Source organism: Anopheles marshallii, chromosome 3 (genome assembly GCF_943734725.1).
Source record: "Anopheles marshallii chromosome 3, idAnoMarsDA_429_01, whole genome shotgun sequence".
NCBI classification, from domain to species: domain Eukaryota; kingdom Metazoa; phylum Arthropoda; class Insecta; order Diptera; family Culicidae; genus Anopheles; species Anopheles marshallii.
Window position 1 is genome coordinate 80427607 of NC_071327.1, and position 131072 is coordinate 80558678.

Below are 131072 nucleotides of genomic sequence, written 5' to 3' on the forward strand. Positions count from 1 at the left end.
AAGGATGTCGGGGCATTTGCCGGGCAGGGGGCAGCGGGCAGGGCCGGGTGTACAGTCACGCACGCAAGGGTGCAACAACTGAAGGGACGGCTTAACTTGACACCGTTCAAGGCGAAAGATAGTTGCCCTATAGATTGACCCATATGGCGTCGTTGCTGCTGGTGGTGGTATTGGACGCTTCGAGAGGTGTAAAGTAAACCCACCACTAACCATCCTTCAGAACCACACCGTGAGAGCTACCGATTGCAATCTGCAACGTCGGAGGATAGAAGAAAATTACCAGACCCACGACACCCACGGGAGGTGCGGTTCTCGTACGTATCGATCGCAGCTCGTCGGTAATTTGATCGGCCACCGCAATGACCAGGCAATGCGGCAACTAGCATCGGTGGTAGACACCTCGTACAAGCAAACCCCACATGGACACCCACTGAACTCGATGCTCGAAGATTTCGAGTGTTGCAAGCAATCGGCTGTCGTTCCTGTGGTCGTGAAGGAAAACAGCTGATCGGTCGTTGTTAACTACAAATTTAGTGGCTTTCAGCTGTCGTGCAGAATAATCTGATCTTTCCCAAGAGGTGATCTGTTTAAACTGTGTCATAAATTAGCAAGCCAATAAACTGCTCATAATCTCTAATTCCTTTTTTCCCCCAACCTAAAGTGTGACACAAATTTACACTCTTATATAGGCCAAGGAAAAAGGATTTCACATCACTTTTTCTTCGGCTTGATCTTCGGCTTGTACGCACACTCGTGTCAACAACGGGTTCCGGGCCAAAGTATCAGTAGCTCCATCCGTAACGCATACTGACCAGTCTGTACACATCCCAACCTCGGCTGGCAGCATTTGTTCTTGTTTGATTTGTTTCTTGTCCATTCCTTTGGCGACCTGTTTACCAGCCAGTTTCAGCAAATGTGCAGAAAAAAGAGCTTCGCAAAGAGTTGATTATATAACCGAAATATCCATGCAGCTCGTTATGCTGCCATATCCATTTTTCAATACCTGTTTTAGCCACTATATGGCAGGGTAGGGTGGAAATGGTAGGTCGTGATAGGACACGGCACACTCAAATACTGTGGCGATGATCTTGCGCACCAGAAACCGTCCTGGTTCGCATCCAACCGCACCGCACAGCGACAGTCGGTGCGAGTAATGAGCGATAGCTCTTGAGTGCTGCGAGTCTGCAAGGAACTCGCCCAGCTGCTGTTTACTGTACACATCTGATGTAATTATTATTCAATTAAATCTGTTGCACATCTCGAAAACCAGTGCACCGATATCCTGACCTAACCTAGGCCGATTGATATTAAGGCGGGTTGCAGTACAACGTGTTTGTGCAAGTGAATCGCGCCTGAAACGGGAACTTATTGGAGCTTCGGTCAACCGGAGTGCAACCCGTTGGCAAACACGTGGCCCTTACAAGGCCACCGCACTCACGGCAGCACAGCTTCAGGACCGGGTGGGTGTTGACATGATTATAGGTTTACGGCGATGCGGTGGGATTACAATCGATTAGACGGCAAACCCCTTCCTGGAGGTCAACCTGATGCCGTATGGATTACGGCGAGGAAAAAAAAGCGCACCTAACGGAGATAGTGTTGCTATCTCTCGGCCGGTTGGCAACAGAGGAATGTGGGTGAAATTATACCATACCCGCCTCGGATACCCGTGGCGTATGGATCACACTCAAATAATTGTCCGTTCGGTGACTTCCGCGAGAGCGGACTGAAATCGAAGGACGACACGATATACCCTTTCGTACCTAATCATTATCACACATTGAACTTGAAGGTTGATAACGGGCAGGTCTAGGGTGTATGCTATAATATATGCACAAGGGTTTTGCATAAGCGGCACTAGAAAGGCTTATTTTGTGAGTGGTCATGTTACCCATTCCTCGTTAATTGTTTGTCCATAGGGCAAACTTCAAACTCATTCAGGGACACAAAGGAGTTCTTACATAATGTAACACTGTAACACTTTTTTAAGTGAAAACCTAAACATTTTTACATCCTTAGATTGCATTAAATATGCCATCAATCAAATGACGTTATGAATAATTAAGACGATTAATTATTATTAAATAACTTCCTGTACTAACAAACCCTGTAACCATTGGCAGCATAAATAAAGGAAAGCTATTAAATCCCTTTTCCATCATCATCATCATCATCATCATCACCGGCATAGTACCGAACCAGTTGCTACATTGTCCTTAAAGTGTCTGTGGTTTGTTGGGTTGGGAGATTAAACCACATTCTTCCAATAAGTTTCAACCCTCGATTCAATCCCTTTATTGTCGTGAGAAAACTCAACTTCACCGCACACATGGTCCACATACATGAACTGCATCGCAGTAGTGCAACAAAGGACAATGTGTAGTACGAAGCACTACTCTCCCGTCCTGTGGTTGTTTGCTGATACATAAAGGTCGTATTGAATGACTTCTGCTTGGCTACAACCGCTCAGAGAAGACCATTCAAATCGACCGATAAACCCACAGGGTGCGTTCATTTCGTGGGATGAGGAACTTCTTGCTGTATTTTAATAAAAACTTATAGAAAACTAATGTGACAAATTTGAGCTAAAAAAATGTAATTAATCTGACATTTGAATTCTTCTCCTTCCAGATCGCATTGCGGTAATTATATTTGGAATTGTCACCCTTATTGCCGGTGTTATACTATCGTCCGTACCTTGGCTAAACATATTCATCATGAAGGTAAGCGCAATGTTGCCCACAGTTCATTTCCGAGTGGTAACCATTTTTTTACTATTCCCTATTCCAGAATCTGAGACTATGGAACGGAACGATAAGCTTCCACTATTGGCAGCGTCCGGGCGTGACTAGGCTAACTAAGGTGTACATATTTAATGTTACTAACCCGGAGGGGTTCCTCTCCGGTGAAAAGCCAAAACTAGTTGAAGTAGGACCATTCGTGTATAGGTAAGCGAATCGACTGCCCCCGATAGTGGGATGTCCCCTCTGTATCGCGTACAGCCAATACATTACACGATTGCCACCCATTCGTGCTATTTTTATCCGATCTTGATCCGGGATGGTGCTCACAACTTTCCAAGAATAGTCGAGATGTACACAATCGAACGATCGTATTGTTGACGGTTTCTCATTAACGATCACGTTTGCGTTTCCGGTCTGGATTAAATATTGTTCTGCTCGAACAGAAAAACAATCGTCACGCTGCTGTATCGAGGCGGCCATTGCTGGGTTTTCCCCCGTTCGTACGCTCCCTCGGGAATGAAAATTGCACTTCATTAAAATTAATACACATATCTTACCGTACACGCCGATCGAACTCTTTCCTAATGCGAAAAACTAAGGGAAATTCCCCTCGGGCTGTGTGTAAAGATTTAATCAACCCCGAAGGAATGAAGGTGTGGTAGCGCGTGCACCGGCTTTGATTTGCGTGATAAAACACACACGCACGCACCTGATTGAAGGGTGATTGTGTAATGTATTATGTAAAAAGCATCTAAACAAACACTCGGCTTGCAGTAGTACGTACTGCTCTCGCCGAAATAGACCGTTCTCGGTGCCTAATTGCACTGCGGCAGGTTCGCGTCTCTATCGGAGCGGTCCTCTGTACCCTTGGTGAGTGCGTTTTACGTACGTTCGCACCCGAGTTCAATGGTCAATGTGTCCGTCGGCCACGTTCAAGTACGACTAGTTTTCGCTTCATGCCACCATAACCCGTGTTCTTCCGCACCCTTACGGAAGATCCACCCTATGCCAAGAGGTACCTCGCAATGCCTCAGTGGATTAGTTTATTAGACAAGTAATTGCGTCAACCTAAACGTGGAGCTCAACGCGAGCGAATGAGACAGAGCGGGTGACGGGGGGGGGTACTTAAACCACGGCAGCCGTACCACACCGCAATCAAGATCGTAGCACACGCTGGCGGCTACTTCCAATGACCGATCCAACGCAAGATCACGGTCGTCCGGTCTTGGGTACCGACATCCGTTCATCAGTGCCGCTTTCCGAATGCGCGCTCCCTGCCAATAGATGTCTGTTAATGTTGTGCTTTCGGTTCTCGCTTCTCGCCAGGGAGGATATGGAGAAAGTGAACATCAAGTTTCACGACAACTACACCGTGACGTACCAGCACAAGAAGATTCTGCAGTTCGTTCCTGAGCTTAGTGTAGACAAAAACCTTCGCATTACGACACCAAATATTCCACTGCTGGTAAGTGTGTTGCGGCGTAATGTCTATCCGGTTATAAATATACCACGCTAACTATTACCCTTCCTTAAAACCTAGACCATCTCCACCCAAAGCAAGTACCTCAACTTTATGCTCGCCAAGACCATATCGGTATTACTAACGGCAACCAAATACGAACCGTTCATTTCACTGACGGCCGACGAGCTGGTATTTGGTTACGACGATACGCTCGTCAGTTTGGCCCATAAGTTCTATCCCCGAAAACGACGACCCATGGACAAGATGGGCCTACTGAATGGGGTAAGTCTTTCCTTGAGTTTAGGCACATTTTCCGGCTCCTTCTCAGATTTTCATCCGAAGGCGATGTTCTCTTCAACCCGATCTCTTCATCTTCACACTTGTACAACAACGCAATTGAGCAACATCCAGCATAAGACCATGAGACCATCATCATCATTAGCGAGTCGTGTGCTCCACTGTCGATCGCCGTGTTTACGATCGTAAACGCTAGCAATCGTCAGCAATCGCTTCCATCATCATCCGAGCCTTCATTCCTTCATGACACCATCCGCATTCAACGGTGAACAGGCGCAAAGACAAGTGACACAAGGAAGTCTTTTAGGCACGAGGATCTAACGCAACGAATTGATCCGGATTGCTTTGCTCGTTCTTTGTTTCCATTTCCATGTTTTCTCTCTATGTGTGTTTCGATTCATTGCAGGTAGATCTTTCCATCATTGATCATCATCTCAGCACTCGCTCTCCTCATGCCTTCATTGATCAATCATCTCAACTTAGCTGCACTGCATCTTCATTCATCCAGAGTCCTTTTTTTCATTCAGTACTTCATTTTTCCCATTCTATTGTCTATTTTTTAACCCTTATTTTTCCCTTTCTGAACAAATTTCCCACTTTGCATACTTTCAAAACAACTTTTTCACTGCACACACTACGCTAGTAGTTGGAGGGCGCTCGGCTCAGGACCTTGACTTTTTTCACGCTCACTAACGGCCTAGAACTTCCGCCGACCACTAGCGACCCAAACGAGCTTGGTTCTGTTTTTGCTCTTAAAGCTGCAGATAATGTTCTCAACCACAAATAACCTCCCTCCCCCCCAGGGTGTAACGACGTGGATTAACCGCTATTTGATGTAGCCACTAGGTTTCTGTTTCATTTTTCCGCATTTTTCATTGCGGAATCCATTGTTGAAAGTATTTGAACGATGTTGAGCAGTGTTTCCACCTGCCGAAACTGAATCAAACCGATCACACGGTAGCGAATCAATGGAATAAGAACTTATGATTGTTGTTATCGTTCTTCCCTTTTCTGTTTTGATATGAAGCTCGCATAACTCATGCTGATGTGTGAAATGGAATGTATCATGGGCGAGCTGGTAGCTTGGGGCTGTTAATGTGAAAATTCATTTCCCACTATGCAACACGGTCATGTGAACCTTTCGTTGTGTGCTCTAGAATGTGCTAAATTCGTATGCATTAGTTATTCCGGTGTAACCACGCAAAAAAACGGCTGCTAGATTCATTCCAACGAATTATTTAATCACTTTTTGCTCGGTTACAAATTTCATCCCGATTCATATGGCGGTCGCATCGTGCAAATACAGCTTGAAACGGATCATTTGTGGCAGTAATAATCACCTCTGGTACCTTACGAACGGGGCATTAATCGCATGATACGATGAGAAAACTCAGTTACGATATGCATCAGGCCTGATACGCAGCGAGCGTACGGTGCCGCCGCGGGGTTCGTCGTCTCGGTGTACGCGCACTCACCCGGAGATCATGACCCTGACCAACACTGGATGCAGGAAGACCACCCATCAATTATCGATTACAACATGCGCGGCGTTTAAACGATCGCCCGGCATGCTGACTTTACACTATCGGATAAAAGAGACAGAGAGAGAGAGAGAAAGAGAGAGAGAGAGAGAGAGAGAGAGAGAGAGAGAGCAATCCGTTACTAAGTTACTAAGCATCCCCATTACCTACGTTTCGATTATCGTTCTCCATCTTGCGGATGAATTTCACCCTAGTGGCAATATTGTCTTTACTAAGTAGCGAATAACATGCCAACAATAAGCGGAGAACGATTTCTCGGGCCAAACCGTCACAGTGGCATTGAACCCTTGCCTTCCTGCCTGTCAGAGGCGTTGTGGCGAATTTCCTACGGCTGTTCCGGATCGTTGGATTAGAGTCGGTGGTTCTTAACTCTCGACACTTGATGCTCGGTGCTTGATGAAGCATTAGAAAAAGCGCATTAACGTTCGACAATGCCACCGATGTCTTAAAGTTGAAGCGCTACTCCAACTGTCATCCATTTGACAGGTTTATTGCAGTCCTTCACATTTGCCAAGAATTCCATCGATAGCACAAATGGTTAATCTATCTTAATGAAATTCATGATAAACATAACAGTGCACCTTATATTGGACGAGCTGTTTGTTAACGTTATTACGAATCACATTTTCCAGCTTGCCAACATGTAAACAAATTATTTAATTAAACACTTAATGCGCTATGATTAACTTCATTATGCAAAGCCCCGAACTCCACCGTATCATCTCTCGGTAGACCATAAACCAAAAATGGTAATACCCCACAGTGTAAGAGCACCGTAAATTACGCCGAATCGCATCATCAAAAGCAAATTAGTCGATTCGCAACATGGCCGGTCTCTGGCGGGGCTAAGGATACAGCAGCACAGCGCATGAAAGCGAAACCCAATTTTCCCTCATCCAAGGTTGCACAGGACAGCCTTATTAATTCGTTCCAGATGAGATTTCTTTCATCCTTACCCACCCATCCCAACCCGCGGGTACAGCCCTGCGGGAAAAGCGATTCCGATGATCCGATGAAGCGTATCAAAAGCAGCGGCAGACCTGTCTGCCGCCTGGGAGCCTTTTCGCGTGGCTTCGATTTTTGCATCTTTGAAGTTGGCTCGGCTCGGCATGGTGGAGGTGACGGTGTGGAGTGAACCACTTCATTGTATGTAAACAAATGATTATTATAGGCAGGCAGGTGACTCGCCATTCCCACATCCCTCCTGCGCGTCCCGCTCATTCGCTCTCGCGCCCCGACTAATATGCTGATGAAGTGGGCGATAAAATAACTTACCGCGTAATGCCTCGGGAGTTACTGAATCATCGTTAACGGGCGCACAACACGCCGGGTGCCATTTTAAGTGTCCACTGGGAGAATTGTATCGTGACGCTTTTTTTTATAGCGATATCTCACTGCCCCATTCACCAGGAGTGCTCCCGGAACGTCAGGAAAATGGAGTACATCAGCGGTCTCCGTTCCTTTGTGTTGCTGTGATATGAGCAGGAAGTGTGCTGCGGCACGTCGGCACATCGGAGTAATTTATTGGAAATTTAGACGCACGAATGTAAATGATACAATCGAGTAAAACGTCGTCCAACACGACACGGTGGTGCGAAATTTAAATAAAATAGAGCCAGAGAGAAAGAGTGCAACGGTCACGTACCGGATGGGTAGTTAGTGCTTAACAATGTCTACAACCCGGTTAAGCTATTAGAAGCTGATTAGAAGCTACCGTGTTGCATTTTTACTACGTTCCCCCAATGCTATTGGGTGCGCAGGCTATCGATTACATCACACGATCATATTTCATCGATCTCGGGCACGTGGGAAACAACTCCAACACCCGGCGCAATGCATTCTTGTAACTGCAACGAAGTTTTTTTTCGGTTTGTTTTTGTTCATTTCCCTGTTACGAGAATAAAACGCGACCGAGAGAACATTCTATTCGCTGATCGCTATCGAACAGGGGGGTTTGAGCTGTCAGCAGGGCTGTGCCACTGTTGGATCGATCACGCTCACATTACGCTATCGGGTGGCACAAAACTTTCCATCTGCTTGTTCGCCTAGCGGTGCTAAGAAAGCGACGGTGTGGCGATGTGGAAGAAACATCATTTCCCGCACGCATCTTATCATGGCGCGTATTGATAACGAGCGGGATATCAGCGGATCTTCAAATAACGGAGCATGAATACACGAGAACGAGAGCTTCCACAATGTTCGGTACGATTGCATAAGAGGATCGTGTTTTTCTAACTCAAATTACTTACAAATGTGTGTGCACATTCTACGTACACGCGTCACACGACGCGGTGAGATAATACTGACCAGGTTGGGCGTGCTTTCCCGTATGAATTATCGTGCCGCCGTGGAAACGTATCGAAAAGGAATTTTCCACTCAATTGCCACGCCTGATCGTGCGGATGATGACGCCGAGCATGAGGGTTGGAGGGTGGACTATCAGGAAGAGATGTTATTTAACCGGAAAGAATCGATTCTTTGCTGACTTTCATAACCTTATTGCACGATTCAGGAAGTACTTAGGCGTAGTTTGCAAATTGAACAAACTTCTCGAAGTTTTAGTGTAGGTCTCTTTTATTTTAAACATTCCTTGATATACTCTTTTGTAAATCCTTTGTTTTTCCTAATCAAACAAACTTTCGTTTATTAACTTGGTTTTTCTATAAATTTTAACATTGTTTTCAATTTTCCCTTCTGGTTTCGTTTATTAACAACGGTTTTCCTTTATTATTAGTTTTGTTTTATCCTTAAATATTTTCTCTTTGAACTATCCCGTATCGTTCATATCATTTTCGAATATCTTGCTTCATTTTCATGCTTTCATATATACACTTTCATATGTTAGGTTTTACATTTTGCTTTTATTTTTATTACTTCTTTTCTATTTTCCATTGTCATTGTTTTTTTTTTTGTTCATTACACTTTTATCACTCATCTATTTTATAATTTCATTCTTTTTATCATTTTTTTTTCTCATGCTCGTTTTATGTGTCACCATGCTGCGACACACACCTACCAACACGAATCTCTTGCTGAACAAATCCAAACAATCCGTCCCCTTTTTCTACTTTTCGTTTCTGATTTTTTTATTGTGCTTTTGGGCAAACCACCTACCTACCGTCTATCGTCAACCAATTATCGTCTATCCGTGCAGAGAAACGGAACGCTTACGGAGTACGCAACGATGCACACGGGCCATACGGGTATGGAGAAGTTTGGATACTTCGACAAGCTGAACGGGCTGGACCATCTTCCGCACTGGGAAAATGAACCGTGCCGCAGCATACAGGCGTCAGAGGGAAGCTTCTTTCCGCCGCGTGACAGCACGCAGAAGGATGTGGTGTACATCTACGACAAGGATCTCTGCCGTACGCTACCGCTGGTTTATCGGAAACCGGTCGAAAAGGATGGTAAGTTTTGTAGGCGAAGTTGACCAGACAACAACTGGTGCGAAATGTGTTGTGTACGATACGGTGCGCTGTCTATCCGCAGGTATATCTGCCGATCTGTACACACTTTCCGAGGATGCCTATGGACCACCGAACAAGAACAACAGCTGCTTTGACCATTCCAACTACCAGAAATACTACGGACTGCAGAACATTAGTCCATGCCAGTATGGTAAGTGATTTGATTCTTACACCACTCGATCCACTCGATTCAATGCGATAGTCATCCCACTTCTTCCAGGTGCCCCAGTTTACATTTCGAACCCGCACTTCTTACGGTCCGATCCACAGCTTCTAGACGCTGTTGAAGGTCTTCAGCCCAATACCGAACAGCACGAAACGTACTTCAAAATACAACCCGTAAGTTTACCAAACCCATTAGCAACCAATGTGCTCAGCAATTTATATCCGGTTCGCACTCTTTCAAATGCACAGAAACTGGGCGTCCCGCTGGAGGGTCAGGTACGGGTGCAGCTCAATATGCTAGTCGAGAAAGCTCCGCACGTGATGGCAACCAAAGACTTCCGAGATTTCGTATTTCCCATCATGTGGCTCGAAGAGGTAAGCGTTGGAGCGTTATGAAGAATCCATTCGCCAACGCCCAAAGTTATGTGAACTGCACTACAAAGTTACATTGTTTACGCTTCTGCAGGGTGTCAGCGAACTAACGCCTCCAATTCGGCGGTGGATCTACCTGGCGACGGTATTCGCGCCAACTGCCCTGCCCATCCTATCGTACGGCATGATCCTAACCGGTGCCTTCGCGATGATCTACGTCTTCGTCCGGGCGTACAAGAACTTCGTCTTCACGGACGATCCTACCACGGAGCTACTCGATATGGGTCGGCGATCGCTCCGAAGAGGTAGCCATCTGATCAGCAACGGGCAGCATCGGATACTGCACCGAGATAGCTACATCCTGCTAAAGGCCAACGGTGAAACCACCATCGCCGCCCCAACCGAGCAGGAGACCGGCACGGCAACGGAAAGTAATAGCAGCAGCAGTAACAATAACAATCATCTGCTTCACAACCACAACCTGCTGCATAGTCATCACCATCATCTGTACATTCAACCGAAGGACCAAAGTCTGCTATCGGAGGAGGACTCACCTGCCTAGTATGACTCGCGTCAGGATAATCGATCCCTCCGTCACATGCACACACACACACATACACACGTTTTCCTACATAAGATTTATGAGTTAAATTTTCCTTGAAACGATCGGCAGAAAAGAAACCCCTTTCCGGAACCCCCACCCATTCTATGACCTCCTTTCGCGACCCGATCGTTTCAAATGGTGATAGAGACTGCTGATTATTTAAATTAGTTTCCTTCCATACGACCCATCGACTATTATTCCGCTTGCCCGTTAGTTGTGAAACCAGCCTTGGCCACTTTTTCTTTAGGGGTTAAGTTGTCCAATTTAGATTTAATATTTTTAAAATGTCGTAACGGTCGTCGTGAAACAATCTACCGTTTTGCGCACTGCCATCGAACCAATTTCAACGCGAAAGGCGCGTCCTCCGTCCACATTACTCTTAAGATTCGGACCAACTGGAAGGGCACTGTAGCTAATTGGTATGTACATACAAGTGTGCTAGTGTGGTGTGTGAAGTTTAACAAAGTTCAGAAGTTAAGCACAATAAACTGTGTAATTGACTTCTTTTGCCTTTAGAAGTATAAAAATATGTAACCCAAAAAAGACTTGTTAACAAAAGTTGTAAAAAACACGTGCGCGCACACACACACACACGCAACGTAATGCTTAAACCCGATACAAGGAAATGCAGTAATACGGTGCGTGGAAGAATATTGCTCAATCGTTAGGTCGAAAATGTGACACACGCCAGTCATGCTGGTATCATTGTTTGTGGTACTTTTCTAATGGGACAATGTTAAACATTTAGGAACAAATTGGTAAGAAAGTTATTGCGAACGCTCCTAGTACGATTCTGGCAACACAAATTCCAATCTCCTGCATGGCGTGGGATCATGGCAAACTCTTTTAGGCTGTAAGTAGCGTTAAGTGTAGCGAAAATAAAATTGCCTAAGGTAGCTATGAATTTGTATTGAACGCATGTGTACCACTGATTGTAAATAGACGTGTAATTGTTTTATTCATATGTAAATAAAGAGTTTTCCGATTTTTTTATCTAATTGTTCGCTGTTACAGTTGCTTTACCCGCCTTTACCATTTGTTTTGAAGAAGCAAGAAACAATTTAAGAAGATTCGCTTATTTCCTATTCACATTCCTACATTGTAATCAGCTTGTGTGCAGCTATTCTTCTATTGTTGCCGGGAGGCATCTTTGGCGACGGTTCAATTACAACGTGCAGCTTCAATTAAAACACTGGCCCCGCTCGCTAAAGGTGTCTTACATTTATGAAAATCCCATCATCACCCGTCAACCATTAAGCAATTAGACGATCTTAACAAATCGGTTGAAAGCCGAGAGCAAACAAAACTCCCGTGGGCACGTGGCTTACAACCTGCGTGCACTGAAACCGAAGGGAAAAAGTCTCTTCCCCGTCGTCGTGCCTTAGAATTAATGGCTTTCCTGTTTTCTCACCCGCTGCACTAATTACCGACACACACATACACGCACACAAAACAACGTGCGACATCAAGTTCAAGAGTAGCACGAGCTGCCCTCAAGCTGCCCGTCGAAAGTAATTAAACCACCCGGCATAGAGATATTCGATCCATCAGGCTTGATTGCCTGTGTTTCTATCAATACGCAGCTTGCACCTTGTTTGTGCTCTCGGGAGCTTTTCATTAACACCCCGCTTGCAAAGGCTGTCGGTCACTCCCGGTCACTTCCTGGTGGATTGGATAATTTTCTCACGGGGACCACGGACTCCAATCGACATCCGGCGCGGGGTTAATTTCTAGTTGTGCCTGCGTTTGGTTACGTGCGGTCTGGCCTGGTGTTGCCAACTGCGGGCTAGTGAAGGGTTGCTCAGACGAAAGGCATACGAGGGCGGATCGGAGCAAAAGGCGATATATTTTATCTTTGACCGGTCAGCCATATGTTCTGGGAAATTTATGAATGAAAAGTTACGTCCATGAATTAATCTGTTGTTCGCCAAGGGCTCTCGTTAAGGGAATAATAAGAGCTGAATTATTATTGTGTTATTCTTCGAGTACATACGGGATTTTCCTCGAACGTATGGTACGATTAAGCTTCCATTTGAAATTAATCATAGCAGGTTACAGTATATAAAGCTTATAACCTTTTTTCATAAATTGACCGTAACAATTTACGCCATACGAGGATAATTTATGTAAAGTTCTTTCGAGCAGTGTCTTATCGAATTCATCAGCGAGCAGTTGAACGCCTAAAAGTATGCAATTTGCATTGCTTATAGCATTGCTAGGTTTATCATTTACAAATATACTGTTATAAAGTTAGAAATTGGGAATAAAATAACAAAATCTCATGAAACTGAGTGTAATTAGTGTGATATAAATAATCAAAATCTATTTTATGTCTCATAAATTTTCGTTGAATGTAAAAATTTAAAAAATGAGAATTAAATATTAAAGACTTTCTTGTAAGACACTGTGCCACCGGAATTTAATTTATTTATTTGAACATGATTTATGAACATTTGACCTTTACGACGCTTACCAACAATACTGAAATGTGTTTATGTTGTTTCTCAATATTTCTCATCAATTGTATGATATTTTATCAAGAAATTCATTGCCGACATTACTTGTACGTCGAAAATACTTTTAATGTTCCCATTCCGTACCTTCTTTTGGATTAAACCTTTTTTATCTTCGTTGTAAAAGCCAACATTTATTGTATTATGGTTCACATTTGTGGTATGTATAATTTTAAAACTTAAAACAACTAAAAAATAATAACATTCATGCTTTATACCGCATTTTAGGTATCGGAAAATGAAAGCTAACATCAGTTCTAAGAAGCATACTCCCCTCTCTCTCTCTCATTTTAGTCTTCAGCGCAAGAATGCAATGTAGGAAAGATCGCTAGGAAAGTCATGAGTCCACTTCCGCATGCATCGAAAGAAACAATAAATCTCTTTTGTGAACGTACCGTTAAAGCTTGAATAAATATTTATTACTCATTTTAAAACGTAATATCCTAGGGTTTTGGACTACTAAAAGCCGTTCCTTACTGAATAGGTTCTATATCCTCGTGATGTTGCGCACACACATACCATGACATACCCGGAAAGCTAAAATTCGTGCACCCAACTAGGGCTGAATTTCCGTAAAACGTTCATACGAGGAAGAAAGTGATTAAACAGAATTGGCACAGGCTACACATCACTCTGTACATCGCGTCTCCCGCCGGCCAGACACATCTCGGGAAGCCTTCATCATATACACTTACGAGGAAGTGATAAACATTCTCTTTGAAACGGCTCTTCCTAAGCGTTTGATTGTGTCCGTAGCGGTTGCGGTTGGGGAAGCTTCCCAATTACACTATTAGAATATTATGTGCGGAGGTGCCACCAGCAGCACGGGTTGTAGATTGAGCGACTTCCGAGAGCCAGCGATACTGGCCACATCCGTAACGTACGCGTTGTTGATTTCTCCTGTTGTTTTTGTAGGAAAAGAAGACTGTTTAGTAAAGTAACTCTTCACACGCAAGAGGAGTAGAATGATCAGTTACAAGTGTTCCAGATGCACTACCCAACTTTTCTCTCCCTAATTCTTTTTCTCTCTCCGTCTCTTTCTCTAATACATACTGCTTTGGTATTGCGGTTCCGGTTGTAGGCGGACGTGTCGTGTCGCAAGGATGAAGGATAGTGTTGCCAAAATGAATCCATCGATGCAAGCTGAAATTAAACGGAAAACATATCAGTAAGGCCCACAGTAAAACACGTTTTCGAAGCAGCAAACACTCACCAATAATCGCCAACGGATAGGCCCAGCGCAAACTGCACAGCCCTACTTCGAATCGGTTCGACTCTGGACCGCAAATCTTACGGAACTCGTCCGAATTCCATCCGAACGGGAACGAAACGCATGCAATGACCATACAAAGGGCTGTAAACAAGATAATAAAGAGAACATAATGCAAGCATAATTTATATTTTTGTACTAGTATTATAGTGAATGTGAGAGTATTAGAGTGTTTGCAGTGGAATACAGCACAACTCAAATCTTATGTTAGGCGTCCAATGTTGAGTTTGACAACCCTGAATTATTCTCAACCAAACCAAACGAGCTAGCCAACTCTATGGTACTGTGATTTACGTTATAAAAGGCGTATATAGCAACGTTTTGCTACTTCACAAACCAAAATTTTTTCCCTTTTATCATAAATAAATATAGTACACCAAGCATAAACCTGCTTAGTGTGGGTAATCTTATCTGCAATAGCTTATGCAGATAGAAAAATTAAGGCCAACTAGACTACAAACAAACCTAAAAACAGACCCAGTCCTAGAAGAGAAACAATGCTTCAAATTGCGGAACCATCAGATAAAATTGTAAACCACATTACGCATTCGCACACACGTCAGATTCAACGATTTCCCTCCAACAACCATGCAGAGCCATGATCATGCCCGGCATATGAGCCACTAATGGACGACTTTACGCAAACACACCTGCACGGAGGTAAGAAGCAAATTTGCATACATTACATTTATGGGACTTTTCACTCTCTACCCCCTTCATGGAATGGCGACAAATGTGAACCAGCCACCATCCGGTTAAACCTCCGCCTAAACTGGCCCTGGGAATTTCACAGCACCGCACTTACGGTGCGAGCAGTTTTCATGTTTTGCGCATATCGTGCACACCGAAATGAGGCCTAATATGTGTTACAAAACGATGACCCTACATGAAGAGGATGTTCCAGACGGAAGGATGAGACCGTGCAACAGTCCGAAAGGTTTTGTTTTCTTTGTGCGGAAATGACCATTTCACGGTGATCATCTTTCTTCGTCTAATTGCTTATGGTTTAATGTTCAGGAGATGATTACGCGGACATGACAGCGCACTTCTGGCAGTTCCATTTGCAGTAGAAAGTGGTTTTATTTAATTGGTAGCTGAGAACCCAGCAAAGTCCTATAACAAGGTGGAGGCTTTGAGTTTTTAAAGCAAAAATTGATTTATTAAACATTAAACATCTCATCTGTGATGGATGATTCCTTGTTGGAGCCACTCTCAATTTCTATATCGTTCAGGCATCGTCAAAGACCCACATTGCTGCCATTGCATCACAACGTTCGGATTGAAGCTACCCGATACAGATTGGTGCGTAAGCGCAACTTGCGGGAGATACGCAACCGCAAATAATAGTAATAACGTGCTCGCACCCAAAACTCGTCAATTCTCGTTTACCATTTCGCCAGTGCGTACCATAAACACGTGCCGCAGTGGGTCACAGACCGAGGAACCGAAACTGTAATGGACACCGCAACATTTAAATGGATTATTGTGGTCGATACAACAACGCACAGATTGGGGTGTGGTAAAACATTTGACCACATGTGCTGATGTTGATGTTGAATGTATTACGTGTCTTACTTTTGTCAGTGTATTGCAAATTCCATGCGCAATAAAACCACTCAAATAGTTGCAATTTCTAGGTCGTACTTTGTCTTGTCCAAACAACAACCATGTGTCCTAGTAGATTGCTATAAGTATGCACCCTGCATTCACCCAGTATCTCTGGACAAGGAGATTATTTTACTTTCAAATCGACTTTCACTAGCGATAGTAAAAATATTCATACTGCAAACTTTATGTCGCCTTTCGCTGTTTGCAACATAGAAGCAGACTGCTGTGGCCGAAGTCAACAAACCTCAGCATTGAAGCGCCCACGTCCAACAAACTAGTTCCACACACATACACACACACCGAGAGAAAGATAAAGGTCAGTGCCGAACCGCGGAAATCGAAATCTAGATCGGTTGAGTACTTGGAAGCGTTGCGGACCGAATTGCCAGCGATGGAGTTAGAGATAGTACACAGCACATCTAAACACGACTTGTTCGACCACCTTTTTCCACCGTAATAAATGCTACCATTACGTCGCCTTTCCCTGCGGTAAATGCGGCTGGTGTTGCAGGCATTTATTGGGAAGAAATGGTCAACTAGCCATCGGGACAGGAAAATACGATCGTAAACGGGCGATCGAACGGACATAGTGACAATGACCTACTTCCGACGAGCCAGGTCTGGCCACAAACTAACACACACGAGCAGCCTGCTTTCTTCTCCCGGACATTCCAGATCACCAGCAGAGGCGGGAGAAAACATGAACATCCTGTACATGGAGCGTCGGCCGGCCGATCACCGAGGAACCGAGGAAGAAAGGGTGGCATCGATCATTTCTCTTTCGTTCAGGAAATGGATGCTTGAATGGTCGGTCGCGAATAAACCAAACGAATTTGAACTGAAACCGGTTTGGGAAACTCGGAACTCGACTGGCGTTCATGATACATGATGATGTTGATGACGATTTCCAAACCACACAGCAGTGCAGTAGTATGCAGAATACAAGGGCTCGCCAACCACTCAACGACCTATCCGTCGGCCTTCAGCTAGATGGAGCGAACCGAAGTGAAGGGGCGATGCCATTCTGGCAAGGGTTTTCTTGGGCCAGCAAAAAACCGGATTAGACACATCAACTTCATGCTTTCATCGGAACCTTGGGGCGCACCGCACACCGATAAGTGCTTTACATGGAAAAGCCTTCAGATTGGACACGATCAACTACTTCATCGTTCAATCCCAACCCTAGATTACTACTCAGAGACTCATCAGAAGTAGTCGGTAGTCGAGTAGGAAAAGGCAAATCATCCACCCAGAAGGCAATTTTTGATGGGGAATTCGACCAAAGTATCCACTGTTCACTGTTGTACCATTCGGTGCGTGTACGATTTTCCATTTTTTCCCCATGTGCACACTCATCATACGCATTTACAGACTCCTTCGCTTCCCGACGTCCAATTACGATTTAGCCGCTAATGAACTTTTCGCGCTGCAAGAGCAATGAGGAAGAGACACCAATTCAGGGCATGCCTTTCATCGATAATCGTACCGCATACTCTTCCCACACCGAATCATTATCCACGAATTCGGCTCCAAATTCCACCCAAGTGCGTCGTTCCCTTTTCATTACAAAGCCAGCCAGAGCGGGGTGTCAGTTGGATCACACGAACCATTCTTCGCGCACACAGACATTCCGCAGCCTCGATCGCGAAAGGCAAAGACGCGAGAAGTTCGCCACTCACCGGAAAGCATCTGCATCCAGCCGCAGATATGAAAGACGGTCGTTGACTTCATGAATACCATCAGCAGTAGGCAGCAGATCGCCAGCGCAGAAGTGGCAACGGCCAAACCACAAAACACGGTTGCAACCTGAAACCAAACAAAAGGCGTTAATCTACATAGCTTTTTTATTTAAACCACGATTAATGTTACTGTTTGCATAAAGAATTCATTACACAATAGAACACTATCGCTTGGCCTGCTAATGGTGAATGGAGATTAGATGCTTTCTTAGCAGGTCACCTATAAAATAGCTAACGGCACACAACTGTGTTTGCATAATCGGAATAATAAAATGTAGCTTTTCGGCTTCCACTCACCTGAAACGCTATAGATTGCATTTCTAATAGTTCCTCGAGGCGCCCGGTACAGCTATCGGTGAGATCATCTTTCTGACAAACTTGCCACAAACCAAGGCGACTGCCAATGTCGGAATCTGCATCACCTACCCATTCTGGAAAAATGGAAGCAGAACAATTCATTAGCCTTTTGTATACTAAAAATGGTGTTAGTAGTTGAATTGCTAGTAGTAGTAGACGAGAGAGAAGATGAACCAGAATGAACTCAAGAAATGAACTTCGACACAGTGCTTCAAAACAACCTTTTCAAGAAGAAGTTTTAATCTTCTGAATTGAAATATTTCCCATACAAACACCAGACTACAGTGCCAACAAAGATCAATGACCACATTTCATCTATGCTACAAGAAAAAAGGACAACCGGCACGGCACTAATGACACGATCGTAATAAAATTACACGCGAGAAGCTCGTCACATTTCAGGCGCGTCAGTGTGTGTTATACATCTTGCAGATTACGGAACACTTTTGGCACACAAATCCCGTAAACTGCCGCATGCCACACCAACCGGCAACAATCCATTAGCTTCGCGTTATAAACCACCACGGTCGGTGTCGGTGTGTCAATGGAACCAATTACATCTGCTGCCAGCAAAGCGTACACAGAACAGCGAGTTGGTGTGTTTGCTCTGACCGACATCTTCATCTACGGTTTCTACCGTCCTGTGCGCGGTTTTGCTACTCGTTTGGCCACAAACTTCGCTACGCATGTTAAATAACAACCCCAAAACAACCCGCCACACGTGCATTACGTGCGGACAAGTAAAACACCACAACGAAACCGAAATTTACCAGCATAAATGTGAGGCAGTATGAGAGATGTGTGTGTGTGCGCCCATTCGCACAACAAAACGATTTAATGCAAGCATAACTATTTTATCCAGTTCACTTTCTAGCCTCCTTAAAAGAGGGAGGAAGAGAGGTTATTCTCAACGCGAAGGGGAGTGATCTTTTCCGTGACCGCTTATCGTTTTGCTAGCACACGAAAGTAATGCTCCAGAATGCCAATTCAAACACGGCGAAAGGTGAAACATGCAATTGCTTCTGGCTTTTCGACACGATTCGTACCGAGCCTAGCAAATTGTCCAGAGCAAAATAGCACAAAAGATCAACTCCATTACGAGCCCGGTTGCATAAAGCTGCCTAACCACAAACTGTCAAGTTGAAACGGGTAAGCGTTTCGTCATGGCACGCAGCAAAAGCTCCAGCGGAGTTGTGCAAGAACAAACACAAATTGTCTCTCAAAAAAGAAATAGTAAGATGGGATGAAATAATCATTAAAAAAAACTCATTATTTTATTAGATAAAGAATATTTATCTTATCCATCTGTGTACCTTGAAAACATATTTACCGTAAGCAAGCAAATTACCCTAATCCAGCACATGTTAAGCAAACCGTTTCTGGCACACCTTTTGCAAACCATACGAACCGAGCAAAGCTGCCCTCGAGCAAATTGCCCTCATGATAACTGTTCAATCAACAATCGCAACAAAACAGTTACATTGATCGCCGATCGTTGTCGATAAATTGCCCAAAAAAAAAAAACAAGGGACTGCTCACAGAAGGGAACGCGTCTGATTTCGACCTGCCCGAACATAGCGAGCGAAGAAAGTTCGCAAACGTTACATTAATCGTTCCTTTGCTCGATAATCAGCTTCCTTGGAAGAAGCGCTTATCACTGCCGGCAAGCGAACGGCTGATGCGATGATTAATTAACCGTCCGTGGCCGTGCATCCGCGGCGCTAATCGTATGCAACCGGGACCGATAATGAGTGAAGCAAAACTTAAGCCTTTTCGTTTTGTGCATAATCGAACGATAAAATGGCGCTTTTGGGGCGGGTTGGCCTTTTTACGATGCCGAGGAGAAGAAGCGGTCGATTCCGCATGAAAACAACAACAAGAAATATGCAAATGCACACTCCCATCCCATCACAAATCGGGTGGAGAGCATCGAGGGGGTATGTTTTTCCGTCAATAATGCAGCAAAGCGGTAAATTGACGATGGCGAGAAAGTAATTTGCCAATTTTTCTTTCGCACAAATGAAGGAAAAACAGGCACGGTTTTTGTCACACGGGATCGTGCCCACTTCCTGGATCATAATGGCGATTTGTTTGCGACCGCAAATGAACCTGCAAGTAGCGGTGCCAAAGCAACAAAACAGGCATTGCTGGTTCAAGCAATTACTACCACAGCAGAACAATGCAATCAATTCAATTCGTCTTAATCAGATGACGAATTACCCTCTTCGCTAGCAACAAAACAGTAAACCAGTCAGGGGAGTAGTGGTTAGAGCCACGAGGATAATTGAACTTAACGTTACATTTTGGCCCAAACCACCTCGGCACCGATTATTAGACTCGCAAATCAAACCGGGGAAAACTTTTACTTTCCGGTCTCGCTCGCTCTCTTTCTGCGCGTAGGAACAGCACACCGCACTTTATTGCATCATATTTCCGCGGGAAAAAAGGGGGATTTGCGAAGAACAGGGGGGACCGATATGATCATTATGGTTATTATGATTAATTTAAGTATTATTTAAGCACGCATCGGTCCGTTCGCCGCCTGGTGCAGCGTTCAAGTCTTTTGATTGGACCATCTCGCGCACGATGAAGCTACGCTTACCACTCACAGTTGATTTAGCAAACAGATCTTCTGCTGCGCATCAATCATAAACAATATCAAATGAAAATGGCTGCAAACCTTCCCCCCACCCCCTTTCCATCCTCCCCTACAATGGCCGCCCTCTCTTTCCGCACCCTCATCCCTATTCGCAAAACAGTTTGCGCACACAGACCACGATCCCACGAGCTTTTAATGAGCTTGCGAAAAGCTGGTCAATTGTCGCGATGCTGCTGTGCCTGGCGCAAACCACCACCTTCGCCCGCACGGCAAACGGTAATGGTTGTTTGGAAACAACTTTTCAAGCGAAAAGGTCACACACCGTAAGAAGACATCCACACAAAACGGCACACGGACACCTTCGCACACAGGCAGCGGCTGGCGACGGCTTTGCAATGTGTGTATTAGTTGTGAATGTTTCGTGTTTTTGTGTTATTACCACAGCCACCTCAACATGGGGATCCACAGGCACCGTGGAATGGAATTTGGCTTTGGATGCGAGCGTTTTGTTTCTACTCAGTTAGCGAAAAAGTAAGCGAAACTTTAACAAAACAAACACAATGGGAAGGGGGTGCTCGGTTTCAATTTGAATAGAAATAGGATCGCAGCAGGCGAGAACGCCGCGGTTTGGTTTACATTAAATAATCTGACCCTTTTGATCGACCTCGGAAGAATCGAGTGTTCCATTACAAATTGCGCCATATCGTTTACAAGACCATTTTATTGTGGCCATTGTATGAATCCGTCAAACAATGGATTGGCGGTGGAATATTAAACAGGGAAGGTGTAAGAAACATGAAGTTGAAGATTTAATAAATTATTTATAGTGTTTTAAATTAATTTGCTTCAGCACATCTTTGAATTATTAAGAGGACAGTTTGATAAACGAAACTGCATTTATTTGCCATGGGAAAATAAAGCTTCAAATTAAATCGACTTTCGTTTATGCAATCGTTTTCAATTACTCATTTTGCAGTCCATTCATCCGAAACCGATCGAATGCTCACGCAGTTGCTGTTTACGATCAAGTCACGCATTGTTTTAGAAGTGTTTTCTTATTTGTCGTTTAAAAAGCACAAACCAACATGCTACATGAGGTGTTTCCAAGCAAAAAGAACCAAACAAAAACATGCTTACCTGGTGTTACGAACGCAACGACACTGATGATCGCGTAGCAGATGCTAAAGATCGCCCACAGAACGGCGATCGCTTTCGAGTTGCGGATGTAGTTCGTCGCGTACATGTGACTCGAGTCAACGTACTCGATCTTCGTTCCCATGATGCACCAGTCGGATTAATATCGGTTTTGCGATCGTGATCCTTTCTTGCGTCGTTTTTCTCTTGCACTGCCGAGCTTTCAAATCACACTAGCAACGAAACGCACGTGATCGTATGCAAACAGGGAATATTATGCGGATTGAACACACAAAAAAAAAACACTGTCACCACTGGGTATAGATTTTCACTTATCTGCTCGCCACAAAAACTTTACTCGACATGCGGTATGTAAACGAAAACAAAGCGGAAAGAAAGGTGATGATTCCTGTTGGAAAGAAATTAAGGCATCAGTGGGGCAACTGTTTTGCCGCGCCGTCGTCTCGCTGATCGTCACGTTTTCATTTCGATGCGAAAATAAAGGTGTCGTTTTGTCCGTTCGCTTCCATCGCGCTGATTGAAGTCTTTCGTTTGCAAACACCTTTAAAAAGACACGAACGATCGGTGGTGTAGCTGTGGCAGTTCGGGTGAAGATGAGTTGCAGCAAACCTGCTCCACAAAAGCCGATTCATGTTGTAAAGTTTTAGTTTTCTCCTTTTACTGACGGTGATGATCACGCTGATGACACCTACTCTTATGCCTTGCTCAACATCACGCATCATAAAATATACTCTCGCTCAACACGTTTGTATTTGGAATAGTGAACATGGTCTACACTTTTACTCTCGTTTTTTTTATAGAAAGGAAGGCTCTGCAAGGGCCAAATCTTATTAATCGTTTTTTTCTGAACTGATTTCTTGTTAGACGAACATATAAACAAACCGCATTTACAAATCGCAGTAATTTCAACAATCAATCAACATGGTTTTTTGCCTCTTCAACCCGAACGATAGCTACGTGCGTGGAATGAGCGTTTTTGTTTTAACAAACTTTTTCAACCATTTTACATGCCTGATATTAATCGCATTGCACGGGCACGATCATTAAACGCCCCTCTTCGGTACACCGTATGGGATCGCCGCACAGCGCCCATCATCAGTGCACCCGTTCGCTCACACGCCAATAATGAGATTTATGTAATCAAAATCAAATCAATGGCATCGCTTAATCTTCATCCGCCATTGCACTCGCGTGTCGGTGAAAACCAACAGCGGGTGATAGTAAATTGTTCCGTTTTCGGGGGCCTGATTTTCCTCGGAAACGGTGGTGCGCTCGCGTGAAGCTGGTGCCCATGGGAAGAGGATATTGTTGTGTGTAACAATTGGGAAGGAAAAGCACCTTTTGGCTCAAGGTTTTGGAGAAGGTAGTGAAACAAACCCCCTTTACATCGTGGTGCATCGTTAAAACCAATCGCGAGCTGTGCGTACATTACATGATGTTTGTAACAAGATATAAACATCCGAAGCTGCTATCGCACCCCATCACATCGTGAAGCTTTTATTTTCTTTCCCTCGGGGTTGTAAAATTTGAGTGCAAGAAAGATTTTGGCTTTTTCTTTCCATTACGCCAAACGTAAAAGAGTATCATGCATCCGGTCGGAACGAGATAAGTGTCAACGAGCGTTTAGCGTTTCTCATGCAAAATATGTAATTTTTGTATGTGAGTACCCACGTTCAGCAGTGGATAATTATGAATGTGAAAAAGATATTCACCCTCCGAACGTCGCAACCTGGGCCGCGGAAGTTTAGTCTGCTCAGGGTTCGCCCTTTCCCGCTCGTTGAAGTCTTTCGTTCGAGCGGCTTGCGTAACATTTACCACACCCGCATGGTGATGGCAAATCTTTCCCACACACTCACACACATGTCAAAAAGAAGACTCTCGAGCTTATGATGATGTAGCAGATGATGATCGTGCCCGACTTCTTACCTTCCTCGTACGCAAAAAACAACGCTGGGTCGGCTTCGGTGTTCATGATCCGCCACGGTTTGGCGCACCTGATGCGTGTAAAGTCGGCGGCAGAATGCTAAGACCTTTTTCCCTAGTACTTCCCGCTTCAAAGAAGCGCTTCTAAATGTCGGTCGAACCGAAGGGGTACTGCTTTGCCTTCTGCCATCCCTTCCCCCACGCCACGACACTTTGACCTCTTTTTAAAAGGTAGAAATCTTTAGCCGTTGAGATGGTGCTAAATTTCTATATCCAGTAAATCTTTCCCTGCTGACATTTTGATTAATAGTTGAGGTACGATCGCTCAAAAACCGGAGCGCAATACAGCACATGGACCGTATCGGCGATCGTGTTTCGAATTGGGAAAAAGATTTGCATCAGAAATGCAAACGTTGCACGTTTGTGAACTCTGTTAGAAGAAGTGATCGGTTTCTAGCAATTAGCAGAAAAATATTTGTCTCTACCATCAGACACCACTAAATGGCGCTAAAAGTTGTAGGTTGCAACCAGAGATCGTACCAGGCGTGGGCAATGCAATGGCAGGAGGTTCAACCGATCCACGTCATGCATCGTAAGTCAACGTTTGTTCATCACTGTAATGATGATGGTGCTTCAGCAGGTTCCCGATGCCGGTTCTTCTTTCCCGCAGTACGTCTGTGTACGCGTTTGCCCGTGCGGGACGACCATACAGAGAAGCTTCCAACAAGCAGCAGCGCCGCAGGTAGATCATGTAGCGTTTTACGTTTTCTCAAACGGTGGACCTTCTTATTCACTGTGTGCGGTGTGTGACCCACGGGGCCACACCATCTCGTGCCTTCTCCTTTATTCGTTCTGGTCTCAGGTGACCGAAAGTGAGCACGCTAAAGACACACACACACACATATACACACGTCTTGACGGCGGGTCGACGAATTCGAATGGGGGATTTGACTTTAGACACCTAACAGGTAACAGCTGCAAGTTCTGGTCGCCTGTTACTTTTAAGCTTACTGCGCTTAAAGTTTACACCGATCGCGCGGTTTTGCTGCGCGCGGTTAAACGGTGTTGGTAAGAATTCACCTCCTTCGCCACAGCACACGAAAGGAAAATACCAATGATTCATCAAACGTGTCGTGCAGAAGGCACAGCTGTTCTGGTGTGGTTAGGCGAAACGTTGGTATGCATCCCACTATGGAAGTACGACCTTTACCACCTTCATCACGAATTGCAATCGATCCGTATCCTTGTTCGAGGAGGAGAAAGAGCGCAACAAAACTGCAATAATACACACTCTTTGCTGTCCAAGGACGACTCGTTTCCACTTGCACGGCATAAAAAGGGGTACAATATCATCCTTTCGAAAAGAACGTCGCGAGTTCCCAGTCGCAAGCGTCTCGAGCTCTTTGATATCTCGTTCGGAACAATCTCGTTCCTAGACCACAAAGCACCTCGGTAATAGCTAACGGCAAATGCGATTGTTCGTACTGCCGCTCTATTGCACCATCGTAGAAGAAGTTGTTCCCACGAAATTAAATTTATTTCTTCATTCTTCCGGTGCGTTCGGTTGAAACCCGACGAGGGTAAATAGACACCGTGCTGTTGTAAGTTCTCTTCGTTGGCGCTTAGCGGAGGCACTGTAACTGATGCCACTGTTACACACAAAGATCACGGTGATGATGATGCCGACGGTACTTGTGACCTGTTTGTCGATTTTAAGGGTAAATTTACGTTTCGCTTAAACACCTGGAACCGCTGAACGTTTGTGGAAAGCTACCAATTTTTGCATATAGCTCTGTTCGTACCGTTACTGTTCGGCATTTGCGATGCTAATAATCGTACAAATTCTTTTCATCGTTTTCCGAAATTAGCACACTTCCACACCTTTTGCTTCGATTTCACTAACCGTCTCTCATTCTCATCCCGCTCAAGTAGAAGACGGTTCACGGTTTCTAATTGCCATCTTTCAGCGGGAGCTAGCACAAACAAACGCACCGGATCGGGTCAGGAATGATACAAAATAATCGTTTACGCTTTATAAACCACCCTTCCTACGCATACGATCGCGATCACTATGAGCGGGTTACTAATACAACAAACAGCTTTCGTGTAAACTATGCTTTGCATATGGACGAAACATGAACTTATGCTGACGCTGCACACTTTCCACCAAACCACCCTTAACGGTACCAACTTACGGAGACGAACCGCTTCAACCGACCATTTGCAAGAAACTGTGAGATCAGAAGTCACGTCTGGGGTGTCCAGGCAACAAAGCAAAGATCATGAAAGTGTATGCTCTCTCTTGGTGGTTTCGTTGTGGCTCTCGTTTCTGTGCGATCGCGCTTACCAACACAAACGCGCACAGTACAGGTGGGAAAAGATGCTAAACATTGGTAACATATTTTCGGTGTCGAACCTTCCCTTAACGTTGGAATTGGAATTTATAATTTCTACTATTAGGTGTGAGAACATTACTCAAACCCTCAGACGTATTTAGGTTTGGTTACCGTAATATGGCTTTTTATTTGTTCAAGGTTTTGCATAAATTTTAACTATCTTTAGCTACGTTAATTGCTTTTCCTGAGATTTCAATCAACAACGAAGGATTTTTAAATCGAAAACGAATCGATCTCACGCAACAGAAATATTTTCACGGCCAAGTTAAAGCAAGTGACAAAACAAAAGCAGCATTCCGTTAGCTTATCTGTTAGTTTGTCTTTTTATGTTAGGAATTAGCACGCAAAACAGTAACACGTACTGTAGATTGCACTATACATCAAACTCATTCGACGTCATGGTATTCGATAAAGGAATGTACTTTTGAGCCGGAAGCTTCAAGCTTCTTTCTTCCTCCTAGTTCGGTAAGCTCTATAATAACTACATTTCGTTCCACTATTCCCCCCAGCTGCTGTACTAGCTTGTTGGCTGCATCCATCGTACCACCGGTGGCCAACAGATCGTCTATTATCAACACTTTCTGTCCGTCGACGATGCTTCCTTTTTGTATTTCAAACACATCCTACAAGATAAAATTGTGTAAAAATGAAATGAGTTTGCATTCAAAGTAATAATCTTAAAAAAGCTTGCTTACAGTTCCGTATTCCAGTTGGTACTCCTGCTGGGCGCATGTTCCCGGCAGTTTACCCTTCTTTCTTATGGGCACCGATGCCACTCCCAGCTCAGCCGCAATCAGCAAACTGAACAGAAATCCACGAGCCTCTAGACCAACTATCACCTGCACATCCGGGCAAGATTCCCTGACGTACGACACAAGCACATTCTTGATGGCTTTGCAAACCTCTCCGTGTCGCAGTGCGGTAAAGATGTCTCTGTAAAAAAGGATGTGAACTTTTCCATGAAAACCGCTATTTCTGTAATTGTGCATACTACTCACTTGAAAAGTATTCCCTTTTTCGGAAAATCAGGATACTCGCCGATGTACTTCTTGATCAGTTCCACATTCGCACTTTGATCGCTCGACATTGTATGGTTCGGGAAGCTATCTACACAAGCACGCACAGGTCCAATTACACCGGTATTGCCCGTTCTAGTTTGGAATGATTCTTGCTTGGCTAAGGTGGCTTTTGGTTGTATAATTTATATTTAATCGCACAGCACCCCGGACGTTTTGTTGATAACAAAACTATGCATGATAACAAGCCCGGTGTTTACAAAACGTCAAACGTCTGCGCCCTTTAAACAACTGACAATAGAATACAATGCACATCGTAAATGTTCAATAATATCCTTTTAAACTGAGCATTCTAATTGTTTTAAACGTGAAACATGTATATTTTACCCTCACAAAGCGAAACCGATTGTGCTGTGTGTTCTTTTATTCGAATAATATACAAAACCTTGCAAAGAACGCGCTTTGCTATCAACAGCTGTCATCTGTCAGTTCGTTCTGTTATACAGCGCATGCTTTGTGGCTCAACTCAATGGAGCCAGTATAACAAACATAACATTCCGTTCAAATTTAAACGCAGGACACCGTTTGGTACAAAAATAAAACTTATTTTAGTTACAAAAGTGTATTGTTAAGAAAATTCTTCAGTTATTTCAGGTAAATGGACATTTGTGATGATTGTGCAAATGGAATCATTTCATAATTCCCCTGGGAATGCAGTTTTCCTATCTCTCTTTTATCTACACGAGTTAGGACGCAAAAATAGCATCATGGACATTCAATAAAATGATAACAAATCATCTTCCTTTTACAACTTACAGTTCATATAAAAGCGTACACGATATGACTGTCCACTTTTATCGATATTGTGTCTTCAATTAGCAAACTCGATTCACCTCCATTGCAAAAAGTGTCTGATTGAAACCTTGTGAAAGTGCAACAAACTGTAACCAACATGAAATCGTTGTTTATAGTACTAGTTTTGGTGGTATCGCTAGCAATAGCTAATCCAATTCCAGCACCGTCGGACATCAATAAAGCGGTGTTGGTGCCGGATGGTAATAGTGTTATATCGAGCAATGCACATTACGTGCCGGATGATGAAAATCCTGCCGTGTCTATCTACGTCGATATTCTTAAGGACGCTGAGCACGTTAAAGATCCTGAACCGTATTTGACCCCAGAGCATCCAAACGCAGACGACGTGGATGATGATGAGCCGATCCTGATGAATCGCAATCCAGCGATAGTGAACGTGCACGTTGCAATCGACAATCGTGGCAATGGCGACGGAAACGATCTGGTTAGCATCAACTAGATGCACTATCGCTTTCCCGCGGTTCCCGTATGTCTAACGAACAATAAACCAAATCGGTACTGAATTCCTTCTGCATGCATACGTTTTTCTGCATTGGTTGTTCAATTTTGCTTTGCAATTCATCCAAAAGCCGTTGCTTTAGTTCTAGCGCTGTGGTACTCTGCGTGGTCGCACACAAATCGATCGAGCAAGTCTCCTCATAATCAGCGTAGATCGATTGCAGCAGCGTCAGTATTTGATGGGAATATCTATGCAAAGGGGGAACGGAATAAAGTTATTTACAGTTGGATGATATGATAAGAATGATCAAATACACCGCGTAACACACCACCATACCTGCTGTATAGTTTCATCCGCAAGCGCTTCTCCTCCATTCGATCCAATCTTATCATCGTACCCTGCCAGTACGTATTATCAGCACAATACAGCACGGTTTGATTTACAATGGTCGATAACACCTCTGCAAAGCCCAATCTACCGACACAAAACTCCTTCATTGCAATGTTCGGTTCGCGCTTGTATCGGACTTCCAGTGATAGAAAATCCGACGTGGACGTTACTGCTAGCAAATCACGGCTCAATTCCGACACGCTACAAAACTGAACCCATAGCTCTGAGCTGCACAGTTGTTGCTGCAGAACCTCCACCGAACCCACGTTCAGCTGCAGCTCATCACATTCCGTATCGTATGTTTCGATGTTGTAGGTGACGAAGCAGTTGAAATGAAAGCCAAAGCCATGAGGAATCAGCGCGGACAGATCACAGCAGGCCAGAAATATTGCAGATTCTTCCGGATGAAGAACATTATGCTAAAAGTAAAGAATAATAAAATTCTTCGTTACGGTTATTGCAAAATTTGAGATCCTGTCTTTACGATACCTTGCTGGCTACCCATTCCTGTTGAAAGGCGTGATCGTTTTCGAAGGTATCTACCATTTCCATGATTTCATGATAAGATTTAAAGTTGTAATCATCATCCCGGAGCCGATAGAACCGAGTGATGAATGGAACTGTTTGATCATTTTGGCTCAGCAACAGCAATCGAAGATTAATTAATGTTAACCGCCTGTAATGAAGAAAAAATGTAAGTTCTAAGTTATAAGTACTCAATCTAATTAGTAAGAAAGCTATAAGTGCTCAAATTTAGAATCAAAAATAAATAATATTAAGACAATCTTACGAACTTAATAGTCTTAATTTGATACCTTTTTATTATTTCTAAACAGTGCAAGTTGATTGTTTGAATAATTTGACCTCCAATAACTGCAGTCTTATAATTCCTCTTGTGTGTTTAAATTTGTCTTATAATTCCTATTGTGTGTTTAAATTTGGCAAGTGCTGTGCGTTCCGTAACTAGGCACTCATTTTACACCGACTTCTCCCCTTGAGTCAGATTTTTAGTAGACGTCGGCATCAGCAGACCGGCACTCGCACAAGGATGAAATGTTCGCCGGTTTCGAACCGAAAGCACACATGGCAGAGCAAGGCGCTCTCTCAGGTCAGGCAAGTAGTTCACGGTAATTGGATCCCATCCACTTCACGCAAGAACCAGCGCGTTCTACGATATGCTCCCCAACCGTGCAGCATTCACTGCGGGACTGCACAATCAGCTCGCAGCACTCTCCGCGTACAAACGCACTGGGGGGATCCGAGTGCCGACTATCAGCTGCAAGCGTATGTGAGAGCGAGAGTACGCGCGCGGCACTGCAGCCAGCCGAACCCAAAACCCGAACGGGGCCCACTGGCTCGGAAGCCAACGGTGTCCGGCGGCTTCGGTCAGTTCCATGCCAAACACCACCGGAACCGGACGCAGCACACCGGTCAGTACCGTCGGTCATCGGCGTTGTGGTAGGTTCGTCAGCCCCGTAGAGGTGTTGCGTTATCGCGTAGTATCGGAGAGTGTTCTTGCAAATTGCCATACCGGAAGCGAAAGTGGGATAGAGCGCACCACCTCCGCTTGGGTCGGGATTTTCCGCGGCTGCGTGCAGCGGCATTCGGGGTACCGACCAAACATCATCATCATCACCCCGAGACTACCACGCTCTTTTGTGTCAAACGATTCTTCTATCGTCCGCTGAAGGTGCCGGATACATCGGCTGTGCCCGTGGCGGGTGTGTTACCGTCAATAGTGTTTTTGTTCTATTTTTGTAAGTGATTTCTCGCTGTTCTGGCGCAATTCCGCACATATATTTACCGCACCGACACGCCGGAGGTGTGTGTAGACAAAACGGGGGCGAGGAGTCCAATTTTCGGCAAAGCGTAGCGCGATGACCGATGTCACCCTGCATGCCCGAGTTATTACCGCACACAGTTTTTTTTCCGGTGCATGAATGTCAAAAGTGTACAACACGGTGGTGTGTGAATGTGCTGTGGCGTAACTGAAACTCCGTGCGTTCCTTCGAATGCATCATGTGCTTCGCTGCCGTAGCAACCATTGCATTTCATTCCCGATACGTATCCACGGCTTGGTAGTGCGGAAGGGCACATGACATGCCCGTGTTTTGGTGCAGTGTTGCGAAAAAAGCGTGTGTTGAATAAAAAGAAAACCAGCGACTTCTCCACTGCGGGATAGAATTGGTTTTTGGCGTAAGCTCGAGAACTCCTTGATGCGCCGGAGGAGCATGTCTGAAGTATGAGCGTTCTGTGAGTACCGAAAATTGAGTGAATTCTTGCCTGTCTACGAGTCGCACACCAGATGAAACGCATTACAAGCATTTTTGTGGAATTAAAACACTCACCCCTGTTCTGTCGAAGAGTGGAAATTTGGAAAAATAAACTTTTCGTAAATGTTTGCCTGTTTTCTTTGCAAAAACACACGGAAAAACACTTGACAGCCGAAAAGGAAAAGCGTCCCATTCTGACAACGCGGTAGAGAAATGTGCGTAGAACACGCTTTGGCAGTGTGCGAGAATGTGTCGCTCGTAGCAACCGCACACCAAGCAACACCCCTCCACGAACGCTCTTCCTAGCGTTTGCATGTATTGGCACAGATCTCGCAAGCGTGCTTGTCCCGTCTCCCGGACAACCGCTTCCCCTCCGATACCTTCCCGTTGGCTGTGGGAAATTCACGACCAACTTTCTCAGACCGAACGGAAGTCGTGGGAAAGAATAGATCGATACAGGTTCATCGTTGGGAATGCCAAGGTGCCGCGGGGCAAGGGTTGAAAACAACGTTTGATTGAGCAAACAACATTGGAAAGGGGTTTCAAACAGCAACAAAAAACCGAGGGTATGATAATAACGGCCCCGTTATCTAAAATTCAAGAACGAAATGGACACCTGAGTTATCTATTGGTACGCGAATTAAGTAACAACCGCATACAAATGAGCTTCTAACAAACGAATCAATCCTGTTAGGTACACCATTACGGACAGTTTCATTTGATGCTGCCCATGAAAATGACCATGATTTTTTATTATCGGAAGAACGGGGCAAATGAGCCGAATATTAATCTAATTTCAACACAAATATTCAATATTTTAGTTTATTTATCGTTGATGGCATTTGAAATTGTATTATAAAAAGATAAATATAACTCAAAACACATTCTCAATAAAATGAGTTTCAAGGTGTTTGACAACAAAATTGTCTCGAAAAACTTTGGTATGAATTTTACATTTATTTCATTAATTCGATTAATTTTGAGGGCAATTTATTCGCTTTTCACTGGCTTTAAAATGAGGTTTTTGTTTGCATAATAATCCGCAACATAAACACTGTACCCGTGCAGCTACACTATCAATTATCCGCTGCACCTCGAGTGTGCGACTTTACCTTCGTGCCGTTTATCAGCAAGCGCGAAAAGTTCTACAGCAAAACGGATAAGCATAAAAGGTTAATTTGCATATCATTCGTGCAAGGTTGCCGGGCGCCTCCATCCACGTTATTGGCTTTATCGTTTCATCCCTGTTGGACAAATAGCACAGCCGGCGGAACAGTGTCACGATCATGCACAAAAAGCGCAGAACAAAACATAAACATCGTTCTACACACTACGCGCTGATGCGGGACAACAGGACTCTTATCTCAAGCGGCCGCAACAAGCGCGTGGAAAAGTTTTTAATTGAATTTCGAAGCTAATTAGTTCACTTTTCCTTGTCGTCCGCCATGTGCGCGCTCCCATTGGCGAAATTGCCAGCCGTGTGTGATATCGTCGTGCGCACTAATTTCCATTCTACCAACATCATGATATGTGTATGTGTGTGTATGTGGGAGTGTGTACCCACATTAGCCGCCTCCATCCTGTCGACCACTCTTCTTTCTACTCCGGCAAAGATGATAACATCATTAACTGAGTGATTGTCATTGGCGAACGAGTGTGTCGTTCGGTGAATAAAGCGACAACGATAAGTGTACGGGGACAGACACACGCTAGAATGCACTTTTCCTTGCTTGTTTTGGAGGGGCCGAAAAGGGGTCGGCCATATCCACCGGGTCCCTCTCTTCCGCACGATGCGATGGAGGCGCACCGGCACAACCCCTGCCGAAGGTGCCTCCGTTGATAAACTAACCAATTGAAGCACAAAATTGCATTCCACAAGATTATGCACCAGCACGGTGTGCCGCTCGATAAAATGACGCCATCACGGGGTGCACACCCTGGTGACGGTGGGTGAAGGAACTCGGGTGCCTCCAATTTTATAGACAACAACCCACGTCCAATAGTACCTGTTATCAGCGCAATTTAGTTGCTTACATTATTGATGAACAGTCCTGATATCCGATGCTAATGGGAACCAAAACAGCTGAATATACTGTCCATGGTCGTGTTCAATATTTTAACAAAATAAAAAAAAACGTTGTTACAGTCAGTTAACAGCTGACCATATCGGAGCTGGAATGAGCAGCCTTTTAAAGAATTGCTCTCTGGCTGACTACACTTATGGACCAGGACTGATCAAATTATTTTAATTTCAATGATTCATGGACAAATTCCAGGTTGTGCTATTTGCAACACTGGATTACACATTATAGTTGGAAGAAGCTTGCTTCCATGTTCCGTGATTGGACACCTTATCTTTTGTGGATGGAATCGAGGAATTTTTCGATGGAACTGTTAGTGAAGGAAAAACATTATTGTTCACGCCAACAACCGTGCTTAGTAATACTGCTAACATACAGTGAGTAACACAACTATACCCTATGCATAACTATACTTGTTTTTACAAAACCAAAACTCTAAAAAGCAGATAAATGTAATGTTGCTAGTGTTAGTAAGTTATAAACATTCGAAAACTTCTCATTTTCCTGATATTTGTAAGTAAATGTGAAAAGTGGTGGTGCAAGGTGCAAAATAAATTGCTTTAAAAGCGTACTGCGGCATTATCATTTTAGTCGAACAATTTAAATTTTTGATCAATTACCAACACTAAAGAGTTCATAGAGTTATGTCACGCAGTTATAATAAAATCAAACATGAAGAAACTCTAATGTACTCTTTGTTAAAAACAAGATAACACCAGAAACATTAGCTTAATATCTTTCTTTGAGTTGCGTATTTTGACATTTTAAAAACAGAAGAAAGTAATTGATGTACAGCAAAATGTCTACATTGAAGGTAAAATGGCACGATACACGATACATTCACACCGCAGCACTACGCGTGCAACCGAAAGCAAAACAAATTGCTACACGCGCTGCTCCGATGGAAACATTAAACCCCTAAACCGGTGCTATGGCCTTCACATTGGCAGCATAAGTATCTCTTGACCTCGTCAGTTTTCAATTTCTACACCTTTTTCCCTCGTCATGCACCCACCCATCCGGAGGTGGGCAATCAAACGCGGAAAAGGGAGGAACAAACGAATTCACCCTTCTAAGCCATACGGCCGCTCTAAACCCCCTAGCCCAGCTACAGGGCAGCCCAGTGAGGTCCGAGAATCAAATCTACGACCACGGTCACGTTTCGTAACGCGTCTTGTGTGCCATCGTCTCGCGTTTCCCGCCCAACGGCCCCATAGGTTAAATCAATCTCATAGATATAAGCTCTTCCACTACTACACCGCACTCGAAACCTCGGGCTCTATTAGTCGTCCCGGCCACGACCACCCGCCATCGCTTCCCCGGTTTGCCCGCGCCTCCGGACCTTATCAGTGCGTGATCAAATCGCATGAATCTTAGAGCATCTTGCGGCGTAACGGACGTGCAAAACATCGGCTCGGGTTGAATTTAGTGGCATCGGTTTGCCCGTGCACGTATCACGTTCAATTAAACCGACTGGAGTGTTTGTGTATGTATGTGTGTGGGTTAGCAAGTGCCACAATAGCAACTGTATCTGTTGCACGATAATTTGGGGCAAAACGCTAGGCAATAGCCACGCAAAAACCGACTCACAGACGGTTCGCTTTTTTTTGTTACTCTCTACGTTAGTGAACAATTGAACGAATTTTTTACATATAAACTACAGCCCATTTGATCTGTTGTGTTCTGCCACCCACATTAAAAGTCATTATACCAACGTATCAGTGCCCGCGAATAGAGCCGGTTGATGGCGTGATCGTGCGACATCCATATGCGCCGCTAATGGTGTGCGCGCCCGCCGGTCGTCGACCATGGATATCGTTGCTCCGAAATTACTTTCGGAAGTTAGGCAACGTCCTGGCTGGATGAATTAAACCCCAAAACAACGAACGCAAACATATGCTCCTCCATTTGCAGACGATGCCAGTTTTTGCACCGTGCTGACAGCTTTTACGTTTAGAATGCAATTGCTTTATTTAGTTTGTTTCGCCATAAAACTGGCATAAACATACCACCGGAGGAGGGGGGACATGTGCGTAAGTGCGTTTATTACATGCGCTGTAAAAATGTCCAAAAATGTTAGTTTATTCAGTGCTATCTGTGTATCGCTCACTTTATTTAGTTCCATGTTGATGGGGATTAGAAAATTCTTGCCCAACTCCACCGTTCACAGCATGGGGAAGAACATTTCGGAAGGGGGCATTTTAAACAAATATCCAAATGCAAATAAATAATGGCGATCGTTATGAAAAACCAGCGGCAAATGGAACGATGTTCAAATGAATTAATTGAGTTATAAATAACTCGTCCGAATGCGTTGGACGAGTTACGATGCATAAAAGCAATGTAATAAGCGTCAGTGTCGGATCCGCAATCCACTGTATTGCTTTTGTGAAACAAACAGTCCCTTGTAATGGGCCAGTTCGTGTCCATCAGCCTCAGTAGTCAGTCTATTAACACTAGATGTTCACACAGTCATGTGATTTTCTCTTATATCATCATACAGATGGCATCAGTGTCATGCAACGATGAGTTACTATATTCAAATACAGTCAACCCTCTTCAATTGTGTGTATAATTGTTTCACTATTGTCTAAATACAAGAAATAGCATGTGTTTCAGATACGTAATTCACTCGTGGAAGAGGCACCGCAACTTCGGCAAAATGTTTCCACCTTCAGAATGTCTTTGGATGATTGAGAACTTGTTTTGTCTTGTGTTCCTGGAACTTTTTCCTTAGCACTCCGCAAGTTCTTGGGAAGTTCTTCATTCTTGTACGAGTTCTAGTTCTTCGATGCTAGGACTTTCATGCTATTAATCTTAGCAGCTTCTGAACATCCCATACTAGTTCTAAGCTTCTTCCATGTCCTGACTTCGAGTCCGAATAGAGGAAAACAGTATGTTCGTTTTGCGAACTTTTGCTCGCTATAAGAGTATAATATTGAACTCACGTCTCTGACTTCTGAGATATTGTAGAGAACACAATCCCTGTACTACCACTAATATGAATTCCAAGATACTCTTATCTTAAGTACTTCATACAGCCAGCAATTGGTCGTCTTTAGCCACTCGCCTGTCGGATTATAGCCATTCTTAAGCAGCTAAATCCCCAATCATACCGTCCGCCCACACACCAATTATCCAATGCTACACCTTCTGTCTCTTCGAAGCCTCGTCCATACCGCGCACATGCCGTACATCCGTACTAGAGGTAGTTGTTATTCTTACTCCATTTATACTTGTTCAAGTGCCGACCTCATTAGTCGACCACTATTCTGCGCTGTAGCGTACTGAAATTGGTAGAAATAAACGCAAAAATAATGCGTAATTGCAGCTCATCACATTATCTCCGTGTATCAGCATCATTGCTCCATTGCCCGTGGAACGTGGATTTGCCAAACCACACACAACCAGAACAAAAAGGAAATGTAAATGGGAAGCAAACCCCAACGAACCTAATGCGCTCATTTCCTGCTTTCCGGTTCAAAGGCATTTAAACAAAAAAACTATCATTATCGTTTGGTTTTTCCCCTTTTTTTCGCTTTTTCTCTCTTTAGATTTCGATGCCGTGCGGTGCTTCGGACCCCTCTCCGTCGGACCACCTGTGACAGGATCGTGCCAGAAAGGGATCGTCGCTAATCACAGCGCAATCAATCAACGTCCGGTGGTATAAACCTTTGCTCCAATCCGGCACAATTATGCCTCACCTGCAGCGTTGTCCAATGTACCGAGGTTGCTAAAGATTTGTCCCCAGCGGTAACGAAGCCTGGTAACCTGCTGCACTGCTGTCCCCTGGATCGGTCGTGCAGGCATTCCGCAACATTCCGTCCGTCTCGGTGCGGGTTACACAGGGTGGGCGACGCCACTTTGACTCTTCCCTCTCGGTCAGCGTCTAATCGGATCGAAGGACGATCGATGGACGAAAGCGTGGCGCGACTACATGAAAGGACACACCAGGACCAAATGGCGCATCATTAAGCGCCTCTTTCTATTCTTTACCACCCTCTCAGTTATTCCACTCACCGTACTCTACCTAATCACCTCCGATCATCTGTATCGATTTCGTCAGTATACGGTAAGTTTTTATTTTTCTTGAAGATAAATTCAAAATTTTATAGATAATGTATAAGCGATAGGGCAGTTACTTAAGTGAGGGACTATAATTCTATTTTTATAACACGGTGTACGAAAAATTCCTCTTATTCATCGTTAATCGTAAATCGGGTCAAGATAAGACTCTACTATTCAACATTTTACGTCTATACCTGGTTCGTCATTCTGCATTTTTAGATTATAGTAATCTATAAATGTCCTAAAGATAACGTGTTCTTACCCATAATTCGATTGGGAGTGATCTGGACCATTACGATGTAACCGAACAGAACCACTACTCTACCTCAAAATAGGTCTGAATAATCTATCCACAACGGTCAAACGACGTCAAACAGAAAAAGTCTCCATGACTATCTTTAGCCAACGCAGGAAACATTGCTGCGTGGGTAATTATTGATGCGAATAATGACAACATGAATGGACCCTTTCCAATTACATGAACAGCCCTCGCAATGTAGGTACGGATCAAATCTAAAATTAAATCCTTTTCAATAACAAATGAAATCAAAGAACCAGTCAAATTACACCAACCAACGCTAACCCCACTCACCAGGGTACACCATGGCATCGTTTGACAATATCCACAAATGGAATGAATGGAAATGAAGGTCCAAACAACAGGCAATTTCCAAACAAAACATTCCATGCTGTGTTGGTTAGACCAAAAGAGCCCACACTTATTACTCGCTTTGGAAGCTCCCACCGTGCTGTGATAGACTTCGAAGTTCTTGGTTCGTGTTGCGAGCCATGAATCGTGCATGGGCACTGGTCAATGTGTCCCAAAAACCAACCACACCGCAAGAACTCAACCCGGAATGATAACAAAGTTTGTTTGCACTCCCATTGACCCAGTAATTGATGGATCCCGGTGTTTCCCGTACCGATGCCAACTGTTTCGATCGATGAGCGGAGCGGGGTTAAACTGCTGGTCGGTGATTTTGTTCCTATCCATTCATTGCATGGATCGTTGACAACGAGCTGTCCCATGGTTAGAACGACGGTCACACTAACGGGGTAAAAGGGAAGATGAACCCAACGAAAGCTACATTATGCAATTCTACCCTGTAAAGGTTTCACCAACCCACGGGACGTGCTTGTATCACCTTTAAAGCAAAACAAAGCAAAGAAACGCTAGAATATGGCGTTATCGGAAACAAAACACAAAAAAAAAACAACAGACTTGCCAGAGGACACTCGAAAGGATCACATCAAGTGGCCCGTAGCGAATAAAAGGATTCGAGAATAAGAACAAAAATGACGAAAAGTTCAATATTTCTTTCAAATTTATTCTTGCGCTTCGAGGCGAAGACAGTGAGTGACACTTTCGACCAAAACCAAAAAAAAAGATCCGTCAATCTTGACCAAAAGCCTTCCCAGATCGGTTTCAATTGTTTAGTCTTTAAGCTGAGCGGCATCTAAATAGCTCTTGCCGTACGTTTATTCGATGCCAATGGCACAGCAACCCCGAGAGGGTATCCTCCCAGTGGCCCGGCAGCCCGCGTGGGGATGAAAACCTTTTTCCACTCGCTTGATTCCAGTCGCACTGGTGATGTGCGGTGCGAAACATCTTGGGAATTCCGGTGCGAAGGGTCCAATGGTTTTTAGTACCTTTTGACGTGAAAGCAACCGACGCGAAAAATGGGTAAAGTGATCTATAATGATTTCCGTTTTTCCCGCTTTCTTGTGTTCTGTTTGGTTTTTAACAATTCTATCGCGTAAGCAGCTTATTTGCTCAAACATTACTTGCAGAATAAGGCGCATGAAATAGACCAACCCGGCGGATGACAGTTTTGGGTAATCTCTCTTCAATTCTCGTACGCAATCGGTTAGTGTCGATAATCGATAACGGCCACAAATCAAACGACTTCCGGCAAACAAACGTTTACGGCCCATCGTTTTATCGACACTTTTGCTCACCCAGGAGGTTTGCTGTAAAATTGCCTACAACCGATAGTTAACGAAGTTTTATGGGTTTGTTCCGTGAAGCACCCGAACCGAGCAGCACAGCCCAGCAAACGGCTGGAAAACAAACAAATTTACATGCGCACTTAAAATAAAACAATCGCTTGCAGATCGTTTAACGTTAATTAACAGTTTCCGTTTGACCATAAAGTATGGTGGGTAAGGGAGTTTTTTCGTATTAAATCGATACATAAAATATTTCCATCGGTCCATTATTCTGACAAGGTAGCTCTATGCGCAGTTGGTGAAATATTCAGCAATCAATATATCTAGGCATTGCCGAACGTCTTCATAGCTCATACAATTTCACACCGGAAGCAACGCCTGCTTCGTTCACGAAAAGCGAAACTGGGACAACATGGCTTTCCCGGATAAGGCGAGAAAAATAAACAGGAAAAGAGAGATAAAAAATACATCATCAAAAAATAAAAGCACTGCAGTAAAGCATTCCCACATTCCCTGTGGTGGCGGGAGATCGTTGCTCGCTGTGTGTACAGTCGGTGAAAGGTACCATGATGGGTCCCTCAAAACAACCCCTCCCCATTGTCGAAGGACATGGAGTGTGAGTATTCCCAGTTGCCACACACCATTCACTCGCACCATATTTACCCCGGTGCGGTATGTGCACGATCGGGTCCAAATGAATCGTTGATTGAAGTTTACTTTAACCACACTCGGAACCACTGTTCTTCGCTTCGGGGAAGTCAGATGCTGACGCACCGGAGACACATACGGTGTTTGATTTTCCACTCCAGAGGATGCTCCATTTCCCGGTTCGTGTGTTTTCCTAGTGGCACGGAGTAAACTGTGTGAGTCTAAAACAGCACACAGTTCACAGAATGATAGTGACATGCTGTCTGACTTACATCGAAAACATTGCTAAAGTCCACAGCCTTTCAAATGGGTCCCTTTTAGGGGTTTTTTTTTGTCGTTGCCCAAACCAAAATTACCAAGCCATGGCCGAAGGCACGGACTAGAGACTATTTTCTTTCGTTCGAAATATCGACCGGCATGCCATTAATTTGCACAATTCTTCGCATTCGATTCCATCTTACAGCATCGTTCTGTTCATCTGGCACTGCTGCCACATTCCCGCACAAACGTCTGCTGGGAAAGGATATATGCTCCCACGTACAAGTCATCTAACATTTAACCAGATCTTGTATATCTCCCGGCAACCTGAGCACAGCTGCCGCAACCGACCCGAAGCTGCATCCGTGGCTGTTTTCACAATGCAAATTTGCTGATTCTGATGAACAAATGTTTGTGCTTGCCCGGCAGGCGAACAACGTGGCAGGTGCGACATGGCGATAAATGAAACCACCAAAAGCATGTATAGCACCGGTCCCTCCGATCTGCCTTCCTGCTTGGGAAAACTTCCCACCCAGCTAGCTTCCGGAGGGTGGTATAAGTTTCGCAGCCCGTGTGTAAAGGAAAAGTGACATGCTGTCCGGAATGTCATGCCTTTCGTAGTCTTTCGCTGCAAAGCGATATCGGAATTTTTGGCCGTTTTGAATTTCTCTGCAGTGTGTGTAGTTTTTTTTTCAATCTCCCAAACGGACGGAGTCTTCCGGTGCTGAACCAAGTGGTTTTTCGAACGGCCACACGTAATCCAATAAACACACAACCGTTGCTACTGCTGAAAAGTGCTCACACATGACGGCTTTTCCTGGGGGCGTATATAACATGGCACGGTACAAACTTCTCCACCGTGTTGATCTTTGGTTTTGGCCTGGTATTCTTTTCAAAGCAAATATTCGATTCCTTCAATACCTTCGGTCCGATAGGAATGTCGTCTCCAATGGAAAACACACGTACGAACCACTCGTAGACAAAGGGCAAACTTCAACTATCTAGCTGAGTTGGAGCTGAAAGTACAGGAATGGAATGTACATTATTGCCGGCGCAATGTTTTCGTGCAAAAGAACACTCACAAAAAAGGGAAACACTTCACATGAAAAACCCACACACCCCGGTTTGCAGCGGACAAACCTGTTCGTAACCAAATCTACCAACCTCCATTCATCGACCTGGTGGCATCCTGTGCCGGTGGTGTCCTTTTTCCGGTTTTAATCTTCTCCCTGTTTTGAAGCACCCATTACGCGGTACGTGACGAAACGATGCCACATTTACCACATTCTTAATTACGCCATAAAAGAGTGTGCACTGCACAACCTTCTACCCCGCCTTTGCCATGCTTGAGAACTCATCTCATCTGCCAGCAGTCTTCCGACACAAAACGGAACACACGGCACGGAAGATTCGGAAGAAGACAGGGCAAATGCAAAAGAAAAGAACAACACAGATTCTACACGAGGTCAAGCGTCTATTGCAAGTTCCTTCCTGACACCAGGGATGCGGCCGCCGGATGGTTGCCATCACCTTTTTTTCTTCGCTGTTCATTTCACTTGACAAACATAAGAGGTCGGTTAGGACGATAAGACTAAACTATCCACCGATAATGGCACGGAAGGCACGGAAACACGAAGAATGAAATGACAACGGGAACTCAAAGAATGAAGTGAAGAAGAACTTTTTGCTTTTGTGCAAGTATTTTAAAATGACAACTAAGGCGAACAATTCGCCCTGGATACTCTTTCCGTTTGTTCGTGAAGAATGGTTTAAGTGTACCTTTTGCGGAAAATAGCCAGGAACACTTGAATTTTGAATATCTCAGTATCTCTTACCATAGGCCAATTTAAGGATGTATTCTAAATTCTGCATTGAATGAAGGAACTTGAGCGGATGTAGACAAGAAAAGCAATACGTATTCAAATATAAGCTTGAAAGCAAATAGTGTGGTAGAAGTTTAGTATGAATAACTTTACTTCCGTCGGCGACCGTTCTGCCCATGGAACGGAAATTAAATTTTACGCTTATCTTATATTCGACAGCCTCAACATTCAGCACAAAGGAATCAGCGAGGTTTTCATGACTTTTCCGAGAAAAAAGTCCTTTCCGAACTCGCTCTAGAATTCACAGAAGGTTTAAATATAAACATTATTCATGTATCTACCTTAAACAATAAAGGATCATCCCAAGAAATATGAACACGGGTCGCTCAGCAATGATCTGAACGACAGCTTATACCTTTTTGCACACTTTTGGTATTGCTGTTTGCCCAACCGAAGAACTTTATAGAAATCTCAATTTATCTGTAGAAAACCGTGCCAAATAATTGGAAGGTACCATCATTTCACATTTGCTCGACTTGCTGCGAGAAAACAAATCGATAGTTCCGGTCAGTGAGCTTGGTCGGATCAATTTTGGAATTCCACTACCCACGAAACATCTCTCCCGATGGACCGTCCGTCCGTCCGTCCGCCCGTGCCCTTTCCGACGTTTCATTGCGGATAATCTGCCGCTCCAGCCCGACAGCAGCTGGAAGGCTGCCAGGCAAGATGACCAAAAATATGCTTACGTTGCTACCGTCGCTGGTACCCCGTTTTTTGGGAACAAATTTGGCTGCCCAAGCGCAAACAATATATCTTCCAGCAGCACCGAGTTCCGCCAGCTATCGATGGGGTGGTACCTTTGCACCATGTCAAAACTCTCCATCGGTGCTGTCGGAGCATTATGTACTTTCCGTTTTTGCATAACTACCGTTCGATTGAATGCTCTTCGGGTACCGCACAGCAGAAGCATGGTTGGGAAAATGGAAAACAATATCGGAAGAGAATGTTTTAAATCACCCACCCACTGTGACGGGGCGTGCCCTTGCTAGTGGGTGCCGTTTGCTGACGGATGCACTTGCAGGTCGGCGATGGGTGCATCGGGTGCATATGGTGCATTATCTCTTATGCAATGTAGGTCAAACAAGTGCGATCATTATACGGAAAACGGCCGTCAGGATCATATTGCATTCGAGCAATCAAATTAAATGGGAAAAGATGGTTAATTTATAGCAGGTGCCGGGCGCCTCCATTATGAAACTCTTCAAATGCAAAACGGGATTTTTTCGTGTTCAACTTAACCTGCATAGGAAAAAAATGCAATAAATATATTCGAAAAATATGGTTTTAGTTTTAGCCGACGGTATCATGTTGCATAAGGCTCGAGAAAAACTTTTCTCTACCGAAATGAAAATGTCAACGGCAGTAGCGTAGGAGCATGACACAACGCAGCTGGTCCACGTTGAATCGTAACATAATATACCGCATAATTACCGCCCATTCATTCATTGCTGTTTCGCAAGAAACCCAGCTGCAGTGACCGCAGTGTAGGATACCGAACGGTACACAGCGCACCAATAGGTCAATCCCTTCTGTACACAGAATGCGTATTTTGCTCCATTCAACCTATTCCACCCATCTGACAAACACCGCACAAATAGCTCCCGTGGTCATCCGCACTTCGTAGACGTATACAGAAGCTGCAGACGAAGCCATTCGTAATATTTTACCATAATCAGGGCGTAAATAATGGTGTAGCACGCAACTGCTCCCAACACCGTAGCACAGGTAACAACTTGCCTCAGCAGCAAACCGTTGGGGCCGATTAACCATCCATAATATGTTTGTACGATATTAAAATGCCATTAGATAATGCAATGGTGGAGGTAACTTATTTGCGATTTTATCGTACAAAACATCCAGAAGAAGGCAATGATGGATGTAAATCTATAGTAAACTAAGAGTTGCGGAATTGAGTAATTTGTTACAGTGCACCATTCCATTAAGTCAAGCCCCTGCTTTGATGACCTTGTTTAATTATTGTACAATACGTTCACATCTTCCTACCACAAGTACGGAGCTATCAGCGGCAATGGCTCAGCACGCCAGCAGTTGCTACAGTTCCGTGCGCCTATTCATCCCCCGGACGGAGCAGTTCACCATCTCCGGCTGGTACAGCATCGACAGCACGCACATGACCGGCAGAATCATGAGCACTACCAGCGAAACGTTAAGAATAGCACAATCAACAGCCAGTACCGGCTGGACATGGACTACATGAAGCAGCGCATGGAGCATCGTGTCGAGCGGATGCAGAAAAAATGTACCGAGTACCGATTGAACGAGTCCAGTAAGTCCATCCGTCCATCGCATCGCGTGTTGGGGGATGAGATGTTGTTCTTTTGTCTCACCATCCTTTCCCCGTGCTTGCCCTTTTTCACAGAGCACAACTACAAACCGAAGGCATGGGAATATCTGATACAGCACGAGTACCATCTCGTGTGGTGCAACGTGTTCAAGGCGGCCTCCACATCCTGGATGTACAACTTTAATCTTATGGCCGGCTATTCACCACAGTTCCTGCGAAAGACGAAGGACGTCCCGTTGCAGCTGGCACGGCAAAAGTATCCCAGACCATCGGTGGAAAAGGTAAGGTGTGCACTTGTGCACCACCACATTTTATGCGATATCCTATTGTTTCGATTGAAAATTCATTCTATTAAGCATATAATAACATCAAACAGCTTAATTTAGAGCACTTAGCCCTCTTATTAGCTCTGTTTTTCTAGCGCAAAATCAATATCGGCTATACCTGATATTGGATTACAGCTGATGGCAAACAAAACATAAAATATGCAAACACAATACCCAGCGCCTACACAGCGCAACACGGTAATTTCCCTGTCATCGATGATATGGAAAACCCCCTTCCGTACAGCATTTTGCGTTGGGATTGATTTCATTATTAGCTTTGCCCTGAAACCTGGCGCTAATCAAATAGCAACTTCCTTTCGCTAAGCGCATTCGCATATCGATAGCAACCGATTGTTTCAACTTCCATATTTCGCCCTAACATCGGTTTTTCTCGCTCTCACTCTCGTTGCTACTGTAGCTGCAGGAAGCCATCAACGAGTCGATATCGTTCATTATCGTGCGACATCCGTTCGAAAGACTGGTCAGTGCGTACAAGGACAAGATTCAGTATGCGCTACCCAACTCGCACCATCACAAGCTGGGCAACCGCATCATACAGAAGTACAGGAAAACGGTCAATGGGAAGGTACGTTACGGCATGCACCGACCTGTAAAAAGGGGACTGGAATGAGACCATTATTGACAATGCATTTCTATTTCCCCGTATGTTTTACCGCTCACCTGGGTTCGGCTCACAACAGCCCTCGTCGCTGCTAAAGTATCCGACGTTTTCCGAGTTTGTCAATTATCTGCTGGATGAGATCAAACATCCGCACTTCGAGATCGATATGCACTGGGTGCCGGTGACGCACTTCTGCACGCCCTGCTTCTTCCATTACGATGTGATAGCCAAGTTCGAGACGCTCGAGGAGGACCAGAACTATCTCATTTCGATCGGGCACCTGGACAGCGTCATCAAGCCGCAGTGGAAAAACGCGGGCAAGGGTGCCCACACCAACGATATGCTGATGAAGTTCTTCTCGGAGCTGGACGCCGCCCAGATCCGGGGACTGTACGATTACTATCGGTTCGATTTCGAACTGTTTGGCTACAGTGCCAAGGGGTACTTTAAGGACTAGGAAGCCGTACGGGAATAGGAGCGGGAAGTAATATTTTAAACCAAGCTCGCATCAAACCCATTTCAAGCCCGTACAACAACACAAACACACAGAAAAATGTTACTTGATGATAGATCACTAGAGGACACTCCTTTCAAGACCTTCTCTTTCTCTCTTTGTCGGTTCTCGCTCTCGCACGCGTAGACAACACTTGGGGAAATTAAATAGTGAGATCACCATTACGTCAAATTACTAGTGATAGCAAGTTCCGCTATTTCCAAGCATCGAATGCCCTCAAGACCCTGGAACACCTGGGGGAACTGCACGAGCGCAGTGGGTGGGTTGGCAATTTTGGCGGCCTAGCAGCAACAGAAAAGACACACAACAGAAAAGACAAACACGCGGAACAGCTTAGGATTAGTAGAGGATAATATATTAAAAAGCAAGCGCCCGGAGCAAAACTATTTTCTACATATTTGAAAGGATAATCAAAACCGCAACCCAATACATTATACATTTAGATACGTCCATTAGCGTTTAAGAGACGGTAACTATAAATGCATATTTTGGTGTAAATTTTTTCTCGACCAGTTTGTCATAGTTTTCGGTTTTGGCAAAAATTCGATTCGGCTAAGAAGAAGGATAATAAAGAAAATTGCTCCACGCCAACGCCAAAGATGGATGCGCATGCAGGCGGTGGCCACAGCTTTTCGAAAGTCAAAGAGGCTTACGATCGAACCAAATCGTGATTGATAATAGTTTGTAAGGTAGATAGCATGTTTGTTGGCGTAGCGGTTCAGTTGGATCGAAACACGGCGACAGTTTTACCTACTTTTCCACGCGTTATATTATTTACCCCTAGGCGTGATTAGCAAAGGAAACCAATCTGCTTCCATTTTTTAAAACGTTGGAAATCGTGCATTAAGCTAGTCAAAGGTTGGAAAGAAGATTCTTTAACGCCGTTCTATGGGTTTGTTTGTAGCTTCAGTTTGCGTGTAAGCTAGTGCTAGCACATCACGACAGCTTGAGCTTTATAGTGCTGACAGATATAGTTTCATATTCCAGCGTAAGTTTCAACACCAAAGATATCAATTCCAAGTCAAAGCTGTAGAATGTACAAAGCAGGATATCATGATATCAGACGATGATCAGCGAGGAGCAGATAAATGGACAGGTGGAAGGAGCTCGCGTTCGTTAAGTTGGCGTTAGCGAATTATCGATTACTGAAGAATTACTATTTTAAAACCACAAAACACCCCGTTCTGCTTTCGTAGTAGTGAAGATAACGACCGATACCGATCATAATTCAAAATTTCATACAATTAGATCGAAAAGATTTCACGTGTTTTGGCGGAAACGAAAGTAATAATGCATTGTAGTTTGATTCGTTTTCAACGGTTCCTTTCCTGACATTTGGGAATTTGTCTCGTAGATTATGCAGTAGGAGTACGAAAAGAAATGGCAATAATAAAGATTCTAGCAAACTAAACTTCTCATCTCAATTCCTTACCTCTTATACGTACAGTTGTACAGTGGAACACCGATCAGCAAACGATCGTTGTGGATCTTTTTCCACACCTCACCGTAACGCACGAGTGGAACTTTTTCTTCCGGATTTGACGATCGGAGCAGTGGTGGAACCATTTTCATACGTTCGTTCATCCCGTTATATATCTCGCTCACGGTTAAACGGGCCATTTCTAGCTGTGCCTTACGTTCTGCAGTTTGATCACGCAACATTTTCAGCACCTCATCGAAGCAGGTAAAATTATCCTCCAGGGCACTCGATCCGGGCCGACCGAAACACCCCTCCAGAAAATCCGTCACTATCGGCTCATCTCGATCGCCTAATTCTATCCGAACCGAGCAGCTTCCGGCACGTTGAGGATTTTCAACGTAGGCAAGTTGACGGAACTCTTCGAATCGGGAATGTATCACTAACAATCCGTTACCATCGCAACCGTCTATGTTGCGACGCTCGACCACTACCAACGATCGGTCCAGTTGAACGATAATGAAAAGTTTCCGCTTAGTTCCATCATTTGCACGAAAAATGTTGATACTAATGTTGCACGGTCTGTGGCAGTCCACCACGGTGCTTGTATCCATCTCGCACGGTGTGTCGTTGAATAACCGGGAGTTGTTTATATACGGACGATGGTGTTCCTCATCAGCGGCATTTAACACGAGCGGTATCTGGCACAAAATCGCCCGTTCCCGCACCTCAAACAGTCGCTTATCTGTGGTTATTACGTACACAACCGAACGCTGCCGGTTGATTGCCACTTTTTCCACAAAAATTGAGTCATTTTGCAATCTTTTCGGAATGTCCTTTTCGTACTTTTCGACGAGATTCATACCGTGAGCGATCGCAACAGTGAAAACGCGCGTGAAATCAAAACAACTATTTGACGATGTGACGGATTGTGCGTTTATACTGACAGCGTGTTTTCTTGGTCGGCGGCGTAGATGTAAACACACGGGTTAACATTTGAAGCGCTTAGGGCCATTATACACGAAATGATTTTCAAAAAATGGAATGCGAATACTATAATTGCGATTCGAATTATTGACGCCAGGATTATGGTGCGATGTAAATAAAAATAGTGCTAAGTACATCATATATCATACAGTATCTGATATGAACGGTTGTAATGCTCATTCGCTAATATGGGTGTGCTGTAAGTGCAATTATAGCAGTCCATTCAATGGTTTCAGGGACATTCTTACATCTAATAAATTACCCACCCATTCAAGAAACCTCATTATGCCACTGGTTATTATGATGCCATTGAGCGATCGTATTTCAGAGTCGACAGCGTCAACGATGTAAGCAAATGTATGCAAGGATCCATTTTTGAATTTTTGATCCAATGTTCGAAATTTCTCAACGCATAACTGATACGCTAATCAGCACCCACCATGACCTTGTAGTGAAATAACATAATTTTATATTTTTCTTTTCAGTTGTTCTTTGTTTTCTTTTCTCATGTTTTCACTTTATTTTCTTTTTTAAACTCGAATTTTTAGTTTGTAGATCATTTCACGTTTTCTGTCGCCGGTTTCCTCTCCTATTATACCCTCCGCGCCAGCCCTAACCCGTGCACGATGCACACAACGCCTTTTTCTCTCACTCTTTGCGCTGTTGGCGCGCTGCACGATCATTCAATTAAATTGCATACTTGTTAAAAGTCTAAAACAAAAATATATGAATTTAAACAGAACAAAACAGATGACCAAGAACAGAGGGTATGACCGTTTGTTAGTTTTTTTTTGTTTTGTTTTGTTTTGTTTCCCTAAGCTACCGTGTGTCCACATAGATATGCTCAGCGCTGGCGTCTAATCTGTCTAAAGTTTCGTTTGTTTTATAGTGTGTGGTTTTGTTTGTTGGATCACACTCTCCAAATTTGCTTCCGGTCGTACTTTAAGAGCTTGGTTGGTTAATAACGTTTACCTTTCCTTCCGAATTGTTTAATTGCGTCACAATTAAATTATATTTAACCGAACAAATGGTGCAACTATTCACATAAATAATAAAACTATTCCAACGATTGTTTTATGCATATGTTATCATTTGTTTCTAACTATATCGTCGGATATAGATGGATATCGCATGCTTTTGTTTCTGTTTGTTTCTGAAACGCACACTTCTCCTAGCCACTTAATTAGCGAAGAAAAGAATATATAACAGTGACTCCGGAGGGAAACATTTCAAACGAACTGTTCGGCCGCCATTTTCCATAATTTTCGGAACAGCGGCAGTGCAGTTCGTCGCTTTCATTCAGTTTAATGAATCACCGTCTCTTTACTATCCCCTTTCGCTCACCTTACACACTAGAGCATTTGCAACATATTAAACTCTACACAGCACGTGTTTTTCAGCTTGTCGAATATTCTTTGTATGATCTTGGCAAACTTTATCTATTTGATCTATGACGATGATGCACTGCGCGCAATTGTTACTGTGTTTCCCGCTTCAGTTTGCACGTGGAACCGACGATGTTTACCTTGAACAGACGATTCCTGTGTTGCCACTCACTTTTGGCAGTGGACAGGCAAAACAGGTTAACCAAAAACACGAAAAACAAAATAATAGAAAAAACGAGGCTTTTAACGAAATCTATGTAAATATACAACGGGCAATTTCGTCGTGTTATATTGAACTAAAAAAAATATTCCAAATAATATGCTTTTCCGCTTTCTGATTTGTTACATTTTATTCCCTTTCTATTTACCGGTAGCGCCAAGAGTCTTATTCTGTCTATTTACACACAATCGCTCGCACATACACACACACACTCACACGCACTTTCTTATCACAAACCGTTTTGCTCGATAGTGCAGCTACTGGACCATTCATCAGCCACTTACACACGCACGCATTCACACAATGCCTCAGTTTTTTTCCCGTTTGCCTTCAAACTATTAACTGGGCACGCTACTAACTACGGTTGCAAACAGTGTTACCTCATCCTCGTTGCTGCATTATAGTATATATTCTTCTGATGCAATCCCATTCTAGCTTATGCACATTTTGTCTACTCCATCGAAACCACTCTCGCAATCATTCTCCCTAGAGTTGCACGTATCATTACTTCTACCTCAATCCCATCCAGACAATATACAACTTTTATGCCATTCTAAAATTATTTCTTCTGCTTTTGTACACATTTCCTGACAGCTACACGCCGGTTGTGTGATTCTTTTTTATGTTTGCTTCTATTGACGTTATTACTCTGTGTTTGGAGTACACAATCGTTATCAGTGCTGATTTCCATGAATTTCGACCGTCTAGATTTGATGCCTCTTGCGAGTGTAGACTAACGACGCAAAAAAGGTAGGGTTAGGAATCTATCGTTTATAACATAGAAAATCAGTTCGCATCCTAACCCGCCTCCTCTTAATGGTGCGAAAACGTTCGCGCATACACACATTACGAACTCGAACTCGATCGTTCACCAATGCGCGTTTACCATTTCGCGCCTGGGTGAGATTCGGGTTGTATGCGCCGAACCATTAACAAAGCAAGGTTTATTGCAAATTGGCATGCAACCGTCGGTTTGTGTACTCCCGAACATGCAACAACATCACAATTGCTCCATTCGTTCACGGTTGCAAACAAACGTCAACGATGCTACATGCCACACCGACGATGTAATAGACGGTAGCACAGGATGCTAGCAATCGATTGCCGCCCGTCAAACGCAACAACAGCGAATAGCAGTAGTTTGGTCACGCTCATCAATATTCTTGCCTTCACTGACAGCAGCACAATCGATCACTTGAGGTAGGCTTTGTAAAGCATCTGACTTTTCCCGGTGTCCCGCTCTTGCTCCAGATAGAACAGCATATCACGCAGATTAACTCGTTTGATACGCGGCCGTAGTGGTGTTGGCGTTTTCCCACTGAGCGTACCAATACCAGACACTCCAGGCTGCGGAAATAACAGAACGTGTGAGTAGCACTATTCCAAATGGTCGTATGGTTGTGAAAAGCTTTGCCTACCGTAGCAGACGCCGTTACACCTTCCTCCAGCTTGGGTTTCTTTCGTGGACCGATGGCCTGCAGCGCGGTCATGTTTGCATCCCGTTGCCGCAGTTCCTCCATTTCTGCGCGTTGCATTTCTTTCGCCTAGATGGGATTGGTTCAAATGTTATGGTTCAAGATACGCTATCGCAACTAGTCTTCCAATGCTTCTTACCTTTGCCTTCAATTTGGCCTGCTCCGGATCTTCAGTTTTGGAGCGTGATTTGGCTGCCCGCATCAACATTTCCCGCTCCTGCTCTTCGTGCCGTTTCTGTTCAGCTTTGTCTAGCTCTTCAAGAAATTTTATTTGTCCACGCACATCCTTGGTCACTTCGTATCGCGGATCGACCTGTACAATCATACGACATGATGCATTCATGATTAAACAATACCAAATTCAATGTAGTGTTAGAAAAGCATTCTCCATCCAGTACCTTAATGATATCTATCCGATGTTCCGCAATGATGGCTAGCTTCTCAACGACGTTCTTCAACCGTTCCTGGCACGCGTGTGATATCAGCACGGCCACCTCATTGCTCGGCTCCTCGAGACCGTGACGCGCGATAATGTTACGTATTCTCGATTGCAGTGCCGGCAGATGGAGAAACACCTCGTCCTTGCACGACCGTATCTGCGTCCCAACGAACTCGGTCGAGCCGAGGATGCGCTGTGTTTCTTCCGCCAGATTCACGCCGCCCATCGCGGCCACATCGTTAATGTCGTCGTCGCCGTACATAGACGCATGGTGGTGGTAGAACTGCGACTGTGCCGATGCTCCGGCCCGCTTGCTAGCCGCACTCTCCGGATCCGTTCCGCTGGCGGCCGACGACGAGCTAGCCTTCTTCTTGGATGCTCCCGAGAGGTTCTGCGATTTGGCAGTAACAGTTTTATTAGTCGATACGCTCGTTACGGTCGCACCGGCCGTTATCCCGCTACTACTATTGCTACCAACACCGGTCGCAGCCGTTCCGACCGCGCTGGCTCCCGTCGGTGCCGGTGCTGTGGACGAAGAGTTTACAACTACCGTCGCGGAGATGCCCCCGGGCACCGCCGTCGCTGGCGAAGGTGCAACTCCCGCACCCAGTCCGGCGCTTACCGCCGAGGAGGTTAGCGTGAGGGCGGGCATGGTCGGTACAAGACTAACGGCCAGCGAGCCTGCGGTACTGCCAATGACGCTGGCGTTCCCCGAGACTGGCTGCATCGGAGGTGGCACTTGGTTCAAACTAACCACCACGTTCCCACCGCCGGTAATTGCTGTCACTTGCTTTACTTGCGTTGCAGTGGAACCGGAAGCGGCGGCAGCGGCCGCCGCAGCGACGGCCGCCACCGAGGCTACCGGCGTCTGTCCGCGGATCTGATTAACTTGCGTCTGGAGGATCTGTTTGCCGATTCCGCCCGTCGTTACCGTCGTGCCACCGACGGACGTGACCGTGCGCGACACCGGTGTAGTGGTGCGTATCTGTAACGTCGCGCCAGTACGTGTAATCGAGGTGCCGGACGGTGCGCGGATCTACGTGAGCAAATGTTTAACATACACACAGACGGGCAGAGAAAGGTGGAACAGTCAGTCGGACCGGTTGGTGAATGTCCAAGAACAACGAGAACCAACGCAAGACACGCAGCACCATTATCATATTTGCAGGTAAGAAGAGAGAATATGAGGGAATAAAACCATTATTTCATCGTTTTATCTGCGAATCTTAGCACAATTAGGCAAGAGAAGAGTGTTGTTCTTTTGTTTGTGGCGAGACACTAGTTTCGATTTTCTTTTTCGAAAAGACTATCCTTAAGCGCCCAAAGGGTTTTACACTAGGAATTTTTAACGTAACAAAACTAATATTTTAACATGAGAAAATGTTTGGATAGAACAGCATTTATGACATGTAGAACGAATCTCTGCATCTACTGTCCATCACATTTAACGAAACGTAAATAGAACACACACATAGAACATTAATATCCCCTAAAGTATGACCGCTAACATTAAAACGTTGTGTGGGTTGCGTAAAAGTACAATTTTCAAACATTAAACAATTGCATAAATTATGACGATTTCTTCTCTTGAACACAAACATTAATTAAAATCGAAACATTTGTCTGCCTTAAACAAAACATGTCACCTTTCTATCGTGGACATGGCAATTAATCAACGGCCACGATGTTCCAATTTATACCTATTGCGTTGAACATATTCCTTTCAGCGGCAGAGAGAAATTTAGTGTCGAAACTAAAAACGTATTCAAATGTTGTAAAATAGACTAAATCATAATAAAGTAAACAAAACGATTCAGTTTGCAAGCCATACTAGCTAACTATGTAAAAGGTGTCATGCATGCTTGATAACAATATATAGAGTAAGTTCAATAAGAAAAGTCCCGGGCTAAGGTCAAACAAAGGAACTAGTAACTAGGAATGGAGTACTGGGGAGGAAGTATCTATTGTGGAAGGATGAGATACAACAACGGTTGATAATGGTTTGCGCAAGACAGAGACGGATAAACAGAACGATACAGGATATTTTCATCCCGGTAGAAGGAACATAAATCCAGCACCAATATGTTGAGAGGAGGTAGTATTTGATAAGTAGGAGTACACTAAAAATCCGGCGGTGGGATTATTGGTTATTGTATCATTGGGAATGCATATTTTATCTTTCCAACGTTTGTTTTAGTGTTATGGATTTAAATAAAAATCAATAAAATCGTTCCTTCGTAACTATAAACACAAATATGTGTCGGGCCAGATCGAGTTCCGTTTTGGAAAGATAAAATAAACCCCCTTCGGTTGAATCAAAAAGAAAAGCAGCGGCTAAACGAACGCTCTAAGTCGCATTCAAGAGTAAAAACAAATAAGTAAAACACATTCCAGTCAGACGCAAAAAGAGGGTTAGGATAGCAGCAAGTAACAGCAATTATCGTAAGATAGGAACAACTACCATTGTTTTATGATTTTGTTTTGTTTCATTCTCTACGGTACTAGATGCGGAATAATAACAATGCAAATCATAGAAAAAGCTAAAAAAGATAGTTACTGTCCCATCGCGTAAAAAGATAAGGCAGCGGACGATATGTACGATTCGTAAAATGGTTCAGGCAAGCAACCATTTTGGTCTCAAAGCCAAACAGAGCAATTAATCGGCAATAGAGCCAAAACTGTCTTGTGTTTAGACTAGTATTGAAAACATAACTAAGAAGCATTCAATTCACATTTACACCGCAACCTTCCCAACTTTAAACAATTGCAATATTAAAAGCTGTTAATCTTGAATGAAGATTTTAAGTTTTGCCTGCTAGTATCCGGCACCATCATGCGTTGATACTCGGAGCTAAGATCTTCATTCAAGATTGGTTTGCTTGTTCATGTACGGTTATATTTGACCGCCTGTAACTGCTCTTACTTTGCTCTTAATGACTAAATTACATAATTGACTTGTCTTATTTGAGCAAGAGCAAACATTATTAAACACGCAAACGATTTTCGTTATATCGTACGTACATCTAATCCCACATATGCTAAAATATTACAATCCTTTTGGAAATTTGTAACGCGTTTTTTTTTCTATGTAAACTAACAACCGTGCACATACTACATATATTAGTAAAAAAGGAATAAAAAAAACATACTCGATACTAGTGTTGGCGATAGGAGTTTTGTAATGTTGCGTTTGCAGGATCGTTTTGAGAATGGTCGGAAGAAGAATATAGCATAATCAATAGGAGAGGCATTATTACTACAAAAGAAAACAAAATAGAAGCGACAATATGGGAATAGCGGGAAGCGGTGCTAATTGATTGATTAAAAAGTAGCAGTTTTGCTAAAAAAAATAGTTAGGAAAACTTGAATGCAAAGGACAGTTGTGCAACAAATTACCGATAAACGAAAAGGAGTAGGTTTGCAAAGGAAAAAATAACTGGTGGCATAATCCACTGGTTTTATAGAAGTGTAAGAAAAAAACAATAATTAAGGGACCCATAGAGCAAAGGGCATACGAGGGTGATAAAGAAAAGAACAAATACTACTAAATTTCTCTAAGTACCTGCTGAGCGGAGGAAATGTACGTAGCACTCCCACTCACCGGTAGCAATGCAGGAGGTGTGGTTGAGATGGTTTGCGGCAGCTGCTGGCCGCCCGCCGTCTGCACGATCGTCGTATGACCGATCGTGGTGGCGTTTGGTCTAATTTGTTGGGCAGTTATAGAGCGTGGTCCTACAATGGTCGTTGTCGTTGAACCCGTTTGGTGTTGCTGTAAGGGTGTCTGTATTCGCACGGGAGCCGCCGGCCGGATGGTGGTTTGCCCGATCCGTGGCACTGTCGTCATGCCGGATTGAGAGGTTAGCATACGAATTTGCGTCTGACCGACCATACTGTTCTGCGACACGATCGTCGGTGCGACCGGACGTATTTGGGCCTAAAAGTGGATCAAATATACGTTAACGGCGTTGACACCTTGCAATTCGGTATGTAATACTTACAGGAATTTGGGATAAGGCGGTAGTACCAAAGGCAACTGCGGTCGAGGGCGGGTTGATACCTTCGATCGTTATTTCTTTAGTCACTAGCGATTGCCGTAGCAGTGGTAAACTTTTCTATTGATTGTATAAAATACAAATTGAACAGTTTAGTACTCCGGTTCGTTTTCTTCTCTGCCGCCCTTTCATTACCTTCAGAAAGCCAATCAAACAGGGTTGCGGACTAGCGTTCAGTAGGCGCTCGAGCCGTTCGCAAAACTCCGCCGGATCGACGTTCGCATCCACCAACTCCTGTATAAGCGTTCGCACATTCTGCTCCACCTTCGCCGGTTCCCGCTTCGAGAGTTCGATTAGGTTCGTCAGAAATTTGCTACACTTTTCTTTGGTATTATCTAAGGAGTTTCGCTGCTGCGCCGGTGTCGTACCCGGTGTGGTGGTAACAACAACCGTCTGCTGTTGCGATTGCTGTTGGCCTACGGAATGAGGTGTCGCGACGACGGTCGTCGTCTGCTGTTGGTGCTGCTGCTGTTGTGCCGCCAGCACCGTCGGTTGTCCTCCCACCTGCGACGGGGAGTGAGTGATCGTGATATTTTGCTGAGCGGCCAGGGCCGGGACCGGCGCCACTGATGCAACCGGCGTCGGCTGGGTGGAGATGTAGCTGGTCGGTGCCGTCGTTATTGACTGTGAGCTCACTATTATTGCACCGGAGCCGGATGAATGTGTCTGAAATCGAGGACAAATCGAACAAGTCAATCATTGGCGAAAACATTGCAGACGATGCTACATTCAGGACACATAACCGTTTGCAACCGTGTTGCTTTTAATGGAATACACTTAGCTAGCAATAGCTGAATCTAGAATGCAGTCAATGGAGGGACGAATGGGGAACATAAAACTGAACAGTACACTACCGGTTCTCGGCCAATTCGGGCGCGCAAGGAAGAACTTAAGTAAACAAATCAAAACATTCATTTTTGTACACTCAATCAATCAGCGACACGATTTGCCAATAGAGATTGCATTGCGAAACAAAAGAAAAGGCACAGAGTAAAACATAATCACCTTCAGTAAACCAAACAATGAACAAAAACGACAAAAAACAAAACGTCCAGCACAAATTTCATCGACATAATCATTTGTAAAAAGCGTAATTTTGTTTATACCCACTTGCATACATCGCAAATGGAAGGAATTCGTTTTGGAAACGTGTCCCAACAGCATTAAACTCATGCGAATGTAACATAAAAAGGTTCAAAGCATTGATCAATTTGAAGTTAGCAATAAATTTGCCATTGAAAATTATAACACGAGGAGTGAGCTACACCTCGTATGGAGCCCAATTTTAGTACCAATTTCCCTAGAGATCTTACCAATTTCTGCGTAGCTCACACCTTTTTCGATAGCTTCAGGACCTTCTTTCAACAACAAACAAATCAAAAGGACCATTTGTAAAGATTTTGAACATGCGCTTTACAGTATTATTAGGAAATCAGATATTAAAGTGTCATTCTTGTTAAAAACAATCAACACAAGAAACATATAAGCAAAAGAAACGATCATTAACTTGAACGAAACATTTAGAACATGGACATGTTCCGCGGCGATCAAACGCTCCCCCATGAAAACACGAAACATTGCTCAAAATGTATCGCGTGGAGGATGATTATTGAAAGTAATGTGGTTCATACATTGGAAACGAAGAATACACAATCAACCAACCAAAAAACTATATTTGTTCCAAGACTAAACAAAAAAAAAACGTAGTTGTGTGAAGTCAACAAGCAGATTCGGTTTGGATTTGGTAATTACATTTTGCTTCTGTTTCACCTGTTGCGCACTGGTGACAATGGTCTTTCGGAGGGCTAATGGAGGACCGGTAAACCTACTTACAGCTGGTACAGTTTGCAACCGTATCGTGGAGTTGGCGGACGATCCAGTAAGACTGGCGGGTGTAATTTGGGCACCGGCCGGGGCCGGACCGATCCGGAGCAGCTGAAACTGGCCCTGCTCATTCTTCAGCAGCAGCGTCGAACCTTGCTGTCCTTGAAGGGCACTTAATGTGATCTACCGATCGCAATTTTGTTTTTTGTGAGGTGGTGTTTGTTCAGGTTCAGGTTGGTACGGTACGGTCATCCAGAATTTCCCGCAATTCCAGTAATTCCATATTCAGTATTCCATTTTTCATGTCGATCGTTGTTACCGCCAGGATGAGATGTTGTAGAGCAAATGGGAATAAAAGAAATACAATTGTTATAAATATTTGTTCATTTTCTTGTATTCTAAGACCCCACACAGATATGAAACGTCACAAAATATACAACCGAAAAACAAATGTTAACATCAAAATCATACGACGCAGGTAAACATTAAAACAGTATTAGAATAAATTATAATTCAACACACTACAATAATTTTAACTTCAAAACAGTCCAAAACTTAAATCGAACGTCTGTGGCGTCATTAACTTCTTTACTTTATAAAAATCAAAACATCTCAAACGAACTTATTAATATTTACTTCAAATCATGTTTTCTTTTGATTTTTTTTGGTTTTTATAAATCTTGTTATTTCTTTTTTAAATAAATGCAGAATTTAAAAAAAGCCTTATTTGTTTTCCAATAGAATAAACGATTTACTCTTCAGTCTTATCACTAAAACAAAACAAATTGGACAAATACAAAAATGAAGCTCTTAATGCACAATAAACAACTTCACAGACATTATACATAAAAAAGCATAGCAAAGTGAAGCACAAAATTAACAGCAACAAATGAGAAACAATAAAATCCGAATTAATAATACAATCACAACAAGCTTAACATGATAATATGCTCAAAAAAAAACAAAAGTGCAAAGCTTAAACAAAGCGTTTAAGTACGACATTTGGTGAACTTATCAACTCTAACGTAAAATAAAAGGTAAAATTCTTAAGTAGTTGTGAGTAAATTGTTTGATTCTTACAGCGCTTGCGTTTGGTGGTCTAGTACTAACTATTGGCTGACTACCAATAACAACTCTAGGTGATACAGCGGCAACAGTTTTCTGCTGTGCTTGTGTGGGTTGTGCGCCAGGCCTAACATTTACAATTTGTACACCGGGTAAACCGACTATGTTTGGTGTTGCCTACGGAATTGTGAAGTTCGATACAAAAGACGTATTAGTATTTTTAGTAATTTGATTAAAGTTTCAATCTCTAGCTGTACGATCGCAATGCTCGATTAACGGAAGACGCCAACTAGCTCGTATATGATCACTAAAATTGTGGTTTTATCGTTGAATGTTGGGCGTGAAGACGATTCCAGGAAATGTAAGGGCAGTTTAAGTTTGCAAGCAGCAGCACAAACTTTGTAACTTGGTTAAACTAGTAGCATTAATTTTGTACGACTATGTTTTTCCACTCTTAATGTTCCTAGCGTGACGATCTACTTGATCTCGGGGGTTATGTCTCCCTCTTCAGCAAATGTTCAGAAAACTTCACTGAAGGGTTTAGATTACAGCATACTCAAAGGTCAATTCAACCTTTAATATACACTATTCCAAAATATCCGAAATGCTGATAGCTTAAGTTGTGCCGTTCTATTTCTTCTCATTTTTTATTTTAATAAAAAAGCTTCATATTGTAAACACCGCTCAATGTTAAAAATGTTAACAGGCATTAACACATTTATATGATACAGTTTAATCAGAACAATTTATAACGAAAGTCGCCTTAAAAATGTTGAGAAACAATAACAAAGCTTTTGTTTCGATTAGTAATGCTTTTCGTTTAATGTTGAACACGACATCCAGTTCCACACATACGAACACGCAAATATGCAGCCATTAACCCTCAAGAATGAAGGTCAATGACACTGCTTTTGGCAAACCGGCCACACTCTCCCACCAAAATATTCTGCGTAGAAGATCCGTGTAGAACAAACAAAAACAGGCATGAAAAGGATTAATATATGTGGCATGTATCTCGGCGAGAGCCACTTTATTTGTCTATCAAACTCAAAGCCGCATCGTAATATGACACACGTTTCGGAATCAGCTGGGATTCGGTGCCATCCCTATGGTGATGATGATGATGCTGTTGGGAGGCAATACTGCCCACCACCAACACAACCATACGAACCAATCTCTACCAGAGTGGTGGTGATGAGAAGCGAAAATACCGGCACTCCAAAATCCAACCCGTCAAAGATCGCATTGGATAGGGAACGCGAGTTTTTTTGTTCTTCTTCATCTCAACCTCTATAAAGCAGCGTTGGTGACGTACGATGCTGCACGGTGTCGGTGAAGCCCTGCCCGCCATAACATACACGCTCACAGAGCGCGCGGATTACGTCGGCGAACGTGCGAGAGAGCGAAATATGGAGCGCGCGCTCAAGCATAAAACGCCCGCAAACGTCACGCGCGATACGTATAGTGGTGTGACGGAGTGACTATGTGTGAGTGGTGCGTGAAAAACGCGGGATTTTCTTGCACGACGATGACTAGTTTCAGGGTTCGATAATTGCACATCCACCTGACCAAAACCCACTAAAAAAAATCTACCAAAATTGGTTCATATGACTGTTTCATAACTTTTAAAAGTTTCACAGCAAATTTCAACACACTAAAACACTGATTTACAATCAATTATAAGGTTCTGCCAACTCTTGACACACAGTTCGTAATTCTTCGGTTCAATTGCAATCGATATACCCACAGGTGGTTTACAATTTCGCTGACTGGAGTGAAAGTTCGCGGCTTAAGCCCACACGAACACAAAAACCAGAGCGACGATCGTAGCAACCGAAGAATATGAAACCGAACAGCAACCAGCACCACAAGAAGCACTTTAGCTTATAGACACATTTAAACCATTTATTAAATTGTTTGATACAAATTTAAATAACATAGTACATGCCACGTGTGAAATACGCTGCAACATCCATGCGAGCAATCGACAATCCTTGTTGAGCACGAGAGGGACGCATCGAAATCTCGCTTCATGCGTGTGTTTTTGCTTACTTTCTCCAGTAGCAGGCACACGCACGCACACCCAAATAATGCTACATATCTGTAGCATGCGATATGTTCCATTCCAGATTGATCAACTTATACGGAACGAATCCTGCCAATGTGGTAGTAGTGTGCGGCGATGCTATTGGTGGTAGTAATGTTTACATCCTTAACCTGTCACACTTCACCGACTGTCTCTGCGTGACTTGCTCTCATTGTTTCTTCTGGAACTGGAGCTATCTGACAGGTGAAAGGCTCTCTCCTCTGCACAGCCTCCACACCGGTAAATGCCGGTTGCACGGTTATAATTGATCAACCTGAGGTACCCCTAATCAGTCACAACAAACACGAGAGACGTAATAAATTCCTAAGGAATTCAAAGCCCTTCTTAGTCATTTCACTTTTATCGATATCAGTCACAACAAATATCCTGTGGGCGAAGTATGTTCGCTAATTAGGGCCAATGGAGCCAGTAGACGATCAAATAGGGCAATTGTGTGTATGTTAGTAGAACAACGGGTTATGCAAAACTATTATTGCCAACGGGTTTTTGAGGAGGTGAGACTCTCGAACAAGAGACTGATCGATTAAAACATAAGCAATAAAAAAAACATCGAGAAAGCATGCCAAGGCGTGCATAATCTACCTGATTGTTGATCGGTTTCGAAACCGTCACGATGCCGGGCGTCCCGGTATTCATGACCGTGCCACCACCGGACGAGTTCTTGATGATGATCGTCTGCGGTGTGGCACCGGGTTGCTGTTGCCCGGGCTGACCAGCACCGGGCTGTTGCTGGATCGTGGTACCGGTGATAGTTTTGGTCCCGCCACCGGTCGCAACCACGTTCGTCTGGATCAGCTGTGGCTGCTGCGACATCGTAAGCGTGCCGTTCGGCAGCGAGGACGGTGTCAGCGTGACGCGGTTGTTGTTCATGTTGAGGACCGCCGTCTGTGTACCGCCGGCTGCAGGATAAACCAATTTCACTGGTTCATTCTTTGGCATATTCGACGACGTTACAAGGTGGTTATTGCTGAGAACGATGTTGCTGCTGTTGCTCACAGCGGCCGAATAACTGTGCTGTGGTGGGACGTTGAACGGCGGAGGTGGATGCTGACCGAGGACGGTACCGCCGCTAACACTGCGCGCAGGTACCACAATCTGCTGGCTGATGATGTTAACGGTTCCGCCGCCTCCGCCGGTTGTACCCCCCGTGGCAACCACCGTTGCTGGGATTGCGTTACGTTGCTGTTGCTGCTGCTGATGTTGCTGATGGTGGCCAACGCTGTTCGATAACGCACCACCGACAACGGCGCTACTACCACCAATACCTTTCCCACCGATCACCGTCGTTATCGAGCTGTTCCCACTCGCGTTCACCACGAACGTCTTGCCAAGGTTGTTATTATTGGTCGTAATCGTATTGTTGTTAATGATAGCACTATGGTTCGCACTAATATTCGACACTATTTCACCATTCGTAATGAGGCCACCGTGTTTCTTTTGCTGCTGTGCGAGAGTCGACGACACTGCCTGTACTGGTGGTGAAGCACTGCTGCTGCTGCTACTGCTCGTACCCCCATTAGACACAACGCCTGCCTCGATGCGTGCACCAGCAGTTTGATTTTTAACACCACCGACCGTCACGTTCGGCCCTGCTACACTTTCAACTTGTTGCACCTGGGTCACGTTCGCGTCCAACTGATTTTCCAGCGTACCGACTATCGCATTCACCGCGGATTCGTCGACGTCTGATTTAAGCGCTTCTTCCAAAAAGTTGGCAGACGCCATTTTCTTCTGTCGCGAACCCACTGCCCATTTTTAGTCGAACGCAACCACAACTTCGTTAAAAGATAGATGATGTTGACGTTTTCGTCGAAAAGGTGGTTCGGGTTTGACAGTTGTTTCGTTCAGTGCGTGCGCGTTCGCAATCGCTTTCGGTTCAGGATTTTTGGTTCTCGCTCGCGTGGTTTATCAACACAGATCACCCCTATGCTGTGATAAAATTATGTTCTTTCGACGTACCGGTGCGAAGGTGGGATTATGCACACAGAACGCATTACGAGCAACACAAGCGTACAACACCCAATGCTTTCCGTTGGTTATCAGCACAATCATTTTCTGGTTTCGCCCGTACAACACACTTCAACGCAGCACTTATGATGATTGCAGGGTTCGCAGCCCAATGTAATTCACTTTTTTAACATCCACTTTTTACACGAAATCCTACAATTGAAATGTAAATTTCAATGTATTATGAAGAACTTCCATTATTGTACCCTTATTGTTCATAACATTGTCGTTTTAGATTACATATTTTGCTTCGAGAATACAACCAAATACGCACATTTCGGGTATCTGCACCAGTTTTCGGCAGATTAGTGCAGCTGTTAAGAAGTATCTACGCAAACAATGCTGCAAAACTTCGTATCCTAAAGACTAGATACCGGTATATACCTATTCATTCATCGCGCTAGATCTTATTTCATAACAGATTTTAACATTTTCTGGGATTGATAAAATCTGACGGTTACCCTTTACGCATTCTTAAAAAAATCGAATGCAATTTTGAACAAATATTTTATCATTTTCGCCGGAGTTCGCTCGTTGCGATGAATGTGTTGTTCACCCCTGTTTGTTTGACGTTAGTTTCGTTAAATATCGGACGTTTGGCGATGCCATCGAGGAACCCGCGCTGCTTCGGCAGTATCCTCCTGTTTGCCTGATACACCGATGCAAGCCAACGCAAACGCGCTTCTGCTGCGAAATCAATCGATTCTCGTCGTTGTACGACGATCGCCGAACAACCCCCGGAATGACGATGACGACGCAATGATGCTTGAGAAGCAATCCCCCACACGACACAATAATGCGCTCCGTGCGACGATGACGATATAGTGAAATTATGCTTCCCCCTCCACAAAATGCAATTAACAGCGTCACTAATCTCCCGTACGGCCCACAAGGATGCCTTGCAGCAGTAATGCACTTCTTTCTTTGTATGATGTTGCAACTTTGCACAACCTATTTATCGTGGCATTATTTTTTTGTAACACAATGCATCTTCTCGTGAGCTTCACACATCGTACGCATTGCGTGCGTGTTTCGTAAAGCAGCGAGTAAAGCTTTACACACTTTTGCATGGCAACCACCCTTGAGTGGAAACCGATGCGAACCGGTTGCTGAGGAAAAAAAACATTTCACACATAGGCGGACATCGGAAGTTCGATGACACCCTGAACGATGGAAAGCTGGAAATTTGCTTCCTGCGAGCCAACAGGAAACTGGATTATTTTCACAATTCAACCGCCGCACACAAAATAAAGCCTGCGCTTATTTTCTCATTATGAAACAATCACTCGCGAAACCTCAGGTACAGCAAACACTTCAGTAAGAAACACCATATGAAAATGCAAGCCATCGTTGCCGATGCACCGTACAACGACGCCGGACGTTTCGGGACGATGGTAAACCACTCTGGACGATGCCACCGTTGGGCAAAGCCTTCTATTGGCTTTCACCACGATTGAACACATTCTAGCGTACCGTTTTCAACGCTGTAAGCGACATTTTTGCACGAACGCACCCATCATCACCTTCGTCACCACGCACAAAAAATTGCTCCGTCTTTATCGCCGCCACGCCAGAAAAATCACATCCCGGAACTCCCGCAACCAGCCGAGCTTAGACGGTGGTGTATGCAAGTGTTCCATCAACAAACGGGCGACGCTACACAGTGGGCAATAATGAAAGTATCAATCATCTGCCTTAATTTAACTGTTTTTCGTGTCAATTGAATGAATATTTCACTATGAACACATATTCAACGCATTGTATCTGAGAATACAATTGGTTCAATCGCAATTATAAAATATTAACGCGAAACGTCTTCTTTCATAGACCGTGGTCTAAACTGTATCAGACGACAAGGGGCGTTTTGACGTTTAGTTAAATGACGGCAAGTCTGCGATGTAGGTGGTGTTCAAATTTTCCCCAAAAGTTAACATTACATGAACATAAGTTACTATTTCAACGCTGTACTGCAACACATTTTTATTTTAATATCTCTCATAACATGGGACACTCCTCGAACAGCACCATTTTCAGTGAAATTCAAAGGAAATCGATGATAAATGAAATAGGTCGGCAACTGTCAGGTAAACGTCTGATTTGCTTGCGGTAGGCAAACGTCTGACGTCAATCTTATTTTTAAAATGATGTTATAAAATCCGTTGGATGTTTCTTAATATCATCGACTTATTTTTAATGCAAAAATGGTAATAATTATATCTTCAAATATATCTGCCCTTTATTAATGTAATCATTGGAAAATAACTATACGCGCGCATCATTTTGTGGATTTGTTTTATTGAAAAATGTTTTAATTTTTATTTCTTGCTCACTACAATGTACTTACGGTAAATCACATTCATTAGAAGAAAACAGAAATACAATACTCGTACGCATAACGTAAGCAAAAACGATGGTAGCTATTTCAAAACAAGACTGTTACCTAAAACACACAAACCCGTTCGATAAATTGGACGGCATCGGTTTCTGACTCAGTTTGGGTGGAAGCGCGCGGTTTGTTTCACATTCAACGTTACGCTCATCTCACGCGTGCATAACTCACATTCATACAATAACCATTCACTCTGTGGGCTGGGTTCCCCTCATACACGTGCAACGCATCTCATTGGCACCTTAAAATGTTGATCGCTAGTAGAACCACTAGCATTGTGTGTGCGTGTTTGTGGTGCTAGCATTCATCAGTCCAGACTTAGCATCGTCAGCGAATGTCATTTGTTGCGATCGCCGGTAACGCCCGTCGCCATCGATAGGCTGGCCGCACTTGTCGTGGCCGTTACGGCTGGACTAACCGTTCGGCTGTCATTACCCCGGCACCGTTTGACGAAGTATACGATGGGCATCAGGGTGGCCAGCAACAGGCCAACACCGATCAGCGCCCACTGCACAATGTCCAGCAGGCTGAGCACTTTCATAAGACTGTCATCGATCAGCTTCACCATATCCTCATTCAGTGCGATACCTTCGTCGATCCAGATGACCGGAAACAGGGTCGGTTGTAGCCGATCGGTCAGCTTGATGGCGTCGATCCGCCGCAGGAACATGTTGAACTGTACCCTTTTCCCGCCGGTCAAGGGTGTCCCGGTGTACTGCGAATTAAAGAGCAGAACGTCGTAAATGTCGTAGAATAGATGTGTCTCCTGGAGGTTTATTGGCGACTCTCGGGGATTACTTACCGGTTCCACGTCCACGAAGATCTGATGCCGTTCCGGCTCAGGGTCCATACCGTCAATCAATGCCGTATATTCCTCGTCTACACCCAGCATATGAGGAAGCGTCAGTACCACCGGTGCATCTAGCAATGAAAGTAACAGTCATAAAACAGTCAATTAATCACTCACGTCCACATGATCTTGGAGAGTTAGATGGAGACGAGCAACGAAATACGACGTCATTTGCATCTCAATAGGCGAAGCAAAAATATGGCTGGCACATTGCTCATCGAGAGAAAATCAATAATGATAAAAGTATAAAATTTTGAAGATTTGAAATTGTATAATCCTTGTTATCACTCAAAGCAGAGTAGACCGAATATCTCACTCGCAATGGCAACTGGTGCGGCTGTTCATCTTAATTAACTCTCTTAATCGCTGACGTGATGATCATCCGATAACCAAGTGTTACTAATGACGCCAATAAAACCGTTATAGCTTTGCCTGTGTCTCATGAATGGGAGGATAGAAATCGTGACGAAAAAACTTCTTCAAAGAACTCGTGGCTAAGGCAGTTGCGATGATCCGTAAAAGAAAAAAGCGAAAACATCTGCGATCATATGATTCTTTTTTTAGTGCGAGTCGCCTAGAGGATCATGGCACCGCTCACGATCGCCTTGCAAAAGTGTGGAATTCCTCCAAAAATACAATCCACAAAGGAATCCAAAACCCGCTGACAGGCGTCACGCGGACTGTCTCTATCTTCGACGGAAGTTCTAAGCCGCCTGCGCGCGAAAGAGATACAGTTTGCCCCTTCCGAACTCGAACGCGGACGAACTTTTGCTCTCCACGTAGGAGCGAGAAGATGCGTTCGTTCGTGCTCAGCCAAGATCTGCGCCTGGCTCAATCCAAGCTTCCCAGCTCGTGCTCAGCTACATCGCGCGTTAGTTTATGCTGCGCAACCGGTTAACTAGGAAGCTGAACGGGCACCTCGCGACGGTAAAGTAATGTTCGTATTGCGAGTGGTGTGTGCGCTTTAGGATGGTACGTGCGGTGATCCCGGTCGTGGCGATCGTCGTGCTGATCGTGAGAAGCGCTCCCGTTGGCGAGGCACATCGCGTCTGGACGCGGTGTGAAGTGGCGCGTGAGCTGGCGCTTAAGCACGTCCCGGAAGAACAGATCGGCGATTGGTTGTGCATCGCCGAGCAGGGTTCGGCGTACAATGGGTCGGCTGTCAACTTGCGGTTCAAGCATTTCGGTGGCAGTGGATATTACGGGCTGTTCCAGATAATCGATCGATACGCGTGCGCAAAGTACGGTTCGATTTGTGGTTTATCCTCGTGCGACGAGCTGCTCGACGATGAGCTGGACGATGATATTGAGTGTATGCTGAAGATCCACGCGGCGTACGTTCGAGAGTTGGGCGATGGATTTGCCGCCTGGCCGATTTACAAAACCGCCTGCCGCGCGGAAGAAAGTGACATTTGGCCAAGGTCGGCGAGTTTGCGAGTTCCTTTTGACGATTGTCTGGACGAGGAGGTCGTAAGAGTGCAGGCGTACTTCAAGCGTAAGCGTGCGAAGGCGAAAAAAGCAAATCTTGTGCAGGCGCCACAAGGGAAGGTGTATGAACGCTGCGAACTGGCGGTGGAGTTGCGTGATCGACATCGAATGCCGGTGGAACAGATTGCAACTTGGGTGTGCATCGCTTATCACGAGAGTCGCTTCAACACCTCAGCGGAGGGTCGTCTGAATGCGGACGGGAGCGGCGACCATGGACTGTTCCAAATCAGTGACATCTACTGGTGCTCTAGCGATGCCAATAGGCCGGGCAAAGCGTGCCGTGTCACGTGTGACGCCATGAGGGACAACGACATTACGGACGACGTACGGTGCATACGGATGATTTACGACGAGCATCAGCGAATTTCGGGCAATGGATTTAACGCCTGGACAGTGTACAAGCCGTACTGTGAGGGTAGGGAAGCGAGCTTCATGCACAATTGCTTTGACGGAGCAGGTGGAGCTCAGGACCGGTATCCGACCACACCCAACAAACCACGGCCAGGAATTGTGGCACCAACCGTACCCACGGTTCCAGCGAAGAAGTTGCCCACAGCGGACAGCGGTAAGGTGTACGATCGCTGTGAGCTGGCAAACGATCTACTGCACAAATTCCACATGCCCAAGGAACAAGTGGCAACGTGGGTGTGCATTGCGTACCACGAGAGTCGCTTCAACACCTCAGCGGAGGGTCGTCTGAATGCGGATGGGAGTGGCGACCATGGGCTGTTCCAAATCAGTGACATCTACTGGTGTTCTCCACCCGGCAACGGATGGGCCTGTGGAGTGAGTTGTGACGCACTGAAGGATTCCGATATCACAGATGATGTGCGCTGTGTACGTACGATCTTCGACGAACATCAGCGATTATCCGGAGATGGGTTCAACGCGTGGTCCGTCTACAAACCGTACTGCCAGGATCGCTCGAATTCGTTTGTGCGAGGTTGTTTTGGAGCAGAAGACGACGCACCTCACCCGGTAACAGTACCAAGGCCTGCCATTACTGCTCCAACAAGTGCACCGCGTCCTCGCTTCTCCCCGGGCAAGGTGTTTGACCGGTGCGAGCTAGCCCAAGAGCTGCATCTTCGTCAGGGTGTCTCCCTGGAACAAACAGCCAGCTGGGTGTGCATTGCAAAGTATCAATCCAACTTCAACACGTCTGCGATCGGTTACGGACCGGAGGGGGTCCAGTACCATGGTATGTTTCAGCTGAGCGATGAGTTTTGGTGCTCTCCACCCGGCAAAGGATGGGTTTGCGGGATCACATGCGAGCAGCTGCGTGACGGTGACATCACAGACGATCTCGCTTGCATGCGACACATCTACGAGGAACATCAGCGCATTTCCGGCGACGGGTACAATGCATGGGCAGTGTATCAACCGTACTGCAAGGGTAAAAGTGCCACCCTGCTTGACGGGTGCTTCGAGGAGGGTGAAAACGCGATCGTTCCCACGCCACCGACAACTCGCCGTCCGGTGTCGCCGCCGAAAAATTTCCCCCGCGGAAAGGTGTACCAACGGTGCGAGTTGGCACAGGAGCTGTACTACCGGCACGAATTGCCATACGATCAGATCGCCACCTGGGTTTGTATTGCGCATCGAGAGTCTAACTACAATGTATCGGCAATCGGACGCTTGAATGCGGATGGAAGCGAAGATCACGGACTGTTCCAAATCAGCGACATCTATTGGTGTTCGCCGCCGGGGAAGGGTTGGGTATGTGGACTGTCCTGCTCGGATCTGGAGGATAACGATCTGACGGACGACATCGAGTGTATGAAGACGATCTACGAGGAGCACACACGACTGTCGGGCGATGGATTCAACGCTTGGGCTGTCTATCGTCCGTACTGCAAGGGACGTTCTGAGCACTACATCAATGGATGCTTCGAGGAGCCCAGTATCGATACGACGACGATCACGACGACTCCTACCACCGCGAGAACCCGCACGACAAGGTCATGGACAAGTACGACAAAGTTGCCACGGTGGAGTACGATCCCTACCACTCGATCTACCACCATCACCACCACCACCAGCGGTGCAAAGTCTAGCAGTCTGCGGCAGACGGCAAGAACTCCCACTTCAACCGTCCCACCAACCACTCGGTCTACAACAAGTTTGTATGAATTTTATCTAAACAACTTCGGACGACGTCCGGCCATCACTACTGCCATGCCGGTGTACACGTTCAAACCGTTTGCCTCCCGGCAACGTACAACGATCACTGCCACCGAACGTCCAACGACTGCAACGACAACATTATCACCCGTCTCGACGACCTACCCGAACGATCGTTCCGTACAGCGTACCACGAGGTTTAGTGACTTCAACCGTTGGTTCCAGGACGGTTAGTCGCGTGACTGGTAGGACAACGCAGTGTTCAATGGAGCAGCGAAACAGCCGAACTACGGTGACACTTACGCAAGCACAAAATAGGTCTTCAAAACTCCTAATGCGATCATTTTCGGTTGTTCCAAAATAAATCCCCAAATGATTCATCCCCCGAACGAGGTGTACTGATTGCTTCGAGAAAAACTTCGGGCCAGTTCCGTTCTTCATTTGGTGACTTATTTACATAAGTTGGCACCTGACGGCGGGTGTTGTCGGTGGACTTTGATGATCGGTTTCGGTCATCGTAAATGATGCGGCAGAAAATTCCCCATTTCTGGCCACGACAAAGCAACGGAATGGTCGTTCGTGTGATGAACATTGATTTGTGGCTAAAAAAACGCACAACTTTAGCAGAAGCCTGCAATCGTACATCGTTACGGTGCAATGTATCATCGTAATCAAGATCTTAAATTCCCAGTTTTTGCTCATGAAAACGACAGATGAATCTAAGCAAAGAACAGCAATCAGTAGTCAGACATTGACAAACGAAGATTCATTCTTCATCGTGTGGGATTAAAAATGGTACCTTCTGACATTTAAGCGCGCACACGCGGGTTCGTCTTCGATCGTTTCATTGAAGTTCCTTCGGCGTGTGTTTACACAAAACGCCATACAAACAACCACCCAATGGTTGATAAACAATGGCACATTTTCGCCTGCTGTTTAGATGACGATCATGGGTTATGGGATGTTAATGGCGCATTGGAGGTGGTTGTGAGAAAATGGGAAACCAAAGTCCGATTAGTCAGCCCGCTGGGGTTTATATTTCCCTCGCACATTAGGGTGCGTGAACTGAGTGGGTTATCGGTTCGATCACACTACCCTATCATCTTACAACGCATTACATCGGAGGGAAACGATCGCGGTACGACTTAATTTGTTGCCAATGGTGGTGAAGGGTGTGTCTATTAATGTTCTACCTTCACCGATGCGATAACGTTATCTGTTGGAACGATTGCTAAAAATTTGAACGCCATAAAATCATCCCTTCCCCGGGGCATTGATCGTGACTAAGCCCGTTTTATCGCACGTTCAACCAGCAAACTGGTCCCCCCTTTAGAACACTTTGCAATCGGTAAAAATAGATGCAGTACTATTCAACCTGTTCCACAGGTTCGGTACGCATAAAATTAAAAGCGTTTTTTTTTTAGCTTACCGTGCCTACGCACGCTGCAAAACGGTGTGGAAGTTTGCAAAGTGTTCTCACACCCTAGAGCAACTTGAAAATGCTGTAAATTGGTTTGTTATCGTGTTTTGCTCGTGTGATGTGATCTGACGTCGTTGTTATAGCGGTGGATCAGCAAGGTGGATTTGATGATTGCTAACAATAAACGCCAACGCGTAATAGCTTTATCGCACTTCAATTGAGACAATAATCATATTTTATCGCATGTTAACGATAAAGTGTGTGATGCAATTGCCGTTATTTATGCGCAAAGAAATATGTTTCAAAAAAGCAAAAAAAAACAATATTTTCTATTGAAATGGGACGGATAATTAACCACGTTGCTCTGTAATATCCACAATTTATGGTTACATTGCACTATAAAATCCAACCGAACAGCTACAGACCACAGTTTGACATCCCTGGCCAAGAAGACTTACCGAAACAGTTGGAAAGATCCAGCGCTCCCTTGTAGAGGCAACCATTGCTTTTAACGATCGACTTCGGGATCTTGTTCACGCAATAACACTCGTTACCATACTCGGGTCCAATTTCGTGCAGGAAGTTACCGTCGATCTCGTACCGCAGTGCGGGGATGCCTTCGTACGATGATGACCCGGTGAGCTTAATGTCCACCGTCCTGTGTGACGGAAAAAGAGACAATTTGTTGATAAGATTGCATACTTTTAGGCTGACAAGAAAAGGAGTCCTAAACCAGACCACCTACCGGCAGATATCTGTGCTGAAGATGGTCATCCTTTCGATGCCGGTACGGAACGGTGGATAGCCCGACCCATCGGTACCCCGGATCTTGTTACAAGCCGAAGGTAATCCGCTGCTGCGATTGTTCCACACATCCAGCGTTGTTCGTCCATTCCAAAGTTCAATCATTTGCGTCTTGGCAGGATCCTTGATGCCCGTGTTGATCGTGAACATGCCGTCGTCGGTCATGTTTTTCTGTAAATATCACATTCCATCCATTAGTTTCGCAGAAAACTCGTTCGTCTAATTAATGTCGCGCCCATATGCCCTTCGCAATACCTACATGGCTGAAGAACGAAAACCGCAAGCTCCCGTCCGGCATGGTGCGAATAGTTTTAGTGTTGCGCTTTTCGATCTCCTTACAGATCGCCTTCGCGATGCCGATCACATTCACGCAGAATGGTACACCGTCGAACAGAAACTGTTTCGGGGTCGTCCGCAGGAACATCGTGTCCGGCCGGCCGAAGATGCGGTTCAGCTCGGCATTGATCAATCGCAAGCTGTCGTACGTTTCGTCCTCGGCGATTTGTAGAATGGACTGGTGTGTCCCACCCAACGCGAAAGTGCATCATTTGGCACCGATTTGGTTTGGAAAGTTTTGCCAACCCGAATCGCGCAGCAGTAAGCATCGTCCGAGTGTGTGCGTGTTGCGTGTGGTGATGTTTTTATTCGTGTTGAATAATCACGTTTTTTTTTGGTCCCCGAAATGGGTGGATGAGCGTACCGGAGACAAAAAGTGAATAAAAACAAAACATCCGAATAATAAATGGAGATGAAAACGAACACATAAACAGCAATACGATCAATGATGTGAGTGATGTGAGGGTGGTAGCACATGATAAATGTCATGCGTGCTTCGTGATCGTATTCTTTGTGTGTTAGTCACTCTCGTTAGTTCTGTGATGAGATATTTGACCGGTTAGTGAGATTATTAGCTAAAACTAATTAGTCAAAACGCCTCCAAAGGATGGGTGGATCGGTGGTGGAATGGGTGAGGATCAAGTCAAAAATTTACTCGTACACTGGTGAATGTCATGACAAACCTGAGGTCGTGTGGTACAGACCAACCGACGAACGAGCAGTCCGGATGAAACCATTTATTTTAAGCAACGTGATATCTAGGTCAAACGAGGATTAGAAAGTGAGGATTTAAATTTACATTCTGATTGCGCTGTGCGCGTGCTGTACTACTTTTGTTTTGCATTGAAAGCAACAAAGAACTTCAATGCGCGTTCTGTGAGATCAAGTGACGAACCCCACACTTTGGGACACGGCATTTCGTTCTCAATCTTTGCCGGTACGTCCTTCGCATGGATGGCGATGTGTGAGTGTTTTTTTTTCGTTCAGCAACATTAAGGCTTCCGGAACGTTTCATGTGCTGCGTACCAAAGCTATGCGTCTTGGCTGAAGAAGAGTTTTTGTTTGTTTTATCGTATGATTAAAGTTCCCCTTACGAGCGTGGATACCATTACGACGCGACATCATCGTCGACGTCGTTTTAAAATGAAAAATGATTGTAAAACCATCGGTTACTTCCACTCTGCACATATGCTGGTGGCGTTCGTGGTCGGTTCGGTCGCGTCGCGTTGTGTGCAGAGGCAGTGGCGTTTGTGTGAAATCTGATGAGTTGGGCACCAGTTCGGATGGCATTGGTGGATGGCCGATGAGTTTGCGAACGATGGGCAATGGTATTAGCGAACTGACAGGAAAAGGATGATCTGGTGCGGATGGGAAGGATGGAAGGTACGCCAACATCTCTACCGATACGATGGTAGCGAAAGGAGATTATATTGGCGCGGGGAGATAAATGAGATAGCGAGAAGGTGTAGGAGACGTACGAGACCCGAACCGAACACCCATTAGTCCACCACCCGAACCGTTTGATGGATTATGCACACAAATCAGGAAGCCACACAAACACACACTCAGCTGCAACAACAAAACGGGGCAACAATTGCAAAACCCAATACAAAAACAGAACACAAAACACTACACAGAAGCCAAGAATGAGCCAGCAAAGCCTCGACAAGCAATGTTCGCCAAGTAGTGGTGGTGGCGCAAGTGGCAGGAAGGTAGTTTTTAATGAAACAGATGGAGGGAAAAGAGATGAAAAAACAGAAACCAAACTCCAGAAACTGTGACCGACACAAAAAAGATAGGATGACTTATAAATTGGTAACACACTAGTCGCTCCCAAGGACGTGGTTAGCGTGCTCTCATTTTGTCCCAACTGGAACTCCCACAACACCGTGCCCCCAAATACAGTGCGCACTAAGAAAAAACGTACGAGCGATAGATTAATAACAATCAGAATAGAGTGATCAGTACATGCGGGCAAAATGAAACTACAATACCGAATGAAGAAGGGCCGAAGAAGTACAGTAACAACCGTAACAAAATTCGTATGATACGATATGAGCGTGTATGATCAGCATATGATGACACGGTGACAGTTTGCCTGGAAACAAACCGTTCGCCAAGCCAAGCAGATTCGAAATAGATACAAAACGGAACAAAATTATACTAGCTAGACATTTACTTGGATCGGCGTGGTGCGCTCGATGATCCGTTTAATGACTCTAACGACGGGAATTTTTTCGAGTGTATTATTCACGTCCGATCGAAAATTGGTGATCGTTTCCTTTGCTTGGTTATCGATTATTTGTAAAATGCTCTGAAAACAGAAGAGAGACACAAATTCAGAAGAAGATAGCAAGACAGAGATTGAGAGAGAGAGAGAGGTAATGTACGAAAAATGAAAGAAACAATACAAAATGAAAAGATCAGTGGTCGAGTTTGTAAAGAGATGAAAGGCAAGAGATAACTTTCTTTTTTTAATGGTGTTTTGTTTAAGATTCCGTCCGATTCAATAGTGCCATTAGGTGCACGGTTTGCATACCTGACATGCACTTTACGATCGCATGCAGTTCACAAAGTGTACGAGTGTAGCCATTTTTTTGTTTGTTGAGGGAATAAAGGATAAGGATTATTATTTCCGTGGTCGTTTGCTGATTATTTCACTCTTGCGTTCGGGTGTGTGCGTATCTGTATGTTAAGTGTGTCCGTTGGTTTGGTTAATTTGTAGTGTGAATTAAACTGTACAATTAATAATATAGTGTCGTTCTTGTATGCGGGGGGTTCTTTTTAGTGATTATTTGGAACTGATCGTGAAGGTTATATGACTAGTAGCACTGCTCACAAAAACTTCCTCAAGAATAGGGGGAATAGGGTGGGACTGTTTTAAAGCTAGAGTCTTCTCTGGTGCATTTTACTTACATTCATGTGCATGTTTAGCACAGTAAGATCATCATTTTCCGTTAGCGGATAGGACGACTCCGGATCGAAGACGTACATCTGTTGCTGACTGAAATGAACCTTCGAACGATCCCGGCTAAACCGTATATTATCCTTCTGCCGGTATTGGCTAAAAGCAGTTTTCCCGTTAGTTTTCGGTCCATTGGTGTGTAGCTTATTCTACGACTTACAAATAAATGTATGGTCCAACCTCAACCACCTTCGGTCGCCGTCCTTGCATAACTTCGTACGGATTGGTGACGTTGAATATGTACACCTTAAAATCTAACGGCTGTGGCAATGCTTCCCATCGCTTATATTGATCCGTGCCTTGCCGCAGCTCGGTAGCCTGAAAGAAAGTGAAAGTGGAAATTAAGAAAATGTATTATAAGGCCAAGGATATTCATACGAAAAGTAACACGTCCTTGACGTATAATCGGGTGGGCGTAAAAGTGTTCCCCAGAACACGCCTCCCTTCGACGTAGAACCCTGACCGCAATAACGATGGGGGAGAAAGAAAATGTGGCTTGTTCGTGCCAGAGCACAATTAAACTATTTTCCCCTTTTTCACGACCTTTATCAGCGCAGCGTCATCAGGACGATTGCGTTCATCGGTTTGATTGCTCATTTTCGTTCACAATTACACTCGAATCCTATGATTACTTCATGGGGAACTGATGCATTACGATTGAATCGCTGGAAAAACATCGCAAGTAATGCTTGATACGATTCGGCAGGGCATACTGTTGCATTGCGTGACGTATCTTAGAGTAGACATCTGATCTGGTCATTGAGCACGAGGCGTGCTTTATTGATTGTTGATAAAACTAACCGTACAATCGTGCAATTACGATTATTGAAAGAAGCAACATAAGGGGAATTATTGCAATAAAATTTTATTTTCTACATAAATGAGCTTATTATAGTGACACGTAGTAAATCTCTCGTTGATATAAATTAATGAACCACAAGTAAAATTATTAGCTTGACCATACACTCGAAAGCTAACACCAAAGCTACCCTTTTCCGTAGATCACTGTGCGAGTCCAGCGGATTGCCTACCTTTAGGCGTTATTCGTGCACGGACGTTTAGCCCCATCAATATGAGTTTATCGGTAATATTCCATCACGATTGTTGTCCACGATGGTCTATGAACTGATTGAATTATTTATTAACAAAACACGAAAACAATTACGATAAAAGGATGTGATCTTTATCAACTGTTATAGACGGGAGGAGAATAATGCGTTTGTCTAGCCTGTCTTGTCGTTCAATAAACCACACAAGATAATTAATGTTTGGTTTTGTTTTGGAACAAAAGCGTGTATTTATTGTGGAAAATTTCGTCAATCAATGTTGTACAAGTATAACTACTTAATTATATAAGATAAAAATGCCCTTTTAAATGAAGAATATATGAGAAAATGTCACCCAAACTGTACTAAACTATTACCAAAAGAGCAGATTGCATGCATCAGTTTCACTTTCAAATGCAACACAAATTGCATTTTCAAGGACGGAGGAAATATTCCTTTCCACTAAAAAAACAACTTTCCATTCTGGAACTCCTAGCTTCGTTGTGCAGTAAGTGGGTCATGTAGAAGGGACAGTCGCCGGTAATGATGGCATCTTTCCATGATGAATTGAAAACGATTTGGAATAGTATTATTGACACCATTCAATGGCCAAACCTTCACAATTTACTTATAAGAGTTGATAAGTTGTTTGAGTTGTAACTTTCCTCTTCAAACTGATTGATTTATTTGCGTAATGCTTTTTTTATACAACGCAGTGTGAGAGTTGTAGTGCCATGAATCGGACATAATAGGGGATATTGCGAAGTTGATGACGATGACGATCTGAGCCATCATTAATCGTTTGGCTGTGAAAGAAGGAAGAGCGTATTGCACAGTTCGTATTTACCTAAACACACCTTTCGAGCGAAGAGATGTAGCATTGTGCAATTCTATCGTGCCTGCCGCAAGCAACGAACATTTCCTTCCGTTTTAGCAGCATCTTCTACACAAAAAAATGTACTCAAACGTTTCGTTCGATCGATTGGACCAGTCTTTAGCCTGATCGAAACTAATTGCCTCACGAGTGAGAGTTTACCTTTTGGCGTTTGAAGTGCAAGTAAAGGAAAGCGAATTATCTACAGGTTGCGAGAAAATTGACCACTTTTCCCATTCACCACACGTCATGGGCGAACCGGATAGTGCAACGACTGCGTGACGGATTTGACTGTACAAAGTGCTCCCGGAATTGAGTCATCCAACCACGGGGAGGAAGACGCGGGCCCTGTAGAAACCCAAACCCATTGCTCAACGGAGGGATCAGGTGTTGGTTGGTACATGTCCAACGTTAGAAAGTTTTTGCAGTTGCTGCTCTTACCAGATTTCCGGTCGGTAAGAAATTTGTGAAGCAGTAATATTCAAACGATGGCGTTCCAACAGGTTTTTTTTGTGTAGTTTTTATTGCCAAGGCAACACAGTAATCTTTCCTTTTTAGGGATATATAAAAAAACCAGATAGTTGACAAACTGTCATACAGTGCATGGCCTAGAGTAAAAGGTAAACTAGATACTCAATCAATCAAGAGCTGTTATTGTAACAACATCGATCGAATAAAGACGGAGGCAACGATTCGAAAAATTGACACAGGAAACAGTTCAAAGTGTTAAATTTCAAGCCGAAAAAACCTTATACAACCGAGAGCTTACTTAACAAAACAAAAACGATTCGCTTTAGTTGAATTTGATCACGGATATTGTAAAGTGTTTGCGTAATAACAGTTTACCGCTCTAAATGACGCTTCAAACAATCCGATCATTTTCCCAGAACGCACCGATCGCACTGTTTCTGTGGTGTTAAAAATATTTATTATAATTAGTGTGAGAACAGATGAATGTGCTCGTTGAACAATTAGGATGAGTAATTCGCTTCACATGCGATTCACATGAACGCTTCTGTTAGAACAAATATATTGGACTGTAGAAAAACATTGTCCGGTTGTAGTAATGTACACGAACGTGATTCTACCGGATACTACATAAATGAAACTTTTGTAGAAAGGTATAAACAAAAATGTTTGAAAATTGATGAATGAGCAGAAATAAATCAAAATTCATCTACTGCCTCCCATCGCCAATCGTGCTTTTCACCCTAAATCGAAGAAATCTTCAAAAGGTGGGTGGCCTAACCAGTTTACCTTTTTAGCATACGGAATGATGATCACACATCATGACCGATATAATAAACTAGAAAGCCTTCCCGGAATGCTACGGAGTGATGAGAATTAGTCAGTAACAATTTCACCAAAAACGTTGTGTGAATTTCATTTTAACCTTTGTATTCAAATGATGGAATATTGATGTATGCATGTATGTTTGTATGTTCGAAAGTCTTGGTACCATTCCTAACAGTAGTCCTCAACCTCCGACAATACTAAATGACAATACTAATGATAATGATGATCATTTACCTAGCCCGACAAGACGCACGCAGCAAATGCAACAAACGAGCATTAAGCGGAGCTGCCCACCGACAGCAAGTGTCCCATTCACCTTGACAGAAGCCGGGCGGTGTGGTGTTTGATTTCGGATTTTTCAGCCACCGCAACGATGTTTTCGATAGCATGCGCATTGTGAAAGAAAACACAAACCCTATTGATATTCCTCGTTGGTGAAAACGGTCAAGGTTGTGGAAGGTATGCAACGCCTTCGCCTCCGTAGACGATCGCCTCCGATCGGTTCCAATAACGCACACGTCGTCATCGAATCGAGCATGCTGAACGCTGGAATCATGCTCAGGACGGTCCGGCCGTGCGGTGGATCGCTTTGAAAAAGAGGTCGAGCGGCAAACAAAATTATACACGGTGGAAAAAACCCGCTTCCTTGGTGTATTGAAAACAATTGACCTACCGCCTGGCTACCGGACGTGGAAAATAACACAGAAAACACCGGTAAACTGGCAATTGTGCAAAGCTCAGCTCGTTTTTACACCGGTTTAGGGGTGGATTTTGGCTTTTTTTTTACATACCGCGCAGGAACATAATGTCGCTTGTCTAGGAAGACATACACAGCGCTGGTACATTTAAGGCATAAAAAAAAGTTGTGACTTGGCCTCTTCTTTTCCATTCGAAAAAGTTCTTTGATGGATCTCGATGTGCATTGCTTATGAAATGCGTTTAAATAAAGGAGAAACATTAAAATGGTACTAAATGGATGCAAATGATATTTTAATAGTCGATTGTGATGATTTGTACGATTTGTAGCGGGTCGTTCTATTGCACAATGGGAACACATTGCTAACAGCGGCACTGGTCAGATCAGATGTGAAGCAAAACTACACCAACAATGGATTCACAGGACTGTCAAAGTTGCTGCTTGCTGGTGATGATGATGATGATGATCATGTCGTTTAGCCACGCGGGAGATTATACACAATGATTATGCTACGAGTGCCTCCAGCAACACACATACACACTTTGTAAGACGTGTTTGATATTTCAAAAAGCAGCTACATTATTGTACAGCAAAGCATATAAATACGGCATTGAGAAATATTGCAAACATTCACGAACTAATGGCAGATATATTGGGAAGAAGAAACATGCCACAATTGCTCGTAAGCTCTGTCAGACCCCGCAGATTGTAGTGAATGGGAGCTATGTTCGAACGTCACTCTAAGAGATCACGCTCAACTTGTAAACGCGCAAATTAGCATGACATTATGCAACAGTTCAATGAACGATCGTGGGGTTGTTGTTTTTTTTTTCTTCAACCCACAGAACCACTCTATAAAGATTGTGAACTGTCAATGATTTTTTTTGCATGCATCAACCACCAGTGCTCAAATCGCAACGACATTCCTGGCATGTGTGGACTGGTTTTGTGGGCCTTATGCAGATGCAGCACCAGCACTAACACCATGCAAATGTTGCACGTGTGTATAATTGAAGGAACAACTTTTCCTTTTATATTTTCCTTTTCGATGGAGAGATGGTGTAGTGAGAGCTGTAGCAAATATGCTTTGAGGTTCAAAATTATCTACATTGTTAAATTCAAAAATGATCTTTACTCTTTTCTTTGGCATTAAATTTCTACAATTACTTGAACTGTGAAGAGGGTTCGTGTCTTTATATCGTTGACCGGTGGAAAGCATTGAAGTCTTTTGTTTATTCTTTACGTGAACGAATATGTGTTTCATTGGTTAATGATTGTATTCTCACAGTATGAAATACTTAATTAAAAAATCCAATAAACCATCTAAATCAACTTAATAACGACACCTGTTATTGCGGTACTGTTTTAATTTGCATAAAATAAACCATCGGTTAAAGCTAAATTATCGCTCACAAAAGCAATAACATCGTGTGAAATCCGCATTACTTAATACGTAAGATTCCATTCTCAATCCATTCGTTCGATCTTTTGCCGTTGCAGTCTTTGATAACCCATACGCTAGATCTGCCCCGATCAAGGGCACCTTTGTTGAAGATAGCGGGATCGGCAACATGGGAGTGGTCCAACAGCAAACAGGAAAAAGTAACTTCCGACGCAGTAGATATAACAGCAAAATAAACTCAACCTCGCGCCTATTTGTAAATTATGCGCTGTGTGGAAGAGGTTTGTTTAGCGGTCGGAGAAAATTTGCTCCGACATGATTCACTGTACGTCCGCGAGGTGAATGTACGATTTGGGTAAACAGAACAGGAAAAAAGCAGAGCAGCATTTTGGGGCCAAGCGCCTGCCGGGAACAGTTTGACTTTATCCGATTATGTGCAGCTAAGTTCCAGCACAAATGAGTTCATTGAGTGAGGTTCGATAGGAGAGCAATATTCATCGATCATGCAGGGTTAATAGATGATCTAAAGCAACAAGAAAAAAATGTGGTACGCTAATGATCGACTAAGTGAATTTCCAGGTCAGACAGTTCGCTTTACAGTTGCTGCAGTGTATAGCACCCAAACAAAATAATCTGAAAAGGTTTAACTGGTGTTTTTCCAAAGCCTCCGAAGGAAGAATCACAGACAAGGAAATAGTTGTGCTCGAAATGCACACATCATGGCAAGGAACAATCCTTCCCTAGCCTTCCGCCATAATAAGATTCCACAGAAGGTTACGTTTTGAGGTCGCGCGTGTGCTCGCAAGAGGAGTTTCCAAGCTTTTAATTAGTGTCATTTATTAGAGCACTCTAGTATTATACCCGCGTCACACAACGACTGCCACGTAAGCCTTGAGCGGCTAGTGTCACATTTGTGTGATGATTCTTCCTTTCTTACGTCTACAAAAGCACACGTCAGACGGAGTAGTACAATGCTCGCTGCTAGAATAGAAAAGCAAAACGGGTCATGATCGTGAACCGTATGTGTGCCTTCGCGTAGGAGGTAATCTGCATTGCAAAGGCCTCCACCAATCGGATACGATCTTGAACTTCATACGCCAGTCGGCACGTTGAATCAATCACATTGTCCTACTCACTGTTTGTGTGAGGAAAAAAGTGGAAAAAACGTAATGAATTGTGCTTGTCAACAGCATGGTTCGGTGACGTTTAATGTTTCTTTATTCGCCTCATTCCTCAAAAAACATAAGCCAGCTCCGCCGAAATATATTTGCGGATCTTGACAATTCGCCACAAGATGGGTTCTCTTTAAGGAGGAAATACGCTATCAGAGAAACAACATATCACTTCTAACAATACGCTGCCTTGATCAGGTGATTTTTTATTGTTCTGAGATTTGCCGACGCAGGCAAAGATCGTCTTACCATCATTACTCATGGGGCGTGAGTCTCCGTAAGTGTGACTCAAACGGGAAGCGTGTTGGGAGATGTAATTATAAATATGACAATAACCCTGCAATGGGATCTTCTGACCCTGACTTTGTACGATGACTGATGGTAGTTTTGGGTGCATTTCTTCTAAAGACTCGAACAGTACAACTGATTGATTGCACAGATTGAAGTTCGAGGTTGAGGTTAAAGTTCGGCAATGATTAGGCACGTTCACTTTTCAAGCCGATAAAACACTCAGTGCTGTTGACGTCAATACAGGAAGGGAACAAGCAGTAGATAGCTATGGAGAATAAATTAAACTCAAGTGTACCAAGAAGTTGGTTGATCATTACACGGCCAAGTTCTTCCTGTAGCATCGATAATATCTTACAAAATCCCCTTGCGCAACAGGGAAATGTGTGATATTCTCTGACGCATCTCAAACTAAACATGAGCGTGTTTGTTCTGTTAACAAATTTTCAGTTAACACTTGGCATCGGTTGAAGCTGGCGAGTGTAAGCAAGCAGTTAGGGAACTTTTGGGAGAGCTTGGACAAATAATGGTACATTGTAGGATTGCTTGCGGTGATGTTACGAGTTTAGAAGAGATAAACATCGGTAGTGACTCATAGAAAGGCATTTTTTAAGGATTCTAATTACGTTGTTAGATTACCGCTTACTGTTTCGGAACGAACTCATGTAACGAAATCATTGCTTTGCAAGTCATTTAATTTATACTTTAAATTTATTTCTGTAACACATACCTTAGCCTGAGCCTTATAAGTCAAGATATTCGTCATTCTGTTACGTTGACAGCAGAAACCAAAAAAACAAAAACGAACCCTGCCAAAAAACCATCTCCTACTTCCTCGCGTATTATATGAACTCGAGCGTATAAAATTGCGCGCTTCCCACCAGCCATGTTTTCCGTCGTCGTCGATTCACGATTTGATCGCAGATTTGATTCGCAACCGCAACCGCACAGTCAATAATTGAATATTGACCATGCGCCATCGGAACGGGGTGGCTATCGTTACGCAATCATCACTTCTGTGGCTGCCCACACAACACGGGAGAAGCTTTTTAAGATCTCTTCCCAAAGTGTGCGGCGTTTCGAGAGGAGACGCTTCTTTTTACGCGTCATCGGATTTTTTGTTGTTGTGGTAGATAACACCGGCGGCAAAAAAGTCAGGAGGTTTATTTAAACACAAAAAAAAATGGGAGACTCTCCACGGACTAGGTTTTCGAGTGCTTAAGGGACTTGACGCAGGCTGATGACGATGATGGTGCTGAGCTTAAATATCACGATGATATTTGAAATATCTCAACCAACGTCGCTGCCGGTGAACCAGTTCTTCTACGCTTGATTGTTTCGAGATCCGTGGTGGCTAGGGATGGCAGAGTGTTACGTAAACGTGCCCGGCCACTATCCGAAAGGAATGGATCGAACGTGATCGCACCATTAGCGAGATGCTCCGTGCAGGTGGAATCTTCCAAAATGCAGCGCAGCCTGTTAAAAAGCACCATGCGTAGTCCCATATCGTTCGGACCGTTATTAGTGATCGTTACGATGCGATGTTAATGAACCGTGTCGTGATATTTTCCCAAACCGCGCACAAACTAGAAGATCGTATCGCTGGTAGTAAATGGGGGACACTGAATGTCACCTGAGCGTATCGCGGTATGGGCGCGGTGGGCGAACTCGGCACAAGGTTCGTACCGGAAATGTGAGCCCTGCAGCGTAGCAGTGAAAATGGAAAAATTGTAGCGCGTGTGTATCTGATGTTTGGCCGTAGACCAGACGCTCGGCAAGGTCAAACCGGCAAAGCTAACGGGGCCTTTGTCATGGTGTGGAGGGGGGGCAAATGTTTATCACACGCACACGACCGAGATCCGAGAGCAGGAAGCCGAGAACGTGTCCCCGGGGCAAGGGCAACGTTCACCTGTTTGACGGGCGCTTTTTCGGTAGAGACCGGTTGGGGGTGAATTATTAGGCGACCTACAGAATTACTTTTTTTCCACTTGCTTAAGCTTCACGCCACCCTCGCAACGTGTTTGCCTTGCATGATAAAGTTCTATTTATGCTATTATTTGCCTCGCGTAAAATAAATTCACTTCAACCTTATTGTGAGGTACAAATTGAACATTAAAATGTTTTTCCATTAGATATGTTGTAGGACTTTTTTTGGTGATTTTAATATTACATTAAATATTCTAAAACTAAATCCCTCAGTATGTTTAAATTTAATGGAAGATATGCGCTCAGTGCCTCGAAATGGTCGTTTTTATGATTTTTTTTAAAGAGCTTCTCGCATTTCGACGCAATTTATCGAAATTAAATGCATATTTTTGGAGTGGAATGGTGGAGTTTGGCGTAAATTTAGCGATAAAGCTGGCTGGCAACTGTTTTGGCCACACAAAAATAACACCGAAAAGGGGTCAGTACGACGCCGTGTCCAATGTAACGTAGTAGCGAAGATTATGAATACATTAATTTTATTTGATTTTGCTGTTTAATATCATTCAAACTGCCCACAAAAATTCAGAGGACGATGAGGTAGAATACAAATTAGCTTACAATCACCGTCGGGAACCATTGGCCATTGGTCATTCCAGTGACATACAAAAAAACAGGATTTTGGACGGTGAAATCCTGTCGTTTTGTTTTTTATTTCCTAAATGTAGTTTGAGAATTTTTTGTTTTTCTATTTTTACTAAGCAATACAAGCGCACTAGAAGATTAAAAGTTATGAACATAAAAAAAGTAACATTACTCAATAGTTGGACCTTGGAATTCCTTTATCTTTTCTTGTGTTAACTACCACACATGGAAGTAAAAACATTCTCCACGCACAGACACAAACACTTACCTCTATTACTTTCTCATGCACGGCACGGGGGAAAACGACCCAACCGAGTAGGGCGCCGGATACGGCCATCATCACACCGATGCCGGCCCAGATCAGAGTGCATTGCACCATCTTGGAGGATCTCCGTGCTGGCCCCGTGACACCGTTCACTGCACCCGCGAAACACCGCACTAAACCCAAACACACGCACACACTCCCGCCCCTATGCACGAGCGTGGCACACTCTTTCGGATTTTCTCGCCAGAAATCACGCGCACGATCACTTATAATCTCCGCCCGCTGGCGAAGGCGTCGAATGGGACGGTTTTGTTGATTTACTGCGGTCACTTGCAGTCCCTTCCCAACGCCCCTGTACACCGTCGAAGCCTCCTTGCGCTCGAATTCACTTCAGCTGCACGTCAGGTGTTGGGCTCCATCGGCTTGCCAACCGTACGGTAGACTTGTTTGCACTTTCAACACTTTTGCGATCACGTGCACCGACAGAGCAGGACGACAGAAAATTACCGCAGGCGCAGATTTGTGACGAGTGGAGAGATGCAAAAAGAAAGGAAAAGGGGAGAAGTTTGATAGGACGGCGCATAACATGGGGGCCAATAAACAGCCAACAGGGATGGGTTAAAAAGCTGAAATGGAATCTTTATTATCATCCTACGCAAGCACATCGTTCACTAGGCCAAAGGTTACGTCGGTGTAAATGTGCATTAAGGACCTCCAGGAAATTTCGGAGTTTTGGCTCAACTTCACCAACTCTCTATGAAGTAGTGCAACGCAGAAGGAAAGAACCGCTTACGCTAGCGAACGAATGGCCGGATGTTGTTTTACATTCTCGACTTCACTCACACACAAACCGAGACTTCTTGTTGCATTTTTATTATTATAGCACACTCCTTCTTTCAATCAGACCTTGGCGGAGTTTGATGGCAAACTCCGAAGGCAGCCAATCGCAATCGTTACAGAATCGTATGGTCACCATGTGTCGCGAAGGGAAAAGTAGATGCACTCGAAACTCTCCGATAAATTATTCGCTTGCACATTTCCTCGTTTCCACGGTGGCGCGTCCACCGAGGACACAACGGACCGCACATTGCGAGAGAGCGAGAGAGAGAGAGAGAGGCACACACACGCACGCTAGATTCCTTTCACTGATCTCTCGAAACGTGGAGTGCGGATTGTTAGCATCCAATTAATTCCCAATCCCACTGACATTCGATGCAATCAAACAGTCCTGGTAAGCCCGGTCAATTAATAACTGTCTGCTGGAAGGATTAACACGGCAGCTGGCACACTAAAATAGGAGAAGATATCCCACCACAGCAGCAAAACCCCTGTATTCCTATTCACCACTTACGCGCAACAGCGAAGGAACTAAAACAAAAAAGAGATTCGTCTAAAGCCTCCGCTAGGCCACGGTGCAACGGTTTTAGGTCAGTCGCGGTTCGCGTCTGTTGAGAAACTGACAGCCCGAGCCGCGGCGCACGTTTGTGTGGATCGAAAAAATGCGGTTCGGCTCCTTCAATCATGGTCGCTCCACTGTCCGTAACCACCACCACAGCGCGCCCGGTCGCGGCCATACGTCATAGTGCTCTGGCAACGTGTGGTGTTAGTTCATCGCAAAACCAAAACAAGAAAAAAAAGCGCTGACAACGGCATAGTGGCGACGGCACCATCATCAAGGCGAATGGACGAAGGGCCTCCCATTAGGCTGGGTGGGTGTATGGGTTTCGGGCGGTGCTTCGTTGCGTTGTTTGGCTTAGTGTTTGGCCGGTGGGTGATAATCGTGTTGGAGGGAGGCACTCTTTCCACTAACGAAAGATCTGTCAATTGATAGTAAACCTGGTGAGTGAAAAGCTCTCTTTCGTTCACCTTCTCACCGGCGGAACTTTCAACGTTGGCAGCGTCGTGCGCGGGAATTCCGTTAGCCGGGAAGCAGCAGTTTCACGTGGCTAAAAATTAAATCATAAAAATTAAATCATCAGTTTCTACATTTCCGCGAACATTTTCCAAAAACTTGTCTAGTTTCACTAACATTTGTAAATTAAAATTGATAAGTAAACATTCAGTTATAAATAAACTATTATTGGTTTTCTTTGCAAAGATCCAATGGAGGCATGAGTTGGCAACATTAGTGTGAAGGTTTTATTGAAAATTATCCCAATTACAGTTGAAGATAACATCAGCTCTATGCGGAACTGTCCCCTGCTCAAGATGGAAGCTTCACTCATTAGTATCGCACACCAAAACGAGGAAAAGAGCCCAAAGCCAACGTCATCGTTCACTGCGGATGTCCTTTGGTGAAGCCTTCTCGTAAGACATTTGAGGGAAACCACTCTTTAGGCAACCACAATCTCCACCAGGAAGCAACAGCGGAAGGTAGTAGATGTTCCGGCAGGAAGCGTGTTTTTCTCAAAATAAAGCTCATCCGTACGAATATCCGGAGCGTTACACTTTGAGCTTGAGGTGGTGTGACTATTGGTTTTGGGTTGCGCTTTTCTTGCGTTCAAACGGTGCGCGTGCATCACTGTTTGGGTTCGTTCGTAAGTCAATGTTCCGCTTCGTTGATGGTTCAAAATGCAAACATGTTAGTGGTATGCTTGCTGCATGACCCCAGTCAAGGTACGCGTTATACCAAAAACCGGCAGGCTCATGCGTTAGGAAGACCGAGCGTTGCACCGTGAAGGCAACCTACAACGCTCATGTCATCTAAGCTGCTAATCCGATTTCGACGTGTGTTGGTTGTTTGTGTTGCTTGTTTACCATTTGGAATTTATGTTTTTTTAACAAATTTATAATCAAACTAATGTGACCAACGTAATATTTGAAAAGAATAATTCCACAAGTTATAAATAGTAATCTAGCAACCTTTGGCTTGATAAAAAATTCACTGTATTTTGTAAAACAATAGTAACATTCGAAATGTAACGTACAATTGAGCCTGCCATAAGGGATGATTTGGATAACAAAATATTAAATATTCAAGTTTTGTACGTTTGTTGGCCATAGTGAAAGCGTGCAGTCGAAAGCTTTCAGTTGAACAGCATTTAACAGAGCTTTGAGTTACGCGCAATGGAGTTGCGAGTTACCTCTACAAACTTAACGAAACAATTTACCTGGATTGATAAGTTCATAGGCAAGTAGTTGCATATTGAAATTTGAAACGAAACAACTTAAGTATTTTCCGCGCAGTGATTTCTAACAGGGAAAATGATTATTTTCGGATATTCGGTAATACTGACCATACATACGGATCTATTTTTTCTCTGTTTTCTTAATAATTTGGGTTTATTTGATTTGTTTGACATGTTTGTTCCGGTACTATTTCTTGAATCGGTACAAGTATGTATAATAAAGGGAAAAATAAACTATTTCCGAGCTGTGTTTGATCGCTTACTAATGAGGATATCTTGCTGTTACGCACTTGACTGGGGTTAATTCCATTGATAGTCTGAATGTATATATTTTTAATGTATAATTCAATTGTTGTCTTGATAAGTGAAAAAGTAAAAGTTTGTGGAAAACAAAGTATTCCTGTTCTGATGTTAAATATTATAATGCCACCCTTTCCATTACCCTCTCTGTCTCTCTATGCCTTTCCCTACCTAAACCACATGAATCGATTCAAAATGTTCACCTCATTGCCAATCTTAAATGTGTATTCCCTTCTTTGAAAAAAATATACTTGTCTTAATTAGGTCCACTGACGTTTTATCCCACGCAAGATTTACCCAAATAAAAATGACTCGAATTTTAGGCTACAATTAATTTAGCGACAAATACAGCGAGAAACAAAACAAACCGCCCCGACTAAACCAAATATGACTTTCCTACAACGCTTACGTTCGTCAGTCTCTTGGAAAATGAAAAAAAGATCTAATTTGCGATAGAAACAATACCATGCAACATTTTTGATCAGCGAATACATACTAACACTTCCCCGCGTGTACTTATCCATAATGTTTGGCCATTTAAATCGACATATTGTTTGCAATGGGAGACAATAAAAGTGAAGGTAACAATCAATCCTTTCTGCGTGGTGACGCTAAAGAAGTAAGGTTCTTCCTGCTCCATATCTGGAGCAGGTTTCCCTCGCGAACGCATATCTTAATCCTTTAATTTAGTGCAGTAAGTAATTGTTGATAAGGATAAGATAGTATAGCAAGAATAAAAAAAACAAAAAAAGGCTAAGGCTAAAGCATAGATTTCCATAAGCTTATATTTATACTGTGTTATCCCTCTCTAAGTCGCTTGATTTATGCAACGGTTTTATACATAGCCCACTACTACACTTCCCCGCTCTAAATTGAATATAATCTGACAAAAGGAGAAAAACCGTGAATAACAATAGGAGACGTCGGGGTCTTGCAAAACACGTTCGCACGGCCTCGATGGTTTCTGGTATCTGGCTTTAACGATGATTTTGATTAGTGGTTTCATACAATAGGTTTATCTTGATGACATTGCGCCCAAAAGTATCGGTTTACGTTCGATATGGTAAACATTTTCCTGCATGCCCTCAATTTGATCGAAACCCCATCCTAACATCGAAAGTGTGACAAATGAGCAAGCTTTATGCGCTGCTATATACAAATGAGTTTAAGGTGACACAATACAGTATGTAATAAGATAAACGATCGTGGTTTTGTACTATTTACACAAGCAGGGTGTTTCGTTTTGGGTGAGTGAAAACATTTCCATAAAGAACGTAAACCCCAAGCTTTCGTTTTAACAATCTTTCTTACCGTATTTCCTCTACTAGCTACCCTATCGCGCTTAAAGCAAACGAAATGAAGAAAAAAAAAGGAGACAAAAAAGATTTAAAGCCAATTCAGTTACAAATATTTTTAAAAGAGTGCAAAACGCACCCGATATGCAAAACAGGCGGAAAGCTTTCCTTTGCCGCGCGTGTATATGGCGGATAGTAGATAATTTTGCTTCATCATATAGGATAAACAATAATCGTGTCAAATGAATGTAATATCCTTTTTGTTTTAGATCTTGGGGAATCGAACTTACTTTTACTACGCTTACGCACTAGCACGATCCGATCCCTTTTAGTCTCGCACGCTAAGGAACTTTGATTCATCGATGTATCGATTATAGATTTTACAGACAAATACGCGCCTACGCGAGAGCCTAAGCTATAGATTTTTTGCTTCGTTACATGGCTAAGGCAAGGAAACATATTTCGCAACACATTTTACACATGGCTTTCCGATTGCGCTCTTCACTAATCACACGCATATCACCATCGCATAGCACATGCTGTACGTCAGTGTGTGTGTGTATCTGTAACAGAAACCCCAGTGACTCCACCACGCCTTTCTTTGGCCGTCTGCTACCAATCCTTATCCTTCTGCCGAATTCTTGCGCTTCATTTCATCTTTACCGTACACGTGTGGTACCGCATAATGCATTAGTTTATGTTTTTAGTGTTTCTGTGACTCCTTGAACTGTAGCGAGAAGCGTCTGTCCACCTATCTCGCACGTATTAAGCCTGTGTGTTTGTTGTGTATGTGTGAAGATGAATATCATCAAAAAATATCAGTCGACAGTTGATTCTCTCGTTAAAATTAATAATAATCCCGGCTTGCGCCCACAACATGATTCTTCTTCACCCGCTGTAAGCTCCGGTGTAGAACACATCGACGCTGCTGTTACACGCTTAGCTATTCGAATTGCTGTCGATCGACTGACAAAGGGAGGACACCAGATATTCGTACTCCGGCAGGGATGTTTCGAACCGCTCCAGCTGGCGGGTGAGGTCATTTAGTACATCATCTTCCTCTCCACTGTCCGGGCACGTATCGGCTTCCGTCAGTATCCTGCTACCGTCCATATTTTCTTCCTCCGTAATCGTGTCCGCACCGCTCGAACGCATCATGTCGAACTCTTGCAACGTCGGCGCATTGGAACACTCGCGCAAAAACTTCGCCAGCTCACCTTGGGCCGTCGTTTCGGCAAACGCAAACTGTAGCTCCTTCAGCATTCGATCGCTCTCGGACGGATCGCGCCGAATCGACCATCGTGAGGAGCGCCGGAATTCGCCACCAGCACCGAGCGAGCTCGGAGGTGATGTTCCACCGGTGGCGGGGATTGCTACGGTTGCACCCGGCACTGGTATTGCACCACCGCCGATCGATTCGGGTCCGCTCTTTGGCGACTGTGACAACCGGAAATGCATCGGACCGGCGGCACTGTTGGATTCGTACGATCCTTTGCTGGTGTTGTTGTTGAGATTGTTCGCGTTGTTGGAGCAGTTCTCGTCCACGTTGGTGGGCGAGTTGAGGGACACCCGGTCTTCACCGCCACAGTCACGGTACGTGCTTTCGTCGCGTGGTTTCGGTAGCAGCCAACTGAACGGTGGCGTTTCGGGCAGTGTGTAATCGTCCTCGGTGTGCTTTTTAACGCGCGAAGCATCGACGAAGGCACCGCAGCGCATCGGTTTGTCCAAATCGATAACCTTTTTCTCCCTGCAAAAGAACCCGAAAAAGGAATAAGCGATAGATTAGTACAGGCGTAGTTGCAAAATTGTTATCTTATCAGCGACATGAGCGTTCTTTTCAGGGGCATGAGTACTATTTTACGAGTTTCCGTTTGATTGGTGTGGTAATTTTGACAAGCATTTGATCGTGCTGCAAAACACAGCTTCGACAGCTTCCGAACGTGCGAAGAAGCGCTATTTTCTCCCGGTTTATCATGTAAACGAAGCATTTCCATTGAACAAATGTTTACAATCGTGCACGCTCTGTTGATGATGGCGATGTTTTTTACCATTCGATACAGAGTTCTGTGCCAATTTACCATCGTTCGTGCGTCATTTGAAGCTGTAACGCAATCGCTTTTCAGATAAAATGAATGTTTTTCATTGTCGGCAATTGTGTAAGGAGGCTGGGAATTCCACTAGAACCGCGGATGGTAATGTACTCGAGCCGCTGTATATTTGCTATTCGCGGTTGAGTCATAATTACACCGCACAAGCGACACTAAATTATTGTGCCAGCCAGTGTTTCTTATCAAAGTCATCGTTTTGAAGCTAGACAGAGCTCATTATTGACTGAAAATTCAAACAGTTCATAAACTGTTGCTCTTTCTTGTTGAAACTTTCCATGTACGGTGCACGTGTCACGTGAAAGTAACGTGTAAGAGCGATAAGATTACTGTTGCACGTATGATTCACTCGCTGAGAAATATAAAGATGTGTTTCATTTAATCGGATTTACTGCTCCAAGGTACATACACCGACGTCTTTTGCAAATGAAACCATCTGTCCGGCAGAATAAATGTCCACCATTACATGTGGGTATTAAACAGAAACAAAGGCTAAACCTTGCACAGTCCATACAAACGTCCCACCTACAGCCATGCAGATTGGTAATCGTTTCGTTGGTGATTTTCTGTCTTCGACTTCGGACCATAAATAGGCGCCTCCAAGTGTTGGCCCGAACTGGTTTAAGCCTCCCCATTAGACCAACATGGCGGGACCACTAGACGACGGTAAAGGAAAATTGTCGCTCCGGGTCCAGTCGATTTCCCCACTCGACCAGCACACCGCTGGTCTTTCATAACCATATTTCACTTTTTCCGCACAACTGACAGCCAATTTCCAACTGCAACTGCAGTATAATTGTCACATCAAAACCGTGTGTGTGTGGGTTGTTATCGTCTTTCTAGGCAGCGATGTGAAATTATTAAAAAGCGGCTTTTTTCAGCGATCGGTAACACGATTTGAATTTAATAAAGGAAATATCGATCATCGAGGTTGACAGGTTTGTGGAGGGCCACCAACCGTACCGTACCGCCAGCATATCTCTGTGTGTGTGCAAAGACACATGATGCCTAACGAACGAATTGGACGCCCACGTGAGGCACACCACCGTAGGGCCGGGCGAGCGCGCGTAGGGCAGCATAGATCCCACGCCGTAAGCTCGTTAAAGCAAACGAGGATGCAGGTAGGTGGTTTTATGAATGAATCTACCCACGGCCGCAAACTGTTTACGATCAATTTTTCAAACCACCGCGAGTGAAAGGTTTGATTATTTTGTATGCCATAGCGGGAGTGAAAGCTTCGCAAGAATAAATATATTAATGCGATAAAGAAGTCGGGAAACCCCCGACGTGCAGATTTTTGCAACATCAAATTACTGTTTGCGATGCTGTAAAACCATTACAAGTAAATGGTGGTACAGCAAAATGACCCGCAGAATAAGGCTGATAGGCAAAAGTGTGATTATATGCCCTTCGATAGGAACCGCACCGCTCCTGCTCAGGGCAGCGTTCCGTCCTAAGGTGCTGAAAGTGAGTGGCCACTTAACTACCGCGGTGGAAGATAGATGCCCTTCTTCTGATGGTGAACTGGGCGGTAATATCACGTAACCACTCTCACGGAGTGATCCGGTTATAGCTCAAAAGATGGTAAATTACTTCGCGGTGCAAAGTTACTTTATGCCGCAACTTTGTTGCCAGTGATAGTAGTGGAAAAGGTGGCTAATCTTATCACTCGTTCATGTGATCCTGATGCACGGAAGATTATTCAACTGCAGTGCATTGGGCGATGTAGGGATCTGTGGCAAGTTTGCTTATCAAGCTGATTACAATCATACCACCAACAGCTTGAGGGCACCTGGCATGATGTCCTACAGAAGGTTGTTGAATTCTTAATGTACAATGCTAGTTGGGCAATAATTTTTTATGGGTATTCATCGGCGGCTTAACGGCTTGATGCGACTACACAGCACTTAACGTAGGGAGTTCTTTTTGGCAAGAAAAAATACCGACAAACTCCACGTATGTGAGTAATTTCCAGAAACAGGTACACCATGTACCATAAAATTTGTCTTATCCGGTTATCTTGACATCAGATTCGAGTGTACTGCAAACGGCGTAAAGTGCTTTAAAGATTACGCCGTCAGGGGTCCTTGTGAGATTAACTAGTCACCCAAGGTGTGCTGTGCTTTGCGTGGAATTACTGTCCCATCATGCGGATGTACCACATTTTGAGCGTGTGCAACGGCGATAGTAGGACCGGGTGTGTATCGCACTCGGGGCTGATATCACTCCCACTTTCCATTTCCTTCTTAGTATTGTGTGTAGCGTTAGTAACACTGCTGTTGTCTATTTGCCACCGAAAACGATATCGCACCAACACACGCATTCGATTTGCAACCCAATACGGCGATCGTCTAACTCCATTAGGAATGATGGAGGGAAGGTCGTTTCCAGCACTTGTAGCGATCATCCGAGTTGTGCGATGCTTTGGTGAATTCACAAAATTTAAACCGGTTCTTTTCATCAACCGGATCGAGTGTGCAGCTACACGATCGGTCGATCGATGCGAGGGGGTTTTTCCGAAGGCTGCATCACAATGTCACGCACAGACAACGCCGAGCGTTACACACTGCATACGTGGAACGCCCGTAACTCTCAAAACCATCGGTTCTCCGGTATAGCCTTCACGAGTGGCTGGTGATGGGAAGGAGACAGATACCGATTTCACAAAACGCTATGTCGTTCGTCTCCAGTAACCTCACCGATCTAGTATCTCCCAGATTATGCGCCTAATGAATGCGTACAGCGCCATCTGTTGTTGTAACTCGGAAGCGCTGCGGAAGAGCATGGCATAGATCTAACCGACACACACATCGTTGGCTCTTTTCACTCGCTTTTTATCATCTACACGCAAGGGCACTGGAAGGGGAGTAATCAAATGCATTCCAATGTGGGGAGTTTTTTTTTCCACCGCAAGCGAAACCATCATTCCAATGGCATAATTTTTCATCTGGTCCCCCACCGCCAAGCGCATAAGGAATGCACCACACGACTGTGCGCATCTATGTATGTCTCAATCTATTCCACTTTCGTGCAGCCATCCGTCTTTTGCTTGCGTTGACGGATGGCAAGGAATGCGAAAAAGAAACACACAACTGCTGCTTATCCGAAGCACCAAACATCATCATCAACATGCCGTAGTGGTGCGACTGGTGCGAAGAATTGATTGTCCGCCTTTTGCCACCAAATCCGTCGCTTTGGGGCGTCGATCATCAGCACGATCTGTATGGCACACACAGAGAGCGCTGAATGTGACGCGACGGTGACGCAAATGCACGAGACGGCGATACGCGCGCATGAATCAGCGTTTTTACATACGGACGTGGACGAAGTTTTGGGGGACGTGTCCAAAAAAAAACAGCGAACAGGTCCCTTGCGAGTGACAATGGGCTCCAATAATCGTCGAGGCACTCGTACACCTTACTCTTTTTACACCTTCCACTACGGACAACTGTGTTTTTGCAGGTTCTTTTCTTGCCAAAGAAGGACTTTTTTCACCACCTACACGATAGCTATTGGCCAAGGTTGTTCGTGCAACACTAGATCCGGGTATTCCCCCTCGCTTTACGGGCACCTACACACTTTCAAAACCCGATTTTCAAACTAAACTGTCACTGCCGGTCGGGTATTTCACACGCACCCGAAATAGAACAATCGAGACGGGGGAAAAAATGCTCCCGTCGGATACTTACACTTTCTTGTTGTAGTTGTAGCGTACGTGCTTTGGGCTGATATCCTTCAGGAAGTGATCGCTCTTCATCATGATCGTGTTGTCGCGTCCGGTTTGCGTTGGTGAGAACGTAATCTTCGTCCGGTAGGCCACTGCCATGTTTAGCGTTCCGATTTGTGTGCACAACTGTCCGACGCGAACCTGGTTGTAACCATCCCCTAGTGTCGACGGTTGAGAAATGAATGAGAGAACCGGAATGAGTGTAAATTGCTTTTGGTGTTTCGCGGGCCCGCGAGTGCTCTCGCGCACACGCACACACTGCCCGGCTGTGCGTTTTCGTTGCGTGTGTGTGTGTGTCTGTATGTCGGGGCAGTGTGAGATACGGTCGAAGGTACGTTCGGCGGGCGCCAGTCTTGTCATCGTGGGGGAATTTAACTCCCCCTAGCCGCCCACCCAATACAACAACCCTTTTGCTGATGCATTTGTGGGGAGCGAGAGATGTCTGTTGCGTGAAAGAGACACCCCAACCAAGCTACGTTTGTAAGCGTAACCAACAGATCACAACGACATGATCACGCGATCGCGCGAGAGAGATCGCGGCTCAAATCGTATTAAAAAAGAAGAGCTCACAGAGAGAGAGAGAGTTGCCAAGTAAAAGAAGGGTTGAGTTCCGCGTATATTGCCAACATTGGGGTTGTTACTGTCACCATAAATGGCTCTTGGTGTTGGCGCCAGCCATCCGCTGCGGCAAGCAAATTTGTAGGTCGTGAAGTTTTTGGGACGAAGTTTTTTTGAGGTATTTCATAAAGAGCGTCATACAATCAAGCTGAAACCCTTCAAGGCAATGAAAGCCTAAGCTGAATGAAAAAAAATAGCAACTATGTGCACCATCTTACTAATCTATCCCCTACAGCGGTTTAAAGTCCGGTCACTCACTCTCCTTTGTCCCTTAGTATGTGTAGTGCGTTCACATTGTTCTCGCGTACTATCCGACCGTGCTGTTGACGTGGTTTACTACGAATGGATTGTCCAATTTAAATACCGAAACCCTTTCCCACCTCCCAACATCCCTCTCTCGCTCTCTCTGCGCCACTTCGTTCCATCCGGAGGACAGTGCAAATAGAGATAATCGTTTTGTTTTGATATTTAAAGGCCCTCTATAACCCGCGTACCCGTCTGTGTATGTATGGAGTCTTTCGCTGCGGGAGTTCAGTTGATATTTGCATTTTCGCACGATTGCATGTGTTTGTGTGAGACTGCGTGCGCGCTACCGTTGGGATGAAGAACCCTAAACATGGAGCCGCGCCCTCCAAAATGTCCCTTGCAGCGCGGGGTCGCGCAAGATCGTACCATGAACGTGTTTGATAGCTTCTTTCGCGCAGGCTGTCATCAAACAAATTTCGCACTTGCATAATAATGTGGCTGTTTGCGCTAGTGCATGAATGGCAAATGAAATATTTATCGTTCTGCCCAGTCACGAGACACACTCTCGAGACGGTGCGAGATTTCTACCGAGTGGCGTCCATCATCTGCGCCTGACAGGCGTCGATTATCCAATTTTGGCTCAATACTTCCGCGGCTTGCAAGCGTTCAGGATGCGGGAAGCCTAACAGCGCGTGTAATCACGACACAACATTCGCCCCCCGTATTGAACTGCTCGTCAACTGATCTCGTCAACGATAACCACCGTCCGTGGGGTGTTTACCACCTGACAGACCACACAACCTCATTGCTGTAAATGCAACTCTGCGTGGCTGCTGTTGCTATGCAGCAAAGGCTCACAGTGCAAAAAAAAAAAAAACAGATTATAAAACCGAATGCCTTCCGACTGCGTGTGTGTCGAAAGCTGTGATTTGACAGCGACAACACCTCCCCGGATTCAGGTCGGACTTTTTGTCGACAGTACAAACACAAGTGCACACCACCTGTGTGCTTGGGCTTTTGCGAGATCGTCTGTAGTGGACACGTCGACAACGCCGATTACCTTTCCTTTTTGTCTAGCGAACGATCCGGTGGATAATAATAGCCCAGAAATACCGGACGAACCGCCAGCCGGTACACGGTTTATTTTTAGCATCTCGAACAAATGTGCGCGATTGCCAAACTGACCCCCGGCACAAACCAGAGAGACAGCTTGACAATATTTGCCCGCCAAAAACACCGCCGATGTCTTCACTGCCATCATCCCACGCCGCTAGTGTCACGTACACGATCGTGCCCCATGTAGCGTTTGTCTCTGGTCGGTGTTTTGTAATTTTCGTAACTTGATTATGCTCATCGTTGCGAGGGTTAGGGCAAGACATTGCGATGATGTCGTCGTCCACCTTCACCGGGGAAAGACACTCCCGAGGAACCTTCGGACTTGCTGCTGGCTGGCTGGCCTCCATTTCGTCTAGGTTGGGGGCGTTAAGGTGTGATGCAGTCAGATGTAACGTACGAAGATGTTAGACGAGGTCGTTTCGCTTGGGTTGAGATTGCACCGACCTAAATCCCACCTGCCTATCCATCATACCCCCCGTGTGACCGCCGTTGCTGTCTCAGAGACAATCGACTGTATGGCGCCGCTGAGCATCGATTGATTAATCGGTGTTGCTCACTAGACCGAACCGGGGGGTGGTGAACGGTACGGGAACATCATGCTAAGGCGCTTTTGTTCGACCGGTAAATCATTTTCCCGCCATTCACCCATGTGAGATGAGTGAAAAGCGGACAGTTGTTGTTTGTTTGGTTGGACACAGATAAGCAAAGTGATGTTTGATCTGTGCAAAACTTCTAGGAGCCAGCTTCGGGAACAACCATCGTACCTCCGAGTTTGTAGCTAATTCATCAGCTGACGTCAATTCTCGTACGGCAACCGATAAGGATGTGCCGCTTTTTTTCAATCAAGTTTGGTTTGTACACTTTTCCCTGTACGTTGCAGAACGCCTAGCTCAAATCGTTTGCCCACTGATAAGAATGAACGGGTCCGACTGATGGGACGGTGGTCCATGTGTACCGGGGCCGACCAATTCGGTGCAAAATAATACGCAAAAAAGAAGCGCTATCTCCGCGTTCGACTAGATGCCTTTGATTCGTCTTTAAGAGTGATCTACAAACCGAGGGACCAGGTGGTTCAGAAGGTCAGAACAACGCCGTAAAAGATTATTGGTTTTGGAGTATCAGCTTCCCGGGGGGTTATCTGTCGTCCGGGGAGGTTCCTAACCTGGTGGACCGCACACAAAAAAATGCATTTCTTATCTTTTACGATAAGTCCCACGGCAAAAGGGGAAAGTTTCTTTAATTATATCGGTGTGAGGGCCACGAGCCCGTTGCGGTTACGATAATGCATGTGCTGTAGGTCATAGTTCAGTCGTATGATGTCAGATATCTTTACTGTCGACACAACCATGTCAACCACAGTGCTGTTGTAACTAAGAAAACAATATCTTATCATCGCTGAGGTATCTTTGTTCGTTATCTAACAAAGGGTAACAAGGTTGACAATTGAATGCTCTGGAATAAAATTATTAAACTAACGCTAAGTCTTTTAAACCATGTTTATCGCATAATGTATGGACGAACTTCTATCACATTAAGCGTAGCGTGAACTCTGAACATTGTTTTTGTTTTGAATTTTATTTATTGTACATAGAGCAAAACAGGGTATCTGAACTAAAATTCAATACGATGACTTATAAAACTACCAAAAACTTTAATCTATTGAAATAAAAAACTAAATCATTTAAGTAAAATGTAAGCTTTCCTATTCTAAAATCGTGCACGCGACTCTTGACCTCAAGCGAAAGCAAACAACTGAGCTACAAAACAATCTAATTTTAGTGCTATCAGATGGAGGCGGGACAAAAGCAACACCATTGTTTACAACATCAAGTATAGATGTACCCATTAAACGGACACAAGGAGAGGGAGTTGTAAGCGATTCTAATGTTTTTATGCGTATAAATGTTAATGCTGATATGTTTACCGATCGGTGTTGGACGATCAGCTTCCTATCGCACACAAACAAAACGCCCATCCGGACGCAGTCGGTAAAATAACAACATTATGATCGCACTAGACAAGGCGTTGAACAAAAAATAAACACATCGGTGCAAGCAAACGCACTGGGGACTGTTGTTTTTAGCATAGTGGACGATTAAAATAAACGAGAACGAACGGGTAGACTGGTACTGCTGCTTGGGAACACTCCTTTTCAGTTCGATCGATGCATCATAGATGTCGCCGATCGTTAGTACATTTACCGGTAAAGGAAAACAGCATTAAAACCCGGGCGATTAATTGGCAGTGTGCGCGGTATGCAATAGAAGCTTAAGGCGTTCTCACGGCACGGCCGGACTCTCTAGTGCGACACGAGGAGGAAACCGTCTGTAACTTTCCTGAACCGGCTCGCCCCGTGACATTGAACAGTGTAGCTACGATACAACCGTTTTTAAAAATACACTTCTTCACTACGGTTTCGCACCGGTTGGGGAGCTATATTTGTGTACACTACCGGTGGCACGGTGCAGTTTTGCAGCATGTTCTTCTAATTGCATGTGCATGTCTCGGTTGCCGGCTGGTTGGTTAGCGGAGAAGGGGGATTGCCAAGTGAAACGAACACAATCGTACAAGCCATGTGTGTATCGTAACAAAACTGAGAGCAAAGAATAACAAATAGGAGTACAATAAATGTACGGACGACGGCTGACTAACGGAACGCTTGCACTTTTTGCATTTGCTAGTATGCAAATGACCGGTTGTGTACGACTGAACCTACAAAATTCTCTGTATTAGTAGAAGGAACGGGAGGGAACTATCGCAATAAAGACCAAAGACCAAAGGTATGACCTAAGGAATGCAGTCCGACTAGATTCCAACTCTGGTTCGGAATGGTCAACATTGCGGCGTATGAAAAACAGATGGAACCAAGCGGGAAGTTTCAAGAATTTAATTTTTCTTTTCTTGAGAAGGACAAAATTTTGCAGATTTTAAGTAGACATTTTAATGCACCAATAAAAACATCAACCACCAATTTACCATATTATTGCATTCCTGCATGACTAATGTGCTCAATTGCGGCTATTTAGAAAATATAAACGTTTGACTATCTGATCATGAACCTCCGGAAGTTCCATGTGTGACATTCTCGTAAATGTCAGCGGAAAGATCAATTATTTGTTCACACCAGTGAAAGAGGAACTTGATTCATCACGGTGAGATCACACAACTGGATTGAACGAAAAGTGTGCCCATAAAATAGCCCGGAACGTACGGTATTGGAACGTGACACTGTTTTGATAATTCTCTTCGTGCGAATGAAATGTCAACAATGCGCACCAGTACGATTATCGCGTTTGGGGGGACTCACCGATGATAACCATCCTATCAGATAAGGGCTTTAAAGGTAAAGGGGTTTGTAAGTATGATACGATTTCTACACTTGATATAATTTTTTTATATACACTAGGCTTGTCCATTTGATGCAATGCATTTGGTAAAATAATGATAACTAGAACACATTTAATGACAAGGCACTAAAAGGTGCAGGTGCTGATACTGATGTGTCCATCCGGCTATCGTGTTTGGACAAAGCAGAGTTATCTGTTGAGATGCAGGAAATAGGTACTTCCAGGCGATTCCTCTTTCTCTCTCGGGAAACCATCCGTAATTGCTGGTAAGGCTTCTCCCGGTTTGAACCAGTTTAGTGTGACATGACGAAAAGCGCCCATTGGCAAATAAAAAACAACCTCCATGCTACACTTCACATCCAGTTCCGTTCTCCCGTACCTTAGCTAACCAGCCACTGGAACGCAAATACCACAGGCATACACAACTGTGTCCGACCGGGTAACAGAATTATATCACTGAGCATGCAACCTTTTTTTTCCAATATTCAACAATTCGTTGGGCGAACGACTGTGGACGCGGGAAGAAAAAAAAATAGCATTACCATGGACATGCTGCGAGCGGATCACTATCACCACACGAACTTCGCCGCAACTTCGAGATTCGTGTTATTTTTATGCAACAGCACCGAGACGGGATCGGGACGGTTGTGCGGAATGCGGATGGAAAGCACCTCACGTACCCCTCCCGAAGGGAATTACCTCGGAGGCGCCACGGTAAATTGAATGCGAATATTGAGGAAACCGTTCAAGTGCTTCTGGCGGGGTCGGTCAACATGCAACACGTCATACCGACCGGTGCAAACGCTTCGACAGAATCTTGGAACCGGGAAAGTTCTAATCGTGCTTGACCTTGACATGCAACACATTCTATGTGGTGGGATATTCGCTTGCCTTCTTTCGGACGACGTAAAGGCGACGTACTAATTGGCTTAAAATCTGCCACACAGGTATTGGAGTGCGATGAAGAGGATATATACAATTATTAAAATTGCTCTACTAAAAAATCATTACAATCGTCGACGAATATGTGTAATATATTTGACATTTTGTAAAAAAAGTATGGACACACGATATTCATTTGTTGGCTGAATCAAATCAACGTTTATCAATCGTGTTTCGCGATGAAGATTTCTTAGGATATTCCCCCACACACCAGAGAATCATAGCACTAGTGCCATTCGCTACGTGACCAAAATCGGCCGTACCATGGACATTTGCACCGATAAAGGACTGAAACGAACGCTTCGCGATAGCGAGCAGCAATATGACACGTCTCATTTATTACCGGAATTCCCAGTTATTGCTGGGATTCGTCCGATGGGGAATCGTTAGCTCCAGTGAGGGAACGGAAAGTTCACAGCTGGAACCGGTTTCTATGTGCAATTAGCATATGAATTTAAATGCACCTCACTGCCAGCGGTGTGTTGTGGGCAGAAGAGAAAAAAAAGATATCCTGCTAATTAATATTTTATCGTCGTACATCTTTGCTCAGGTGCTAGCTCGCACACACACACACACACACACACACAGTGACAGTATATCTTCACGGAGAAGGAATAGACGCGTTTCAAAACAGCTTGGTCAACAAATTAATCGGTCAAGTGATTCCCTCCACAAGCGTGGCGACTTCGAAAAAAAAACAGTGCCTCGATTACGGACGACAGGTTTCGCGGCTCAATGGTAAATTCTGCACTTCCTAGCGGAGAAGTCTAAAGGACGGCAAAACACAGTTTGAGATTGAGCAGTGCGAGAGGATGTGTTCCTGTCAGGGTGTGCACAGTTTTGTAGCTTTCTTACACTCTCCTTCGTTCCGTGGAGGGCACATAAAAGTCGTCGTCGTAAGGCTACGCTGCGCCATAGCAATCGTGTTCAGAAAATCCAGCGCCACGCGCCATTACGACGATGCGTACGTAGTGTAATTTAACTTTTTTTTCCTGCCCATTTGTTGCTTGACACCGAAGCACCTTCACAACAAACGGCCGACAAGCTGTTGGGCACGTGCCTCTGCTTTTTTCCGCTGAGCTTACCCGGGGAAGCGCTTGGCGTCTTTAAACTATCTGTGGCACTGAAACAGGAAAGTGTTTTTTTTCTACAGTCGATTCCCACTGATTGGAAGATGTTTTTCAGGCCGGAATCCGAAGTGGGCAGTATGAGATGGGTCCAGTAGTTTCCCACTTCCTAACGGATGCATCCCTCCGGATGCCTCCAGCTGCATCTGTGCAAATACGATGGTTTGCGGCTTGCATTGAGAAGCAATCATTCGCTCGCAACCAATGGGACGTGTTTGGGGGTGATGTGAAATTTAAATTATCACCACGGTGGCGCCAAACTGATCGCGCGAATGGGTGTTGTTTAGTGGAAAAAAAAAATCAGTAGCGTGCCTAAAGGTAGTTGTAGTGTCAAGCACACGATTATACGCTATCACGTGAGTGTTGGAGTTGTATACTGCTATCAACACTACACGACTAGCCGTTGGTAGCCGTAGATTGCAGAAGGTATTTTATTTCTCATTTACAGTACATGCTTGAACGATATTTTAAACTGTGATCGAGTATTTGGACAAAGCGATTCAAAAAGACCCCACACAATACTTCTCGTAGGCCACTAAAAACTTTCTAAAGGTTCTTTTCAAACGACCTCCCGTACGAATCAAGCCTTGGGCCTAATTTATTCGCATAAACTGCATAATGCGGATCGGTGACGGTTTGATTCCAGCTAAGGTGAACGCATTTAATGAATGTTTTGATACATTGAAGTCGTACGACGGTGTGCTATCCGCACAAAATGGGGTCAAAGGGCCGACTCGGTCATTTACTTCCCGCACCTTAACGTGAGCAAAAGGGTGGCTAAAAAGGTACAGTAAAAGCACATGGAAGGCAGATAGTGGAAGAAACGGGCCCGGCTACTCGTTACCTTTTGTGTTATTAATATACTTAATCAAACGATTAGATTATAAAAGGGCACAGATTTGATATTCGAGACCCAGAAGTGTTCCACATTTATGCAACCGTTTACTTCCTTTTGTGGAAATGGAAACATATTTAATGATATTTTGAAACAAACCCTCCGTCTAAAGCTTTACAAACTATATTTTAAGGGAATCTAACTAAATTTAATCTCTAAAGTCTTCAGAATGACCTACTTCTACCTTAGACTTTCAATCGGTAATTCGACACTCAGGTTTACCAAAAGACGACACCAACGTTAGCACTTTCTAAACGTGTGTGCTGGTTACGCCACGCTAGAAGGGCTCGAATTTATTACCCTTGCCGAAAAACGAACTATGGTTGGACCAATCGAACTGGACAAGGTTGTCGTAGGTGCCCTAACCAACATTCCTCCCCTAAAATTCCACCGAAGATATCGAAGCAGTTGCTGAGGCCGGAATTACGCGCCGTTGGGCTCACCGTTCGCTCACAAAAGTCGCATTCTTTACATTCCATTCTATGCATTCTGGCCAGTTCGATGGGGACAGAGACAAACAATACTACAACAAAAAAACTTCAACGCCTTCCGGTTGTCGTCAGAGTGGCGACTTCAATTGATTGATGATCGTAAATGAATTTTCGATACGGTTTCCGATTCGCTACATCCGCAACCGAAAATAAAACATCCATAAAATTAATGCCGCATCGGTAGAGTTGTTGCGTTGGTATTGGACTGTAAGTTGCCCCGCGTTTTCGACACGTTTTTTGGGCCGTTGCAACCAGTTGTAGAACCACAGCACGTTCAGCTAAGCTAATTTAAGTGCCCGTGTATCACGTGCTTTTCAACCTGCCCAGATTACACGACCTTAAAGGGAGGGTGTATCGTTAATGAATTTCGTTTATCTTTCACCACCAACGAAAACATGTCACGAACAAGGCACGGCCGTGCGGGTAAATGGATAAAAAACCTGGCCACATTTTAATTCGATGGCATTATATTTCTAGCCTACTTAGCATACTGACGCGGCTGAAGCTTGAAGCGACCTGGTTGCTCGTGTGGAGTGTTCCGTCGCCTATTTCTTGATACTCGCGCCCAACAATGAAAGTGACCCACCCGAAGCAAATTACCGATAAGGAAGCACGAAATGATAGGCTCACGTCGACGCGAAGAGAGCTTCTGAGTTGAATGTCGTTTAACCGTATCGGTCCTAGCAACAGCGCTGGTAACCTTCCGAGCTGCGAGTTGCTTGTTGCTGTTGCAATGGCCGTTTCTACTTCCTTGACATTTTTATAACCACCAGAGAGCTCGCCGCTGTGGGTGATTGTGTTGCTATCCAGCGCGCGAAATGTGCATTGTTGTAGATATATGGCGAAAAAAAAAGAGCCGCAGCCATGCGATTGGTGGTGGCATACTTGCACTGCATCCAGATGCGTTTCCGTAAACCTGCGTGCGCTCCAAACGTAGCGAACGCTTTCTCATAGTCGTCTACTTCCTGTGTTGATTCATCTCTATCAGCGAGCTATGCTTCTACTCGATTCTATTGCGGATCTCAGTTGTTCATCGTCTAATAGCGGGGGAGAGTCGATGATAGTATGTGTTTAGAAAATTATGATGACCTTCGGACTCTACTACCTCTGCCGGAGATGACGCAAGGGAGGGGGGTGGACAAAGAGAGTGAGAGACTCACGATGCATCATAAATCAAATATAATTAAAGCCAATTATCGGGATACTTCCACGTTCACTGTTTCCCTTCCCATGCCGAAGTGCCATGCTTTTCTCTCTGGCGCCAGCCGATTCTAGCGCATGCTCCGTGAAATGTGCGCGTGATGAGTTCGCGCATGCTGCGCACCATTTCGCACGGTCTCGTGCACATACAATTTTTGTTGTGCTGTTTCATTGTGCTGATTTGAATGGGGATAAGCCATACTTTAAGGCTGATTTAGTACGAGCAAGGTCAGCTGCAATTATGTGCGGACTGCTTTTGAGCAGATTAGTGGGAATTAAACTACATACAGTTCGAACGATAACGATTATTTGTCGGAGCAATTATTATTTACTTAGGTGTTGGACTGATGATGTTGGAATGTGTACAAACAAAGAGAAGCTTCTTCAAACGCGTCACAAGATCATGCTTTCGCAATAGTAAAGTATCCATTGAGAGTGGTAAAATGTTAAACCATTAGGTACACACTGTTTGTTGATAGTTTGATTTTTCCAGATCTCGCTATTTACACAATCGCCAGCGCTATGTATGTTGAGTGCATCGTTCAAATATTTTACCATTTTAGTGTTGCTTTTACTACGTCATCCTCTTTCTAAGCAACAGTCACAAAACAAATCCATCAATCGTCTGTACTTTAAGCGAGAGTTGCATCACCAACGTATTGAAACATTGTTTAAATATTTAACAATGGCGGCCTCCTTGAACAGATTCATCGATTACACAGCGGGTTTCTTTGTATCTCCGTCCGGGGCCGCCGTTGCAACATGACATCGCCAGGTGGTGCATCGGCAGCCCGAGGTGCGTACGATGGGAAATGCACAGCACGCATCGCGCGCTCCGTTGCTGCGTCGTCACGCACAGCTGAGCATCTTCTAAAGTGCCAGACGGAATCTAAAATGTATAACAAAAAAAACGTAACGTACACCTGCCGTTCCTGCCGTACCGAGAGAGCAATGAAAACAATGCATTTCGCTGATTCCATTTTAGCGCGCCAAAGCGAAGGGTGTCCGTGTAAAGCGCAACCATTTTTGCATCACGAACCGTGCGCCGCCCGAAGAGAGCTTACGGTAGGTGCAAAAGGGAGATAATTGCTTACAGCATGCAGAAACTGTCGGTTGATGTGTACGTGATGCTGCGACTTGGTTCGAAGGTCGTCTGTCCGAACGGTAGTGTGCACTGGATATCGCACCAACACCACCTAATAGCGAAGTTCCATTGGTTTTTGTTACTATCTGGTGCTATCTAGTCTACCATCGCGGAACAGTTTTGTGTTCCGTCGACTTAGAGCTGGCGACCGAGCTTTCATTAGTGCTGATGGTTATTCACTTCGATCACGATCTCTTCGTCCGAAGGTTGGCATAAATGTGAAGATGAGAAAACTGGTTTTCGTATGGGCAGTGACACACGACTCACGGCAGTGTCGCAACTGATCACGTGGTCACGAATCAAATTGACATGGAAAAGATTTCTGAAAGCGATATTAAATTTACCAAGATAACGAAGAATTGAGTACATAAATTTGTAGCAATTACTCCTTATTAATCCTCCTTATTATCCTACGTCTAGATACTAAAGAATACAGAAACAGATGTCTCAACAGAAAAGACCTCGATGGTCAGTGGCCGTTTCCTAATCCGTAAGATAAAATGTAATAAAAAGGCGAACATTGACTTTATGCACACAGAGCCATAAACAAACCTCTAAGAAGAAAATCCGAAAGGGCACCATTCTCTTTCCTTTTCTGCGAAATAGTACGGGGTAGTTTCGCCGGCGCCATCATTGCACAAGAGCATCGAGCGGGTCGACCACCACCACCACTCAAGGTAATTAATTTTTGCCGATACTACCTTAGCATATCAACCTTCACAGGAGCCTGGCGCCAGGTTGGCAACGTTCTGCAAATCAACCTGCGGCCATGTTTGGGAGGTATACGCACCGTCCCACCGGCAATCACAACTCGCTGAAAAAAACCTGTTCTTAATTCCATTTACTTCGTTGCTGCCCGTATGGTGGTTTATGTGACATGTGTGCGTGCCATAGTTGCATTCACGTTGACTCGCAAAAAGGAACTTTGAAGTGTAGGGTGGCCACAGGTAACCGGCAGGGCAGACAACCAGAGGAGCATAAAAGTAGCGGTTTTTGCTTGTAAAAAGGTCACTCGCTCACATTTCGTTCACTTCGCTCTGCCCTCTTGGATGGAACGACCTTACCTACGGTTGTCATCGCTCACGATGACTGTCAGTTGCAATTTTGGCGTAACCCTCCCGGAACTGGAATCCGTGTAACTTAATGTGTAAACATGTTTACAACGCTTTGAGTACAATGAACGCTTCAACAGATGCTAAACGCGGCATGCAGTCACAGTCTTTTAGTGCGTGTCCAATCGTCTTGTTTGTCTTAACATCTGAGACCCAGCATTAACAGATACTTACCCAGTAGATTAGTTTGGGGCTCGCCTTTATAGATCCGGTAGTAGATGTCGTACGAATCCGTGCGTTTCATACGCGAAACTCGATAGGCTGGTGTTACTCGTGTGACCGATAGCAGTGACTTTAGCAGCAAGCTCATACGATTGTAGATCACCTGGTTGGCTCGCTGAGGTGCGTTCGTTTGGTCCGTTCTGATGCTTAGCGTCCAAAACTCCAATATCATACTACCGCCTTCGGCGGTTTGTAGTGAAATTTCTACGCACAATGGCAGTCGCGTGACGATCGATTCATGTTGGCCACCATCTTGCAGAACTTTCTTCGTCTCAACCAGTACATCTAGGATGGATTGCTGATCAGTGATGGAGATGTTGAACTGTAAAGTACGAGAGAAAAAAAAACATATTTAGAATAATATTCGGTACATAATATTAAACTACTTAAAACTAAATTTGTACAAGGCAGTAGTAATAGGATAGTAAATTTGTATTCCTTAGTGCTGTAGTAGACATAATGCTGTAACACAATGTATTCAGTAACACTTTCGAAAGGGAACAAAAAATCAATCATTATCGATTGTCTGTCACTGCGGACAAGCCTTCGCCTCACTTATTGTGACCTTGGGCAAACGAATGGCGCATTCAAGTCTATGTAACGTGAGAATCCAGGTTAATCAATATTTCCGTAGCGAGGGACGAGAAAGTTATTAATCGTTTGCAAAAGACTAGACCAAAAAGGTTAACCATATCTGATATTGTGATTTTATTAGTTTATCGCTTCTCCACACTTTAGATGGGCTGAAATGTTTGAACTATACATAACCTTTATTTTGCGTTTTTGTATGCTCAAAAAGGAATACTCTCTGTTTCTTTGATACCCTGCAAAAAAGGCATATTTACAGGTAGGTGCAAAGGTGTTCTTGGGTAAATAATCAACCACCTCTCGCTGATTATCTCAAGCAGAGAACAAACATAAGCGCACTCCGGGCATCGTACAGTAAACAGATGCATGATGACATAGCGACCTCATCGGGATTTATGGATAAGGCAGGGAAAAGACTTCTAAATACAACAAACAACAATCCATCCTATCAGACATTACTCTCAACCTTCACGCGGACGATGTACTTGCACATTGTAGAAAGATCGCCACAGAGGGCAATCGGTGATGCAAACACGACGAAACTACCACCGTGCAGTATAAAAACGCATCCTCCCGAACTTGCGCCCGAGTACCTGTAACAGTCGGAGATGGCTTCCATCCGTGGGCACGCGTTTCCAATAAAAATTAAACACGATCGAACGATCGGCAACCTTTGACTCTGTGGCATATCTGGCAGGGCGGGCCAACGGAAAAGTACGACTCGATCGGATCGGTTTGATAGAGACTGCTGCGGCACGCCACAGTAATGGACACAAAACAAACGAGACTAGGTAAACAAATCAATCAAACTGACTCAGAGGACGACAAACCGATCGGAAAGTTCCGCGGTTGTTTGGTGCATTTAAACTGGGCGACGGTATCGTTGCATGTAATCTGCGTCCCGGTCTCTGTCTACCATTCACGGTTCATGTTTGTACACACTTTCAAAGGCAAAGGCGGTTCCTTAACGGACATTGTGGCATATGTTGATCGTTTTTAGTGTAATGCAGCATGAATGTGTGACTTAAGGTTTAAACGTTTTTCGTTTTAAATATAATGTATTTCGACAAAATAAACACAATAAAAATGAAAGAGGTCACGTCATTGCAGGGTGTTTTGTATGTAAGCTCCTTTGGGAGCTACGGAACCAGTAAGAGAAGGTACAGGCGGCGTTCCTATGGTCTCATGGGAAACATTAATTCATCACACGGAAACCCTGAAAGCATGCTGACGCACCGCCGTTTGGCATGTAATTTCTCCGAGTTCATTTTGGGTACCACTATTTGGCCATGACCCGCGTACGCTTACAATTCAACCACCGGGATGGCATTGATGTATGGGCTACCAGCACATTTTGCACCAATTTTCATTAACAAACCCCTCAAGATAGTTCGCGAAACAACCTCTAGATGTGAGAAAAAAAAACCCATTGATATCCCCCGCTTCTGACACGAATCGGTGACCCCAAAACAATGACTTATGGATTGGATCGATTCGCCTCGCTGCCAGGATTTGTGTTTGTGCTCGTGCTCTCTCCCTCTTTTTCTCGTTATTCTCGGCATTTAATTGGATTCTTCACCCGAACTGGGTTATCGATGGTCATAAACCATATCGACCGTGTCGTGCTGGTAGAGTAAGGCTGGTCATCATCTTCAACCGGATGGTTAGTAATTAACCGACCAACCGAACAGGAACAATTCTCATATAATGATCCTGCTGGCGAGACAGATACATCATCTAACGGAACGGTTCCCTCCCGTTGGCCATTTTATCCAAACTGATTTTTATGGGTCTATCGTTCGTTGAAAGAAAGTAGACCTTCGTAGCAAAATATAATCATTGCGAAGAATTTCTTCGAGTACTTCTTTAGGGTGTGTTTGGGATTTTATTGAAGTTCGAGTACGTCATGCTGTGAACAGGAAGTGAAAAGCGTTTTAAAACGAAGGAAATCAATAAAGAAAATGTAGGAACCTTCACTTGTTTTCCGAAAAAGCCACATGAAACATACCGAAATAAAAGCTGGGATACATAAATTGCTTAAGTTCTTGGGCGCCCCGTGGTGAACGGTTCTTTTCCCATCTGTTGAATTCTCCCTTTTGTTTGTTGCAGCTGGGAAATGTTTGCGAATTTCTTGAGCATTTTTTACCACCAGTTACGTCCTGGCCATAATAATTACTGGCCAAAATTTTCCTTTCTATGATCGAATGTTGTGGGATATATTCGTACGAAATAAAGTTGGTATATTTTTCTGCCAAAGTCACTCCTCCCTGACGAACAAACATTATTCCATTAAAGCCAACAAACAATCGATGGAACTCTGCTCAGCGCAGAAGATCCGATAGGGTAGCAGCGTGGGACAAATTTTACATACTCATGCCAACAGCCCAGCATAAGTGCATAAAGCGTATGGTTGTAAACAAACCCAGTTGTACCGCTGTTGTTTATCGAAAGGGCCGAACGAAATCAGAGGCAATGTTCATTCGCCCAGAACATACCACCCGCTCCATACGTGGATGACCTCAATTTTATCCATCAGCCACGACTCCCATATCTCCGGTCACGCTTTATTCGACTCAGTCACAGACGTTAAGAACCAAAGCAAGCATTAGGGATAGAAATATTCGATTTCTAGAACAAAGTGTAACAACGGAAGGGAGTCTCTTAAGAAAGCGAGTTAATGCTCTCTGTTGAGTTAGACTTTAATTTACATTTTACACTTAACAGCCGCAAAATGAAATACGACTCTGTCGCCCAAAATCGTAAACAACGCAACGAATCCCGGGAGTTTTCCGGTTTAAGAACGTTCTGTTCTGTGTTTGTGTTAAACAATTGACCCTCTGAAAACCCCGTCTCGCTTTGGGCAAACGATCAAGGCACGATGACTTTTAAGAAGAACGACTGTAGTACGGGCGGCAATGGCAAAATCGCACTCAACAGCTCCCATCAGTTCGCTCAAGTGACAACATCCGGCCGTGGAAGTGTGGCCAGCGTAAAGGGGTGTGAAAGGAAGCAGATAAATGTCTTCCCGTTCTGTTCTGCTGGGGCTGGTAAGGCTGGTGAGATCTTTCTATTATGTGCTGCTGAGAAATGCGAGAATGTGGCAGATAGATTTTATCAATTTAATGTGATGTTGAGACAAATTTATTCTGCATTCTAGCGGCGGAATGCTCTCTACTACCGTACTTCAACAAATACAGGCGTACGTATACTCCCTTTCGGAAATGTCGACGTGGCAATTCGGTTGGACACCCGACATGTAGGCGGATGGAGCGAGTTGGGAACATTTTGTGGCATTGTCACATCTACGTATGCAACAGATTCGTAAAACCTTATCAAACCAGAAAAAGTCCGTGTGAGAATTAAGCTCGCAAAAGAATCGAATATCGTAAAAGCGCTTGAAGAAGTCTCTTGGCGCCGATTTTGCAATGGCGCATGAATCATCGTCCGTCTGGTTCCTCGAATCAAATTACGCACCACGGTTTCACAACACGTCACCCAGTCCTGCCCAAAACGGACTCACCTGGAAACACGTGTGTGAAAAACGAGCGACATGGTGAGAACAAGAGAGCAACGTGAGAGAAATCCTTAAAAGGCGCGAGAGTGAATCCTTGACAGATGCATCGATGTGAAGCCGGAAGGGCTCAAAAAAAAAAGGGAAGATTGAACGATGGCGCTTACCGAATATCTGATTGGAAGAAATATCAATCGACGAAGCGGATTTTGTACATCAAAACTATGACATTAATTCAATGTTCACCGTGTCGATAAAGCACTTTCTACTCGGTTTGCTGTACACCAAACACTTCACTTTCTTTTTCAGGAAAAAATTTTCACCTTCCGTACGAAACGTCACCACTGTTTGAGTCATAGCCAAATTTTCCCACCACAGCGTTTGGCGTCTTTCCGCCCGAGTGTCTGTGCCGTCCGATGGCTCCGGTTTTAGACAGGGCGTGAGTTTTCAACGTACGCCTTTTACACAACCGACGCACACCGAACAATATAATGAGATATGATTTTTACACCGATTGTTTCACACACTTTTACACCAATAGCGTTTTACAATTCGCTTCTAAACAACACCGGGCACTTTTTTTTTTGGGGGGAGGAAGAAAACTCTTAACGATAAACGCGTGATCTCGAAACACACATTTACCGCATGGAGCGTCAGAAGAAAATGCTGCCAGCAAACGTTTCGTGTGGCTATCCAACGCGTACCGAGAAGCATGAAAACGCTGCTTTTCCCTACTCTGCACACTCTCGTCGTCGGGGTGGAAATGTTACCACGCACACAGCCAAACGGATGCCACGCCGCACATACGCGCGCGCTCTTCCAACATTCAACGTTTCCATTGCATCCGTCGCGAAGGAGTAAGCGAGAAAACAATCGACATGCTTTCGCTCATTTTCACCCTCTGCTCAACACATCGGATATGTGCGCACACACTAGCAAAAGCTATGCAAGCGGTTGCATAGGGTAAAAATGGGGGATGTGTACAAACCGTAGCATAAAACGAACCAAACTACATTGGTGTGAGTGCAATCGGTACCTTCACAAGGGGTACACACGAAAAAGCATAATGCTGCGTTGGTTGCGCTGCCTTCTTCGATATATGCGACACAGCGCTCAAAACTGCAGCAGCATAGCAGGCGATGTGGCAGGTGGTGAAGAAACCCAAGGCCATTAAAGGAAACCTTCGCGCAAAGAAGCAATCAAACCAGCTACCGTGGGTTTGCGGTGATGTTGGGGTCCATTACTTCTTTGCCGCCCATCCGCGCGTTTGGGGCAGGTTCAATGGGTTTATCCCATCCAAATGATTGAAGCTTCATCTCGTTAGCTCGCTGTTCGATTTGCAAAACAGAAAAAAACACCCATTCTGGAAGAGAAATCGATGAAAATTGGAACCATTTTCTGACCATCTGGTCGCTTACCGTCTGCCACAATCACAACTCCCACGCGAATGGACCGGCGGAGCCACTTTTGCAACAATGTGAATGTAGAGCAACACGTTCCCTGAATATGCTTGCGCTTCGAATCGGACTCAATGGTCGCCGCGCGCACTAATCCGCCCTTTTCTCGCATTCCTCCGGTGACTTCCAAACAGCAGAATCCATTTATTTCTTGCCCTTCTGCGCCTTTCTGCATCTGTGTGGTGGGCGGAAAGACATCGGCCACAGTGCAGCTGGAAAGCGAACATGAGTTATTTATTTCATTTCTCCCACTTTAATCAACTCGACTGCCCACGCTGGTGGCGACCAGAGAAAAATGACGTGGGAGTCTCAGTACTTGCTGGTAGGGTGTAAAACTGTCCTATACATTAATTTGCCCGTAGTGGTACACATTTTTAATTTAAATTATCTTTAACATTACTTCGTGTAGGAGTTGCTAAAAGTTCCAGTTCACGGCGCTTAATGCGCATTTGGTACCTCCTGCCGAATTATGCTCCTTGAACGTGATGTCCTTGTGTTAAATATGTTCGGGAACGAACTGTTATACTCCTTCCCAGGTGGTATCTTGGGAATGAAGGATGCGTAGCAAAACAACCTCAAGGTTGCAATGCACGAAAACAACCGTTGTTTACAGCCCTACAAACCGTCGTACACGTGTCCACAACCATTGGCAGTTGTGTTTGTTTCGTTCCTGCAATGATTAGGGCATGATACTATTAAAAAAAAGAATACAATTTGTTTACTGCCATGTCCGGTTTGGCCTTGCGGAGGAAGAAGAAAACAAGTCAGGGCGCACACAACAATAAGAATATCTATGCTACCAACTACTGACGGCTCTCCACGACGCCGGCCGGATGGATGACGTGACTTTACGCACAGACTAACCGCGCCTGTTGGTTTTTTTGGACGTTTTATCACAGAGTGTGTGGAAGCATTCGGGTCCCTTTTGGGGGTTTTCTTCTTCTTCTCTATCTGCCTTGGTGCTTTCGTTCGGTTCGGGATACGCATGATGGGCCACGTGCTAATGCTCACGGAGCGCCAGACATTCGCCAGACGTCGGTCGATGTTCTCGATGTGCGTTGTTCTTCGTCGGATGCCAAAAGGGCTCACACCCCGTGGACTGCGCATGCCCCGGATACCGTAGTGGACCAGGTTCGGTCGGTGTTCTCTCTTCTGCGGCAATACGTTTATCGGTGTGCTGCCAAATCAGGAATGTTCTTGCTATGGTTTCAGCATTAATTCCACTATTCTCTCTCTTTGCCTCTCCAGAACCGAAATCGTCTGGACGTCTCGGAGCAGACCACGTGTCGGTCAATGACACTGGCACCAATTTCACGCCACAGGAAAAGTGCGTATTGTGCGTAAATACGCGTTTGTCGCTAGAATGCTCCCTTCGAACTGTGTGCCCAAGCTGCCCGGATTGACCTTGCCACAACCGCACTAATGACCTTGGGTCTATAAGGGAAAGAGGATGCCGTTAATTCATTAACCATTAAGCGGTAAAGAACTTTCGATGAGTCATTGGAGGTCCGATTTCAAAGGCAATCTTGTTATCGCAGGTAGATCACGATGTCATCACCTAGCGATCGGTGATCTCATAAACCGCAGATGATCCTCACGCAGAAACTGAAGACGATCCTCATGTTCCTACTACAAGATAAACAACAAATTGTATTATTGTATCCAAGCACGAATGTTCCGTGCGATCACCCGTCCGAGGGAATCCCCCGAGTAAACTGGTGAAAACCTGTTCCTTGGGACCGGGGGGAGTCCATCGTACGTGATAAGATTGTTTACGAAACTGACGTACGGCGATTCGTTGGTTTGCCACAAAAAGAGGTTGCCTCTTTTACGTTGGTGGATGGCTAACAGGGGAAGGCATTCGCGTTGGATAGGCACTACGTGTGGTGTACGTGCGATTCGGCGGGCAACGAAGATATCAGAGTGCGCCACACTTGGAGCTCACACATACCACAAGCACCGAGAACTCTCGACAGCTCGTGCTCTATCTCGCCGCCCTCGGTGGTAGCAAAACTTTATCGCACAATGCGTCCCCCAGTATGCTGCTGGTGAACCTCATGAAGCGGTGGGCACTACACTTGAACGTAGGGTCGCAACATAAATGGATGCTGCACTCAAAACACGCGATGTGGAGGTAGAGTGCCATCGATTTCAGGGTCTTTAATTCACTCCACCAGCAGCCGATGAGCCGCTCTTCACTTTAAGATTCGATACAAAGAGCCACGACGATCGGTTTGAAAGACTCAATTTACTACGCAAGAGAAACCTCCAAGGGTCTTTTGGAGTGAAGCAATGAAGGGATCGGAAGAAGGGTTCCACCACCATCGTGGTTTCTGGTATTCCATTCATCTTTGCAGCATAACTCAACGGGCATTTCTACGCCCGTAAGTGCCTAACAAAATAGCATAACATTCATCAATGCACACGGTGGCCTTCTCTTCTCTTGCTCTCTCGCTCGGTGCCACCCTGTTTCCAGCTTCGAGAAACGGATGGAATTGAGGACAGGCATGACTTTAAAAAGGGAGTGGAGTTGTACTCCCTTCCAGTACGTGTACGGTGATGTTTTGATTGTTGAATGAATGGCATGGCGGCATGGAATGCTACGATGGCTATCCGGTTTTTAGATACAAATGCATGTGTTTTTTGTGCAATTAATGTCTATAGCAGATGCAGAGGAATGTGTTTCCTTTACCATACATTTAGAAAGCTGTTGGTACCTTTATATAGAAGAATTTCTATTTCAAGTTGTGTCTTTTTATGTTTATATTAGAGTTGACAATAAGTACCAAGCAGGATTGAATTGAACAGTTTTAATTAGGAATTATTTTAAATTAATTAACCCATATAATTGTTGGCTTAAGCTATAGATGAATATATAATATAATTCAGTGTGTTTTTAATGTGGTTAGATGTTGAATTCTCCAGTTTTCTTAGCTTCAGTACAGCTATTTTACTCCTGTTTGTAAATATTCTAAGTCAATGTTTGTCTCTCCGCTCGCAAGCATTGTTCATTTCAACCGGACAAACATTGCGCGCGATAAAACTGATCGCGATCACCGGAACGTTTGGTGGGAGGAAAATTGCAAGTTGGCCACTGTCGGTCCTCAACTGACTGGTAAGGAAGGTCAGGCATGCAGTCCTACTGTTGTTTACATGGAAATGATTAACTCTAATAGGGCGGGAAATGACCCAACCTACAACTAAACGATACACAACAAAAGCTCACGCTTCTGACGCGATAGAAATGCACCAGAAAACGGAGGTCAGCAAATTGCAATCCCGACATTGCAATTTTCGGCTTCAGCATACAGAACAAATAGCAAAATTGAGGTTTACAAACGAGATGCAACAAGCGACGTTTCTCATCAACGAATGTACACTTACTCGTCAAATATTAAATTGCTCTCGCCATCTTTACGGAAATAGGTGACAAAATAAGACGGTCGTTTTGTGTCGGAAACACTATCATGCGCTTGAAGGCGCGAGCACGTTGCCATCTTGACCTAGCACGAGATCGGTTGTCGCCGTGTAAACAAAATGATTTACCAGTGCGACCGTGCGAGAATGATTGGTAAATAAAAATAAAATTACGCTAGCTAGTTTCTTCCAATTGCTGATGGTGCTTATTTACACTTGAGGCGTGACTTGGAGCAACCATTTTTCCTGCACTTTACTGAGTGCGCTCGAAGAAGGCATTCTTTGGGTAATTTGAAAACCCCTGTATATTACATGTAAACAATGGAAATCAACAGTTATTCAACAGGTTTGCGAGGACATCCAAATGTGTAACCAAACATCATAATCCTTATTATTGCAAGCGATTATATCCACTTCAAGCTTCCTCTTTATGTACACAAGCGCACACACACACACACACACACTGGCGATATAATCGCAATGACATCGGCAATTTCTTTGAGGGCTTCCTACGGTTCGGTGCTAGTTTACCACCAACCAATGATACGATAACATCCAGTCTAGGGTGTAGAAGCGTTTGTGTGTGAGGATGCGTACGTGGAAAATCAACCAAGGGAACAAGCGAACGAACCGAAATTCGCTGCGCAATTTCTTCCCGTATGACAAGTTTTCTTCTGCCACACCCTCAAGCTGCAGACGGCAGGAGGCAGCATCAGAAGACAACGACCGCACATTGACCGACGTTGGGTGGGAATATACACAGCGTTAAAATGCTTCCTTTGTATCCATTTTCAACAAACAACAACGTTTGGGCCGTTGATGTGGAAAATCGACTTCTCATGCCACTGTTCATTGCTTTATTTTCTGTAAAAAAGGATAGTGAAAAAATGGTTAAATGTCGTTCGTTAAGAGATTAATAAAACCCTACAGAGGGATTGATTGTGCAGGCGACACTTTATCTGGTGTCGGTTTGTTTGCTCCCAAGATTAACGTCCTCCTTCATTCGCCGCTCTCTCCGTGGTAAGTCAAGTGCTACCTGTCAGCACCTTTTCGCCACAACTAATCCCTCCCTTGATAACACATGATAGTGTTTTTGAAGTGCAATTGTGTGCAAATGCACTTGCCTTCGTTCGCAAATCCAAATAAACCATCACGAATTATCATCCGCGACTGCACGGAAGGCATTCGGATGTTCTCTAGTGCAAAAACGTGACGCCATAGGTAATCCGGTTCAAACCGGAACACACCGGACAGACCTTTCGATTGGTGGGCCGCTGATGCGCGGTTGTGAAGGGAAGAATTGTATAAATAACTATTAGAACCAAGATAAGTTCGTTGCAACTTACCGGATGCGGGACGGCAGCGTAGATGGGAAAAAGTGATTCCGTCGTGATAGAAACTATGTAAGACCCTGTTTGATGTTTTCTCTCTTCTCCGTATTCTTCTTATGGATTTCTAGACAACAAGTACAATCTCAGCGGATCGGTATACTGTAAATAAGTTGCGCAATTTGAATTCGCTCTAAAAGGTATACTCGGTTCGATCACTTTTCGCTGCAACAGGAAGTGGTTCGATCCGGTTCTACTGCGCGGCGCTCGGTGAAGCGGTATGAACAGGTCGCAGCGAACGTATCTGGTGTTAGTGGAGGTTAGTCGGGGCAGAGAATTGACAGGTTTGTGTCATTATTTGCGAGTCGTGATTAATGTCCGGAGTTCCAGAAAGTGAAAAGCAAAACAACAATTTGCACGCTGGGTCGGCGCTCTTAGCTACATCATTCTAAAGATTTCTAATTAAATGTTCATGTATGGGACGATGGGAGCCTCCTTTCAAGCCACAATGAGGTTGTAGTGTATAAATCATTAAAAACTATATACAAAGTACAGTCGTACACAGTTTGCTAAATGATTTTGCTTTGTGAAACATGTAAGAATACTGAAATAAAGCTCAGTAAATGCACTTTTTACAGCTTCTGCTTATCAACACTTATCTAACACTGCACAATGTATGCAGTTTACACTGCCTCTTCTAATTTCCAACGAATAGTTATCATCCTGCTTTGCGAAGAAAATTGCGCAATCATACTTTACTTGAAGAGCTGATAGCATAGTGCAAGATAGTACGACGCAAGCAGGAACTGTTGAGTAGTTTATTATGTATCTAAGCGTTTAACTATACGGATTTATTCCCGCAAAACTTAATCCTCATGTTGCCTCTTCGAAAACTGTAGGAGACTAATAAAGAGGGATGTTTATTTCACAATTTATAGTGTATGCTGACCAGTTTGATCTAGTATATCGCTCCTTTGACTGGTAGCTGAAGTTGATAATAATGACAAATCTATCGATTACTAGTACTGTCCTCTTGAAATACACCGCCCATACATCGACCACCTCACTTTGAAGCCTGTTTAGAGGAACAAAACAACATCGTTGATAAAGCGATTGCCCACCAATGCAATGAATATTATTCCGCTAATTATCGTTTTTGCCTGGCGCTGGTCCAACCCGGACGAAAGGAAAACCGGTCAAACAGGGAAGCGAACCAGCCATTGATCGGAATAAGGTGGGCAAAAGTTCGTCCATTAACCTAGATTCGCGAGGAAAGTTGTTCCTTCCCGGTCGGTGCCACAGGACGAAGCCACCGCCACAAGCGAAGACAATGTTTGTATGCGCATGTTCGTTTAATAAGTTGACGCTTTACTCTACAAGTGCATCACGTATCGTTCGTCGGGTTTACATAGCGTCATTCCATCCATGATGCCTTTGATTGGTATCAAGATGACGTGATGCATTGGGACTGTGCTTCCTGCTATTTGCCCCAGTGTATCTCTCGAGCGTTTGATTTATGATGCATTCGATTGCTAACCATTGCCATTTGCTGTGATGCAATTTACTTAGGACAAGGGAACGAATGCAACACACACTTGAGGATGAGATGGGTTCTATGCGGCAAGGTAGTACAGCAGAACGGTCCTTCTAGTTGTTGTGGCGATTATTCGTGGATATCATCTTCAATTTATGTTCGTTTCGTTGATTACTCAATTGTTTCCAGATTGGATTCTTTACTTCACTCCTAAAACTAAGAAATAAATATTATTTTCTCCCCTTAAACGAAAATTATTCGCTCCCCTACGACGTACGATCATAGTACGAAGTACACTTGAAGCGTTTGATGCAGTGAGTTTCATGCCTCCCTTATCATGCGTATGGCCTAGTCCCGCACTTATCATTCCATCTCGTACACCTCGCTTAGAGACAAAGAAATAGATCCCCCAAAAACCACACGAACACAGAAACTGTCCCCAGCACTACTTACCCAATCGGATGACGTGGAGTTAGGATTACTTTCTGTGGCGATTTTCTCTCCCAACCGTGATTGCACAATGATCTGTGCGGCCTTCATCGCCAACTGACGAATGTACTTCTCAAGACTATTGCGATCTTGCATGCTCCCCTGCGAGGCCATCGTGGGCAAATTTTCTTAATGTTTTCTATTATTTCTGAACCCGTTCACAGTACACCGCCTTTCCGCCGTTACGTTCTTGGTCGTCTTCCAATGACGAGCGAATTATCTTCGCAATCGCAATGAAAAACAAAACAAACCAGTTGCCACTAATCACAACAACACAAAAGCTCACAAAGAAATTCACGGAATGCACGGGCCACCATTCATGGTGAGACGACAAATCGATAACTTTCGCTGGTACGTGATGAACGGCATCGAGATTGAGCGCAAAATTACGGTTTGATTCACGATAAACGATGGAAAACGGCGTAAAATACACAATTTCTGCTGCGAACCATTCGGATCCCACATTGAAAACAACATTCCAGAAGAAGAGGAGAAGGAAAACGTGACAGCTGACAGCAATGTGACAGTTCGGGCAGTTCGAGCTGAATTGTTGAACGGAGTCGAGCTCGGCTACTGCCATCTATCGGAAAACGGAACACACGAGCCATGAAGGTACCGGTACACGAAACGGTAGACGAAACGGTTGAAATTCTAAAGGCCGCTCAGCGTATTTAAAAAATACAGAATAATAAAGAAAAAGAAAAATACAGAATTACAAAAATAGTACAGTACAGAACCTAACCAAGAAAAAAGCTAAATTAAATAGCGAAGGAATGTCCAAAATCGAGAGAGCAATGTTGCGAAGCAATCATGTCAAGGAGTACGAAAAACCATTGTACTACTAATAGGCAAAAAGAATCTTGTTTAGTGTCTAGTGTTATGTTTTTTTTATAATACTACAATATTAGTGTAATAAAAATTAATTTCCATGAAAATCATTCATATCAAGTGTCAACTTGCAAAACTGTGTCCGACGGTCTGCCTCTGTCGGCCAGTGTGGTAGCATTTGTTCATTATTTTTTTTATCATCATCATCTTTAGGACATTCTGCGCGCCTGCCAGGCGATTGCAAGTGGCGGAAAGATCGATGGGCACATCTCTTTCAAATCAACGCTGTAAATCTTTCCTCAACACTTTGGGCCGAGTGATTTTTTGGCAAGCGGACACGATTCAGCTTTCATAAATATGCTAATCGTTCGCAGTGCGTTTGTTGGTGGGCTCGTTTTATGGAAAATTTACTGCCCCGGTCGCCCGACGCTGACTTAATAAAATTCGTCCAATATTTTATATCGTGCCTTTGGCGCACTAGCGCAAAACGGTCGCAACGCAACAAATTATTGCCTATGAATCATGACTCGCCGCCGTGCGATGGAAGCGCGTAGGTGGCAAGTGTTGGACAAACAGAGCTTTTGAGCCCATCTATCGGGCGTCGTAATTTTCGCATATTAGCAGACAGCTTCCGAGCAGTACGGTGTGCTGGGAAGAAAGCTGAGCAATGCGCGGGCCGTGCCGTACATCAGCACAGATGCACTATGCACTTTCTCCTGGCGATCGGTCCAGTTCAGGGGTTAAGTCTTCCTTATTCCCGTGAGAATGTTGACAGCTCCAAAGATCCAAAGAAAGATATTCCAATGGGATAATGTTTACGAAAGACAAGAGTTTCGAGACTTATTCCTGTTGATAACTTCATTAAATTATAATAGATTTCTTATCTGTTTACTTTCAAACAAACAGTAATAGATTGGGCAAGTTATGCAAATGGCGTTCCACGTTGAATTATTTGAAGAAAATGTAATGAATTACGAAACACATACTCCACAAACAGGAAATATCTATTCTTCTCATAGTTTTAGAACTGCGCCCATCTGTCCGTTCTGAGGCAATTCGTTCGTGACGCATCCAATACCTACGTCTAAGATCTAAGCAAAACAAAAGCATGCATCATGTAACGCGATACCTTTCGGAAAGAGAGATCAGTTACGATCGGCGCCGGTGGTGTTCTCCATAAACACCAAAGCACCAACGCCACCACGAAGGGTGTGACATAATTTCTATCTCCTAATAAAATATGCCTTTGATTCAATTTTGTCATCCATTAGCTACACATGTTTATGAGCTGTGGTGGACGTCGGAGGGCTTTGCATTTTACCTAGCCGAATCCACCCAATCGTGCTCGCACGCACCCTTTAGCTCTGCTCGGTTTTTTTTGTAGTTTTATCTGCTCTAGAATCGAGCAGAGATTTAAAGTGCCTTATTAACGGAACATCAAAAGTGTTCTAGGACGCTTATGCTCAAGCAATCTTGATGATCTTGTGCGGGCATGCCCAAATAAAACGCAGCAAGATCATAAGTTTATTAGAGATGGTGGAAAATGTTATCAACTATTTCATGCTTTCCAAAGATCTGGTTATCTGTAATTGGAGCAAGGTGTTGTACAGATTTTCTGTAAGCATACTAAGCATATCTGTAATTTAGAAGGGGATTTTAAGTATTTTAGATTTATGATATCACACCCTTGTGTGAAGTGCGTTAGACTAAATCATACATCTCGAAACGATCGAGCTCCAAATATTGAAGTTGGTCAAACAGTGGTCAAATCGAATTACAGTAATTAAAATGCCTAATCTGTGCTACTTGCTGGAGAAGACGGTGAGAAGTACCAGTCCAAAAAATGGATCACACCGAACAGCGACACAGACAGTCTTCAGTTTTCGGGGCTTTACATACCAACTGAAAGAGCGAAGATGTCGCCCACGAATTTCCCAACGACAACGGGCGACCAAGTGAGCAAGATCACATCCGATCAAACTCCGTGCGGCTGAGAAGACGCAGACACACGCGTGTGTTTCTCACCCGCGGCGAATGTCATTCCGCCAGATTCGTGCCGGGCGGAGCATGGCGACTTGTCATCCACCGCTAGATAGCAAAGTGTGTGCGCCTAGTGGGCAACTATTCCACCATGGGGAGAGCAACCTATACAAAATGTACCGATCTGTGGCTGTGTCCCGGACAGTCATCGTCGGTGCGTGATCGTGATCGGTTGATCGGTTTGTTCTGGCGGTGTGTGCACCGAATGTTCGGGACCGAGTGCGTGCGAGAGGATAATTCTTGCCATTCTGGGTTAGATTAAATGATAGGTCGCCTTTCGATCATCTGCAGCATCATCTGGTGGATGCATTCAGGAAGTGGCTGAGTGAGTAGCTCAGTAGCACAGTTGATCGAGTTTGCAGACCTGCGTCTTTGCGAAAACGCGGCGAGTAAAGCTAATTAACATTCCGCAAACTATTCGACGAGCGGAGTGATTCTGTCAGTGACTCACGCGTGTTAGATGGGGAAAGTAACGCGTTCTAGACGATAGTGCAAAGGTTTCAATCTGAGGTTTGGTTGGTCCTTTTTAGCACAGTTTCCACTTACTAGAACCTTGAAGAAATAGTTAATGTTAATTGCGTGTGCGTTTTAAATGGCGTCCAAATAAAAATTCAATTAATTGAGTGTGTTGGCAGTGGACGTGTAATTCGGTAGTCCATTTAAAGTATATGCAGTTGTAATTTGTGCCTTTTAGTAAAGTGTCTATGTACCTGCTGTGAGTGTGTGTGAGTGTATTTTTAGTGTGCACCGTGTTTATGGAGCAGTGAAAATTCCAAACTCCAAAATCGAACGATGGGCTCTAAGCGAAGGGATCTTCTACATTGCTGGATTGTGGCCATTGCATTCGCTGCCACTGTTGCTCTATCGATGGCCGGTAAGTGCTGCAACAATAACCGAATGGGGCTCCTTAATCGGGTGCAACGATTTTCCTACCCAGACACAGCTGCAGTAAAAATTGACCATTAGCACACCATCATCATCATGATCATCATCCCGTTCGTCGACTTCTGAGCGGCGTCATTAGCCTTCTTCTCCCCAACTAAACGGCTACGAAAAGCGCGTATGAAAGCGGTGAAAACTATTAGCACGGGTTTCGATTTGTTTTTCTTTCCCTGCTTCCACTGACGGAGCATATTTGCCTCGGTGAAAAATCGGACAGCTGTTCGGGGTTGTTGGCGTTGGAATGGTGGAAAAGTGCTGCGTTACACGATGCGATCGTAAATTCTTCCTGTGCGGGTGAACGCCGGTTCGAGAGTAATTATCCCGTGTCGTTGGTCAGAGTTCGCGGGGTGAGCGGGAATTCGGTGTTTTTGGTGCACATTACTCCGGATCGACCCAATAAAATTGTGGTACGCTTTCCCTAGCAGGAAAAACAAGGAAGGGAAGGATTTTCTTTAACCAGAAACTGACGAGAACTCGCGTTCCGAACGAAACTTATAAAAGGGAAAGGAGACGCGCTACACCTTATATCGAGCGTGTATTAGCTGGGAAATCGATTTCAGGGTTCGGCGTGTCATTTCGATGCTTAAATTGATTGGCAGTTATGTGTGATTGAGTGATTTTTTTTTTCTCGTTCGTTTCATTGTTTTCACCATGACGTCACTCGTAAATTGAGCAACGGCCATCGTTTGCATACGTACCGAGAAGCCATTAGTAGAAGCAGCAATTACATGCAGTAGACCTCGAATGGGCACGCTTTGTGAATGTGTCCCGGGAACAGGACGAAACATTCCCAACTTGATGACACACTCGTAAATGAACTGTTTAGTGTTGCAGTTGCAGTAATCGGTAGCTGTGATGTAGCACCTGTTGACCATTACGGGGTTTAATATGATTTGACTTAAAAATAAAGCGTTTTATTAGCCAGAGACGGTAGCTGTGTACCAATCAGCATTGGTTCGAAACATTACTAAAACCAAAAGTTTAATCTCATTAAGTAAATTCGTAATGACAATAGATCACAATGCAGATGAGAAATTTCTATTATGAAAGTAATAAGGCTGTAGGCTTTTGGACTTCTTAATTATAGATTTTCGGTAACATTTTCCTTTAAAAATAAAACACATAAAAAAACATGTGTCAAAAAATGTATCAGCGTTTAAAATTTTATAAACAGTTGAGGCAACTAAATTTAACACATGAGCCACTCTATTTAAACAAAAACTGTCAAACCATCGGCTTTACTGCTCCGGTAATAAATAATAAAATGATTTTAAAAATATTTATCATGCGGAAAAAATCCTTAACACCAATCAAATCCATCCTGAAGCTATGTTTTACTTCCATTATTACTCACATTTCACGGTGGAATGTTTACTTGCGTAACAATTGTTAAAAAAAAATCAATCGATTGAACAAAGTTCTGGCAATTTGTTCCATCCACTTGAGTGTATAAAATTGGTTCACATGTGAAAAGCTTGTTCAGTGTTATGTTTCCGTCACGAACATAATCGGTAACAACAGCAGCAAAAAGAAGAAACCCCTAGAAAACCCGCACAAACCGTGTGCCAGTCGTGCAGTTCTCGGATTTCGGTGTTTTTTTCTTTCTCAGGTCGCAATTTATCCTGATGCAGTAACAATAATGGTTAATTCTCTAAAATACTTTTTCAACGCGGCTGCTTCCGCTCCCCCAACAAGTGTGTTGTCCCCAAGGCAACATTACTGTTGCGATGGTTCGCTTATTCGTTCCGCAGCGACTCGAAACAGCAGACGAAAAGGACTAACTTGTTGGCATAAAGGACGTGTTTGACGATTGGCTGGACCGGTTCGGTCAGAAGCTTCATTTTGCTCTTGATGTTGATGTCGTAAGTGCGGGAGGAAAGTGGTCATCTAAAAGGTTCCGGTTGGGCATCCTAGGGCCATGATACGTTCAACGCTAGGTTGCACGAGCCCAATAAATGGAGAATATCGAACAAAAAAAAAACATGGTGGAAGGAAATACAGTTTCAACCATTTTCATAGAAAAAATCACTAAACCATTCCACCAAGATGGAAAGCGGTCATGTTCCTATCGTCCGATCGAGTGTTTTCCGTTTTCCTTTCTCATTTTGTCATGGCGGACCACACACACAAAAAAATAATGCTGTTTGCCCGAGCCATCTAGAGAAAAGCCATTTTTCATAGGCAGGAATCATCAGGAATCGCCATCGATGATATTCTCGGTATTTTCCGTACGCCTCTGCAGCTCGTAAAGACAAGTGCACTTCTCAGAAAGCGGTAAAGTAAGCCATCAGAATGAAGGCCCGACCCTGAAATAGGCTTGCGACAGGAATTCAATATATTATTGGCGTTGCTTTTCTTGCCACATGCCTCATTCCTCCAGGGTCCGAAGGAGTGTGGTTTTTGCACAATCGTAACGCAATTTCGTGTTTGTTCCTTTTCCGACCTCGCGTACCGATAATATTTTTGCTTAAAGTTAACTGGAACGATGAAAATTGCCCCATGATCCTTTCGGCCCACCACAAACCGGTGGGTCATCGTCGTTAATGTGTGGAGTGACCCGGGCAGCACACTGATGTCCAGCATGGCCGAGGATAAAAATGCGATGCTCGTGTTAGGGAAGATGAGAACATGTTTCCCTTTGTCCTTCCCTTGCACCGGATCAACGTCCGCTAGGCGGATAGTTGGTGAATTGATGTGTTTGTTCGGTATGGTTTGTTTGTTTCATTTGGCCGTTCGTTGCGACAAGGGGATCGAAAAAATGTTATTCTTATATTTGCCCATCGTAAGAGCAATGTGATTTACAAGCATGAAATTAAAATAAATAAATATTGCAATATTTGCTTTACGCCATCATGCTGCTAGTACCACAGCTTCTTGCTGCTATCCTGGGAACGGTAGCAAATGGACTTGAGTAAATTGGCAGTTAAGGCACTAAACGGCGATGGCTACCTGTGTGTTTTCTTTTCGTGTTGGGCAGGTTTCCCGTCTGGGACGCTCCAGTTTTGTTTAATCGCGAATGATGAAGATACATGATGGCACATTAAATGGTACAGTGCAGCCGCAGGAGAAAAACAGGCGAATTGGGAGCCCACCCTTCCTGCTTCACTTAAGCGACGCTCGTTTCGACAAATCTTAATTCTTCTAAATGTCGGTGTAGCTGTTGCTTGTACCTTTTTTTTCGGTTATTTTTCTGCTGAGTCTACCCCCGAGGTTATGCAAACGGACGCGCATTCCATTAAAGTTGAAGTTTTATCTTTCGCCGTAATTTATGTCCAGACCATTTTGACCGGCACCTGGTGAGCGTCCTCGGGACGGTCGATGATGCTTTCGTCTTGGGATCCTCTTTTTGTGTTAAGCGGAGGGTGTATTTTTTTTAAGTCCACCTTTCGGTATGCTGTCCATATTTGTCCTTTTTCTTCGGCAAGTCCGACACGATTACATCCAGCGGGCGTTTGGTGGGATTTTACTGCCAATTGGGAATGGAAAATGGGATTAAAAAACTTTAAACCGCACAGCAACCGTGCAGATACCTGTGTGTCACTGTGCGCTCTTGTCGGATGTATGCACTGTAAAGTGCGTTGTGATGGAGATTTATTGTGGTGGCTTGCTGGCTATTGTCTGTTTTGGCGCATTAACATTATCTCCAGTGCGTAACAATTACTCCCGTTAATCATAGCAATTTTTCAAAGCATTCATGGCCACAAGGGAGGTGGGGCCTTTGGTGTGATGAGCCTGAGCCGTAAATAAGATATCATGTGGCACGGTCTGATTATGATTTCCTTGTAACGATGATTATCTTACGTATTAGTAATAATTGAGGCAGATAGCAAAGAATTCATCAACATGATTAATTATGAAACCCATGCAGCAAATGGGTGAAGATATATTTAATAGTAGAAATAATAGAGAGTATTAAAAATAATTGGGATACAAGATATTCGGGCTCCAGTTGATTTGGAATTCCCCAAGACAGATCAGGAACTCCTTCTAAATTTTTGAAACTTTTGCTAGTTGAAATCAATTCTCAATCTGAAAAGAATTCAGAATGTCAGTCGAGAAAGCTTCGAAAATAAAATCTGTTTCAACTTGTTCCAAAAGTACGGATGAATCCCTCAACTACATCCATACATTCTGATGAAAGAATTCAGAAATGCCTTTTCAGATTTTCCACTCGAGGTCGAAAAGCTTGGATTGAATAAATGAAGAGTATTTAAATGAAGAAAGAATGAACGATGTGCAAATCAAGCTGAAAATGCAATAAATGTTTCAACGTGTAAATTATCGTTAAAAGTCGTAATGGCAAGATGGTGATTTACCCAGCGTACAACCACATAGAGAGAGCGAGAGAGAGACCTGCCCTCCACAGGAAGTTATTGTCGGCCGTCGACTCGTAAAGACTACCGGCGAGGGATGAAAAATCACACAGAAACACCTTGAGAGGCTTACCACAGGGCGGGTGAAAAGCTACAACCCTAAACGGAAAACTGGGCAAAAACCATCCCAAGCGAAAGGTAAATGGGGTGTAACGTGTAGACCAGCAGTTCATAAAACCCAATAGAAACAACGTAATGACCACTAGTGCACACGGCCACCAGACAAAAAAAAAGCCACACCGGAAGATTCTACTTTTCCGCCACCCCATACCAAAGCTAGTTGTTTAATAATGGGATGCAACAAAAAAAGGAAAATGTAAACTTGAAATGAAATACATGCTCCACGCGTTGATAAATAGTAACCCCGGACCGGTCGGTTTGTTCGGTCACCGTCGCCGGATTTCCGGCGCAAAAAGTGCAACTCCTTTTGCATCCTGAGCACCGTCCAAGTGAGAGAGCATATTTCTTCGTCTGAAGGGTGCTCCAAAGCCTGTACTGCTGCCGCACTCGCATCTGTTGACCACTCGCAATGAACCGATGCCGAGTGGCCCGCTCGGAGCAACCTCATTACGATGCGTTTATGCCGGTTCCTTTCGTTTGCTGCCAACGACTAACGACAGGAAAGGACCGGCGTCCGTTCACTCCCGGTTCCCGCTTTCCCGCTCCGTGTGCACCGTGTGGCAATTAAATGTGGTTTTAATTTACATATAATAAATAGGGGTTTATCCGTTTGAAAAATGGGTTTCCTTCGCGGTTGCAGCACCGGGCGGAATTTGTTTGTCCGTTTCAGCAACGAGCAAGCTACGACCGGGAAAGCTATTGTCGTGCTGCAGAGCATTAGAAAGCAGGCAGCGCAGAAATAGGGCGAATACAAAAGCGCTCGTACGGGAAGAAAATAATGGGTCGGAAAAAATAGGCAAAACTCCTGAACAAACAACATACGAGGAGGAAATGATGCATGCACTGTCATGAAAAACAACAGACGGATGCATCTCGCTAACCGCTAAAGAATAGCGTAGGGGGAAAGCAGTGGACGGTTGGAAGGAAATATTAACCGGGTGAAAAGCACAAGAGTTCCCGGAAAACGGACTTAAAAATCATTCCCTGAAACCCACTGCGAGGACCATCTTCACGTGGGACGGATATCCGGCACACGGTGTTTGCCTATTTATTCGTGCCATGCGGCTTAAAACGCCAGCACACTCGCTCCGGCTCGTAACGGTGCAAAATACTTCCTCGCCTCGGTGCGGTTCGGTGGCCGCAAAAAAAACAACAAAACAAAAAGGAAAAAAAGGATGGAAACAGCATCAATCCGAAAGATGCATCCTTAGTTGATTTCCCATTTGCGTGATTCTTCCGTTTTCCCGTGGTTTTTCACCGCAGTTGGGGAAGAAAAACTACTCAACTACTAACACGTCCGTTTTGCTGTGGTTCCGTACCATTGTCCGTAGTATTTTCACCTCATCAGAGCTCGAGCTTTCGGGTGCGGGACGGTTTCCATTCCATCACGCGTTTTTTTTCCTGCAGCCGACGGTTGGCAGGGTAAGAGGGATTGGCCGCAGAAAGGGGAGTAGTAATTAAATACGCTTTCCACTCTATGAAGGCTTATGACTTATTCATGTTACCCTGACCACCGTGGCTAGATGGGGTTTTCTAGCCCCCGTCCAGGTGAAGCGACATGGACCGGATTCGGGTGTTCCGACATCCCAACCAGGACAGTTCCAGGCAGTTATGGTTTTCCCGGGTAAAAAAGGGGCACTTTTCTCTTCCCAGTTTTCATGTAAATGCTGCATGCAGTCAGCTCAAAACGCTACACGCGCTGGAAAGAAAAAGGCCACTTGCGAGAAAGTTGGGCTAAAGCCGTGCCGCCCAAAACTTAGCGAGGGATAATTTTCCGCTTTTCGCCAAATCGGAAGCGAACAAGTGCACCCGACGTGCATAACACGTCGCACCACCGCCTAAGTGAGTGTATTTAGCCGGAATAGTCGGAAGCGAAAAGGAAGCGGATGGTAATGCCTTTGTTGCGCTCGGCTGTCTGAACCGAGATCATTTATGAGGATTAAAAACAAAAACCGTTTTGCCCGAAAAAGGAAAGGAAAAAACCCCACGGAAGTAAAGCTTTGCCGGATTTCAGATCAGGTCGAGATCGTTATGGGGGGAGAAAAAAGAAGAAAAGGATATGACTTTCGTCCCCGAACGAACGGACACATTCACGAATGCCACTCGCTTGCAGCATTTTTCCGGCAGCTTGACATAAGTGCAGGCGAATGATGGAAAATTGCTAGATTATGCAGCCTTGGGTGCTGCCGTTGGGGAGAGCAAAAAAGCAAACAGGCCAGAAGTCAGTCCAGCGCGGTCCGGATGTCACAAAAATCATAAATGTTCACCCGCGTGTTTGTTTTTCGGTTCGCTATTCACCAGCAGGAACCAAACGGTGGGAATGAAGCAAAAAATTGAATACGAAAAATGAATGAAGAAAAATTAATAATTCGTACAGTGTATAGCTTTCCTTTTATCGCAGGTTTGCATTTTTACCAAGTACAGGGATAGATTGAGCAGAAAAAAACAGCGGGACAGATTCGGTTGGACAAACATCATGATAATGAAATTTTCACACACCATTTTCATTTCCGTCATTGTCGTGCTTGAGCTGAAAATTCATAAATGAGAGAAAGGACAGAAAAAAAACGTCCGCAAATGTTAATAGAGTAAACTTGCCGCATCAAT

General features: G+C 44.3%; 9 protein-coding genes across 9 annotated transcripts in view; 3 read left to right on the top strand and 6 right to left on the bottom strand.

The window, feature by feature from the left end:
• The window catches only part of LOC128716333 (lysosome membrane protein 2), a 14129-nt gene extending 3516 nt beyond the window's left edge, over positions 1–10613 (top strand). The window contains exons 2-10 of the mRNA XM_053811253.1: positions 2632–2723; positions 2791–2948; positions 4071–4209; positions 4285–4488; positions 9199–9454; positions 9537–9665; positions 9735–9853; positions 9929–10054; positions 10146–10613. Of these exons, the coding sequence (XP_053667228.1) occupies positions 2632–2723; positions 2791–2948; positions 4071–4209; positions 4285–4488; positions 9199–9454; positions 9537–9665; positions 9735–9853; positions 9929–10054; positions 10146–10613 (1691 nt within the window). The remainder of the gene's footprint in view (positions 1–2631; positions 2724–2790; positions 2949–4070; positions 4210–4284; positions 4489–9198; positions 9455–9536; positions 9666–9734; positions 9854–9928; positions 10055–10145) is intronic.
• A 3345-nt stretch (positions 10614–13958) lies between these two features.
• Positions 13959–22020, bottom strand: LOC128712097 (LHFPL tetraspan subfamily member 3 protein). The gene is made up of 6 exons (XM_053806992.1): positions 21879–22020; positions 18083–18216; positions 17726–17852; positions 14382–14522; positions 14222–14311; positions 13959–14068 (listed from the first exon to the last, which is right to left on the bottom strand). The coding sequence occupies exons 1-6, from the start codon at positions 22018–22020 to the stop codon at positions 13959–13961; spliced, it is 744 nt and encodes a 247-aa protein (XP_053662967.1).
• A 4581-nt stretch (positions 22021–26601) lies between these two features.
• LOC128712280 (adenine phosphoribosyltransferase) lies at positions 26602–27302 on the bottom strand. The gene is made up of 3 exons (XM_053807175.1): positions 27214–27302; positions 26911–27148; positions 26602–26838 (listed from the first exon to the last, which is right to left on the bottom strand). The coding sequence occupies exons 1-3, from the start codon at positions 27300–27302 to the stop codon at positions 26602–26604; spliced, it is 564 nt and encodes a 187-aa protein (XP_053663150.1).
• A 1236-nt stretch (positions 27303–28538) lies between these two features.
• On the bottom strand, positions 28539–48144 carry LOC128711217 (uncharacterized). The gene is made up of 4 exons (XM_053806084.1): positions 47297–48144; positions 29426–29612; positions 28883–29355; positions 28539–28794 (listed from the first exon to the last, which is right to left on the bottom strand). The coding sequence occupies exons 1-4, from the start codon at positions 48142–48144 to the stop codon at positions 28539–28541; spliced, it is 1764 nt and encodes a 587-aa protein (XP_053662059.1).
• On the top strand, positions 37228–45807 carry LOC128711219 (carbohydrate sulfotransferase 11). Its single transcript, XM_053806086.1, has 5 exons — positions 37228–37362; positions 44108–44384; positions 44478–44683; positions 45147–45314; positions 45430–45807. Exons 1-5 carry the CDS (start codon positions 37228–37230, stop codon positions 45805–45807), a joined length of 1164 nt encoding a protein of 387 aa, XP_053662061.1.
• Positions 48145–51064: 2920 nt separating the features above from the next.
• Positions 51065–62560, bottom strand: LOC128715482 (transcription initiation factor TFIID subunit 4). The gene is made up of 10 exons (XM_053810387.1): positions 61418–62560; positions 58744–58905; positions 57673–57846; positions 55975–56505; positions 55786–55899; positions 55389–55721; positions 51747–52823; positions 51488–51661; positions 51292–51417; positions 51065–51220 (listed from the first exon to the last, which is right to left on the bottom strand). The coding sequence occupies exons 1-10, from the start codon at positions 62558–62560 to the stop codon at positions 51065–51067; spliced, it is 3990 nt and encodes a 1329-aa protein (XP_053666362.1).
• Positions 62561–65568: 3008 nt separating this feature from the next.
• On the bottom strand, positions 65569–84937 carry LOC128711218 (sensory neuron membrane protein 2). Its single transcript, XM_053806085.1, has 9 exons — positions 84827–84937; positions 75376–75533; positions 75167–75314; positions 74430–74564; positions 72174–72428; positions 71856–72085; positions 71569–71768; positions 66034–66152; positions 65569–65946 (listed from the first exon to the last, which is right to left on the bottom strand). Exons 1-9 carry the CDS (start codon positions 84935–84937, stop codon positions 65569–65571), a joined length of 1734 nt encoding a protein of 577 aa, XP_053662060.1.
• Positions 67051–69924, top strand: LOC128715483 (uncharacterized). Its single transcript, XM_053810388.1, has one exon. It carries the CDS (start codon positions 67051–67053, stop codon positions 69922–69924), a length of 2874 nt encoding a protein of 957 aa, XP_053666363.1.
• Positions 84938–90485: 5548 nt separating the features above from the next.
• Positions 90486–120279, bottom strand: LOC128711980 (autophagy-related protein 13 homolog). The gene is made up of 4 exons (XM_053806873.1): positions 120127–120279; positions 107791–108160; positions 95341–95536; positions 90486–91293 (listed from the first exon to the last, which is right to left on the bottom strand). The coding sequence occupies exons 1-4, from the start codon at positions 120274–120276 to the stop codon at positions 90486–90488; spliced, it is 1524 nt and encodes a 507-aa protein (XP_053662848.1). The 5' UTR covers positions 120277–120279.
• Between the last annotated feature and the right edge of the window lie 10793 nt (positions 120280–131072).

Coding starts and splice junctions, on each gene's coding strand:
- LOC128712097 (XM_053806992.1), bottom strand. CDS start 22,020: ATGGGAACGAAGATCGAGTACGTTGACTCGAGTCACATGTACGCGACG. Junction 18,217..21,878: donor CGTTGCGTTCGTAACACCAG/GTAAGCATGTTT, acceptor CCATTTTTCCAG/AATGGGTAGGTGATGCAGAT. Junction 14,069..14,221: donor GGAACCGCAATACCAAAGCA/GTATGTATTAGA, acceptor CAAAAACAACAG/GAGAAATCAACAACGCGTAC.
- LOC128712280 (XM_053807175.1), bottom strand. CDS start 27,302: ATGTCGAGCGATCAAAGTGCGAATGTGGAACTGATCAAGAAGTACATC. Junction 27,149..27,213: donor AAAAAGGGAATACTTTTCAA/GTGAGTAGTATG, acceptor CCTTTTTTACAG/AGACATCTTTACCGCACTGC. Junction 26,839..26,910: donor ACCAACTGGAATACGGAACT/GTAAGCAAGCTT, acceptor TTTATCTTGTAG/GATGTGTTTGAAATACAAAA.
- LOC128711219 (XM_053806086.1), top strand. CDS start 37,228: ATGAAAGGACACACCAGGACCAAATGGCGCATCATTAAGCGCCTCTTT. Junction 44,684..45,146: donor CCAGACCATCGGTGGAAAAG/GTAAGGTGTGCA, acceptor TTGCTACTGTAG/CTGCAGGAAGCCATCAACGA. Junction 45,315..45,429: donor GGAAAACGGTCAATGGGAAG/GTACGTTACGGC, acceptor GGCTCACAACAG/CCCTCGTCGCTGCTAAAGTA.
- LOC128711217 (XM_053806084.1), bottom strand. CDS start 48,144: ATGAATCTCGTCGAAAAGTACGAAAAGGACATTCCGAAAAGATTGCAA. Junction 29,613..47,296: donor TACAACTGTACGTATAAGAG/GTAAGGAATTGA, acceptor TCTTCATTACAG/GCGGTTAACATTAATTAATC. Junction 29,356..29,425: donor AGGAATGGGTAGCCAGCAAG/GTATCGTAAAGA, acceptor CTTTACTTTTAG/CATAATGTTCTTCATCCGGA.
- LOC128715482 (XM_053810387.1), bottom strand. CDS start 62,560: ATGGCGTCTGCCAACTTTTTGGAAGAAGCGCTTAAATCAGACGTCGAC. Junction 55,900..55,974: donor GTTTGATTGGCTTTCTGAAG/GTAATGAAAGGG, acceptor TACAATCAATAG/AAAAGTTTACCACTGCTACG. Junction 51,662..51,746: donor ATCGGATAGATATCATTAAG/GTACTGGATGGA, acceptor ATGATTGTACAG/GTCGATCCGCGATACGAAGT.
- LOC128715483 (XM_053810388.1), top strand. CDS start 67,051: ATGGTACGTGCGGTGATCCCGGTCGTGGCGATCGTCGTGCTGATCGTG.
- LOC128711218 (XM_053806085.1), bottom strand. CDS start 84,937: ATGGTGCAATGCACTCTGATCTGGGCCGGCATCGGTGTGATGATGGCC. Junction 66,153..71,568: donor GGATCTTTCCAACTGTTTCG/GTAAGTCTTCTT, acceptor TTTCATTGCTAG/ATGCACCGGTGGTACTGACG. Junction 65,947..66,033: donor TCTTCGTGGACGTGGAACCG/GTAAGTAATCCC, acceptor TTTAATTCGCAG/TACACCGGGACACCCTTGAC.
- LOC128711980 (XM_053806873.1), bottom strand. CDS start 120,276: ATGGCCTCGCAGGGGAGCATGCAAGATCGCAATAGTCTTGAGAAGTAC. Junction 108,161..120,126: donor ACTCCACGTCATCCGATTGG/GTAAGTAGTGCT, acceptor CGTACTTTACAG/TTCAACATCTCCATCACTGA. Junction 91,294..95,340: donor TACAACTACAACAAGAAAGT/GTAAGTATCCGA, acceptor GTTCTTTTGCAG/GGAGAAAAAGGTTATCGATT.